Genomic DNA, 108,399 nt, shown 5'->3' with positions numbered 1-108,399 from the left:
ACTGCCCAGACTGAATGACGGACCAGTCCATTTTAGAAATTTAGCATGGTAAAGGTTAAGAACTGGAATATGTTCACTTGGTAGAATACTTGTGATATATCGCCAACTTGTGACATGTGTAGTGCTATTTGTAACAATAAAAACTCAGGCCTAAAATTTCGTAATATGGACAATAAGCAAATATAGCGAAAAAAATTCCCCTGTAAAAATTTCTGACTTTACAGCACACAGAACAGCTATAGTGTGTACTGCTGTAAACATGCAGAATAAATAGTGTATATACATAAATTAACTGGAAAGTAAACAAACCATTAATGCACTAAATGATTATGAAAAAAAGAATGGAATCACACAGGAGTATAAACTAAATACTGGAATGATTAAGTAATATATCAGAATATAGCAACAAATGTTAAATGGGGTAAAACATAACATAGCAATTGTACAATAATAACTCAGTAGTAAAAAAAAATTAGGCCCTGCCAGTTATTTTCAAAGACAAGAAACAAAAGAGCCATCAAAGATGCTCAGTTGAGCAGTGCTTAAAAGCTGGTTTAATTTACATACCGACAGTTTTTTTTATGCACTCTGCAAGCGGTTTTTGATGCACAAGTTTGAATCCATTTGATCAAACGTCATTAGACTTACCCATAAAAGAGAAGTTATGACAAATTATCAAATGAGTTCTTGACTATTAAAAACAAAGGAAGTGAATTTTAGAAAAATGAAACCTATTTACTGTTGTAACCTTTTTGAACTCATCACCTAGTTATATATATTGAAAGATCAAAATATATTTCACCAAGTGAACATTACATGCAGTATTTTCATGTGTGGCTCTGTGGTGTTCAGGAGGGAAATATATTACATGTAAAACAAACACTTATTTTTATTTCATGATTTCCAATGGTTTTAACCAATTAATACCATTTTACTCACACAATGTCACATGCATTGTGTTGTGACGTTACAGTATCTATGCTGGAAATTTCTAGATTTCTTTCACATTTTATTATAGTAGAGTGTGTTATCTTTATGTTCTTGTAGGCATTCATATACATCTATATCTTTTGCAAAGAATTTCTGACAATTTATAATTCATATTCTTTCGCATCCAAGTGTACAGTACCAGTGAAAAAAACAATTTGATTTCACTGATATATTCCAGTATTTCATAGAAAAGAATAAAATAAAAAATTATATATAATGACATTATTTGGAAAGCATTAGGATTATACTGCTAGGTAAGAAGATCAACTAATCAAGTATATAATTACATAACTGCAACAGTGACCTTGACCTCGGAAATATCTCTTAACTATTTCACTGCACAGATATAAAACTGATAAATAAACAACAAGACCCAAAGGTAGTTTTTGAACACAATTCTAAATGAAACTGTCACATATCTAGGGAAATGAGTACACTTTCTTTGAAGTTTAGAAAGTGTTATATAATGGTACAAGGATTTGTAGACCTATGCATATCTAAATGTTTATTCAAGTTTTTTCCGGCAATTTATAGGGAAAGAATGAGCACATTATATAAATGTAAATCATCAGACTACTTCTGTAAGAATGCTGAGCATGCATCTGCAAAAACAACAAATATTCTGTCAGCTTTTTGTCTGTTAGGTTAAACATTATTGGTCATTATGGTAACTTTCCAGCTTTTGATGGTGGAAGAACACCAAAACCCCCCATCCTAGCAACCTTCTGCAAGCCATCTGAATGGCTACCATATTTTTTTCAAGACAAAAAAGTCCATAAAAAGATATTAACTTTAGAATGTTGTATACATGAAGTTACATGTACGTAGAAACAAATCTTCTCATGAATAAATTTAAGAGTAACTGACAGAACCCTAACTATCAAACTAATTTAGACATTTCACATATATATTCAACTGTGTGTAATTAAAACAGAACATGATTTATCTATAACCAACTTTAGTGGACAAACACTTTGGCTGTCAGTACTAAGTCTATTTCCATAGCATATAGATTTATGTACATCAATATCTAACAAATAAATATTAAATTAATTGAAACAAGATATTTTACATCTCAATGCCCACACAAACACAGTCCTTATCTACTGACAAAAAGAAATAACGCTAAAAATCTAACGTTTATCATTCGGCCATACCAAACTTGATCCATTTTAGTTTCTGCATCATTTTTGGAAAACTACCTACCAGGCAGAAGCAAACAAATTTTGATAAAAATCTAACTATATAAAGGTAATGTTATACCACTCAATGTACTTCAATATGGACATAAGTAAATTTACAACTTTAACCTTCAAGTGTGATCTTGGACTGGGACTTAGTGTGCACTCTGCCAGTGTGATCTTGGACTGGGACTTAGTGTGCACTCTGTCAGTGTGATCTTGGACTGGGACTTAGTGTGCACTGTCAGTGTGATCTTGAACTGGGACTTAGTGTGCACTCTGCCAGTGTGATCTTGGACTGGGACTTAGAGTGCACTCTGCCAGTGTGATCTTGGACTGGGACTTAGTGTGCACTCTGCAAGTGTGATCTTGGACTGGGACTTAGTGTGCACTCTGCCAGTGTGATCTTGGACTGGGACTTAGTAGTGCACTCTGCAGTGTATCTTGGACTGGGACTTAGTGTGCACTCTGCAAGTGTGATCTTGGACTGGGACTTAGTGTGCACTCTGTCAGTGTGATCTTGGACTGGGACTTAGAGTGCACTCTGCAAGTGTGATCTTGGACTGGGACTTAGTGTGCACTCTGTCAGTGTGATCTTGGACTGGGACTTAGAGTGCACTCTGCAAGTGTGATCTTGGACTGGGACTTAGTGTGCACTCTGCAGTGTGATCTTGGACTGGGACTTAGTGTGCACTCTGCAAGTGTGATCTTGGACTGGGACTTAGTGTGCACTCTGTCAGTGTGATCTTGGACTGGGACTTAGTGTGCCTCTGCAAGTGTGATCTTGGACTGGGACTTAGTGTGCACTCTGTCAGTGTATCTTGGACTGGACTTAGTGTGCTCTTGCAATGTGTGATCTTGGACTGGGACTTTAGAGTGCACTCTGCAAGTGTGATCTTGGACTGGGACTTAGTGTGCACTCTGCCAGTGTGATCTTGGACTGGGACTTAGTGTGCACTCTGCCAGTGTGATCTTGGACTGGGACTTAGTGTGCACTCTGCAAGTGTGATCTTGGACTGGGACTTAGTGTGCACTCTGTCAGTGTGATCTTGGACTGGGACTTAGAGTGCACTCTGCAAGTGTGATCTTGGACTGGGACTTAGTGTGCACTCTGTCAGTGTGATCTTGGACTGGGACTTAGTGTGCACTCTGTCAGTGTGATCTTGGACTGGGACTTAGTGTGCACTCTGCAAGTGTGATCTTGGACTGGGACTTAGTGTGCACTCTGTCAGTGTGATCTTGGACTGGGACTTAGAGTGCACTCTGTCAGTGTGATCTTGGACTGGGACTTAGAGTGCACTCTGCCAGTGTGATCTTGGACTGGGACTTAGTGTGCACTCTGCAAGTGTGATCTTGGACTGGGACTTAGTGTGCACTCTGCAAGTGTGATCTTGGACTGGGACTTAGTGTGCACTCTGCCAGTGTGATCTTGGACTTGGACTTAGAGTGCACTCTGCAAGTGTGATCTTGGACTGGGACTTAGTGTGCACTCTGCAAGTGTGATCTTGGACTGGGACTTGGTGTGCAATCTGCTAGTCATCTTGATATGGTTAAGAACTGATGCTAGTTCTATGAAATTCCTTCTAATGGCTAAGAACCAGCGGTTTAGAAGAAACTGAGTGGACACAAAATTAAGCCATTTGGTGTCTGACCTCCAAGTTAGACCTTGAACTTAGTGGCCCATGTGTTCTGTATGTCATCTTAATGAAGTAAAGAATAACTGATTCTAGTTATATCAAAAACTTCAAAGCAGATTAGACGATATAGAGTGGACACAATGTATAGCTTCTTGTCTTTGGACATAGTGACCTGGGTTGTGCACTCTGATTGTCTTGGACAGGTTAACAAATGATGCAAGGTTTCACAGCAGTAAAGAAGATATGGAACAGACAAAACTGAAGAACTGACCATTGAACATGCGTGACTCCAATACAGCCCCATTACATTTAAAGAAGTACTGGTTTTTCGACCAAACAGCCGATGAAGTTCCTTTTCAAGAATGCCACAGATTCAATTTGGTATGGACTTACCCATATGAGAAAACTGATACAGAACAACAAATCCTATAACAACAATATATTTCATCATTATCCCCCATAAACCTCATGGCAACAAAAGGCCATGACCTACTTGCTGTGGTATCAAGGTCATGACCTTTCACCACAAGGTCGTACTAACACTGCGACTACTTTCTGACATGTGGTAAAATAATTTGTCAAAAACAAAACAAATGACATGGAAGAAGAGAGACAGACTTGGAAACATTAGCAATAAAATAATTGACTGAAAGACATTCAAAAAGATAACACCATCAATATAGCCACCCATCAGATCAACTTGCTCCAGAATTTTCTATAGTTACACACAGAATTAATTCTAACTGCCGGAAATGTACATCACATATACTAACATATTACCTGTCCTTCCAAGAAAAAGCTAATTCCTTGTTATTTTGTATATAACAAAAAAACAACAACATTTTACTGCATCTTATATTTACCAAAGAAAAGTTTAAACAAACATCATTAAGCCACAAGCTACTATAGACTTTCAACACATTCAATACAAGTACAAACCCTATAATTATGTATGTTATTTCTGGTAATAAAACATAACCTATTTTAAAAGATTTTAAAAATTACACTTATTTCCCATATATCAATGATGATAAAACAGTTGTAATACAGCAGATCAATATATATCAAACAAAACAATCCTTTCATTTACCTGGGATAAATTTGTACTTACATAAACATTTACATATATTTGGATTTCATTCAAATCTGAATACTGTACGCTAGCATATTCCATTTATCTTACCAAAATTCTGACATTTAAAACAAATTTAATTTCAGATTTTAGGTGTACGTAAAGTTAACTCCATAAAATTTTCTTACTATTTTTTGCCACATAAACATTACATAAACTTGCAAATGTATGATTTTTATTATTGTCTATGCTTCAAAAGGAGCAAGTGTTCGTTTTCAAAAGCATTCTCTTACATAAAATCATCCAACACTCTGCATAAGTAATTATACACATTTCATGCAGATTTCCATTTATTTTGTTACTTCTCCAGGTATGAACAGATTTAGCATCAAACTATAATCTTTATCATGATACTAAAAAGTAATTTTACTATTGACCTTATTGACATTATAGGATAAATCCCGTTTTCCAGTATTAGCCACCACTAAATACCCGTTTCCGGTTTTACAGTGAGGGGGGAGGGGTATCAGCCATTACGCTAGATAGCGGTAGTGTTTAGTATCATCCTTTTTTCAAGGTTTAAACAAAGAAAATTAAAAAAAGTATTGCAGATTATCATAAAACATTGCTGTAATTAAGATGCAGCAAAAATATCCCAAAAGCTTACTTTATTTTTGAAATCTTACCTTTTATTCTACGGTGTCACTTCCGTAGCTTGATAGTGGTGGTGTGAAATTATTCGCATTATTCAAGGTAAACAAATTATTTGTATAAAAATTTTGTTGTCGAGGTCGTAAAATAGTATATTCATTGTGAGAAAGTAAGAATTATCCTTAATGCTCATCTTCTGGCAAAAATAATCGCTAATATTGTACACTGTCGCTATTTAAGTTAATCTCGCCAACCCCCACCGTCCCTTTTATGGAAATACCGGAGGACGGGATTTATTCTATAATGTCGATACGGAGAATAGCAAATAAATACTGATAACTGACACAAGATCTGAATCTGTTTAGTTACTATTCCTTTAACAAAACTTATTTCCACAACCAATGTTAAGTTATCTGAATATAAGTTTATTAACAAATGTTCATATATCTACTACCGTAACCATGCAATGATACATCAAACTAGATACTACTTGACCTAGCATGTTAACTGTATGTCTTAGTTTACATGGGTCTAGTACCTTCACCAGTAAACCCCATCTAGATCCTACTTCATATCACTATTGTTGATTGGTCAATATTCCACAAATACTTGTAAATAATGCCACTAGTGAATTCAAAGCATTTGTGAATACTTATCTGTATCATGTCCTAAAACACAAACACATTTTGTTTATTCTTAATGCCACAAATGAGGCTGCTAAGAAAACTGCTAAATAATGTCTGCACTTACATAAGCCAGTCTATACATTATTCAGGATGCCTATAGGAGAGATCGTGTTTGTACACAAATCTGTTGTATATTCTATTTTTAGAACTGATAAGACAAAGATCGGGTGGGCAGACGCCGAGCGTCCATGTTTTTTTGTTAACAGTGATGTTTTTCTAATGGCTTAAACTTTCTTAAAATACAAATAATATCAATAATTTTTTTTTTCAATGGAAAGAATATAAAACAAGCAATTTATTGATAACTTTTAATCATTATTTCGAAATAAAATGGATTAATTATGAACGCTTAACTTACAGTGTTTTTTCTAAAAGTTTGGAGCATCGCTACGCCGCTATTAAAGTCATATGTCATTTAAAACGGTTATTCATTTTCAAAAGATATTTGAATAAGAAAATATGAAAATCGTAAGCATTTCAAAACTTTTTGAATTTTTAAAATCCATAAATGAACGAAGAAGTTGTTAAAAATTGAAAATTCCGATCCCATACACAAACGATGTAAAACTATTTTGTTTTACCCACCACCAGATAAACAGGTGTTGATGCGTGACGTCAGGGTGATCACTCCTATCAAACAATCAGCAAACAACTTGATTTTTTCACTGACAGATAGACTTGTTGCATTTCTTCTGTGGACGATCCCTGAATTTGTTAAGGATAATTTTTATCATCACTGCACACCCAATTTAAGAAATGGAGCATGATGTCGATGGTTCCAGATAAATATATGGGAGTAAATCAAGCACATTCCCAGGAATTCACTTAAAATACTTCAGTCCACAGACCATGAGGAATTTCTCTATGAAGATTTCAGAGTCGAGGACGGCTATATGAGCAGCTCTGCCTATAATAGTGTTGGCTGTACTAGGTAAGGCATGGAACACGTCATAGCGTATCAGTTTACACTTTGGATTGTTCACTATTGGCTGTAAAATGTTTGCAACCATTTCAGCATAAACAGACCCTGTAAGTACAATATTGAAACAATCAACGATAATTTGGTTAATGAACATATATATCAATTTCTAAAATTATAGATGGACTCCATCTTTCCTCTATCTTTTCATACAGGACCTCTAAAGTTTTAAGATTTACCCTATGAATTTACCCCAAAATAAATCACCCTAAAATTCTGTTTATTTCATCATAACATTTGGCCAGTATATTTTTTAAAAAGATAAATGATTAAGATGTATCTTTTGAGACAAAACAACTTACATATCTATGTAAAGAAACCAGAAAAAAATTGCAAAAGTTACATTTTCCCCCTTGCTATTGGTCTTTTAAATGTTACCTAAACATATGTATTCGAACGAATGAGAGTGATTTTAAATACTGGAACATATGTATCATGAGATGGCTAAATAAATCAGTATAAACTAAAAATAATACCTAATCCACTACTCTCTCTTTGAGCTGCTTTACACATCTCTATCCTGGAGGAATGATATGGGACATATCTATCCTGAGACGATCCCACAAGTAGGACATGACGGAAAAACTCCAGACCTGAAAATGTCCAGTAATTCAGACATGAAATTGCCAGTAATTTTCCTATACAGTTTTCTAGATTCAGTAGTTTTTTTTCTTGTAGAGTTCTGTTTTGGAGATGAATTTCAAGAAGATATGAAATAAAGAGAATCAAATACTTGGGTCAATAAAACCATTTTAAAATCATCTATATTCCTGAGGGACTATTTTTTGTGGATTTCTAGATTACATTGATCCAGGAAATTAAATCCCAATGAAACAAGAGCTGTTGGAAGGACAGTGAGCTCAACTATTCAAAAATGTTAACCAAGATATCATTATTTTCTTAGTGTGAGAAATATATACAAAAAAATTCAGGATGTGTGTATAATGGAGGTGAAGTAGTATAAGGAAATCTAAGAAACAATGCTAGATATAAGTAATTGTGAGAAATAGAAAAAAAATGTTTTGGAAGCAATGTTGGGGTATAGGGGTACTAACACAGCCTGGACAAGGAAAACTGCACCAAGTTTTGACCTTTGACCTCTAAGTATGACCTTGACCTTTAAGCTACCAATCTGGTTCTTGCACTCGACACATCATGTCATTGAGGCAAATACATATGCCAAGTTATTTTTACTTTGACAATAGGACATGACCTTGACTTCTAAGATACCAGAACCTAAACTATCAAAAGTCTTACCATTACTAATACCAACCCTTATTTAAAGTCTGATGATAAAAGGATCCATGGTTAAGAAAACATAGTGAAACTGAGAGGCTTGCCATGAAACTTTAACTTGAATGCAATGGTGACATCAATGGTGATGCCAGGGCCAGTACAGTTACACTCCTTATTCTCCGGATAGTCGAGCTAAAAACATATCTCCCATTCATCTTTAAAATATAAAATCAATAAACACATGCCTCTTGAAAACAGCTTGTTTCACTAGAAACACAAACTTGCATGTCCATGAAATCACATGATTTTACAATAATAGGTAATCTATCAGGATTCAGGTTTAGTATTTTACCAATATTGTTTAATACAGGTAATTTGACTCTACAAGACAACATATCATCTACTTAATGCAAATAGTCATTAATCGCACTGACCAGAAGAACATAAGCACTTACTGCCCTGTGGTGTTGACATTATCAGTGAACGGAAAAGTTCACCTAAGTCATGTTTATGAAAAATGAAGCAGGAAGGTTTTTAGGAAAACTGTGCTTGCAATAAAATATGAACATAGAGCTACAAAACTGCACTGTTACAAAACATACTGAATACCCCACCTGGTTTCTGGCTGAGTTTGAACAGAAATGACTGTCTAGGATCTACACCATCTTTAAGGGACAGCTGAAGCAGAGAACCAGACTTCTTCCATTTCTGCATAAACCACATACCTGTAAAAGTTAAGATCTTATTTTTAAATTTAACTGTATATGGTGCCAGATATTGTAACAGCTTAGGAAGTTTTTATAAATGTACATTCTTTGTCCTTCTTTCCAAATTTCAGACTCAAACATTAACTTCTTGGATGATAAAAAGACTTTTCAATATATTTAACTGCAGAGAGACTAGCAAAAAGTGCCACAAATCAATCAAAGTGTATGTTAATTAATCAGCACAAAAACAGACTTCTTTTATGGCCAAAAAATGTCGAAACAGCTAAATTTTTACATTCTGGACAATAAAATATTTCTGGTATTTCACAGATTTTGAACAGAACCCCTGCTAATTAGGAATCATTTTAATTTTTTAGGGGGTTTGTCACACCAACACAATTATAGGTCACATGACCCCAGGTGCCCCTCCATGCATTATTTCATCACGAGCGGGCACCTGGGTAGAACCACCGACCTTCCGTAAGCCAACTTGAGAATCATTTTAATACATGCACACTAAAACAGATGAACAACAAAACTACCAACCATACAGTTACACTGCACTAAATTAACCTTATGTTAATGATTTATTTGAATGTCAATGTTAGTTGACTATACATGAACCATTCATGGTTTGCCAATACGATGATTGATCAACCACATCAGCATAAATTGATTGATTTTACTTCCAAGTTATCCGTTTCACCTACATCTGCATCTGACTAAAATTAATGTCCTAACATAAACGCACAAAAAGGTCTGAACCAAATTTGACATAAATACCAGTAGTATGAAAAAACAACCTTGGTAGGATTTTTCAAACATTTTAAATATACAAAATAGCATTAAAACAAACCCATATTGACAAGCCCGCTATTGTTGTAGAGTGTGCCAAGGTGTGGTCCAGACAGCGACAGGAAGGTATATAGTTTAGGTAGCAGCGGGATCATCTCTACATTTGTCAGTGCTGATCTAATAATGATGGTTCCTAGGGAATGACCAATGAAACTGCAAAGGAAATCAACAATTACTCCATATATAAATTGCCAGTCTATAGTTTAAACTACTGACTGATCTTAAGTTCTAAATCTTGTTGGGCTAATGTCAAACCTTGAAGAAAACAATATGAAATTTCTGATGTTATGTAATAAAACATTTAGTGAATTGATTGCCGGTCAATAGTCATAACTATGCTCCTTTGGACAACTGACCAGCATGCCATCTAATAAATACTTTGCTTTTCATATGAAGTTCACTATTTATTCCTGTTCCTATTACAGTAACTGTACATGTTAGCAACAAGAGCCTATAATTTGAAAAACTTTGGATATATTGATGTATTCAGAATAAAGAATGTGGAGCATGTTTGGTTCAGGCAAGACATATCTGAAACATTAGGACATTCAGTCACAACTGGGCAAATCATGTCCAACAATTTAGATCTTAATGAATTATCTTGCAGACGAAAAATTTCCCTAACTCAATATAAACAAATAAAGTGTATGAGGCTGTTTTATTTGAGAAATTTTCAAACAGAACTCATTATTAAAGATATTAAAGATTCTTTTAATTTCGACTTGATTTTGAGATATCAGACGACTTTACATTGTATATGTTTCACGCTGAAACACCCAGAATATCTTAATTATACAACCTCGTATGATACTAATCCTGATATTTTTCAGAGAAAGCAAAACTGATTTTGCTTCATAGTAACTACACAAGATCCAAAATTGCTTTACAATGATATTTACCTCCTCAGCATAAAGTCAATGACTGCATTGACATAAATGAACATTTAGACACTTTTTGGGACCGAGGTGACAATATGTCCATATCTAAGTGAAACAAGCATACCTGAGCTTTGCAACTTTTAGAGAATACATCTCTATATGATGTAAAACTTCATTAACCAATCGCTGCGTCATGACCTCAAAGTCAGCAAACGTGTCTGTCTGATTTCTTTCTGACATCAGATACTCCAATCTGTACCCAGGTAATGCCATTTCCATGTATGTTTTCACTAAGCGTAAATCAGCACTGTTTCCTGAGACAAAATAATAATCATTATGAAGGCTGATATATAAGTTTGCTATATAAATACTTTTAAGTATTACAGACAAGTAAAGACCATTGTTTCAACAAATCTCAATATACATTATAATAGGACTTATGCCTCACAGATTCTACTTTAGGTCATATTGCAACATTCCTGCTAGTGATGGTGGAGGAAGACCCGAGGTGCCACTTGCGGCATTATTTCAGATATTGGCAGGTACCTGGGTAGAACCCCCGACCTTCCATAAGCCAGCAGGATGACTTCCTGAAATAAAACAGTTCTATACCCAAACTGAGGTCTTCAACCCACAGCAGTAAGGGCAAGTGTACCAGATGATTGATTTTAATCTTTTTTTGATTTGGTCTTCAAACAAATGTATGTTTATAATTCTGAAATAACCCCATCCACTAAGGCACTCAATGAACTATGGACCATAAAATTGTTGTTAAAAGTGCATACCATCAAGTCCATGTACACAGACAATAAGGTGGCAACCATCCTGATTTTCATCCTCTGTACTGTCTGGAACATGGAAATATGGAATCTGTGATGCCAATGTTGGACATTCGCTGTAATATAGTAAAAAAAAATCACTATCTGAATAAAACGTTTCTGCAACCTTATTCTTTAAAAGAAACTTTGTCTAGCATGCACAATATCAGTGTTATAATATGTGAGTTGTGCTGTTTAAAAAGATGTTTTTGGTTTTAAATCTTTTGTTTTAAGCAGCACAGTAGCATTTCAACTACATAATAACTTTAAACTAAATCAGACTGTCAACTTGAAATTACATCTACAATGAATAATCAAATCTCTTACAGACAGTTTCAGTGTGATAATTACATTAAAATTATTTTTTTAAAAAACCCTGGAAAGTGAAATGCTAAGAGAATGGAAAAGAAGAGCTGTCACAGGAGACAGCGCGCTCAACTATTTTGATGCTGGATAGTGAAACTGGGCACATCTGAGGAAGCTGGAGCTGTCACTAGTGTTTAATGACTCCAATAAGAATGAAGATTCTGGACAATAGCTCGAGTCTGTGTCAAAAGTATTAAGTAATAAGAGAGATAAAGAACATTAAATAAGTATAATTCTAAGCAAAAAGGGGGATAATTCATGAAATATTGGTGCAAGAGTGATTTTTGTGTCATATGATGTGGGTGCTGATGTGGAATAACAACTTCAAGAAATTCTAAGTAAAAAGGGGGGGATAACTAATGAAGTATTGGTGTGAGAGTTATGGCCCTTGTGCCATATGATGTGGGTGATGATGAGGAATAACTATTTTAGGTTTGAAACAAATCCATCAATGAATTATAGAGATAATGTGAAAGTGCATCAAAACCAAAGGACGCTGAGGCTGAGGCCGGGTAGAGTAGGACAGCTCTCCATACTTCGTATAGTCGAGTTAAAAATGTGTAAAAGGTTAACACACGTATATATATGCTGCATATGAAATTTCACTCTGAAAACACTTCAAGCATATAGAAAACATTCTTGTGATATAAAACAGACAGTATAAATCAAACTATTGTATTGAATATGATTTACGCAGATGTAACATTTTCCGAGAGGAAGTTTTTAAATTAATCTTAAAGAATATATACCAAACAAATGGACCACCTGATCTTCACTGTTTCACCTTGAATATTATGTTAAGACAAACTTGGTCATGGAAGGTAACAATGGTATTTCTTATGAAATAAGCAAAGTTTGATGAAGATCGTTTCTAATATTAATGTTATTGTATTATTTGAACTACTAGCCTAGATTTTATGTCAATCTGACCAAATTTCACAAATGCCATTGATTCAATTAAGAAAAGGTAGACAATGTGACCTCTAGCTTCATAATAAGTTTTCTTCTGTGTAAAGGCTTTTTTATCATCTGACTTTCTGAACTTGTTTTTGCCCACAGCTGACTTAAAATCTAATCTAATCTAGATTTAATATAGGTAAAATTCTGACTAGGTTTCATATAAATGTTGAAAATATGACTGATATAGCGTTCAAAAGATTTTTGGATGTTTTCGCTTAGTAACACAGATTTAGACCCCTTAACAATCAACTTAACCTAAATTTTATTAAGACTAACATCCTGACCAGATTTTATGTAAATATTGCCGAAATGTGCCCTCTGGAATGTTAACAAGGGTGTTTCTATGATCTGATCTAGTGACCTTTTTTTTTGTGAACCCAGATGACCAACTTTTAAACTAGGCCAACACTTAAAACAAACAAACATTTTGACATTCTTTCATAAAGTTAATGTACAGATCACAGGCCTCTGTAGTGTTAACAAGGGTTCTCTAATATCTGGCCTAGTGACCTAGCTTTTTACCATTTCACATTTGACTTAAATTCCTTTAATACAGGTATCATATAGAAACATGGCCTCTAATATGCACAATTTGTTTTCCATGATTTTAACCTACTGATCTACTGTTTGATCAAAGATAACCCAGTTTTGAATCTGATCTAGTCTTCATAAATACAAACATCCTGACTTAATTTTATACAGATCAGGTAGGAAATATAGCCTTAAGAGTGTTATCAATGTTTTTCTATTGACAGAGTGTGATCCAGATGACCCAGGTTCATAATTGACCTAGATTTGATTTAAGACAAACATTCTGACCAGATTTCATTTAGATACCGAAGAAAATTAGGCCTCTAGAACATTAACAAGGTTTTTCAATGATTTCAACAGGTGACCTTTGATCCCAGATGACCCAGTCTTGAAATTTACCTTAATCTTCATCTAGATCAGGGAGAAAATGACTGTGACCTATTTTTTGACCCAATTTGAACTCATCCAAGATTCTACTGGGACAAATATACTGATCAAGGTCTATTAAGACTGTGTCAAAATTGTGACCACTGTAGCATTTACAGTTAAAATTAACAGCCCACAATGGAAGAGCAAAGACAACAGACACAGAAGTTCACACTGAGTACTTTAAGTTTAGGTGAGATAATAAAAAGAAAGTAACCTTCACACATACCATATATTCCCAAATTAATGCCCTGCCCCCTAATACATGCCCCCAACCCACCAATACTTTCAAACAAAAGGGTCATGATGACTCTGGATTGCTCACCTGAGTAATATGAGTCACATGTTTCAAATGGCAAACTGATGCTAAAATATTAAGAAGGTAGGTCAGTAGGTCATATTCATGGTAACTGAAAGTCAGTTTTTAGATCAGTATGCAAAACTGTACATATCAACCAAATTTCAAGGCTGTATCTTAAAAAACAAGGAAGTAGGTCAGTAGGTCAAGGTCACAGTCAAGTGATCCCTAATCGCTTGGGGTCATCAGGTAATTATAATTCAACAGTCTAGGAAATATTATCTGATAATTTTTGAAGTATTTTTCCTACATAACCCATAATTATAACAAGTGAACCCCAGGGTGGGGCTCTTTTCACCCCAGGGGCATAATTGAAACAAACTTGTTAGAGATCCACCAGGCAATGCTACATACCAAATATCAAAGGCCTAGGCCTTGAAATTTCAGACAAGAAGATCTTTAATTTTTTTTCCTATATAAGTCTATGTTAAACTTGGTACACCAAGGGCAGGGCTTCTTTTCACCCCAGGCACATAGTTTGAAAAATTTTGGTAGAGAAACACTAGGAAAGGCAACATACCAAATATCAAAAGGCTAGGCTTTGCAGTTTCAGGCAAGAAGATTTTTTAAAGTGTTTTTCCTATATAAGTCTTTGTAAAACTTGAAACCCCCTGGGGCAGGGCCTCTTTTCACCCCAGGGGCATAGTTTGAACAATCTTGATAGAGGACCGTAAGATGATGTCACATGCCAAATATCAAGGCTCTACACCTTGCGGTTTTGGGCAAGAGTTTTAAAGTTTTTCCTTTCAGTTGTCATGGCAACCAGAATTCTGCATGGAATTTAATTCTTTGTATAATTTTGAAAGGGGACCACCTAAGGATCATTCCTGTGAAGTTTGGTGTAATTCTGCCCAGTGGTTTTCAAGAAGATTTTTTAAGAAAATGCTGACGGACGCATGACAGTCACAAAAGCTCACAATGAGCCTTTGGCTCAGGTGAGCTAAAAAATAAAGTAAATTTGGGTATTAGTGAATACAAGCACCACAGCAGTGAAATTCATTAAAAGTCTGATTTATAGTTTATATATATTTAGGATCTTAATAAATATCTCCCTTTTTGCACCACTGTGCAAAATGTAACAGCCCTGGGGGCATTAATAAGAAAATATATGGTAATTATCTTTAAGATTCACAACTAATACTGAAGTTGTTTTATTTGAGCAGTCCAAAAGAGAAAAAGAATTTTCAATAAATCTTATGAAAAGTTCTTTACAAAAACATTAAAAAGAATGAAGACAGTTTCCATTTTCACCTCTGCACGACAAATTCAGATTTCATAATATGTCTTCTTTTTAATTTAAATTAGAAAATCTATTTTTTTTACCAAGCTTCCATGCTTTCACAATATACACACAGATTTGTATATAAACCTAGAAGTGCTGGTTAAACATAAGTTTACCTACCCTTCTTCAATTAAGCTAAAAAACCAAAATGGAATCAGTAAAATTACCATAATTTATATGATATAGTCGACAAAATGTTTAAAGAAAGCTTATATGATCTACAGAGACTGTTCTTCTGACATCAGCTGAACAATGTATTTCATTGCCTGGTCAGCGTGCCTGGTTTCTGAAATAGTATTGACTTGTTTTCCGCAAGAAAATGACTAGTTCCTCAGAGGAAAATATGACAGAGGACAAATGGCTCTAGACACAGTGCCTAATCTGTCAAATTGTAACAGAGCATATTAGCCCCACCCTTAGATCAAACCAGCAAACTGTACCTACTGAGCTAACAGGGCAGGCATAGATCAGGGTCCACAAAATTATTTGCCTGAAATCAGACTTGACTTTAAAATGCTGCATTTTTTCTTTTTGCTCTGTCTTTGCTAATTTTGCAAATACTGTAATGAAACACAGCCAGAATGTGTCCTCCAGACATAAAAACAGCTCAGCAAAATTTCATTACTATAAATACGCAAGAAACAATGTTAAGGCAAATTAAATAATTAGAAAGTTTAAGTGAATATCGATAAGTGTAAATTCAGATGTTAAACATGGATGAATACGGACCCAGGGTAACTAACTTACAATCTTTTAGGACTATATAACCAAGTGTATCAGAATTCAGTCTAGAAGGCTGATAAATTGCAGACTAAAAAGTAATCAAAGTTATGTAAAATCTATACCAAACTCGTAAAAACACTTGATAGGAAATAGACAAATATGGGAATTACACGGTTAGTAACAGCTACAAAAACAGTTTTTTACCATATACCAGTAACTCAAAGAATCTACGACCCCTTCAGCAATTAGGTCCAGTACAGATCAGCATGTTATTTCAGGCAAATCACTGCATTGAAAACTTTCCCCCTTAACTGTCAGTATGTAAATCTAACTTAGCATTAACTCCAGGTTGCTTTTAACTAAACTATATCTGTTATTAAGAAAATGTTCACTATTCCTCCTATTAGAATTTAACTTACCTAAATATTCTATGAATATAATAATTGATACTGGTGATAGTTAAATAGGCAAATAAAGTTTGAAACGGTATTTTACAACACTATTTTGCTGATGAATTCAAAGCAGCAGACTTACACAAACAGCTCAGCTGAATTCCATACAAGTAGAAACACTGCCTTTGATACTTTTTTATTACACAAGTAGGCATTTTCCACTTACTATGTTAAGGCCAAATCCACATTGACCTGGTTTGAATGTTTCGTACAAGTTTAGGCAACAGGACCCTTAATACAACTGTCAGTTTCTGTTCAATTCCGTATATCTATCCAGTGTTACTGAATTCTTTTCCATGCTAACATTATCTACTTAAGACACAGACAACTTCTCCACATAAATCAGTGGTGGAGGACAAATCACTCACTACAAGTACTGTTTTCTAAACAATTGCCATGGAGAAGATTCCCGCACCTAGGCAACAAACTCAAGACCCCTTTGATGATAGTATCCAGCTCTAACAACTACTCTAACTCGCTGGGCCCAAAAAGCAAATTGTAAATGACACTGGTGCAATAATTTGGTTGACTTTAAACTGAGTTTCACTATTCTCGCGTTGTCTGTCCAAACATTATTCTGACAGAAGTAAATTTAACCTCTATTATTTCTGATATATCATAAAAACTAGATTGTAATTAGTCTTAGTAACTTGAGACCAGTATTATACTAACCTGTAAAGATGTCCTTGGTACTTCATTCTTGATTTCAGATTTTCCCTCATGGTTATAAAACTGTATGAAACAAAAAACATGTGAAGTCAGAAATCTGAAATCTTTGCCTTATTTGACAAAAATAAAAATAATTCTCAGTGCATATGTATCTCATATATATAGAGTTGTGTCTAATAAAGTTGCATAAAAATTTCGCACAAAAACTGCTATTTTCTGGAAACTTCTGGAGGTTTTTTTTTTAAAGATAAATAGTAATTTACCAAGAATATTATTTGTCCACTGCAATTTGATCTTGTGAATAATCAGCAAAAACCAAACTGTAATTTGATCTTGTGAATAATCAGCAAAAATCAAACTTTCAAAACTTATGATTCTAAAAATGTAGTTTTTTGTTTAATCATTTGGGTCAAACTTTAATTCTAAACATCCCTTTTTGTTAAACATTCCTTTTTGTTCAACATTCCTTTTTGTTCAACATTCCTTTTTGTTCATGTGTTATATAACATACTAACACAACAGAGTCATATGGTGGCTTTCCTGCTGTTCATGGTGGAGGAAGACCCCCAAGTACCCTCCACATATCATTTTTAGGTACAAGTAGGCAACTGGGTAGAACAACCGACCTTCTGTAAGCCAGCTGGATGGCTCCTTCACATAAAAACTTTCTTTTAATCTAAACAGCAGTCCTTTAATATACTAGTGTTCCTCATCAAGAGTCCTTTTCCATACAAACTTCATCTCTGCCAGTAATCTCCCATAAAGATTATATTGTGATATGTCCATATATAAGTTAGAATGAAGTCCTTTCACATTTTATATACAAAATCAAGTATAATAAAATATACTCACTTGACTGTACTGCGACCCACTTTATCAACAAGCTTGGGTCGTTCTTTCACTGTCTCAGCTAGTTTTGTAATGTCTGGAAATGATGCTGAAGTCACCATAACATCTGGTGATTTCCTCACCTCCAAACTGTGGGATATCTCTAATGTCTCTACTGACTGAAGTAAGTTTGAATCACTTGATGCCTTCTGATTTTTATGGGACATTACAGAAACCCCTGAATCACTGAAATCCGACATACTTTTATCTAAATCAGGACCACTTATTGCTGGTGTTCTTTTATATTCTTCTCTTAAAAGTTCAATAACTGTGACTTCAGTCTCATTCTCTATACTCTGGTCATGTTCAGATATTATTTCCACAGTTGAGCTATTCTTTGAAGTAAGAGTTGTCTGGGAACCAGTCAATGCCAAACCTGAATCAGTGGTACCAGTCAAATCAGCCCTTGCAATAGACTGTCTACTTGACCCACTAAATGAACCCTCTCGTGACTCTGCGTTACCCTTAGCTATATTAACTTCACTAATACTAAGTATGTCTAAATGAGCATCAGGATCCCCATTTAAAGTCACTTGAGATTCTCCCTGACTTCTTGTGTCAGATCTAGCACCTGGTGAAGTCAATTGCAAAACGTTATTTTTGAGAATATCCCTCACAGTAAGACCAGAATGTTGACTTGAAGAATTAATACTTTCCTCTGCAGAACTAGAATTTTCTTTACTTTTTTCAACTTCCAAAGTTCGATCTTCGTGAGTTGTTTCAGAACTAATATGATCTTCATGACCTTCTTGGCCAGAATGCTGTGCTCTTTGTCTAAGTTCTTCCTCCAAAAATTCATCATACCCATTTTGTACACAAGTTTCATCATCACTTTTATCACTGTCATGTAATCCATCTTCTCCAAGAGCCTGAGTCAGGCAATATGATAAATTTTTGTACATATCTTCTTGGAAGTTTAGTTGTTTTTTCACAGAATCTGGCTCATCATGCTTTTCCTTTTCTTTGCCTGCTATATGAGATTCAACTAAATCTTTATCACTATCTGTTCTATTACTTTTAGCTCCAATTCCATCAGTTATTTCACTAGTTGTACATATAACTTCATCAGTATCACCTGCTTTACTTCTTACACTACTTGAATGTCTAACAGGATCTGTTAAAGCTCGTTTTAACCTCCTTGGAACTTCTGACTCTTCAGAATTGTCATTAACACGGACGTCTGGATCAGATCCACCTACAAAATCTACCGTAATTAAAGAGGATTTCTTATTTCGTTGTCTCTTTTTAGCACGCAAGGATCTTCGAGCAACTTGCATATACTCTGGCAAAGTTCCATCACTATTTCGACTCCATTCCGATCTATCTAACACTGGCAATGACACTGAATAAGACATTGAGCTAGGCACTTGTGGCGTGCTGGAAGACGATGGCACTGGACTAAAAGTACCGAGTTCACACTCATTCTGGATCATTCTACTATGTACATTTGGGGATGCAACAGTTTTCCTATATCCGACAAGAGTGACATCTTTAGGCCCTCTTGTCCTGGATGCAGCCTCTTCTGCCTCCTTCAAATTGAAAGATGATGGACGTTTAAAAGTATCAGGTCGAATGTTTTTAATAAAATTTCGCTTCTGTTTATGCCTCATTTCTGGAGAATGTTTTTGAGTGAAATTTGGAGAAAGTGATCCAGCCCTTGAGCTTTTATTATCATCTGCAACAAAAAACAAGAGTTGTCTGAGGACAGCAATGCTAGACTATTTATAAGCCCAGATAGAGTAAGATTGGCTAAATCTGACACCTTCCAAATACCGACACCTTTGCATTTTTCCGTTATTTCTTAATTTCTGAGCCAATTCACTTCAAATATGGTTGTTTTTTCACTCGATTCTTTTGTATTGTAACTTGTCTGTCAAATAAATGCTTTTTTCTCAAATCTACAAAGCCATTTCAGTTTTCTCGAAAAAAATCAACTTTATTATGCTTCCTAATATCAACACTTTAAAGGGAATTCCTATAGTTTTTTATGCACATCTTTCTGCGCAGCCGACACTTTCTATGGAAAACTGAAATGAAGTCAACATTTGTTGAAACATGTGACAGACAACCTTAAATGTGAGGAATCTTGAGTGAAATAACATTTTTGATAAGTTTTATCAGTAATCAAATGTTGATACTGGTTTATGTTGTATTGACAAGTATCATGCCTGCCAGGTATCTTGCCATTTTGGTGGTTATGTTTTCACATCGCATTTTAGTACAAAGACAGTGTTGTTCATATAATGTAAGACAATTGACTTAGTACTGATAAGACAATATCATCTTTCAGCTTATTTAGTATTCAATTATAGAAAGAATTAAGAATTTTTAAAACTTTTTATTAACTTGTAGCAGATATACATGTAATCAATTTGGTCAGGTTCGCGCCATTTTTCGTCCGAACAGGTGTTGTATTCAAGCGATTTTTACATAAAATTTAGCCATTTTTATTCTCAAAATACAATTATTCATACACAAGAAAAATAGGGAAAAATTCTATGAAACAGTTTTTTTCAAAATTCAAAAAAATATTCTTCACTATGGGTATTTTTCATTGAAAAAAGTTCACAAAAGTGAATAGGAAACCAGATTTATTTTTCATTTGTACCCATTATTGTAAGGATATAGTATTACAAATATGACTGTGACATCTAAGAAGTATATAATAAAATCTGTAAAAAGAATCAACCTTATTGTGCTGTCTTGATGTATATTTTGGTTGTTATTTATAAAAAAGCAGAAAATTATGAAAATGTTGAAAAATCCCTGGAAGTTTCAGCAACAGTGGTTGTGTTCAAAACAATTTTTCACAAAAACAAGCCTGGTGACCCATTGTTTTTATTTGTTCATTGTTTTCAGCACAAAATTTCCTATCATATATGTGAATTTGAAAAAATTCTACGAAAGGAAAAAAACTATAGGAATTCTCTTTAATGACCCAGTAAAATATTTTAAAATTCTACCCTAAGACGGAGTACAATTATGAAAGCTTAATAGTTTTTAATAACAAAACAAATACTATATGCCTAGAAATGTTTTTGGGATTAAGACCTTAAAATGCTGCAATTTGATAAATTCTGAAGATATTTAGAGGACACTTACACTGTGACACATCAGGAAAACTTATATAGGCTTAGTTAAATAATTAGGTCATGTTTTTCACATATAATTAAAGTGAGCAACCTTAAGACAATTAAATAAGCAGTAATTATAAACAGCCATTAAGTAATTTTTCATCAGGAAACTACTGGTACAAATTGGCTTAACTGTCGTCTGTATAATACAGATTGGAAAAGAAAATTAGTGCTAGTTACATGTATGGCAATTGAAGACATATTCAAAAAGAAGCCTACAGGTTATAACTGGTTTAACTGTTGTCTGCATTCTTTGTACATTTAGGCAATGTCATAGGCATAGTTAGCCAGTGTTTGGAATGCACAGGGTAATAAACAGTCCACTTTATCAACCTTCTACTGTTTGCTGACAACACTTAATGACAACAGTTAACTTACTTATCTGGCAAGAGTTGCACACGACACTCTACACAAAAATCCTTACCAGTAGAGATAGGTCATAATACACCTCAAAATTGGATGTAACACGCATACTGTAGAAATGTGGTCTTGATTTTTCCCTACGACCAGTAATAAAAAAGTTAGAATATAAGCTATTTATAGTAACAACAAAGGGAAGTAATTCTAGGTTCTTGCGCATGACACTATGTCTCATGATGGTGAACAATTGTGCCAAGTTACATCAAAATCCTTGTATGCATGAAAAAGAAATGCTCCGGACAAAGTCATTCCTGTATCTGACCATTGACCTCTAAGTGTTACCTTGACCTCAGACCTAGGGACCTGGTTCTTGTGCATGACACTCTGTCTTATAATGGTGAACATTCATGCCAAGTTACATCAAAATCCCACCATGCATTAAGAAGAAATGCTCTGGACAAACTTCAATTTGACCTTTGACCTCCAACTGTGACCTTGACCTTTGAGATAGGAACATAGGGTTTGCACATGACACTACTTCTCATTGAGGTTAACATTCATGCCAAATATAAACAAGATTTGTCCATGCATGTTAAAGATATGGTCCGGACAAAATCGGACGGACGCACACACATACACCGAACCGCCAAAAGTGGCGACTAAGTCGAGCTCACCGCAAGCAGCCTCGACAAAAATAACTGCCAGATTCTGTCACCAAATTAAACAAGTATTCGCCATTTATATGAGAAAAATTATCAATGCCGATAATAGTGACTCACAGAGCCAGCCCTGTATTACATGGCTTATGGAAGGTCGATGGTTCAACCCAGGTGCCCGCTCATGAGGAAATAAGACAGGCACCTGGGGTCTTCCTCCGCCATCGAAGCTGTAAAATCACCTTTTGACCTATAATTGTATCGGTGTGACGTTAAGCCCAACAAGCCCTATATTACATAAAAAAAACTGCTACACTGTAAAAAGGGCATAATTTTGTGAAAAAGCAAAACTTGTGTTATGGGACCTGTGCACTGTATATCATATCACTACAGTGAATACAAGTGTCAAGTTTTAATCCATTCCCACAAGAGGTGACATACAAAACCATTACAAAAATAGAAAAGGGTGCAAAAATGTAAAACTGAGTCATGGAACCTGCAAAATGCATTTCATATCATTACACTGAACAAGCATGTGTAGCTTCAACCCATTCTTGTTAGAGGATACTGAGATACTAGCTAACATACAAAAATAATGTCAAGAAAGGGGTATCACTTTGTAACAAGAGGGGCAAGATAGCCCTAGGTCGCTCACCTGAGAAACACACCATAACAGTGTAATCATGTTTGACCTAGTAATTTCATGGAAACAAATATTCTGGCCAATTTTCATTAGGATTGGACCAAAAATGTGGTCTCTATGAGTTTAAACAAGTATTTTCTTTGATATGACCTAGTGACCTACTTTTTGACCCCAGATGACCCATATTCAAACTTGACCTAGATTTCATCAAGGCAATCATTCTGGCCAAATTTCATGAAGATCAATTGAAAAATACAGTTTCTATTGAATACACAAGGTTTTTCTTTGATTTGACCTAGTGACCTATTTTTTTAATCCTAGATGACCCATTTTCGAACTCTACCTAGATTTCATCAAGGCAATCATTCTGACCAAATTTTACGAAGATCAACTGAAAATGCAGCTTCTATCGCATACACAGTTATTTTTTTATTTGACCTAGTGACCTACTTTTTTACGCTAGATGACCCAATTTCGAACTCAAACTAGAGATGCTTTTGAGAAAAGCGCATGTCTCCCACAACTGCCTAATCATTTAAATAGTAAGTCAGCCTTTATATACTGTTTACTTAATCCACATGTGCATGCGCTTTCTTGACACCAAATGGATGCCTATACTACTGCCGGTTTAGGGGTAAAACTGCGCAAGAAATCTGAGTGTTTTTGGTAAATCAAGGGCCATAATTCTGAAGTGCCTAGGGTGATTTGGCTAGTTATCGAACTTGGCTGAGCACTTATTGGCAGACACATTTTGTTGAAGTTTGGTGAAGATCGGATGAGAAATGTTCGATTTAGAGTGCGGACAAGCTTTGTGACAGACACACACACAGACAGACACACAGACTGGAGTAAATCAATATGTCTCCCACACCACTGTGTGGTGGGAGACATAATTGAATTTCATCAAGGCAATCATTCTGACCAAATTTTATGAAGATCAATTGAAAAATACAGCTTCTTTCGCATACACAAGGTTTTTCTTTGATTTGACCTAGTGACCTACTTTTTGACCCCAGATGACCCATACTCAAACTCGACCTAGATTTCATCAAGGCAATCATTCAGAATTAATTTCTGGAAGATCAACTGAACAAGAGGGCCAAGATGGCCCTAGGTCGCTCACCTGAGAAACACATTATAACAGTGTAAACATGTTTGACCTAGGGATTTCATGGAAACAAATATTCTGGCCAATTTTCATTAGAATTGAACCAAAAATGTGGTCTCTTCAGTTTAAACAAGTATTTTATTTGATATGACCTAATGACCTAGTTTTTGATGCCAGATGACCCATATTCAAATTTGACTTAGATTTCATCAAGGCAATCATTCTGACCAAATTTTATGAAGATCAATTGGAAAATACAGCTTCTATCGCATACACAGGGTTTTTCTTTGAGTTGACCTAGTGACCTATTTGACCACAGATGACCCATATTCAAACTTGATCTAGATTTCATCAAGGCAATCACACTGACAAAATTTCATGAAGATCAATTGAAAAATACAGCCTCTATTGCATAAACAAGGTTTTTCTTTGATTTGACCTAGTGACCTAGTTTTTGACCCCAGATGACCCATCATCTAACTTGACCTAGATTTCATCAATGCAATCATTCTGACCAAATTTCATGAAGACCAATTGAAAAATACAGCCTCTATCACATACACAAGGTTTTTCTTCGATTTGACCTAGTGACCTAGTTTTTGATCCCAGTTGACCAATATTCCAACCTGCCCTAGATTTTATCAAGGCAATCATTCTGACCAAATTTCATGAAGATCAATTGAAAAATACAGCCTCTATCGCATACACAAGGTTTTTCTTTGATTTGACCTAGTGACCTAGTTTTTGATCCCAGATGACCCATTTTCAAACTTGGCCTAGATTTTATCAATCATTCTGACAAAATTTCATGAAGATCAGTTGAAAAATACAGCCTCTATTGCATTACACAAGGTTTTTCTTTGATTTGACCTAGTGACCTAGTTTTTGATCCCAGATGACCCATTTTCCAATTCGGCCTAGATTTCATCAAGGCAATCATTCTGACCAAATTTCATGAAGATCAGTTGAAAAATACAGCCTCTATCACATACACAAGCTAAATGTTGACGGACGACAGACGCCAGACGCCCGACATCGAGCAATCAGAAAAATACAGGTGAGCTAAAAATACAGCCTCTATCGCATACACAAGCCTTTTCTTTGATTTGACCTAGTTACCTACTTTTTGACCCCAGATGACCCATATTCTAACTTGACCTAGATTTCATCAAGGCAATCATTCTGACTAAATTTCATGAACATCAACTGAAAACTATGGCCTCTATCACATACACAAGGTTTTTCTTTGATTTGACCTAGTGACCTACTTTTTAAACCCAGATGACCGACCCATATTCGAACTCGACCTAGATTTCATCAAGGCAATTATTCTGACCAAATTTCATGAACATCAATTGAAAAATACAGCTTCTATCGCATACATAATGTTTTTCTTTCATTTGACCTAGTGACCTACTTTTTGATCCCAATCATTCTGACCAAATTTCATGAAGATCAATTGAAAAATACAGCCTCTATCCCATACACAAGCTAAATGCTGACAGACAACAGACGACAGACAGACGGACGCCAGACATCGAGTGATCACAATGCTCAGGTGAGTTAAAACTGCAAAAAAAGAGATACGGAACTGGATAAATGCATATCAGATCATCACAGCAAACAAGTGTATGATGTTTCAATACAGTCACATTAGTGAATACTGTGATACCAGCTTACAAACAAAATTTAACAAAACTGGGATGATGATAAAGACACACTGGCGAGAACAATAGCTCTGCATTTTTAATTATGCTTGTTCCCTGGCAAAGCATAAATGTTTTTCACCCCTATAATGCAGAATTCAAAAGGAAATAACCTCGATGTGATCAAACTAGAGCTGTCACAGGAGTGACGAATTATACCCCCACAATACAGACTTGTCACAGAAGTGTCAATGTCAAAGTCAAACCTCAAAATCAATAGGGGTCATCTGCTGGTCATGATCAACCTCCCTATTAAGTTTTGTGATCCTAGACCCAAGCCTTCTCAAGTTATTGTCTGGAAACAGTTTAACTGTTCCTGGTCACTGTGACCTTGACCTTTGACCTACTGACCTCAAAATCAATAGGTGTCATCTGCTGGTCATGATCAACCTTCCTATCAACTTTCATGATCCTAGGCCAAAGTGTTCTCAAGTTATCGTCTGGAAATGGTTTGTTCCGGATCACTGTGACTGACCTTTGACCTACTGATCCCAAAATCAGTAAGGGTTATTTGCTGGTCATTACCAACCTGCCTATCAACTTTTATGATCTTAGGCCTAAGCACTCTCGTTATCATCCAGAAACCATTTAACTGTTCCAGGTCATTGTAACCTAGACCATTGACCTACTGACCTCAAAGTCGAAGTAGACCTGTATTTTATGATGTTACACCTGTGTACCAAAATTTATGATCCTTGGCTCAAGCACTCTCAAGTTATCATCTGGAAACCGTTTAACTGTTCCGGGTCATTATGACCTTGACCTTTGACCTACTGACCTCAAAGTCAAACTTGATCTGTATGTTATAATGTTACACCTGTGTACCAAATATTATTTAAATCTGTCAAGCCTTTCATGAGTTATTGTTCGGAAACCATGAAAACAACAGACCTACCGACAAGCTTCGTTTTGTGGGGGTATAAAAATGCTGAAATTCCTGTGTATTCTATGAACATTTAATGACCTAAATGGAGAATATGTTCATTTCTTTTAGCTTTTTATATCTTTTAAACTAGAAGTAGCAGTTGTCTAAGATATGCTGACACCATTGCCCCTACCAAGCTACAGCACCAACCAATCTCTTGGGATTCTGAAGATGTTCTAACATGAAAAAACATCCTTTATCCCTACAATCACACCTGATCATAAAAAGACTTGCCACAGTTCCCTCTTTTAACAGGTTTGCAGCACAATGATGTGCTCAAAAAATCATATCCATGACACAGGATGTATGTTAAAATAGCAGCAAACCTAAACCAGAAGCCTGATCAAAATAGATGTCCTCAAATATCACAGGAAGGGAGGTGTAGTCACCATCTAGATCTAAACATTCCAGGTCAAGTGGTGGCAACATCTGCAGATACATGGAACTACGCACCATAGCAGCCAGGTCACTGTGTCCATGGTAACTGCAATAGAAATAGAATTCAACTTCTTCAATAACAGAAAGTTTCTCGAGGCTATAATTTCACTACTTTTTAGAGTTAAAACATGTTTGCTAGACTGCGTATTCATGACATAACACAAACTTGCAAAATATGTACAGTCAAACTTCGTTCACTCAAACTCAGATAATTAAAGCACCACCCTTCGCTCAAACTAAATATCAGGTCCTAGCAAAATCCCTACATAATGTATAATTTTTGACGACTCGAACTACTGATAGCTCAAACACATTTTGCAAGTCCTGTCAAGTTTGAGCAAACAAAGTTTGGCAAAACAACTGCTTATAACAACAACAGCGCATTTGCATTTTCACAAATCTTGTCAGTTTTCAAATATACCTAAAATTAATCTCTTTCCGATTTTACAATTAAGAAGCTTATTGCAAACTTGTTCTCCTATTATTATTATAAAGTCTTTGCTTAATATACTTCATGTACCTAACTATAAATAATAACAAGTTAAGAATTAAAAAATAATGGTTGCTTCTTTTTTTCTTTGACTAATTTCTTATTTGAAACTAAAAGTGAATATAGAAAGAGAAATAGCATTCATCTTCAGTAACATAAACTATCATGAGATAAAAAGATACTTTTCCAAAATCCCAAATAAAATGTCAGGTGCACAACTTCACAAGCTGAACAACATTCCTATAAAGTTTCATGACTTTAGGTCATATACTTTTGAAGATATAAGCAATACAAACTTTTCGGCACTATGCATATTTTTGACTGTCAAGGGCCATAACTTTACTGAGTGAAATTTCATACAAAATCCCAGGCAGTCAGCTTCACATGCTAAATGATACTCTAAGAGGGTTTCCTGACTCTCGAAAATTTGCGTGTAGGTAGTGTGTTCCAATTCAGAACAAAAATATTTTCATTAAGAATGCAGTGTATAAAGAATTACCTAGGTTCATAGCAAGACAAACATTCATTTTTTGGATATTCATGCATAAAAAATCCTTCAGCTAGTCTCTTCACCTGAAAATACATCAACAGTATTGTCAACAGAAATTCACCAACAGTATCGTCAATACAATAACAGTTATGTTCTTTCAAGAACAAGTAATAAAATGTTACTGTTTCTAACAAAATCTCTAACCTGGTTCTTTTTCTGATGGTGTCAAGTTTTTTGGATAAGACTCAAAATCATAGTCCTTAATGAGGTGCTTTCACATAAAATGTTAAAAAACCAAGATAGGCTTCTGGAATAGGAGCAATTCTTGTTAGTGTATTTAAAACAATGTCCTAAAACCTAACTTTTTAACACACACATTAAACATCAAGTCCTTTAGGAGTTTTATTCAAAGTGTGTATTACTGGGTAGATTTTGCACATGCATGAACTTCAGAAACAAAGAGTAATGTACAAATTATATGACATATACCCCCTGAAAAAAACAAGAGCTGTCTCCATAGGATGACATATGCCCCCGATGGCACTTTGAATGAGTAGTTATGGCCGATGTTAGAGTTTAGGACCTTTGACCTACGGAGCTGGGTCTTGCGCGCGACATGTCGTCTTACTGTGTCACACATTCATGCGTAGTTATTCTAAAATCCATGCATGAATGACAAAGATATGGACCGGACACGCCCATCAATGCACTATCATGAAAAATGACCTTTAACATCTAAGTGTGACCTTGACCTTTGAGCTACGGACCTGGGTCTTGCGCGCTACACGTCGTCTTACTGTGGTACACATTCATGCCAAGTTATTTGAAAATCCATCCATCGATGACAAAGATATGGACCGGACACGCCCATCAATGCACTATCCTTTAATGTCTAAGTGTGACCTTGACCTTTGAGCTACGGACCGGGGTCTTGCGCGCGACATGTCGTCTTACTGTGGTACACATTCATGCCAAGTTATTTGAAAATCCATCCATCGATGACAAAGATATGGACCGGACACGAAAATTGCGGACAGACTGACAGACTGACAGACTGACAGACCGACAGACAGACAGACGGTTCAAAAACTATATGCCTCCTTTCGGGGGCATAAAAATAGAGTCAAATGGGGCAGGAACGTCCCAAAAATGTGTGCATGTCTACCTAATGTTCATGGATACTAAGTTGCATTTGAACTGAATGGAAACAGTAAGAGGAGTTTAGTACACAAAGTACAGTTGCAGATGTATCATGGTTATGTCCAAACAAGGGGCACAACTAAAAAACAAGAGGGTATGATGACCCTGAATCGCTCACCTGAGTAATATGAGCCACAAGTTTCAAATGGCAAACTGACGCTAAAATATTAGAAAGTAGGTCAGTAGGTCACATTCATGGTCACTGAAAGACAGTTTAAAGATTGGTGTGCAAAACTGTACATATCAACCAAATTTCAAGGCTGTATCTTAAACTAGAACTGTCACAGGAGTGACTCATACCCCCACCATACGGTCTTGTCACAGAAGAATGGCAACCATAAGAAATCTTAAAAATACTTAGTCTTTGGAGTACTTCATCCTGGGCTTCCACATGTAAGTAATACTAGTATAATACTAGTGTAGTAATACTAGTAAATATATTAAATCTCTAATATTAGAGATACACTAAAAGTGAATACAAAAAAGTGTCTTACCGACCCATGTTACCACAGAAAAATGTATTTACTTTTTACATAGGACTTATAATAAAAAAGTTAGAAAAATACCTAAAATATTGAAAATCTAAAAATAGGATTTCTAAAAATAGACTAATTCCTGGAATTTAAGGTTAAGAAACTCCATACAAAAGTTAAAAAAAGGTTACTTCCCTTTGGCTCTAAGCCAATCAGAATGAGATATAGTGAAAAAACATCAAAATTAACCTTAAATTCTAGGTAAAAGGGGACACAATTCAAGAAAAATTAGTGTCAGAGTTATGCACCTTGTGTCACATGATGTGGGTGATGAGGTGGAACATCTATTTTAAGTCTGAATCAAATCCATTCAGTAGTAACTGAGATATAGTGAAAATACATAAAAATTAACCTTAAATTCTAAGTAAAAAGGGGCATAATTCATGAAAAATTGGTGTCAGAGTTATGCACCTTGTGTCACATTTTGTGGGTGATGAGGTGGAACATCTATTTTAAGTTTGAATCAAATCCATTTTGTAATAACTGAGATATAGTGAAAATACATCAAAATCAACCTTAAATTTAAAGTAAAAGGGGACATAATTCATAAAAAATTTATGTCAGAGTTAAGCACCTTATGTCACATGATGTAGGTGATGTGGTGGAACAACTATTTTAAGTTTGAATCAAATCCATTTAGTAATAACTGAGATATAGTGAAAATACAACAAAATTAACCTTAAATTCTAAGTAAAAGGGGACATAATTCATGAAAACTTGGTGTCAGAGTTATGCACCTTGTGTCACATGATGTGGGCACATGATGTGGGTGATGAGGTGGAACATCTATTTTAAGTTTGAATCAAATCCATTCAGTAGTAACTGAGATATAGTGAAAATACATCAAAATCAACCTTAAATTCTAAGTAAAAAGGGGCATAATTCATAAAAAAAATTGGTGTCAGAGTTATGCACTTTATGTCACATGATGTGGGTGATGAGGTGGAACATCTATTTTAAGTTTGAATCAAATCCATTTAGTAATAACTGAGATAGAGTGAAAATACAGCAAAATTAACCCTAAATTCTAAGTAAAAGGGGACATAATTCATGAAAACTTGGTGTCAAGAGTTATGCACCTTGTGTCACATGATGTGGGTGATAAGGTGGAACATGTATTTTAAGTTTGAATCAAATCCATTTGGTAATAACTGAGATAATAGATTTCGGGACGAGACGGGACGGGACGCGACAAAACTGACTCCTATATACCCCCCTCAAACATGTTTGGTGGGGGTATAAAAACAAGAAAGTAGGTCAGCAGGTCATGCTCACAGTCAAGTGATCCCTAATCGCTTAAGTCATCAGGTAATTATAATTAAACAGTCTAGGAAATATGATCTGATAATTTTTGAAGTATTTTTTCCTATATAACTCATAATTATAACAAGTGACCCCCAGGGTGGGGCCTCTTTTCACCCCAGGGGCATAATTTGAACAAACTTGTTAGAAATCCACCAGGAAATGTTACATATCAAATATCAAATGCCTAAGGCCTTGAACTTTCAGACAGGAAGATCTTTAATTTTTTTCCTATATAAGTCTATGTTAAACTTTTCACCCTAGGAACATAATTTGAATAATTTTGATAGAGAAACACTAGGAAAGGCAACATACTTAATATCAAAAGCCTAGGCCTTGCAGTTTCAGGTAAAAAGATTTTTAAAGTTTTTTTCCAATATAAGTCTATGTAAAACATGAGACCCCCCAGGGCAGGGCCTCTTTTCACCCCAGGGTAATAATTTGAAAAATTTTGGTAGAGGACCACAAGGCAATGCTACAAACAAAATATCAAAGGCCTAGGACATGTGGTTTAAGACAAGAAGATTTTAAAGGTTTTTTACTATATAAGTCTATGTAAAACTTGTGACCCCCATGGCGGGGCCTCTTTTCACCCTAGAGGCACAATTTGAACAATCTTGATAGGGGACCATAAGATGATGTCACAGGCCAAATATCAAGGTTCTATGCCTTGCGGTTTTGGACAAGAAGATTTTAAAAGTTTTTCCTTTCTGTTGCCATGGCAACCAGAGTTCTGCATGGAATTAAATTCTTTGAAAAATTTTGAAAGAGGACCACCCAAGGATCACTCCTGTGAAGTTTGGTGTAATTCTGCCCAGTGGTTTTTAAGAAGATTTTTTTAGAAAATGTTGACAGACGGATGACGAACGCCTGATGACGGACATTGAGCGGTCACAAAAGGGCCATAACTAAAATTCTAATATGCTCGTCTCTGTTAAAACACTCTTACGCTAGAATGACGTCACGTTAACGTGCGGTGATGTCAAAGATTTTGTTGTGACCAAGAAAGAGCCTTTTAAACAGTATTCTCTGCCTGTAATATATATATATATATTGTTATCTCTATAAATTTATTGATTCCTCTTAATCCAGTTAACTTTCAGGGAAAGAATATATAGCTTTTTGGTCCCAATCAGTTAATAAGACTAAAATGTCTGTGCTGGTTTTTGAGAAACGATAACAGAGATTTGAATACACATACAGATGTTGAAACTAATCTTATTGGGTTAGTAGAGTTGTTATGAAATATGCAGGCTCATTTGTACTGTTATTTATTTATTTATTTTGTTGGGTTTAACGTCGCACCGACACAATTTTAGGTCATATGGCGACTTTCCAGCTTTAATGGTGGAGGAAGACCCCAGGTGCCCCTCCCTGCACTATTTCTCACGAGCGGGCACCTGGGTAGAACCACCGACCTTCCGTAAGCCAGCTGGATGGCTTCCTCACATGAAGAATTCTACGCCCCAAATGAGGTTTCGAACCCACATCGATGAGGGGCAAATGGTTTGAAGTCAACGACTCTAACCACTCGGCCACGGAGGCCCCTCATTTGTACTGTTAAGCGCTTTGCCTAATTGGTCTGGTATATTGTGGTGGTAAATAGTTCTATAAATTTTCTCTACTTATATAATAATTCATAATGCAAATTTGTATTCTAGCAGATCTCACATATGTGAAAGTCAACTGTTCTGAATTTAATTATATCCCTTAATGCATACTTTCTTTAAAAATTCAGTGCATCCTTGAAATCCAGTTAACTTTCAGAGAGAGAAAATATAGCTTCTCTGGTCCCAATCAGTTAAATAAACTAAAATGTCACTGCTGATCTGTCAGATATGATAACAAAGATTTGAGTATATATGCAAATGTTGAATCAGTACGAATGTGTAGTACAATTCGGGTGTGTATTTTACCCAGGCTAAAGAACAATTTTCCATCATTTACATAATATTAGTAAGAGTAGAAGTGTATGTTATTACATTTTACATCACATAGAGCATCTAAGATTACATGCTTTGCATTTAGAAATATGCACTTGTCGTTTTGCAGAATATTATTGTGCTCCTAACCTGAAGTAATATTTCTGTTGTAGAACTTGTACATTTTTCTCAATACAAAGCTAATAACTGACCAATATCAAACAGTTCCTAAATTTATTGAAATCTTGTTCTATTGTCTTGACAGTGACCTACCCGTATACTATGGTGTTCTTTTGCTAAATGGAAAATAATGCCCTGATCTAGAGTAACTGTCTCTAAAAACTGGGTCCATAATATCACATTAGCTGCACATAACTGGGTTATGTCCCTTGTTCCATTCTGTATCAGATCCTCTTCATTGTCTATCAGTCTAATACTGTCCATGATTTTCTGTAGTTTTTGATGGCAGTCTATATGTTCTGTAAAAAAAAAAAAAATACAAACATTTATAATGCTAAAATGGGATCTGAATAACTGGCCTGCTGAACCATATATCCTCTTCTAATGAAATAAAAAAAAAACTTCATGACAGAAACTGGAGAAATCTGCTGAGGATGACTTCTTTGTATTAGTTTCCACTCTAAAGTTTAAATTCTCTAACTAAATTTTATATTTGTAAAGTAAGCTAGTTGTCAGATGTTTTATCATATATACAAAACAGCTCTCCACAATTTACAGCTTCCTCACATGTTTCATAAGACATAAGCCACTAAACAACCTGATTTAAGTCAATACAGCCTTGAAAACTTTTGTTAAAGCTCATATTTTATACATGGTATAAACTAGATGTGTGTCCACAGGATACTGGAGGCTCCCAAACTCCAGTCATTTTATGGTCATATATTACGTGTTGACAATGTAACACTAAATAGTACTTCATACTACCTGGGGTTGGGGTAGTGAGTCATTAGTAAAGGGTGAGATGGGTAAAGATAATACAAAACATCATCAAGGAAGAGAATATAAGAAGCTGGAAGTGTAACCACCATGTGCAAAACTTCAGGTGCTGAACAACACTCCTATAAAGTTTCACGACTCTAGGTCAAACATTTTTAGATACACACAATATAAACTTTTAGGCCCTCAATGCATATTAAATGGCTGTAACATTGGTCTTACAAAGTGAAATCATAATATAACCTCCAGATGCTCAAATTAACATGCTGACTAATATTCCTAGTATATTGTTTCATGACCCCATCAATTGCATTTTCAATCTGCAATGTAGAGTCTAGGGAGCCAGAAAAGTCCATTTAAATGAGTCTAGCAACTAGTATTTGCCTAATAGTTTCTAATTACAGATTTCCAAAAGACCCTTCATCCAGAAACCTCCATCAATAATGCTGCAGGTCTTTGCCAACTGTTGAAAAGGCCTGCACTAGTGCATGTATTGAATGTCAACTTCCCTTAATGATGCTAGTATTTGGAAAATGACAAAATTACAATGTGATGACCATGAAGGAACAGTGGTATGGACTGATAATTGCAGACTTTTAACCAAAATTTAATCTCGCAAGAAAATGCGAGGTCATAAAACCTAAACTTGCAATTTGAAATTTCATCCATCATGATCATGCAAGCTAATATTCACACACTGATTAAATATTATTATTATTTAATTAATAATTATTCAAGCCTGATCTCACTGTTTGCAAATTAGCTAAAAAATTAAACTATCTTGAATATAACAAAATTTACAGAAAGATTTACGAATAAATATTAGAACGTACCAAGTTTCGACTGAGATCCACAAATATCACTAAGGTAATACTCAAAGGTTGTCTGAAGACTTTCATATGCTGACAACAGTAAGTTACATATCCGATGGTGCATCTGCCATGCTGCGTGTAAATTCATGGGTAGACATCTCTCTGGATCCTATAAATATAAAATGTATTTCCTTAAACCTTACCTCAGAAGCATTAAAACTATGGTGTGTAAAATATGCATTATTTCCCCCAACGAGAAATGTAAATGAAAACAATGATACTCTTACATAAACATTTTCAAAATAATCTTCGTAAGAACTTTTTCTAGTAAGTATTACTTATGGCAAAATATTAAAATTTCTTGTAACACGAAGGACAACTTAGGTTACTGCATTTTCAAATAACTCAAAATTATTCTTAAAACTTTATAATCAACATCTCTCCACTTCACCAAATAATTTCTCACTCTCCAATACAAGTGATCAACAATAAATAATACATGGCAAGGATAATATCACACTTACACTAGAGATTGGCCTATCACCAAAGTAAACTGTTTCTATAGTAGATAACTCTGGATTTCTACTTGACCATGCTGTCTTTGGCTGCTTTGGTACACTGAAACAAATATAAGATTCACTTGACATGGCTTTAAGGCAGGTCTCTTCATTACACCACTTCCCTGAAACATAGCAATAAATTGCTCCACTATGTTCTACATCAAAGTTTAAATATTCAGTTAACTTAAAACTCCAATACTAAGCCTTTCACCAACTAAATCAGTGGGGGCATTTTCAGTTGTTCTGAGACAAGTATCATTCTTCTGCATCTCCCTCACTGACTGGCAAGCATTCTGGTTCTTCTGTTACCCTGTAGAAAATTTGTTATCATGTAGTGATTCTGTTACATTATTTCTTCTGTTTCCCTGTAGAGAATTTGTTATCATGTAGTGATTCTGTTACAGTATTTCTTCTGTTACCCTGTTGAGAATTTGTTATCATGTAGTGATTCTGTTACATTATTTCTTCTGTTACCCTGTATTGACTGTTACATTATTTCTTCTGTTACCCTGTAGAGAATTTGTTATCATGTAGTGATTCTGTTACAGTATTTCTTCTGTTACCCTGTAGAGAACTTGTTATCATGTAGTGATTCTGTTACATTATTTCTTCTGTTACTCTGTTGAGAATAAGTTAGCCTGCAGTGATTCTGTTATATTATTTCTTCTGTTACCTTGTAGTGAATTTGTCACCCTAAAATGATTCTGTTACATTATTTCTTGTTACCCTGTAGTGAATTTGACACCCTGTAGTGATTCTGTTATATTAATTCTTCTGTTACCCTGTAGTGAATTTGTCACCCTGTAGTGATTCTGTTACAATATTTCTTCTGTTATCCTGTAGTGAATTTGTTACCATGTAGTGAATCTGTTACAGTATTTCTACTGTTACCCTGAAGTGAATCTGTCATGTTATTGCTTCTGTTACCCTATACTGAATCTGTCATGTTATTGCTTCTGTTACCCTATACTGAATTTGTCATGTTTTTTTTTCTTTGATAACCTGTATTGATGATCTATTACAATGTTTCCTCTGTTACCCTGTGGTGAATCCATTATCTTTATTGTTACCCTGTAGTGATTCTGTTACATTATTTCTTCTGTTACCCTGTAGTGAATCTGTTATTTCTTCTATTACTGTTGTTGTTTTCCATCAATCAAATGCCCTTTGGAGGTAGATGCTCTTGCAGGGGTCAAATGTTGTTTGTGAAAAGAAATAATCAAACTCATGCAAGGGGTTGTAACTTTAAGCTAAAGAGCATTGCTGCTTGGCTTATATTTATTTGTTATCAGTTTTGCTTACTGGTACTGATGATAAACCCGAACAGAAAATGAGGTTTTTTACCTGTAACTTTTTTATTTCTACAAGTTGAAATCAATGGTCGGTATCAAAATAAAGCTTAACCTTTGCTGAAAACTTTACATAATTCAAATTTATATTTAGTAAGCAAACTCGCACGAAGTGAGGGCCTGAAAGGGGTAGGTAAAAAGGGGACTTTATGAACGCTGACTGATGATAAATTCGAACCCTTTGTCATTTACAAAATTTTCTTGGTATTATTATATTGAAACTTTTCCCAAAAAGCTGCAACAGTCATCCCTGATCAAGTAATGAAAAGTTAACAAATGTCAGGCCTTCATGTTTCGACAGTGAGCATGCGCAAAAAAACACCCTCTTCCCCAGTAATTTTGGATAAATATTTTTTATACAAATTTATGTAAGTCATTTATTTATACAGAATATTTACCAATTTTGTTTTTGTTTACACCAGTTGATGTTGTAAGTGGAAACTATTAGATGGTGTGTTCAATTTTATAATTAACCGATTGCAATCGAATATTTCCAAGGTGTTCGACTTTATCATCTGTCCGGGTTTATCATCAGTACCAGTAACTTCATCCCAAATTTACTTCAATTAACTTGCCCAGATGACAGTTCTACCCGCAAAGGTACTGTGTAACAAAATTGCATCTTCACAGATTTTTCCGTGTGAATGTCACAAAATAGCATCTTTGGCAGAACACTTTAAGTCCGAAGATAAGTGTCAGAATGATCTTTGTCCCACTGATACAAAATTAATGTAAGTCTTTAGGTATCTCACTGATCATAAATGATCCACAAATAATGCCGTTCAGAAAGTACCATCATACTTTTAGATCAACAGGTCTAGGTCTTTTGACTTTGACATCAACAATAGGGTCCATCTGCTTTCAAAATTTCTGAATACATGTATATGCAACACTAAATAAAACCAATTATAAGACACACGTGAGAAAACATTATAAAATACAAATGTAAACCTGAGAAATGGTTGATGGATGGCAATTAGTGTACCATGGACAGTGAGCTCTACACAGCACAGGTGGAAGTAGTCAAACAACAAGGGTACATGATGGTGTAAGCCTTTTGTTGGGTTGATATGTAGGTTTAACTGTCTCTGACTAGCAACTTCAGCCTTGGCAAGCACTGCTGCTGAACTAAAATAACAAGATTACATCACTTATACATCACTGTAGTGGAAACAATAAGTGTATAATGAAACACAGCCATTTTGAAAATTGTGAGGTCATTACTTCTGAATTCACCGTACTCGTACACTGTGTCTAATAAACCGGCATATATCTTTATTAAATGCAGTTCAGTTAATTATGTAATATTAGAGTGAAATATATCTGGTAATTTCACAGTGAATAATATCAAATATACTTTTCACAGGTAAAAACTATAACAAGAGGGCCATGAAGGCCCTGTATCGCTCACCTGACCTATTGACCTAAAGATCATCAAGATTAACATTCTGACCAAGTTTCATCAAGATATGTTCATAAATGTGGCCTCTACAGTGTTAACTAGCTTTTCTTTTGATTTGACCCCGTGACCTAGTTTTTGACCCACATGACCCAGATTCGAACTTGACCTAAAGATCATCAAGTTTAACATTCTTAGTTTCATGAAGTTACAGTCATAGATGTGGCCTCTAGAGTGTTAACAAGCTTTTCCTTTGATTTGCCCCCATGACCTAATTCTTCACCCAACATGACCCAGATTCAAACTTGACCTAAAGATCATCAAGTTTAATATTCTGACTAAGTTTCATGAAGATATAGTCATAAATGTGGCCTCTACAGTGTTAACAAGCTTTTCCTTTGATTTAACCTAGTGACCTAGTTTTTGACCGAAGCTGACCCAGGTTTAAACTTGACCTAAAGAGCATCAAGATAAACATTCTGACCAAGTTTCTTTAAGATATGGTCATAAATGTGGCCTCTACAGTGTTAACTAGCTTTTCCTTTGATTTGACCAGATGACCTAGTTTTTAATCCTACATGACCCAGATTCAAACTGGACCTTAAGATCATCAATATTAACATTCTGACCAAGTTTCATGAAGATATAGTCATAAATGCGGCCTCTACAGTGTTAACAAGCTTTTCCTTTGATTTGACCTGGTGACCTAGTTTTTGACCCCAGATGACCCAATATCGAACTCATCCAAGATTTTATGGAGGGTAACATTCTGACCAAGTTTCATTAAGATTGGGCCAAAAATGTGACCTCTAGAGTGTTAACAAGCTTTTCCTTTGATTTGACCTGGTGACCTAGTTTTTGACCCCAGATGACCGAATATCGAACTCGTCCAAGACTTTATGGAGGGTAACATTCTGGCCAAGTTTCATTAAGATTGGGTCAAAATTGTGACCTCTAGAGTGTTAACAAGCTTTTCCTTTGATTTGACCTGGTGACCTAGTTTTTGAACCCAGATGACCGAATATCGAACTCATCCAAGATTTTATGGAGGGTAACATTCTGACCAAGTTTCATTAAGATTGGGCCAAAAATGTGACCTCTAGAGTGTTAACAGTCAAATTGTTGACGACGGACGGACGACGGACGACGACGGACACAGGGTGATCACTAAAGCTCACCTTTGAGCACTTCGTGCTCAGGTGAGCTAAAAAGGTTAAAAATTTGGTCAAAACATAAAATAAAAAGAATGTTTGCTTTACATGTAAGACCAAAATATCTTTCACTCATGAACACCATATCTTATATTTTAACTCCTGGCTATGCCAATTGTATCTAGTGATCACTCCTGAAAGATATTTCAATCTTACACTGAAACAAACAAATATCCTCTCTGTATTTTCCAATATTTTCATTTTAACAGCAGTTTTTCCTTGCTGATCAGCTATTTTCCTTTTCAGCCTCTTGTTTGCAAATCGTGTTGCTATTTAACGTTTATGGCCTCCATTCTGTTTAAGTTTACAAATTCTCCCTTATTGATTTTGAACATTTATCAGAACTGTAATTTACTTCAGTAGATATAAGTAACCTTTACATCCAGCAATTATGTTACAGAACATACCCATTCTGCTCCTCTGAGAACCATAGCTCCACCATAAGCTGTATCTCCAACTTTGATATCTCCTCTTCCAGCTGTAAGAACACAGTTTTCCATTTTGAGGCAACACACTTGGTGCTTACTGGTAAGTTTCACCGTAGCATACTTTAAAACCATTTCTTTTGAAAACATCATCCCAGAAATACTTAATTTGAATGAAGTCAACAGTCTACATGTGAGTTTACAAACATTTACAAACATTTAACACTGATTATCACTTACATAGCTATTAACATCAATCTCTGTATAAATATGTGTTGAAACCAGTGCTCCACAAAAAATCATTGCAAATACAGTCAATAGGAAAATTTGCCTATCTTTTGCTATTTTTCATCCAAACATACAAAGAGTTACATAAACACTAACTTTGCATTGTTTTTAAAAGAAAAACAAAGGATTGGCTTCTCATAAATGTACTTCTTTTTCTATTGGAGACAATGCTGCCACTTGACCATACCAGAAGTTGAAATTTGGCAAAAAATATGTCTTAAACTGTTAAAAGTACTGTTACATTCCCTGATAAATAAGAAATACTGTGAAATCATTTATATTCGTGGGGGACTAATTTTTGTGGATTTCGAGGTTAAGGTAATCCATGAAATTTAATCCCAACAAACAAGTACAATTCCAATTAATTCTATGTTCAAAAGTTGAAATAAACAATTTCATATCCCAACGAAATTGCTGTTTAAACCAGAACCATGTAATTTCATGCCCACGTAATTAAATGATTTTACTGTACACCAATCACTGGAATATACTGAGCACTAGTTCCACAACTCTTTACCTTTTCATCCAAGCTGTAAACAAGGTTTTAGGGTTAAATATCTAAATAAAGGTCCACTGAGCCCATTCTGGGTAGATAATTGAAGTACTTACATGTGCACTGTTGACTAGAGTATGGAATCTATACAGGATGACATCATTGATTGCAATATCTTCACTACGATACAGTATCTGGAATGTCCGACTAACAGCCCAGTCATTTATCACATGTGCAGGTATTTCGTTGTCTTCACCTAGAATAAAAAGCTGTATGTAAATCCAATAAATCTATTCGTGTTGTTTTACTGGCGTTCAAATGCTGTCTTAGAAAACAGACATAACTCTTAAGAGATACAGTTGTGTATGAATAATTTCTTTCAGATTTTTAAAATTCAACTGTTCAAATAAAACTGTCCAGGTCAAAAGCAATTAAAACATTTATTAGTTCAAAAGCCTAAATGAAAGCAGTTGGTCCAAATCAAAAACAGTTAAAAACATGAAGTCAATTAGCAGCAATCATCAAAGGAGATACTGCACAAACTCGGTAGTGGAACATGTTTATCACAGTTTGGCATCATGTTTATTACTGATGTAAAGAAGCAATCAACAATTTCTTGTTGGCAGGTGGTCATGTATAAACATCTTAGACCAATTTTTTTATTTTTCTCTTTTTCCTCAGACTGGTTTTGTTTTTTTCATTTTATAAATTTGATATAACTAGAGCTATCACTGCAGGTGATGAATGTACCCCCTCATGCACTGACACAGTACATTGCAATTTGACGCACACAAGACGGCATAATTATGTGGACTGTAAGTATAAAGACTCTATGTATATAGTATAGTAACAAAAAACAAAGTCCCATAACTCTGCAGAATATTTATCTAAAAGAATGTAACATGCACCATGCACAAGTAGGGTTGGTACTGATCACTTATGTGAAGTTTCATTAAATTATGTGCAAGGGTTCGGGAGATTAGGTGCGCACAAGATTGCATATGCAGACTCTATGTATATAGTATATTAACAAAAAAACAAAGTCCCATAACTGTGCAGAATTTTTTTCTGAAAGAACCTAACATGCACCATGCACAACTAGGATTACTACTGATCACTTGTGTTAAGTTTCATTAAATTGTGTGCATGGGTTCAGGAGATTATGCGCGCACAAGATTGCATATGCAGACTGTATGTATACAGTAAAGTACAGTGAAACACCGCTCGCTCGAGGTCGCAAGGGGATGAGCAAAATGCTCGAGTTATCCATGGTTTCGAGCGACCCAAACATTGACCAACATACGAAGAAAATTGAAGTTTGTTTTACCAATTGTCATCGAGACCATTTGCAGAGGCAACAGTGATGCGTAATAATAACACACTCGTGACATTTTCAAAAAACGTATTACAAACGTTATTTATGAGAGCTCGTAAATGGCACATGTGAAGAAACAGCTAAGACATTTTTTTTTGAAATACTGTTATCAAATTCGCAGTTTTCTTCTCCAAATTAAGATCTCATAATTATCGTCTCTATTTTATGAAAAGGCTATCTATTTCCTTTATTTGTATGCAAACAACTGTTGATTAAAATATTAAGATCTCATAATTATCTTCTCGATCCCGCAGAAAAAAAAAAATAATTAATAACAAGTTTGATCAATCAAATTTTTCTTCCACCTTTTCATCAATAATTAATCTCATTATCAGATCAAATATACCGACAAACAAACATTTAAGATAGTCGGGGAATAGACCATGCAATTCTCACGACGTGCGAAAATTTTGACACCTCTGCTCGAGTTTGCCATAAGCAACAAAGAGTAAATTAATACACAGGGACCAGGTGTCATGCTCGAGCAATCGAGTTATCGATGCTCGACCCAGCCATAGTAATTTCACATAGAAAATAGAAGGAAATCGGCCGGGACCACATGAATTGCTCGAGCGAGCCCGGGTGCTCGAGTCATCGATGCTCGAGCGAGCGATGTTTCACTGTAACAAAAATCAAAGTCCCGTAACTCTGCAATTTTTTTTTCTGAAAGAACCTAACATACACCATGCATAACTACTGTTGTTACTGATCACTTGTGTGAAGTTTCATTAAATTGTGTCAAGGGGATGAGGAGAGTTGGTGTGCACAAGATTGTGTCTATGTATATAGTATAGTAACAAAAACAAAGTCCCATAACTCTGCAAATTTTTTTTCTGAAAGAACCTAACATGTATCATGCACAACTACTGTTGTTACTGATCACTTTTGTCAAGTTTCATTAAACTGTGTCAAGGGGATGAGGAGAGTTGGTGCGCACAAGATTGCATATGCAGACTGTATGTATATAGTATAGTAACAAAAATCAAAGTCCCGTAACTCTGCAATTTTTTTTCTGAAAGAACCTAACATGCACCATGTGTCTATGTATATAGTATAGTAACAAAAAACGAAGTCCCATAACTCCGCAAAAAAAAATTCTGAAAGAACCTAACATGCATCATGCACAACTACTGTTGTTACTGATCACTTTTGTGAAGTTTCATTAAATTGTGTCAAGGGGATGAGGAGAGTTGGTGCGCACAAGATTGTGTCTACGGACAGACGCTGAGACGGACAGACAACCTGAAACCAGTATACACCCCCTTATAACAGATTACACATAAAAATGGCTACCTTGAAAAAAATGGAATAACTTTGTAAAAAAACAAAACAAAGATGGAACCTGTGCACTGTATTGGGACAAGTGTGTGAAGCTTCAAGCAACTCCCGTTAGTGGATACTGAGATACCAGATTCATAAACAACTTAACAAAGTTGAGATGCCACTGCTGATGAATGGGTGAGTGCAATAGCTCCACCTATTCTTGGAATAGTAGAGCTAAAAATCAGCCATAAACCGAAAAACCAGTAATTCGCAAAGCCCTGCTTATCAATATATACACTGGAGAAGAAGGATGTTTTGTGTAATGTTTTCAATAAAATAATAAAATGCAAGGTGCTGCCGAGCATTTTATCAATTTTATTCAACGAGTTCAATAAATTCAATGTGGAAAGACACAAGTGTAATACTCATTTTATCACATGTATGCTTTTCCTGCTGAAACATCAAAATTTTGTCTTTCTTTACCTATTATAGACCAAGTCAATTCGACCAACGTCTCCTTTACTTAAAACGGCGTCAACAACAAAACTTTATTACAATAGTGTAATACCAAATTTATTTAATGGCTTTATTTCACTTCCATGATGTCAAACATGTGACAAACCAAATTACATAAGTCGAAAAAGGGCCATAATATGAATAAACCCTTACCCTGCTAAATTTCTATAATGAACTTTTCTATCTTTCAATTTGGACAATACCATTAACTGTTAAAAGGGTTGCTTACCAAAAAGGTACTGACTAAATGGCAAACAATGTAGATCTTGATCAGACTGCATGGATGTGCAGGCTGATCATGATCTACACTGGTCCCAAAGGCAGAATCAATCGTGTCCAGCATGATAAGGGTTAAATTCTTAAAGGTTTATCTAACCTGGTTGTTTCACCAGGTCTGACGCCAATACATGTAGTTGTTACTGAGATATTGCTTGATAGGTAGCTGCACATAGAACTTTAACCAAATTTCAAATGTTTGAAAAAGGCAATAATTTACATTAAATCCAGGGCTACAGCTAAATCCAAAATGTTTGAGAGAAGTCACTTCTCCATCCACTGATTTTGGGAGTAGCAGAGAGACTATAGGGAAAAGTAAGGAGACTTGTAGTATATTTTATATACATGTATTTATAATGTTCTCAAAGAAAAGAAGCACCCACATACTGTGTGTGAATGCAATAATATTATGTCAGAGCAAATACAATAGCACTCCTTATTCTTTGAATAGCTGAGCCAAATATTTGTATTTGAGGATCTACCTAGTAACCTAGAAATTTTATTGAAACAAGCTCAACAACAAATTTTCTTATTGTTACTAAAACCTAATAATTTTATGGGAGAAGTGGAATTCTCTCAAGAATTTCAATAAAATCTTCACTACAACACCTGCTGCAAATAAGAACTAAAATATGTAAAACTAGGCCTATCTTAAATTGCAAAAAACATGACCTACAACAGTTACTGTGATACCATTCACTTCCTAAACACCATCTTATGAAACCTGATATCTTGTCGTCAAATGGTGACCTTGCTAACTTATTCTCATTTCATACAATCTTTTGCTCTTATATACAGATGTAATGTTACAGACTGTATTTAAAGAATTTAAATACAAAGTCTAATGCCTTTCAATCAAGTTTCAGTTACATAACAATATTAAATTCTTGTTTACTGAGGACAGAAGTTGTACAATGTCAATGCCAATCTTCTAATTAACTCTAAAATCTGGACCAACAGTTCAGCGGACTAGCTATGGCAGCAGGACTTAGCTCCAGAAATATTCAAAGTAAATATTTGACAACAGGAAATTCAGTGATTGCAGAATAATTCCCCCCACCCTAATAACTGCAATAAAGTCAAACGTGTGGGCAGTTAAAAACTGATGAACCACAAATATCTGTGATTACGTGCTAAACTCTGCAACTGTGAACTATTTCAATATTCCAATGTGATAAAGATCAGAAAAAACTGTGCATCAATCAATGCATAAAAACTTGTGGACAAACTCACTCCTGTACCTGATTTTTTCTGATTTAATTGTTTTTCTGTATAATCTGTAAAATAATGTTCAGATATGATTTACAAAGTGTTTCTTTTTTAATTTCTTGTTTCTTAGCAAAACAGAGCACTTTTGTTTTGCTTCTTCCTCAGTGTTTTCTTACCTGTCCTCTGTGTTTGTTGATTTGCTTTGGAATTCATAGAATTCATGAAATGTTCGACTTAGAGTGCAGACAAGCTTTGTGACAGACATATACACACACACACACACACACACACACACACACACACACACACACACACACACACACACACAGACTGGAGTAAATCAATATGTCTCCCACACCACTGTGTGGCGGGAGACATAATTACAGGTTAGTGACTGCAGCCTAAGGTGGCCATATTTTTGGCCAGAATAATTTGAACAAACTTGTGTAGGGTCACCAAAGGAACATTTCTGTGAAATCATTTCAACCAGAATCATTACAACAAATTTGGAAAACTGGCACCAAAGGAACACTATTTATGCAAACTTATTGGACCTGTTAACTTTTCAAGACTTTTCTAATGTTTTTTAAAGAATCAAAATATTAACATTCCAGAAGGACTGTCTCCCAAGAAACATTTCTGTGAAATTATTTAGAAATTAAAGCAGAAATTTAGGAGAACATTTTGCTTAAAAAATATTTAATTTCTTTTACTAATCACAAAAAAAATTGAATATTCTTGGTGGACAGTCCTCTATCAAATTATTTCAAAATCTTACCAGGGCTTAAAGCAGGAGATGTGTTGAAATTTTTTCTACTTTAAGCTCTAGCAGTAGGAAGTCAGAGTAATATGAATAGTCTTGGTAGACAGTCACCAGAAAAACATAAAAATTTGTAAATATCTATTTCAAGATTGGGCCAACAGTTTCTAAAGGAGTTTTTAAAGCTTTCCCTTCATACATTCAGGGAAAAGTGACCATGCCTTCTGGCTGCCATCGAGAATTTTAATACCCCTGGAAGATGATTATTATGAAGAACATTTTATCAACTTTATTTTGAAATTAGGCCAGAAATTCATGGAAAGCTGACTAAAAGTTAAATTACATAAATGAAGAAAACCTGCGCCGTGTTATTTGTAAGTTTTTGTAACAAAGTGGAATGATAAGAAGGAATCTGATAGAGGTTCATTCAAGGACCATTTATGTGAAATTATTTTAAGGTTAAGCCTATAGTTCTAGCAAGAAGATTCTCAATGTCTCAACTATAGCCATACAAGGATAACTAGCCCTGTCTCCTAGAGGCCATTTTTTTAACATAGCAGAACGCTTTTGTTACATCATCCAAAGGATATTTTTGTGTTCAAAATTACTTTAAAATCATGCCAGCAGTTTCAGAGAAGATTTTTGAAGTTTTCCATAATCATATGGAAAAAAGTAATCCATACCCTGGCAGCCAAGCGTTTTTAAAAATAAATCAACATAGCTAGAAGAACTTTGGTCGAGGGTTACTTAGAGACATTTCAGCGAAAATATTAAGAAACTGGGGCAGATGTATGACTGGAGATTTTTAAAAGTTTTCCTTACAGCCATCTTGAGAAAACTATTCCAGCACCACAGCAGCCATGTTTTCAGACAAAGATAACTTGAACAAGAGCTGTCACTAATGGTGACAAATGCCCCTGCAGCGCCTTGACCTTTGATCTGGTGACCTTGACCTTTGACCTGGTGACCCCAAAGTCAACAGGGGTCGTGTACTCAATAAGTACTATCAGCATGTGAAGTGCCTTCATGCAAAAAGTTAACGTTGTGACGAACGAACGAACGAACGGATGGACAGTTGGAAACTAATATGCCTCCCTTCAGGGGCATAAAAATGTGGTAGTCACCAAATGAGCATTACTGTGATTTTATTTTCAAATCAGGCCAGTGGTTTCTGAGGAGAATTTTAAACTTTTTCTTTTTGGTTGCAAGCAACCAGAATTTTGTATGACCTAGACTTGCAAGAATAAATCTTAAAGATGGTGATTTAGGTGGTTTTTCAACAGACAAATGTATGGATGACAAACATCCAATGATCCTAAAAACTTACAGTGAGTTAAAGGCTATTGTGCCCACCCAACTGGCATAATTTGTTCTCAGTCAGTTGTGCACTTTGCAAGTTGTATCAGGAAAGCAAATTTTTGCTGAAATGGGACATTTTAATTATCTTTCATGTAAGAACTTGCATTAGTGTAATGTGTCTGGAAATGAGACTATCAGGTGTTAAGAACAACAAGCCAAAGGCTCTCTGTAAAGCAGAATATTGTCCTTCTGTTTTTTCCCTGATGAAAAGAAATGGCCTAATTACTTTAAAGTCTGTATGTTGAAATGTCTCACCTTGTGATTTCTGCAGAGTAATCTCAATCTTAGATGGCACTTTAGGTGGAGTTCTCAATGCAGTACGTATCTGATAGAACCTGAAAATATTGTATACAAAAAGATATATATTAATTATCTTTCACCTCAAAATAAACAGAGATTATATAGCAAAATATAACATGCATTTTTACAATAGCCAGGTAAGTACAAGTTTAAAGGGGAACAGTGGTGAAATAGATACCCTGTTGACTCTCAGCCTGAAGATACTTGGTTTGCTGTGGTCATACCCACACAAAAATAATGAAAATACATCAAGCGGTTCGGTTAAATTGTAAAATGGTTACTCTAGCAGCTTCAAAGTGCAATCAGGTGGAATTATTTAAACAAACTTGAAAGGGCCTAAAGCTAGGATGCTTGCAAACAATATTTCAAGAGGTTCACATTTACTTGTGAAGAAACAGTTTAAAGATTTTCTTTTTTAACTCCTGCAAAGTGTAACCAAGAGAAACCATCTGAAAAACTCCAGTATGGTCTATGTGCCAAGGACTATGCCTGCATGTTTCATACCAAGTTAGTGAACATCCATAAAGCAGTTCATGAGACTTGTTGTTAAAAGAAATGTATTGATCATTCAATTTCTGTTTATACCTTGAACCAAAGCAAACAGCACATAATGCCATAACAGCTTTCTATACTCCTGTGAAATGAATTTGAAACTCTTTAATTACAGTATGAATTCCTCATAGACATTCATGTTTTTGTTTTAAGTATAAAATTACCCACTGAGGAAAACCACTGGCAAAAAAAACCCACATTCTGACAATGTCTACAGGTTAATGAATTAATCAATGACTGTAATACTATCTTGAACATAACATTACTATCTAACAATTCGCTAGAGAAATTCCAGGGTTTAAGAGAGGTAGGTCACCAACAACACTTAATGAGAAAGAGATTCATTTTCTTGCCTAATGTGCCATACAATCACTGTCATAAATGACTGCTTTAGCTATAATGAACTTCTGTTACACACAAACTAAGTTGTGGTGTTTTTACTATCTTCTTATTAAGTTGAAGTTCAGGTCAACACATTTCAAATTTACAGAACTGACGGAGCATACATTTTCAATATACTTTGCTTTAAGTTTTTCAAAATATTAAGTTGTAGAATACAACAAGAAGCATTAACGGGCCAAAGTTGCTCATCAGGTGAGGACCTCGACTGTTTCATCATGCTGTGAACATCCATTAAGCAGTGAATTGAACTCCATTTAAACCTTTTTTTTTAATTTAGCTGTTATGGCCCCAAAGTGCATATCCATAAGAATAGTGAGAGAGGTCCAACCAAGGGTGCCACAGAACAAGTTTAGTCCAACAAGTTCATGAGAAGAAGTTGTTTGGTGATTTCTCTAATTCAGCTCTGGCAATTGCTACTTGCAGTCAAGAGAAAAACTTAAAACTGTTTTAAGATTTCTTTTTCTATTTTTCACTCTGGTGCCCATAATAAGCAGAATTATTTGAACAAAATAGAGAGAGGTCCACATAAAGATGCAACATTGCCAGTTTGGTGTTGATCCATCCACAGGTTCATGGCCATGGAAGAAGTTGTCTAAGCTCTGATGGCCCCTTCAAGGGGCCGAGCAGACCTGTTTGAATCAACATGGAGACAGAAACTTACAATGATGCTACAGACCAATTTGGGCAATGTTCCATGTGGTTCAAGAGAAGAGGTTGTTTAAGAATTTTTCTAGTTTTAGCTCTGGCAGCCCATAAGGGTGAACCATTAGAAACAAACTTGAGACAGGTCCATGTCAGGATGTTACCGACCAAGGCTAGTGTATTTTGACCAGAAGTTTTAGAGGAGATGCTAAATTAAAAATGTTGACGCAGGATGACGGATAGAATATGGACGCCAGATCATCCACCTATACTAATAGCTTATCCTGAACAAATGTCTGGTGAGTTTATAAATGGAGGGTATTGCAAGAGGCACTTTTTTATTTGTCAATCATCATGGAAAATAAAAACAAGAGCACCGCAATACGGAGTATTATTATTCAACTTTACAATATTACACATTGTATTAGAGCAATTGCAAACATCATATGAAACAGACAGAGCTAATACAAAACATAACTGAGCCAATATGAGAAAAAACAGGGCCAATACGAGAAAAACAGGGCCAATACGGAATTCAAGCATTTTGATTGGTTCAAAAGAGAGGGCCAATACGGAGAAGTCACTTCCTTTAGATTTTTAAAAGACGCCATTTTGTTTTACATCAGAGTTATAGATTACAATTTTTTTCACAATTTGACAAAAAAAAAATTATCTAACATGTTCATGTAATAACCAAGTATGACGGAGCGGTATGTACGTCTTCATACATTACAACGATATTTTCGCTTATTCGGTATTGTGTAAAATGCAAGTGTTTCCTGTCAGATATTCTGGCAGTTGTCAAGGAAAATGATGAGAAAATATGGAAACTCAGATTAATTAAAAGGATGAGACTTATCTTTAACAGACATTTTGATAGTGTGGACTCTATATGCAATGATTAATAGCGATTCAAATGCTGGAAAGTGGATGAATAAACTGGCAAACAAGAGTGTCAGTTGTGAACTGCAAACAATTTCGGATAAGAATTAAACAAGGCATGGGAGTGTATAATGTGTGCTTGGTTGGTTGTATTATCTTGATCAACACATATGTGTACAATTTTGTGTCTGGTTGTCTGCAGCATAAAAGGAAACTTTTCAAGCAGGTTTATCTGTTTATCACAGTTCAAATGATAAGATGACTCGCTATAGGAATTCAAAAAGTAAGGTAAGTTCTTGTTACTCTTGATTATGTCACATCAACAATATCTCTCAAAATTGTTCTCGACTCATTCTGTTTTACCTGCTAAAATGATTCTGATTTCTAAAATAAGTCTAAACAACTTGTCAAGATTTTTCACCTGAATGCGCATAGCTGCCATAAGGTAACTCACAGAGTTCTTATACTGTTACCGCCAACTGTCGAAAGTTGAATAATAATATTATCATTAATCAAGCGATTTTATATTGGCCTAGTTATTTGTCCTCGGGCAGTCGTATTAGCCCTCGGCCTACGTCCTCGGGCCAATACGACAACCCTTGGACAAATAACAAGGCCAATATGAAATTGCTTGATTAATAACATTATAATATACACCCGAAGGTATGACCTTTGACCCCTAAGTGTGACCTTGGCCTTGAAGCGAGCCATCCGAAACATGCACTCTGCACTTTGTGGTGGACATTTGTGTCAAGTTTCTTTAAAATCCTTCATGAAGTTCAAGAGTTACAGAACGGACATGAAACATAGTCATATGATCTTTGACCCCTAAGTGTGACCTTGAACTTAAAGTGAGCCATCCAGAGCATGTGCTCTGCATGTCGTCTCGATGTGGTGAACATTTGTGTAAAGTCTCTTCAAAATCCTTTAAGGGATTCAAGAGTTACAGAGTGGACATGAAATTGCTGACAGACGGACGATCACTGGCGTCATAACATAATACTTCCCTTCAGGCGTATAAAAATCTAAGCTGGGATTTGGAACTATGACCTCCCAATTGGTGCTCTAGTGATCTGCCTTCCTTGAGATAACCAGGGAAGGCCTATGATTAAATAAAGCATTTGACTGAAGTACACTGTGGAACGTTTTCTCCAGCAAAAAATGACAGTGTAAACATTGTAATGTTCATTCTCTCTATTTTAAGATTGCCTGTGCATGATACTGTAGCTTGACTTGATTATTAGACCTACCTTAGCCTGGTGACCTGCTACAAGTATTAGCAAACAGTATTTTATAAGTGAATGTTCATGTAATATATAAACAAGTCTCCTGACTAGTTTAATATAACAGGACGGAATGGAATTTTAAATAAGACAGGCATTTGTTTTCTTCAATTATTTTATCATTTAAAACCTAGACATATGTTCCCTAAAGCATTTTTTTCATCAAGAGTTTTTAACAAATTGTCAAAGGGCCATTACCAAAGAAATTAAGGATCTTTTAAAACAAGAGCTGTCTGTTGACAGCGCTTGACTATTTGAAATAATGATGTACGTATGGGGTCAAAATAATACAAGAGATTTCAAACAGATAAGACGAACAATGTACGTATATTTGTGGAACTGCATAAGTCTCGCACTATATGGCAATGTGTACTAATATTATGTAAATGTTAAGCCATATATCTAACAGTTTAGACAAAATTGCAAAACTTAACTAATTTCTATGTCAAAAAAGGGCCATAACTGAGCTATAATCCTTGTCCTAGTTATGTAGTCTTGCCTACATATGGAGACTATGATGGTAAACAAGTGGTCAAAGTTTCAAAGCGAATTATCATATAGTTTCTGGTACAAGATTTGTAAGTTAAACAAAAGCTGTCCGTAAGACAGCACACTCCACTATTCGGCGATTTGACAATAAAATGAATTTAATAAGAGACATCTATTTTAAAAGAAAGTTTGTCAAGTATGAAAGGGGTACAATTTGGCCAAAGATACAAATCAGAGTTATGGGGATAGTTACTACACATGCAGATGATGATGATAAAGATACATTTTAAGTTTCAAGTCATTACTGTGAAATCATTAATATTCATGGGGGACTAATTTTCGTGGATTTCGTGTTTCAGTCAATCCACGAAATTTAATCCCAACAAACAATTAAAATTCCCATGCATTTTGTGTTCAAAAGTTGAAATCCACAAATTCATATCCCCACGAAATTACCATTTTGACCAAAACCACGAAATTTCATGCCCACGAAATTAAATGATTTCACAGTTACATTAATTTATTATCTTATATTGTACTAAGGAGTTACATTTATTATCTTATATTGTACTAAGGTTATATCCAGAGGGGGGAAGATTGCCAACAAAATTTAAGTATGAAAGGGGCATAATTCTGTCAAAAATACAATTAGAGTTATGGGGATTGTAACCACACATGCAGATGATGATTATAAAGAAATATTTTTAATTTCAAGTCATTATCTTTTAAAGTACCAAAGATATGTCTATAAACGAAGCTTTTGAAAAAAAATTTAACATGAAAATAATTCTAAGTATAACAACTTGGTGACCTTGACCTTGAGTATAATGGGCCCAGCCTCTGCACATACTTTGTTTGTATGCTGGACAATGTTTATGTGAAGTTACAGTAAGATATAAGCAATAGTAACAAAGATACAACAGAAAAACAAAGGTTGCCGAAAAACTTTAACCTTAAAAATAACCTAAGTATAACACCTTGGTGACCTTGACCTTGGGTATAATGGGCCCAGCCCCTGTATATACTTTGTTTGTATGCTCGACAATGTTTATGTGAAGTTACAGTAAGATATAAGCAATAGTAACAAAGATATGACAAAAAAACAAAGCTTGCCAAAAAACTTTAACTAAGAAAGGTCACGCCGACGCCGGGGCGAGTAGAAAATTAAGCCCCCCTATTCTCCGAATAGTGGAGCTAAACAAGAGCACCCCCTTCATGTGCTGACGCTCATCTGATTTTTTTTGTGTAATAGAAATATTGTCCTACCCATGATTTTCTAAGTCTAAAAAGGGCCATCATTCTTGCAAAAAGCAGGACAGAGTTATGTTTCTTGATGTTCAGTGTCCACTTATGATGGTGAAAAACTGCTGCGAGTTTTAAAGCAATAGCTTTGATAGTTTATGAGAAAAGTTGACTTAAACATAATACTCAACCAAGAAAATGATTTTCTAAGTCCAAAAGGGGCAATAATTATTGCAAAAAGCAGGATGGAGTTATGTTGCTTGCTGTACAGGGTCAGCTTATGATGGTCAACAAGTGTTGCAAGTTTCAAAGCAATAGCTTTGATAGTTTAAGAGAATTTATTTATTTATTTATTTTGTTGGGTTTAACGTCGCACCGACACAATTTTAGGTCATATGGCGACTTTCCAGCTTTAATGGTGGAGGAAGACCCCAGGTGCCCCTCCGTGCACTATTTCATCACGAGCGGGCACCTGGGTAGAACCACCGACCTTCCGTAAGCCAGCTGGATGGCTTCCTCACGTGAAGAATTCTACGCCCCAAATGAGGTTTCGAACCCACATCGATGAGGGGCAAATGGTTTGAAGTCAACGACTCTAACCACTCGGCCACGGAGGCCCCAGTTTAAGAGAAAAAAATTGACCTAAACATAAAACTTAACCAAGAAATCTGATATTTTCTAAGTCCAAAAGGGGCCATAAATCTTGCAAAAAGCAGGATGGAGTTATGTTTCTTGCTGTACAACTTATGATGGTGAACAAGTGTTGCAAGTTTTAAAGCAATAGCTTTGATAGTTTAGGATAAAAGCTGACCTAAACATAAAACTTAACCAAGAAAACTGATTTTCTAAGTCCAAAAGGGGCAATAAATCTTGCAAAAAGCAAGATGGAGTTATGTCTCTTGATGTACAGGGTCTGCTTATGATTGTGAACAAGTATTCCAAGTTTCAAAGCAATAGCTTTGATAGTTTAGGAGAAAAGTTGACCAAAACATAAAACTTAACCAAGAAATCTGATATTTTCTAAGTACAAAAGGGGCCATAAATCTTGCAAAAAGCAAGATGGAGTTATGTTTCTTGCAATACAGGGTCAGCTTATGATGGTGAACAAGTATTCCAAGTTTCAAAGCAACAGCTTTGATAGTTTAGGAGAAAAGCTGACCTAAACATAAAACTTAACCAGGCAACGCCGACGCCGACAACCGCTCAAGTGATGACAATAACTCATCATTTTTTTTCAAAAAATCAGATGAGCTAAAAAGGCCATAAAACAGACAAAATCCTTGATGGAGTTACGTACTCTTGCCTTAATCTGGAGATGGTGATGGTACAAAAGTGTTGAAAGTTTCAAAACTATATGTCAGGAGTTTTTGTCAAAATGCAGACTGGTACAAAAAACTTGACCAAGGTGTGACGCCAACACTGACAAGAGTAAGATAGCTCTCCTTATTCTTCGAATAGTCGAGCTAAATACTGTATGTATACCTTTATGTATTTTTTAATAGTGTTCACATATGAAAACTGAACCAATTCAGTGAATTCAATAAAATTCATATAATTATGGCCTTTCACAAGCAAGATTTTTATGGCATATGTGATGGACGGACAACTGCAGAACCTACATGCTCAACCATTTTGTGCGGGTACAAAATCTGTATTTAATTTTTGAATAAAATCAAGTATACCCTCTCTGGAACAGGTCAACATTGTAGAACTTATTCAACTCAACAGAGAACTCCAGTGTGGCCTGCAACTCCGACATTCCTCCTGAAAATATATACAGACAAAACACATCAATATTTTTCTAATGCTAAAAAGGGAAGTGTATACTTAGTTAAATAATTAAAGAACTATTTAACAAGAGCTGCTGGAGGGACAGGAAAACTACTGGTTATTCAAAAGCCTTGTCACTAAACAGTCACATGAATGCATATAATGACAAACTAGTGCAATAGGGGCAAAAAATCTGTTTAAACTTAACCCTTACCATGCCGGACAGTCGGACACAGTTGGTTCTGCCTTTGCGACAAGGGTAGATCATGATCAGCCTGCTCATCTGTGCAGTCTGATCATGATCTGCACTGTTCGCTATTCAGCAAGTATCTTTTTGGTAAGCACCCCTTTAAACAGTTAATGGCACTGTCCAAACTGGAAGATGGACAAGTATATTATAGAAATTTAGCAGGGTAAGGGTTAAAGAGTCAATGATATCACTTATATAAAAAATACCAAAACTGCCTAGTCGAAAAATGGGTATAGCTTTGTGAAAAGGCAAAAGTCTTTGCACTGAATATCAGATCATCACAGCAAAGAAGTGTGTGAAATTCATTCCCACTAGCAAACACTTCAATATAAATCTATATACAAAAACTTTGACCAACAAAAGCTCAAAGCCAAGTTAAATGTTGTCTCCAGGCTGCTGCAAAGTTAAAAAGGTATTAGAATGAAGTGCCTCTAACTGAAATTTCTTGACATATAATGCTTGTCCCTTGATATCTATCCTTACTGGTACTCAGACTCACCCCCACAGATTCCCCCACATACTGCGCCATCCTCTAAATAGCAAAGTTTTTAGTACAACCCATCTTCACATGAAGGATGTTTGACTTAAGTTTGAAGCAAATTGTATTCAGATAATGTTGTGCATCTGAGAAACTTTGAATTCATGCCTTCAAAAAGTGTACAAGGTGTTGAACACACCAAATTTCTTCACTATGGCCTATTTTGTGAAATTAAGAAAGAGCCATAATTCTAGACAAAAAAATAGCCACAGAAAAAGTCCATTATTTATGGTCATCTTCACAACCAGGTCACATCAACGTCCTTCTACTGTGAAACTTTCAAGCGTATCCTTTCAGCTGGACACAGAAAAACTATCAAAGCGCTGTAACGGCGGTAAAAATAGTCCAAGCAAAAGTTCCTTCCTTTATGGCCATCTGCACATCAAGCTTTTTTGAAGCAAATCAGCCTAAAAATGTGGGAGGAGTTGGACACACAAGATTTCATGAAGTACAAATGTATGGACAGCAGCAACACTACATGCTCCCCCATATAATATTATGTGCGAGCATTAAAACAGTGCAGCAATTAAAAATATATTACTGTCAAATCATCTAACTTCATCATGGTTAAATTTCACTAGTTTTAAAGTTTGCATTGGTGTGCATGGCAGAATATTTGCGGTATGTGGCCAACCTTTGAAACCTACAAGAATATTAATAACAATAATGGGACTTTCATGAGTACTTATTTTCCAGAATATAGTCAGTTAGCCATTTCGCTCAAGTGTGGTGGACTTTTTTTTTTCCGCGAAAAAACAGTTGGGGGAAGTGTTTGAGAAAAATACTGAAAATACTGAAAACTGATGGCACATGCTTAGTGCAGAGAAAAGCTCTCATCTAGCTGTCTTCAATGCACTTTATCTTATGAAAATGCATCAAACATTAAAAAAATATAGGCAAAATGTTACCTAAATTGGGACGTTTTCTCCATGTGAACGGTATCCAAAAGTCATGTGCATTGACCACCCTGATAAAATATTTTAGTGAAAGATGGCCATAGTTTGTTTTTAATAATCGAATTGCACTTGATTTTACAAAATTGTTTAACTCAATATTTTGTCACAATTTTATACACCAGTGATTTTCAAAAGGGTTTTAAGTGTTTTTATGTAATCCTTTAAGAAGGATGAATTATGTAAAATATGTAACAATTCAGTTTAGAACTAAACTGGCAGATTAGGTATGTTTCATTCCATTATGCAGCATGTAGATCTACACAGACAATATAAAATATACCATAGATACCCATGTAGAATGCGCAGTTTTTTTTACCCCTGGGACCACCCCTGAATCGTGGGTGAGTATTATACACAGGTATAGATGATTTTCCAACTTCAAAACTTCCTATCAGGTGCATAAAATCTGACTGTACATTGATACTGTTCTTAAACTTCTTGTTATCAAGAAATTATAATGTCTGGATTTCAATTTAGACTATCCTCTTTTGGAAATTTTTAATACTGCACAAAATTTTCTCGGCTCTACGGAAGAAAACAGGTTGTTCTAGAAAAATTCTGAAGAAAAAAATTGTTAATAGACAAGTTCTACAAAATGTACATTTTGGAAACCCTTATCTATCCATTTATTGACAATCCACTAAATCTAATATTTTCTAAATGTTAAAGAAACACAATAAAATGACTTAATTCACAAAATGTTCACCTTTAACCAGAACACATCTCTTTACAACAGCCATTAACCAATTTCCTATATCATCACATCAACACTATACCAATTTTTCTTCCTTCTTTACACAAACTTTTCTGCCTTCTTTGAAGAAAATTGATTGCAAAATTATTTATATAAGGCTGAACCATAAGCATGTTTTTTTTTCTGTTGCTATAACGATAGAGTAATGTCAAGTTTGAAGTGAAATATTGTAACAAAGCAACTTTATACTATACAAGTTATTACCGGTACAAAAATTAGGAATTTCAAGTGGGAGTTCATTTATATCACAAAACTAATGATAAGAGTTTATTTTGTTCAAAACTTTGCATAAAACACACAGGTTTTAAAATCATAAAGCAAGCTGATTTGGATACTAGGTTTCTTTACCAGCATTTTCAAGCTAAGATTAAAAAAAAAATGTCTTAGCCTTTAAGGTGGGATTTTAAATTATTTACCATTACACCTATCTTCATCAAATTTTTACAATAACACTTTTGCCCTTTTGGCACAGCAAGTTACTAAAATTGACGTAATTACTGACCATATTTACATTGGCCATTTGATAACATTCTGAGTTTGGTGTACACTGGATTATAAAATAGTTATCTAAGGGGATAAATCAGTTTCGGTCAAGCATGGATTTGTTCAAAACTATAATATCTGATTTTTTTACACTTATTTATTGACTAAGACTGCTTAAAAATATATGTTAGATTTTCACTGGAATTATTTCTAAAATCTGACTTTCCTACACTGGTTTCCTGAACAAAGGTAGAGTTAATCTAGCATAAGTATTACTAATTTCATAAACAAACTTTGCCTATGGAATTACATGAATATAAGAACTTTCGTTTTATTTTTGATAAAGATAGTAATGCAATTTTGTATAATTATCGATCATTACCTCCCTTTTCCTACCTTAACCAAGACAGATTGAAAATAAATGAATTTGGAAGCCACTGTCAGTTTTAAAAATTGCTTTTGAAACATACCATTATCTATGAAGGTAAACTAGAAATTATATTAGATAAATGAAATGGCTGAGTATTCCCATTCTATCCGTAAATATTGATCCCTACTGGGTTGAGAGTACGAAACTCGTGGATCCAAGAGTATTACCTGTTACATCTTATATTTTAGAGTAATTTGCTGTCTCTGGGTCATTCTGCACGATTTCAATGATTTTGATTAGGTATACTTATGCTGCACATTTAGTGTGTAGTCTTTAATGACTTGAGACTTTACATATATACTCAGGATCTATGTTGCTTCTTTTTAAAGAGCCATAACTCGAAAGAATTGGAAAATCCTGCTGGTTACAGAACTTGGGTGAGATATTATGCCCAGTTAGTAACTTTGTGACCAAATCTGATGAACACTGGGAAAGAACTGCTAAGTTACAAGGCAGACACTGTCCTTTTTTCGCAATTTCAAGTAATTAAAGGGCTGTAACTGCAGAGAGATCCAGCTCTTTATTGAAGATGGTGGAAATATTATGCCCATTAACACAGTGGCCAAGTTCGGTGAACATCAGATTAAGAACTACGCAAGTTAGACAGCTGACAATTTTTGTGTATGCTGCCCCTGATCCCATATGTCACATTTAACATGTGTATATTGATTGCTTAATAATGATTCTCTAACTCATAAGTTAATGTGAAGGAGAGGAAACTTATCTGTCACCTCTATGGAAATAATGGCAAACTGCATTGATATAGCCTGCTGGCTGCAAGTGATTTTTACTTTGCAACCAGTGCAGACTAAGATCAGCCTGCACGTCCCTACAGACTGATCCTGGTCTGCTTTAGTCGGTATTCAGTCAGTAAATTTTCAGTGGTCACCCCTATAAATAACAAGAGCTGTCCATAAGACAGCGCACTCGACTTTTCTCAGTGCTTGATTATGAATTAGAGCTTTGCCAGTAAAAAAAAAAATCAAGTTAAAAAGGGTCATAACTCTGTCAAAATTCAAATCAGAATTATGGGGATTGTTTCTCCTGGTATAGACTTTGATGGTAAATAATTATTTTAAGTTTCAAGTCAATAGCTTTGATAGTAACAGAGATATTTGACTTTATCAAAAACTTTAACCAAAAATTCTAAGTTAAAAAGGGGCATAATTCTGTCAAAATTCAAATCAGAGTTATGGGGATTGTTTCTCCTGTTGTAGACTTTGATAGTAAATAACTGTTTTAAGTTTCAAGTCAATAGCTTTGATAGTAACAGAGATATTTGACTTTATCAAAAATTTTAACCAACGGCGACGCCGACGCCAGGGCGAGTATAATAGCTCTACTTTTTCTTCGAAAAGTCGAGCTAATAAGTGGTATTGCCCAAATTGCATGATGGACCACACCATTTCAGAAATACAGCAGGGTAAAAGTTTAAGAACTAGTTTTAACTTCTTGAACTGATGTGATGAATCATCATCAATGCACTTGTGCTAAGGGGTGAGTAAAATCGGACCAAAATGGTAAGAACAAACTGAACATTTAACCAAAAGTATATGATAACTAAAACTTTTCTTTAATATAACATCATATTCTAAGCAATCTTTGAATAATATCGACAAAGTCTGGTTTCAGTGCCTGAAGGGCAGCACAATGTATAAATTATTTTGAAACTGATATTATCAAATTTTTCATGTTAAACTTTTAAAAAAGATAAAATCTCCTATTTACACAAAACAAGAGCTATCCATAAGACAGCCAATGCTCGACTATTCGAATTGTCCCAAAAGCAGGAATATTACCCAAAATCTACAGAGTTTCAATCCAGTACCTGCACTAGTTTTGGAGATAGTAACTTGCATGCAAAACTTTAACCAGAAGTTTTTAAGTTCAAAAACGGGACATAATTTTGCAAATTACATGTCAGAGTAATTGGGACTTGATGCTATCACCCTAAGTTTTATAACACCAAAGCCACATGTGAAGTTTCAATTCAACATGATCTGCATTACTTTTGGAGACAGTAACTATATAAGCATGTAAAACTTTAACCAGGATTTTTTTTTAAGTCCAAAAGGGGGCATAATTTGCCCACACTGCATGCCAGAGTTATGAGACTTGATCCTGTGAGGTTGGTTATTGACCTAGAAAAGGAAAAAAAATAAGTTTCAAAGCTATATGCCTTTAAATAATAGCTAAATGTACCAGCATACAAAACTTGAACCAATGTGTGACACTAGTGAGTAGAATAGGAGCTAATAACTGAAACTGCAAACAATTGTTTAAATAAACAAACTGTTATCTTACCAAATTGAATATTTCCTCCTTTACAAACTATAACTTTCATGTTTCCGCATACAAACTCCTTCTGATAAATCCACTAAGACAAGCTTTTTAAGATTTTAAGAATAATCTGCTAGAAGAAATCCATTTGCTCTCAATAAAAATCAAGTTGACTGTGCTCAGAATAACAACAGTTCTGTACGTTATAAACTTTTTGGTGTTCTCTTAAATTTCTTCACAGAGACTTTAATATGTTAATCATTATCCCTACCTACATTAACACTGTAACATCTAAATAATTTCAGCAACAAACCCAAACAAATTTTCAGAATACTCATTTAACACCCTTGCAACAAATTGGCATTCAGCTATTTTTATGACTGACTCATCAAAGCTACCACACATATATGTTTTTTATTTCTTTATTTCATCTCTGCATTCTTTTCTGTATTCCAAACGACAAAGCCATTATTCTGGATTACTTAAAACATTATTGCAACTGTATTTTTCTTATTTGCCGCCATGGCAACATAATAATTCCAACTTAAAATCCTTTAACTTTCATTAGTCTTAGCTTACAATGCACCTGTGTATTGCATTAAACTGATTCCAGGTAACTCCTTTAATTTGTGTGTAAAACAAGATGTTTTTTCTGTACCTTTTCCTTACTTACATACCTCTAGGAAAGACAAACATTAGCACTGCCTTAATAGCTACTTTAATGATCTCTGTAAATCCCAACCAGATTGTTCAAATACTAAAAAATATGTTCCTGTTCATTTACTGGTATTTTACAAATCATATAGAAATCATATATAAATATGCCAAATACATGAAGTAATTTCCTGAAGAAAAAAAATAAAGAATGCAAATTTGCAAATAAATAAAAGTACCTCTTACAATCATTAAATTTTAAAGGGAAATAATTCTGATTATAAAACATTTTGTAAAGTTCTCTTATGGACTTAAAATTTTGTTTCTAAGAGGTATAGGAGATTTATTCTTAAACAGAATGTTTGATTAACAAGAGCTTTCTGAGGACAGCAACGCTCGACTATTCAACAGTCTTGTCAAGTGAATGAATATTAAAGTCCAAAAAGGGGCATAATTTTGTAAAATTGCAACACAGTGTTAAGAAACCTGTACAATCCATATCAGCTCATGACAATGGACAATTGTGTGAAGTTACAATCCATTCCCATTCATATAAGTGGGTACTGAGATACCAGCTTACATACAAAACTTTAACCAAAAATTCCTAAGTCGAGAAAGGGGCATAATTTTGTAAAAATGCAAAGTAGAGTTATGGAACCTGTGCAATGCATGTCAAATCATCACAGTGAACAAGTGTGTGAAGTTTCAATCCATTCCCACGAGTGGTTACTGAGATACCAGCTTACATACAAAAACTTAACCAAATCGGGACGCTGACACCGACGCACAGGCGAGTCCAATAGCTCTATTATTCTTTGAATAGTCGAGCTAAAAAGCGCTGATGCCACTAAATACCTTGGGGTGACAATTTCCAGTTATTAGGAACACCTCACAGTTTAGTCCTAAATATAAGACCTGATATAACTCCATATTATTTGTTTTAACAGATATTTACATTCTTCATTTTCTATGCTGTCAGGTCTTAACATTCAACTGCATTTACATGTAGCATAAAACCTCCTACAGGTGTCAGATTTGATCTCTGTTAGACACCAAGTGTGAAGAAAAATCATGATTGTGCTTTGCGGCAGCAACTGATAGTTATATTATACTTTACAAGTACTTGTTATTAATCATCCAATTCATAGGTCAAGTATTCCACCCAGTGGAACTTTAAATAGTGGCACAGCAATAACCAAGGGTGTTCGTAATGTAAACACGGTTTGAATATCAGAATCAATTTTGATTAAAACAAGAGCTGTCTGTTGACAGAGCGCTCGACTATTCGAAGAATTGATGAAGTATGGGACAGTGCTCCAGATAAGATGCATGTAAGCGTAAATTACACATTGAAACAATGCATATACGCATGTATGGTAATTTTTATGCATATAAAAGCGTAAATGGAATTACAGAAACGCTCGCAAATATTTTATACTAGCCTCAACAAAAATGGTCAGGATGCACCATGTAACAGAACATATGTGTGAGCATGCACCTTGCAAATATTCCCATTCTGTCTACTTTAGTGACTGTGCGGTAGTGTATTTGCAAAGTCGGTAAAAACTGTCAAAAAATCGCAATGTGCAGAAAACAATAAAATGTCATTTTCAAAGAGTTTAAAATGTAAACACTCTACACATATTTCAAACCAACAGAAAATGATCTCCCAAACATTGTTCTGGCTCTAGGAACCTTCAAAAATCCACTATAGATAGGCATTGTGAATTTGTGATTCATTGCTAAGGGTGATCCTTTATGGAGAACCAGTGGCAGAGTACAACCCAAAACCAGCCACTCATCAGTGGGTAATACCTTGACTGCTGAATTTCAAATTAACTTCAAACAGACCTACAGGTGTTATTAGCAATAAATATTATAAAACTGATTTCTGGGTTTTCTCATTAACAAAAATTTTCAGGAGTAAAATTACTAAATTCAAGTTCAGATTTTATTACTCATTCACAAGAATTATGATGAGTAGATACTCAATGGCCTAAAAAGTCATCTGGAGCCCTGATGGGGTCAAAATATAACCAGAAATTTTCAGAGAAAAGAAGGTAAATAGATAAGGCAAACACCTGTATTTGTATCATTATTGGTAATAACTAATTTCTATGTCAAACAAGAGCACCGCCTTGCGGGTGCTGACGCTCATCTGATTTTTTTTGTATAATAGAAATATTGTCCTACCCATGATTTTCTAAGTCTAAAAAGGGCCATCATTCTTGCAAAAAGTAGGACAGAGTTATGTTTCTTGATGTACAGTGTCCACTTATGATGGTGAAAAACTGTTGCAAGTTTTAAAGCAATAGCTTTGATAGTTTATGAGAAAAGTTGACTTAAACATAATATTCAACCAAGAAAATGATTTTTCTAAGTCCAAAAGGGGCAATAATTATTGCAAAAAGCAGGATGGAGTTATGTTGCTTGCTGTACAGGGTCAGCTTATGATGGTGAACAAGTGTTGCAAGTTTCAAAGCAATAGCTTTGATAGTTTAAGAGAAAAAGTTTACCTAAACATAAAACTTAACCAAGAAATCTGATATTTTCTAAGTCCAAAAGGGGCAATAATTCTTGCAAAAAGCAAGATGGAGTTATGTTTCTTGATGTACAGGGTCTGCTTATGATGGTGAACAAGTATTCCAAGTTTCAAAGCAATAGCTTTGATAGTTTAGGAGAAAAGTTGACCTAAACATAAAACTTAACCAAGAAATCTGATATTTTCTAAGTACAAAAGGGGCCATAAATCTTGCAAAAAGCAAGATGGAGTTATGTTTCTTGCTATACAGGGTCAGCTTATGATGGTGAACAAGTATTCCAAGTTTCAAAGCAATAGCTTTGATAGTTTAGGAGAAAAGCTGACCTAAACATAAAACTTAACCAGGCAACGCCGACGCCGACAACCGCTCAAGTGATGACAATAACTCATCATTTTTTTTTCAAAAAATCAGATGAGCTAAAAAGGTCCATAACTAAGCCAAAATCCTTGTCCAAGTTATGTAGTCTTGCCTACATTATGGAGACTTTGATGGTTAATAATTGGTCAAAGTTTCAAAGCCATATGTCAAAAAGTTTAGACAAAATATGGACTTGTGCAAAAACTGAACCAATTTCAAAGTCCAAAAGGGGTCATAATTCAGCCAAAATATTTGAGTTATGTACTCTTGCCTACAGATATAGACTGTTATTATAAAAAGTGAAAGGTTTTGTCAAAATGTGGACTGGTACTAAAAATTTAACCAAGGTGTGACGCTGACACAGACGCCGTGGTGAGTAGGAAAGCTCTACTTATTCTTCAAATAGTCAAGCTAACAATTAAAATTTCATCTTTTTTCCTCCCGTTCAAAGAGAACACAAAATTAATGTTAACCAGTTTTCATTTTATAAAGGCACTTGCCTCCAGATTCGACAACAAAATCAAATATTTTTTTTAGATATATCTGGAAATTAATGCTGTATTTCTTAAGAATGCGTTGAAACTTAATTACTGACAGACTAAACGTTACGGAAACGCACGAGAATTAGTTGGTTTTACTACTTTTTACAATGAAAATTGAAAAGCGTTTGTAATGCTTTACTCGAGGTAAACTGCCTCGATTATAAATATCTATAGTTAATGCACACTGAACACTAAATCCTCCATAGCGCTACTGGTAAGAATAGTGGGAAACTTTTTTATTGCCGCGGTGGTCTGGGTTCGATTCCCGACGCTGTCATTTTTTTTCTTGATTTGGCATTTTTAAAATAGTTTAGAAACAAAAATTCATATTCTAATGTTCATAATATGACCAAACTTCAATTTGAAAGAAAGATAATTTTTTAGCCAAAATCAGGAGGTCAGTGCCTTAAAGGACAGTAAAATTTATAAGGATACTATTCAAAAATATATTTAAGTCTGGCCAGAATAAATCAAAATACTAATAAATATTTTTAGCGGGGAAGTAAATTTTTGTCAAAGTAAATTAAATATTGAGCATATAGGGTAGGGAATTTGTACCTCTGGAACCTTGTTCTACAGATATGGATCTGTATCTCTAGACTGACAAGCCCGTTACAGATTTCCTTGGAGTACGGACCCCGTTTGTGTGCCATTTTACATCTTTTGTGTTGTTGTAAATGAAATATCAAATAAAATTCTTTAATATGTACAAATATACTGCAGAATTCAGGCAGATATTGAAAGAATTCATTCCCACTTTGTTAAGTTATATCAAAGAAGTATAAAATACACAGAATAACAACAGGAGATAATCTTGCATAGTCTCATATTGATCACCACATTAACCGGCGTTATCTTATTGAAGCATTTGCTGACTTGATCACTTATGATCAAATCAACAGATGCTTATTAAAGTATTCCACTGGCGATACGGCCGGCACATAATAAACCGAATTGGGTCCAATTTTTTAACAACCTCAGACTTCCAATCATGAATTCATTTCTTCCCCATGTAGAAAATACTAACAACATTAAAAAAAACACCATTAACATTATAAACAAATAATCTGATACAAAGTTTTTCACGACATAAATTTTTATCCTACTGCTTTCTGTTTCATACACCGGTAAAAACGAGACCTCATTCAGTTCCCACGAGATGTTGGCGCGATTCGCTCTATATGCCTTTCAACTTGCAAATCTATTTATTTTTATAGCTCTTTGGTTAAATGGATGTTAGCTGATAAATATAATGGTTTTGTCCCAATGTCATCGGTTGTACCGAGCAGGTATAGATTTTTAGCTTAATTTGCAGGAACTTTCAAATACGTATGCCGTAAAGTGCGAGCAGATGCAGTGCTTCAGCTAGGATTAAAAAAAGGGCAGGGTGCTGGGAATGAAAAGGGCACTTCTGGGGGGGGGGGGGGGGGGGGGGGGGGGTGGACACCCTCCCCGGTCAAAGAATTGTAACTAGTGCATGCATTTGGTGCATTTTAACATATACTTTTGCATACTTTTGGCATTACACTAGGCTAGGTTTGTCATCGCTAATACACTAAGAATGCTGCTGCTCATATTTTACTTGGCAGTTCCAGAAATTTTTGAAATGTATACAGGCATGAAATGATTGCCTCTGGTGCATTTTTAACTCTAAATTTTGAGGTATTGCAGGGGTATATTACTCCCCTGGAAAATTTTGAAATACAAGTATGAAATGGTTGCCTCTGGTGCGTTTCTGGGTCTAAATTTTGGGAAAAAAATATTCTTTTGTCAAAATAGTAGGGTGCATTTTTGATGAGTATAGGTCATTTCTCAGCCAACTGGGGGGGGAGGGGGGGGGAGGGGGGCACAGGCCCCCTTGACCCGGCCCTGAATCCGGGCCTGTTCTTTGTAATTGTTTATTTAATAACAATATCTGCGTGTTAAACGAATAAAAGCTTGAAATCATTTCTGTAGCTATAACATTTTAATAACTTTTTTTCTTCTCCATGTACTTGATATTTATAAGTCTATATACAGAAGATAAAGTTTAAACTTTCGCTTAAATAAATGAAATAAGGCAAAGTTTTAACTTACAACTGACTAAATGCAAGTTTTGCACTTCTAATAGAACGTATTCCGGGTATCCAAAATTTTATATCCAGGTATGGTTACAGTGACACGGTTCTAAAAATCATTTTTAAACAATATTTTTGAAGAATTATTATGATGCAAAGTCAGTTTAACAGCATTTTACAGTGTCTGACTTTAAAGTTTACAGTGTCATTACATCTTATTAAACTAATTTCAAAGAAATGTTCACGAAAAATCGGCAGTTTTATACAGCAGACGACAATCTACTTTCAATTTCAAAAACTTTTAAAATGATCAAGGTAAAAAAATTTCCTATTTAGATTTGATTGTGGTCGATTTTTATCAATTAGATTTAAATGTCTGTTGTCTGGACTTAAGTTTTAATTGTGTATAAACGGACATTTATGTCCGTGACCGAAAACGAAAGTACAGTTTGACAGGCGGCGCGAAAATGAAGATAATTTTCAGACTGGTTAGATATTGTTTTAACACTAAACTTCAGTGATTTTAATGCTGGTGTAGCAGACTAAATCGGGCCGATAATCGGATTACAGCAGGTAATTTGTTTGCCAATTAGGTCAATGCCCCCCCCGGCATGTATCACCCGATAAAAAGGTGCAATAAAGCAGTTTATTATAACCACTGAGGCAAAAAGGGGAAGGTTGGCTAAAAAGAAAATGAATGGTTGTAAAACGGGCAGGGTGCCTGGCGAGGAAACAGGGCGGAACAAGTTTCGGAACGGGCGATGCGCCCTGCTAAAAATAGCTAGCTGCATGGAGCACTGAGATGCTTTCACCTAATGAAATTTCAAAGCTCAGATTCCAAATAATAACAACACACAAAACAAAGGCCTTGTAATGTTTTGACACCTAACATGAAGGCATTTTAATCATAATCATTCTCCTTCCCTATTTTTGCTATCAATTTGTTCCTTACATCGTCAAAAAACAATATCTGACGGCAGGGATATCAGGGTTGAATTCCAATGGCAATGGACCATTCCCACTGAACTGAACTGGGAAGCCAGGTCACAACTCACCAGCACCCAGTACATGACAGACTAGTAGAACATTTATATTCGGTTCGTTTCTATGGATTTCACATCAAGAAGTGAGTCATATTTTACCTTTACCCCACCCACCGTCCGGTAGAAGCGAACACCCAACACATTTTTCAAGACATCAAAAATGACATTGCAAAAATAAGAAAGATAACTATCGAAGGAAATCAAAACAAACTCGATAAATCACAAAATAACTTGCCTGTTTACATGTTTTTTTACACCAAAACAATTATTATTTCGACAGTGATTTGTTTTGACATTATTTTCATAATTGCGCATGCGTATTAATTAAGTTCCGTGTTCCGGTAAAGAAAATATATGGCACGCCGTCAGGACAATAATTTACAATATTCAATAATAACATACTGTGCATTATATTTCAATTTCTGTCTAAGGTGTTGACAAATTACCTATAGGGCCATCTGTTTTGTTCTGTTCTGTTCTGAGATTTCCACCGTTGACTTTAACGATGCGCCCAAACTACGTTGGTAGAGATGATGATATCACTGTTGGTGATCCACCACGAATAATATAATCCACTTGAATATAATCCAACACCAAGAATATGAATCACTACCCCTTTCACACTTAATAAAATTATGTAGCTATTAGCACGTACAAACTTAAGAGCTCCACTCTTTTCCCGTGAAACTTTCTTATCTTAAAATACTCATTAATACTTCGGTACGTATTATTTCAAACACTATTCACTGCATCATTTTTTTAAAATTAAGTACTTTTCTAATTATTTAGTATTATGTTTTCTGAGTTGCATGATAATATACTTTTTATTTAGTTTCTAATAGGTAAAATAACAGTTACAGCTTATCAGAGCCTTGTTTGAATAAGTTTGATGAGTAGTTACAGTCATACATGTGCTTCCCCTTTTTCACTGTTAATTATAAGGTCTGATTTATGAATAACCTGAATACTTAGTTTAAACATATTTTATTGCTTATAATACATGTATTTATATCATTACAGCAACATATGGATATTAATAATCAATTGAATTATAGCAATAGGGTCGGGCCACAAGTTCTGCCAACATTAGTAAACGGCCCTTCCCTTGAAAATTAACTATTACATAGAATTAATTACTTTTACGAAATAAACATATAACGTGTATTACAAAAGACTGAATGAAGAAAAGACCAAAGTATGACTGAAACTAAAAAGAAAAATATAGCTAGTTTAATGTTATTTATGATGTTGATCTTGCTTTTTTTTCCTCATGGATCTGTTTCCCAGAAGCTAGGCGAGGGCAGGAGTAACTGTTTTCGTTTGCGATAAGTTGAGGTTTGATTAATAATCAATATCAAATGTTAGGTACTAGTAGAAATTACAAGTCACAGCTATTCTCACTGAAAACGATTAGAATTTATGATAGATTTATGCACCGCCAAAGTAATTAGTGAATTGCTTTCGTCTGAGTACATGTCAGATCCAAATAATAGTAGTGTGTCATTTAAAGGATGGAAAGTTCTGGTTTCATGAAATAGGTCGATTCTTTGTTCTCTAAATTTCATACACTGAAAGAAATAATGTTCAGCATTCTCGATGGGATACCCACAATCACAACTGGGATTATCGCTTAAATGGTTTCTGTATAAATCGTTATTCAGATTACTGCATCTGTTTCTTAACCTTGCGTGTAATATTGAGGGCAGTCTTTTACCAATCAAAAAGTGTTTGGGGATTGTTGGTGCTTTGAACAAATCTTTTAGCCTTGATTTAAATATATTAAGGGATTCAGAATTTCTAATATTTATATCAAGTGAATTCCATAGATCCGTAGATGACGGTATAAATGAGTTACTATAAATCTGAGTTCTTCCAGCTATTGTTACATAGTTATCATTGTTTCTCAAAGGGTAATTAGATATCTCTGCTACAACAGGAGGAAAAATATTTGACAAGAATTCAGGGATTAGACTATTTTTAGCTTTATAAATTGCAATAAGCTTTTGAATATTTCGTCTGTCCTCCAAGGAGACTAAATTTTGTATTGAGACAGACCTGGTTAATCCTGTAACTATACGCGCCGCTTCATATTGTAATTTTTCTAAGGATTGTTTTTGTTGTACAGTGCATCCATCCCAAACGATAGATGCATACTCTAATATAGGTCTCATATATGAAATATAAATTTGATTTAGAGTAGATCTTTTTAACTTGAATTTTAGTGCTCTCATAGAACTCAAAACTTTCGATGCAGACTTTTCTATGTGTCTAATATGCTCGTGCCATTTAAGATCGGACGATAAAGTTAAACCTAAATGTTTATGAAAATCAACATAATCTAGTAAAATACCATTAAAATAAAGAGATGGCTTTACTTGTAGATTAGAAAAAAACATTACTTCAGTTTTGTTAGGATTAAAATCAACTAACCACTGTTTGGACCACTGGATAATTGTGGTTAGATCACTGTTTAATACAGATTCTATATAATTCACATCATAAGAAGTTACAGCTAAGGAGCTGTCATCTGCAAACAAACGGATAATGCTTAAAAGATTTTCAGCTATGTCGTTTACATAGATAAAACAAGTAGAAGTACAAGGACCGAGCCCTGTGGAACGCCAGCATTTAGTGGGAGTATCCTCGAGATTTCACTACCAACAAAGACAGACTGTTTGCGATTCAAAAGATAACTCTCAAACCAACTAAGTAGTGTATCATCTAGGCCGTATTGCTTAAGTTTAAAAAGAAGACCGCGGTGCGAAACTCTATCAAATGCTTTAGATATATCACAGAAAACAATGCAAGTTGATTTTCTCTCGTCAAAAGATTCACATATTTGGTGATACATGTCTACAGGCTGAAAGACAGTTGAATGACCAGGTAAAAAGCCAGACTGTAGGGAATAGATCAAATTATTGGAGTATAAATGGTTATAGATATGTTTAAAAATTACTCTTTCCATGACTTTTCCGACACAACTTATTAAGGAAATAGGTCTGTAATTCGATGGATTATTTTTTATTCCTTTTTTGAAAAGAGGCATTACTTTAGCAGTATTCCAAGCACTGGGATAAATACCTTCATGAACAGATCTGTTAAATATGATACTAAGAGGTTTTGCAACTGTTAAACGTGTTTCTTTAAGTAACCTATGACTTATATGGTCAGGACCTACAGCTTTATAGTTAATAATGAAGATGTAATGTCAGCAATTTCACTTTCAGTTATAGGAGATATAATTATGTAAGGTAGAATTTGTTTTTAACATAAAGTTAGGTAAATGTGCATTAGAATCATCAACTCTTGACACAGAGGAAAAATACTCATTAAAACAGTTTGCCTTTTCGTTATCAGTGGTATAGTAAATATCATCTCCATTATTTTCGACAACTAATGTTGGTATATTATTGTTGTTGGCACTACTATTGTTTTTAATAAGCGTTTTTACTGTTTTCCAATAAAACTTCGGACTGGTCTATTTTGTTTCCTCCAAAGAAAATTCTAAATTGTTATAAAAACTTTCCTTAACATGATGCTTTAAGTTGTTTACCTTGTTTCTAATGCGCTTAAAAGAATTCCAAGCAGATACACTATTAGTCTGCAGAGCTTTTTTCTTTAAATGGTCACGTTTTCTTGAAGCTCTGCGAATTTCGGAGTCATACCATGGTCTATCGTGTGGTCTTATTGTAACAAGAGATGTCAGAATACATTGTTTAGCTAATTCGATAAAAACGTTTGTAAAAGATTCACATGCCACATCTATCGAATTTGAATTTTAAAATGACCAGTCAGTATTTTGAATCAAATTATTAAGTTCATCAAAATTACCAAAATTATAGTTCCAAACCTCTCGTTTATGCGCTATAGGTATATTATTAGGGTATTTTATATATGCATAAGTTCCAAAATGGTCACTTATTTCTGCAGGAGTTAAAAAGACACCGGAATTGTAAACTTCAATAGTATTAGAAGTAGCAATAGGATCAATAAGGGTCGATGAATAATTTGAAATTCTTGTTGGTTCTTTAATTATGTTATGTAAATCATTAATTAGAAGAATGTCTTTAAATTTGTGGTTGTTGATGTTCAGTTGGTCCTCATTTATATCTCCTACTAACATTAATCTATCACACATATCAAGAGATTTTTTTAAGGAATTGTTCAGTTTTATCCAGAAATCTATAGATGCTTGAGGTTGTCTGTACAAATTACAAATGAGACATTTCGTATGTTTAGTTTTTAACTCTACCCACAGCGAATCTTTCAATATGTTCTCAAGTTCATGTATACGTTTTGAAATAAGATTGTCTGATATATACATAAGTAAACTTCCGGAGTGACATGAAACATCTTTACGGTAAATTGTTGAATGAAAATCTAGACAGATATTGTCATTGCTTACATTTTCATCTAGATGACGTTCAGTAAGACATAAAACATCGAAATCAAGCCAGTTATTTTTTATGTAGCTTAATTTATGTCTTATGCTCCTTACGTTTTGACTATCAATCGATAGACAGTTACAATCAGATTCACTTCCCGGGCCTGGATATAATAAAAGAATAACAGATATGACTTCTAAATTCAACGTAGTTACACAAGAGAGCAATAAAGAGTAAAAGACTGCATCTTGAAAACATTTTGCAAGAGCAATCGGGAACAATTGTCTCCCTTTAATCTTATCAACTAAAATACGGCAATAATGTTTCAAATAACAGCGTGAGACATAACAAAAGGAAATGTACTATTTCACGTAATGGACAATAATGAAAGTACATATACTTTTTAAACCTCTGTAATCCGTTGTAAAAAGATCCAATGGCTGCCCTCCAGGAATCTAGGGAATTACCCATTGTCATAAACAAATAGCACAGACAATTTCATTAAGGTCGGTCAGCCACTGGTAAACAGCTCTAGTAAAATGATAGTTGTAAAAACCCGGTACCCATGTGTAACCCAGTCCCAGAAAAACAGATCCAAACCTTAAAATAAAATATAAAAATGTAAGAAGAAGAACATAAATCATCATCATTAATCTAGCTAAGATGTGGAAAAATGAACATTTACGAAATATTTTATATAAATATATACACATGAATAAATTCAAGAAAGGAAAATTATAAAGCTTGATACAAGCAAAAATAATATCATAATATGTATCAATTACATGTAGTTTGAAAGTGAAACTCAGATGGTCAGCTTCAGATAAGAGGTTTTTACGACATAGAAAGTGGTAAAAAGACAGCAGTTATAGTTATGAATTTGATTAAGGCATTTAACAAGTTTGATTACAATAAACTAATACACAGACTTGAACAGCTGTGACTCCGCCCTCTGGCATTACAGTGGATTAAGTCATTCCTAAAGGATCACACTCGACGAGTTGCAGCAGACGATTGTCGTCCACTACATGTCCTATCTGGGGTTCCCCTCGACTACGTTCTCGGCATTTGCCTTTTTCTTTCGAACATAATTCATCTTCATGACTCCATAAAAAGCAAAGTCAGACTGTTTGCAGATGATACTATAGTATAGTATATCTGACAGTCAAATTTTCATAAGAATTCCAAACATTACAAAACGATACTATAAACTGCATACACTTGAACACCTGATCATGTAAAATCCCAGGTCAGACATTCGCTGATGACACATCTGTCTGTCTTACTATCAATAATACAACTGATTGCAATAAGTTACAGCAAGATCTTGACACCCTACAGAAATGGGAAAGTAAATGGGAAATGCACTTCAACCCAAGTAAATGCCAGGCTCTTAACATCTTAGGAAACAAACATACAATACAACATGATTATATATTGCATGGCCAGATCGCAAATGGCGATAATGGCGACTGACAGCGTGAGCCCTGCGGATCAATTTATTTGAAACCGTAACAAATGCTAAATACCTCGGTGTAGACCTAACAAATGACCTCTCCTTTAACACTCATATTAACAAAATCTGCAAAACAACAAACAGAACACTTGGTCATAAAACGTAACATCCAAACTAAAAACAAGAAGGTTAAAGAAATAGCACATAAAACTCTTGTCAGGCCACAGGTAGAATACTCATTCACAGTCTGGTCGCCCTACACTAAACTTAATATCAATAAGATAGAAAGTACAAAGAAGAGAATCAGATGGATATACAACAACTATTCCACATATGACAGTGTCTCAGGTATGCAAAATTCTCTCGGTTTAAGATCTTTGGAGAACAGAAGAACTGGTGCAAGATTAATAACTAATGTTCTACAAAATTGTCCATTCACTAGTAGCTATTCCTGTCCCAGTATATTTTAAGAGACCAAGGAGACCGACTCGTCACCCACACACCCTGGCCTATAGACAAATCCATACAGTTTCCAATTAGTACGAATTTTCCTTTTTTCCCCCAAGTACTCTGGTCTTATGAAACAACCTCCCATCTGAAGTTGTTCTCCTGCCTATGATTGAATCTTTCAAGCAGGCAGTATGCCAACATACATGGTTGTAGCAAAGTGCGTTTTTAATCTGATTTTACAACTCTTGTCTGTATATCTAACACTTTTAACTTTTTTCAGTCTCACTTTTTCACTTTGACATCTCACTGTCAATACTTTTGTCAAAATCTTTCTCTTGCACTGACTGCGCACCATGCTAATAATACCCGGACGGGGCGTTAAGAGGTATACGAAGATAGATAGAACAATGGGCTTCGTATAGATAGAACAATGGGAACGGGCCTGGTCCAAGGAATTCACCCTAATAAGAGTCAGTTGTTGCGAATAACTAGGAAAAAAAACCTTTGTATTTTCCCTTACATGGCACTGAATAATAAAGTACCGATGCCGCTAAATACCTGGGTGACATTCTCTAAACATCTGAACTGGTCAGCCTATATCAACAATATTACATCCAAAGCAAATAACTGTCTCTATCTGGAGAAATGTCAAGAAAAGCAATAAAGACATTAAAACAAAGACTTATAACACTTATGTCCGGCTCCCTCCTCAATTAGAATATTGTTCAAATGTTCGGCACCCGTGGCAAAAGTCCCCAAATTAAAATGATTAACCGGACAACAGCACGCTATGTCTGTAAAAATTGTGACTACAAAAGAAGTGTTTCTCACAAGATAGATACTCAGAACTGGTAAACCCTAGAACAACGCCAACACCATAACTCTCCGATTGTATTTTATAAAATAAAATATACCCTAGTCTGTAGATCACTATCACCTCACCCCTACCCGGAATCTAAACTACCTACACAATACTACTCAAGTTCTTTCTTTCCAAGAACAATTCGTGTGTGGAATGCCTTCTGACGCAATGTACAGTCCAGCTTCAGCTTTAGTCTATTTGCTGAGCGACTGGCTATACTGTACTCATTATTTAATGTTCTTCTTTTGTTTTTATCCATAGCACTGTAGTCTGTTTACTCTTTTAACCTTGCTTTTCATGAGAACTATCTCACTTTTAACAACTGTTCACATGACTTGCACCTCTACCATATAATCAGTATTGATTTGGCAGAGTATTCTGTAGATCTATATGTACTAACATTTTAGTAAAAACGTTATTTTAACAGTATAATTTACTCCTTACAATTTCTTGATAATAGTTTTATCAGAACCAGTTTGTTAAACTAAGAAAAATACCACCGTTAGAAACCAGGTAATGAACTATATATAGATTATAAGATAAGCTAATAGAATAAAAACAGATTTTATGAAAAAAAACATATACTTCAGAAAATGCATGAACTTTATATCAGAGACAATAGATTATGCTGCAAATAAAAATATACTCACGACAGACGTACTGTTTATTCATATCAATTTTAGATTATTATTCAAAGTTAAAAGTTATGTCACTGTTCGAAAAGAATCAAGACGAAGACTTTATTGAGATACTATCACACAAAATAATATTAATGTCTTTGCTGCAATACACATGGTGCAACCGAACAAGTCAATTAGACGAAAGACCTGAGCACAAGCTCAGGAGAGTTTTTGATATACAATGTACGCAACAAATATAAATAAAATCATTTTAAAAAGACAAAAGAAACTTAATACAAGATAGAGTGGTCAATGCATAAAAACATGACGAAATAATACAAATAACATCTTCTTGGAAAAAAAGGCACATACTGATAATACAACTAAAGGTTCACACAAAAGCAATTCTTATTACATATATATGTAGCAGCCATTAGAGCATATAAAAAAGCCAAAAGCATCAATGCGCTGCAAAACCAGTCCATTAGTTACTTTAACAACAGTCCAGAACAGGAAGACAGTTCAAACAATACAACAGATATCCTTTTATCAATTTTGAACTGTTCTCGGTCTTAAACTTTACACAATCCGATCTATAGTACTCTCCTAAATCCACACGTTCTGAAAGGGGGAAACTTACTGAGATTCCGAACAAGGAAAATAAATTCTATGATGTGAACTATATATACGTCAACATTTTAGTTGCGAAGATCCTTTGAACGCATAGAACATTAACATGCAAAATAATATCAGACTCGATTTGACAGTCTGTCATGAAATATGAAAAATACCCCTCACGCCCCTAGCGTCGGCTGAAAGACCCACACCAGAATAACTGCATCCATTTGTGTGCTTTGAACAAAAAGATAAAACATAAGTATCTACTTTGTTTTTACGGGTACTAATATTTACACACAGGAGGCCAAAACGAGGAGTTTAATGTCTAAACATCTTCTTGAATTGATGTAATAGTATGCACAATACTTGTATTTAGTTAAGTTTAGATCCCACTTTACTGACTGAATAAATAAAGCTAAAAAGAGCGAACAGATAAAGATAGAAATTACATATTAAGTTTCATAATCAAATTCAGCTAAGACGGAAAATGTTTTGTGAACCAGGTTACTCTGCCTGCTCTTTAAATCCTAGAAACTCTGGCTACTCTGGCCAGACTAACCAAAGCAAATAAAATCCAGGTGACTCGGGCTATTCTGGATACTATGGCTGACCAGAGAAGCCAGAACATTTTAACATCCTACAAACTCTGGCTTTTCTTGCTGAACTCTGGCTACTCTGGCCAGCCAGGGTAACTAGAGTTCTGGCTACTCTGGCTGAACTCTGGCTACCGTGGCCAGCCAGGGTAACTAGAGTTCTGGCTACTCTGGCTGAAATCTGGCTACTCTGGCCAGCCAGAGTAACCACAGTTATGACTTCTCTGGCTGAACTCTGGCTACTCTGGCTAGCCAGAGTAACCAGAGTTTTGACTTCTCTGGCTACTCTGGCTAAACTCTGGCTGAACTCTGGCTACTCTGGCTGAACTCTGGCCGAACTCTGGCTGAACTCTGGCTACTCTGGCTGAACTCTGGCCGAACTCTGGCTGAACTCTGGCTTCTCTGGCTACTCTGGCTGCTCTGGCTAATTTCACGCACATATGTGCGTGAAATTAGCCAGAGCAGCCAGAGTAGCCAGAGTTCAGCCAGAGTAGCCAGAGTTCAGCCAGAGTTTAGCCAGAGTAGCCAGAGAAGTCAAAACTCTGGTTACTCTGGCTAACCAGAGTAGCCAGAGTTCAGCCAGAGAAGTCAAAACTCTGGTTACTCTGGCTGGCCAGAGTAGCCAGAGTTCAGCCAGAGAAGTCATAACTCAGGTTACTCTGGCTGGCCAGAGTAGTCAGAGTTCAGTCAGAGTAGCCATAATTCTGGTTACTCTGGCTAGCCAGAGTAGCCAGAGTTCAGCAGGAGTAGCCAGAACTCTGGTTAGTTACTCTGGCTGGCCAGAGTTAAGCAAGAGTTCATCCAGTATCCAGAACTCTGGTTACTCTGGCTGGCCAGAGTAGCCATAATTCAACCAGAGTAGGCAGAGTTTCTAGATTTTTAACATGTTCTGGCTACTCTGTTCAGCCAAAGTAGCAACAGTAGCCAGAGTCACCAGGATATCATTTGCTCTGGTCACTCTGGCTGTTTCTAACAGAGTAGCCAGAGTTCAGCCAGAGAAGCTAGAGTTTCTAGGATTTTAACATGTTCTGGCTACTCTGATCAGCCAGACTAGCCAGTGTAGCCAGAGTAACCAGGTACCATGTATTTTCAGTCTTAGTTAAGTTTAAATATGAAACTTAATATGTCATTTATAGCATATTTAAAACTGAATTTCAAGTTAATAACTATTTTCAAATGGTTAATTAAAGTAGCTCTGGTTACTCTGACTGGCCAGAGTAGCCAGAGTTTCTAGAGTTTTAACATGTTCTGGCTACTCTGGTCAGCAAGAGTAGCCAGAGTAATCAGGTCCCGTGTTCGCAAAACATTTTCAGTCTTAGCTGAATTCGATCTTGAAACTTAGTATGTTATTTCTTTCTAAACAGCATGTTTAAAACTGAAATTCAAGTTAATAACTATTTTCAGTTGGCTATTTATAGTAGCCAGAGAAGCCAGAACTCTGGTTACTCTGGCTGACCAGAGTAGTCAGAACATGTTAAAATCCTAGAAACTCTTCCTACTATGGCTGAACTTTGGCTGAACTCTGGCTACTCTGGCTGAACTCTGGCTACTCTGGCCAGCCTGAGTAACAAGGGTTCTGGCTACTCTGGCTCCTCTAGATTAACCAGAGTTCTAGCTACTCTGGCTACTCTAAATAGCCACTTAAAAATAGTATTTAACTTGAAATTCAGTTTAAACATGCTATTTAGATAGAAATTACATATTAAGTTTCATAATCAAATTCAGCTAAGACGGAAAATGTTTTGTGAACCAGGTTACTCTGCCTGCTCTTTAAATCCTAGAAACTCTGGCTACTCTGGCCAGACTAACCAAAGCAAATAAAATCCAGGTGACTCGGGCTATTCTGGATACTATGGCTGACCAGAGTAGCCAGAACATTTTAACATCCTACAAACTCTGGCTTTTCTTGCTGAACTCTGGCTACTCTGGCCAGCCAGGGTAACTAGAGTTCTGGCTACTCTGGCTGAACTCTGGCTACCGTGGCCAGCCAGGGTAACTAGAGTTCTGGCTACTCTGGCTGAAATCTGGCTACTCTGGCCAGCCAGAGTAACCACAGTTATGACTTCTCTGGCTGAACTCTGGCTACTCTGGCTAGCCAGAGTAATCAGAGTTTTGACTTCTCTGGCTACTCTGGCTAAACTCTGGCTGAACTCTGGCTACTCTGGCTGAACTCTGGCCGAACTCTGGCTGAACTCTGGCTACTCTGGCTGAACTCTGGCCGAACTCTGGCTACTCTGGCTACTCTGGCTGCTCTGGCTAATTTCACGCACATGTATTTGGATGCACGTGCGTACAAAAATCCTGTATTTTCTGTAATTGGACGCACGCGAGTACAAAAAATCCTGTATTTTCTGTATTTGGACGGTTCAACAGTCCCATGTTAAACATACGATAAAGCCCGAAACGCGGGAAAATGTAAATCGGATGAAGTAGGCGCTCTATGTACAGGGTTTGATTATGTGTTTTGAAATCTGGATTTAATTTGAGTTTTCTTTTGTTTACAACACACAAAAACGATTCAAGGGATAACAATGCTATCTGATTTAGGTATTAAAACGTTCGTTAATAATAAAAAACTGAAAAATACAGTAAAAAGGATCATCAGATGTTGGAATATTTGAAAAGTCGCTTAAAGAAGCCGTTCCGGACGAAACCTAGAAATTGGCATCAGCCCTGACTGTCTGAATAGCTACCTCAGCAGTTTTTATTTAACGGTTAAGAAACAAAATGGAGAAAATTATGAATGGCAACGGACTGGCGGTCAGCATCCAAAACATGTCTGCTTTATAATTCAGTTTTGGCCGGATCTTCACCAAACTTGCTGACAATGTTTGTGGGCATTACATTTCGGCCAATTTCGATAACCAGCCAAATTGTACCAGCCACTCTTTGATTATAGTCCTTGAATTACTCGAAAAACGGGGAATTTAGCCTTGTCCGCTCTTTTAAGTCAAACAGTTTTCATCCGATCTTCACCAAACTTGCTGACAATGTTTGTTGGCATATAATATCTCAGCCAAGTATTATTACCACCCAAAACGCCAAATGGCTGTTGTAGGGAGGTTGCACCATATACTTTTTTAATGATGATACGCAGAAAAAACATTCAAAGAATTACGTATATTACGTATGAAGTGAAATAAATATAGAATAAAAAGGTTATTTAAGGTCTAACATTGTTCTGTATAATATATATTTGCACTCATACCAAGCTGGGGAAAACTAGAAAAGGCAGGAATATAATATTCAGTGAAACATTTTTAATTTAAACTATTATTATAGTAAGATAAAATAGATATAGAATAAAAAGGTTATTTAACATTGTACTGTACAATACGAGATATATTTGGACTCGTACCCAGCTGAGAAATATGGCTCGTTCAATATGGTTTTCTCAGCTGGGTACGAGTCCAAATATATCTCCGTATTGTACAGAACAATGTTAAATAACCTAATAATATAGAATAGCAGTTCAGTTGTATGGAGTAAGAAAATTCTATTGAATAATTAGTGTCTTTCATATTTTACTTCATTTTGCAGATGTATTTATGTTGATAAACCATTTATTATATATAAAAGTTCACTGGTAACTTGACAATATCCAAATATAACTGGTAATCTGTATATTAATAATAATAGTAATGATAATTTATATGAATAAAATTGTCTTTTAAGGAATTGTGAAAGTGTAAAAATACTTTTCTAATTCGATTTGTCACGGTCCTTACACCTCTTCTTATGTTAAATTACTTCCCTTCATAGTTAAACAGGGTTAACTTCTCTTACTATTGAATAAAATATTCAACAGCTATCGTATATTATATATCAAATAAACTTTTTATTAGACTATTAGCTATTCCCTTTGGCATACAACGAGTCGATATTTTATTAAACTGTAACACTTGTATGATTTAAATAGGCCAACCAACATTTTAACGAAGTGTAGAGTTACTGTATGACGTAGGAGCAGAGTATTACCGTCACGTGTTTACAGGCTATAATGTTATACACTAATATCGATATGTTATTGTCTTTTGATTGATTGTAGGCGGATATTTTCTTCCGTAAATACATTTCAAATATTGTAAACTTACTGCCAGTAACACTTTAAATTTCGGTGTATATATCGTAAGGTATCACTTTAAATTCATACGTGGCCGAATATATTGTAATATTTATTTATTGTTTTGACGTGTCTACAGTGTTTGTTGCAAATGGAAACTATTTCCAATAGTTCTAAAAGATGGCGGAGTTGGATAACTTTTCAGTTGTTTGTAGATGTTGTTGTCTGGTTATGTGGTAAGATATTTATGTATTTCTTTCTTTCTAAAGTAAATGTTTTACAAGACACACGCAACAGCTGTGACCTTTATTAGATTATGAATATTTGATGTCATAGTAACATGATTGATTTCTTCATTTAATATTGTTGGCGAAAAACTATTGACTGAAGGAAAGTAGTACAAAGTTAGCAGAGATTATTGAGTTATTGAAACATACAGAAGTGCAAATAATTGAATAAAAATTGAAACATATCGGAGTATATATTTAGAGCTTCAAAAGTCAGCCAGACTTCGAAACGTAACAAAATCCATTGATCTATTTGTACTTTATTGCAAAAGTCATCCAGTACAAAAAACATGTTTATTTGCATTAAATGACTTATTTTGTACCTACATATACTACATGCTCCAGTTGTTTTTCGCAATACCGAAAACCTCTCAGGCATGTCGACATTTACAAATCATACAGTGAATGTATTATTTGTATTGTCCTATATGGTAACGGGAGTGTTACAGGTATAAAACTTGATGCTAATGTATGACGCACTGAAACCCCAAATCTTAGATCGTGTTGACCCTGATAAAGTTCTGGTGTTCAAAAGATAACTTTGAAAACTAAAACGTTTAACGCAATAAAACATCAAACAAATAATTCAATCGAGGAGGCATGACCTTACCTACAAAAACAAGCAGTCAACATCAATGACACCTAATTTCACATATTCATGTTATCGTTTTAATACTCGTTAATTCTAAATACATCAGATGTGCAGAAATTTTTCAAAATACCCAAACGAGATCAATTCCATACTTGTACTGCATAACACCCTTTTCATGTAAAATCAATAACAATGTATTGCATTTTGCAGCTGCATTTCCAGTGTTGTATTTGTTCCTGTTTGGCACCCCATATGACAGAGGGTTCTTCTGTGATGATGTCACATTGAGTTACCCGTACAAACCTGATACTGTGTCCGCTTCTCAGCTTGTGTTGGGTGGATTTGCAATATCTGTGTTTGTGGTAGGGTTTTTATTTGTATAGTTAAGGGAATGAATATCTTGTAATGTTATTTACCAGACAATTATTGTATTTGAAACGGACACTTTACATGTGAGACGATTGCTTAAGATGGTGGGAATAATGCAAATTAATTGAACCTATTTTAAATTTTTTTGAACCAATTTCAAAATTTGATATATATGGATCTTAAAATAATGATGTCTCACATTTTTTCATTTAAACTAAAAGGAAATAATAAGATAATAAAATCCCAACAGAAGAAATAAGATACACCGGTCTCTGAAGAATCTACTCAACAAGTTGGTTTACAGAAAGTACGTCGCGATAACAAGCGTTTTGCTAAAATGATTTAGACCCAATAGATCCCAACGCATATCTGTACAAGTTCTAAGTTCACAAATGTTTCATAAACGTGTTTGATAGTATACTGAAATCGCAGATTACAAGTATGATTTTGATAATGTTTTGTGATGTCCTTCAATACAATACAATGCAAATGTAATTACATTTAAATTCAAAGCGATGCAACGCAATATTTTCTTTTGTATAAATATAACATGAATGCTTATAGCAACCATTGTATACATAAAATAATACACTTGTCAATGTTCCTGTTATAGGTTGTGATTGTTGAAGTGCTGCGCTGTGTAGACTGCAAAAGCAAAACGTCATGCCAAGTCAAAGAAGACATATCATACTGCATGAAAGGATATGCAGTATTTCTCGTTGGTTTTGTTATAGAACAGTTTGTTGTTCAAGTATTAAAAATGCAGATGGGCGTTCTTAGACCAAACTTCTTTGATGTATGCAAACCTGACTTCAATAGAACATTTTGTCCAGGGTAAAAAATTCTATATTACGTTTTAATTTTCCAACACATACGGCGTTGTTTTCAATTATGTGTTCAAGAGGCGTTAGTTAGTTTTAGGTTATTCTTAGTCTGCGTTTTTATCAATTATGCAAAAATGATGACTGTTATTAATTGAAAAAAAATATAACTCCAATGCCACCAAGGTTTTTAAATCAATCATTGGACATACAAATATCTTATCATTTTATTGTATAATATGACTTGTTATAATAAAATATAGAACACATGCTTAAAGAAACATAATATTTAATTTGTATTATTTTGTTTTGCAGGTACATAACAAATTACACATGTGCAGGTGATGAAGACCAAGTGCGAGACAGTAGGCAGTCATTTCCTTCAGGCCATGCGTCTTTCTCCATGTACGTGGCGATATTCTTTTGTGTAAGTACATTTGTATTTCTCCTTTTTTCCAAATAAAACAATCAAACATGCAAGCTGTTTCAGTATATCTGAAATCTTTACAAATGATGCTGAGAATAATCAAGCACAGTATCCTCTTGCTCATAAGACTGTCAATGTTTACTTTCTTTTGAAAATGGTATACGGCCTCTTATTGCCCAAAAGAAACTTTAGAAATAATTTCATTTCCAGTTAGCAGCATTAAAGATAAATAATATGGTGAAATTTAACAATAATAAAAAGTTCTGTAAAATTACAGGTGCTGAGTGAAATATTAAGTAAAATTATACCTATTTGTTTGATGTCTTTGTTTAATGTATACAATCCAAACTCAAACTTTTGTTTACAGTAGTCATGAGTGTTTCATATATTACATAAGACTACTAACTAGAATAAGAAAATTAAACTGAAGCACTCGAAGATAGTGCTGTATTGTATTTGTTGAAGTGCGTCTTCTTGTCTGCCTTGTCACAATGATCATATTTTATACTTTCAGATATACGTACAGAATCGGCTAGAAATAGATTTTTCTTACACACTAAAATTCTTCTTGCAAACTGGATTAATTTTTACGTCAGTTCTGTGTGGCCTAACTCGTATTAAAGATCATATGCATCACCCTACTGATGTTGCTGCTGGGTTTTCCTTGGGCTTTGTAATAGCAGTATTTGTGGTAAGTTTTGAATTGCATATTTTGTTTGAAACAAAATTATAGGTCGGTGGTTCTATCCAGGTGACGTGCCGTGATGAAATAGTGCTTGGAGGGGCCACTGGGGTCTTCCTACACAATCAAAAGCTGGAAAGTCACCATATGCCGCATATGATTGTGTCGGTGTGATGTAAAAACTGCATCCAACGCACCACAAAAAACTTATTTGTTTAACTTTTAGATTTTTTTGTTAAATCAGCGTTGTTATTTACAGATGAAATCTTAAAAGTTCACTGACCTTTTCAATTTTATATTGATTTTATATATTTTCAGTACAATATGGTTGGAAAGAAGGTTTTGAACCGGAAAAACAGTGACACTTATTTGAAAAACATATTATTAATGACTAAATCACGTAACTGTTGCGGTTCAGATATGCAGACTCCGCAATGTCACACACCTCTGCCATTATTAAAAAACGACTTCCTCAATATGGGCTTTGAAAAGACACCAACAACACCATTATTGACAGATTCACCATTCAATGTTCGTCGGCCTCAGTCGATGCCAGAGACTTCATTGAATATGTCAGAAGAAGTTTGATGAACAATAGAACGATAGAAAAAGAAAATGGAAAGTTGTTTACAAAATATTAAATTTTATGATGATGTCACATATCATACCTCTTTTATAAACGGGTATATAATTTAGTAGGACATCACTCTGAATTAATGCCTATTTTAAAGTTTAGATACCTTATGAAACCGGTTTCTGATTATCGTCAGAATATCAAAGACTTCCGGAACAGGTAGGAAGTTACTATATTTGGCAAAACCTTCCCGTACAGGAAGCAAGTTGCTATATTTGGCAAACCTTTCCCGAACAGGAAGGTTACACACCTTGACACTCGTGCCAAATTCTCTGCAGGAAGACAGTTTGAAATATCACTTAAGAAAGATTATAATCTAAACATATTTCGAGTATCTTTTATACATGTATGCCATTCTTATTTTGATTATGGATTTTACACTGTGATTGAACATGTGTGTTTTGAATGAGATATTATGATAAGAATAAAAGAAACCTCTTTTAATAAAACATGTCACAGCTAGAAAAATGTATACTGTACATGTACTTTAATTGGATTCCGAAATAAAACTGCAGCAATAAAACCTGTGAGACTACGATATTAGTTTGTTTGAAATGACACCTTACAATTTCTCTTGAATAATAGTAACATTTTTAATGAACACAATTTTTCATTTTTGATATTTATATAGTTTGTTTTTCATTCTGGTATACAATTGTGTAACATTTTATGCATTGATAGATATTCTTGTATAACTTGACACAAACATTTAACAAAACAAGACACTATGTCATGTGTCAGTTCAAATACATGTACAATACATATGAAGCGGGTATCATACACATTCAACAGTATATGTAGTTATAATACAGTAATGGCGACATATTACTATGATATACTAGTTGTCTATAGACCCGCCCACTTAGCTCAGTATGGTGAGCGCAGATCGAAGGATCGTGAGTTCGATCACCGGGCGAGGCGTATATTCTCCGTGATGATTGTATCTTAAATCATTCGTCCTTCACGTCTGATTCATGTGGAGAACTCAGCAGCTAGTTGCGGAGAACAGGTTTGTACTGATATAGAAACCAGGAACACTGGTTAGGTTAACTGTCCGCCGTTATATTACTGAATAATTCTAGGAAAAAATGGCGTAACCCCCTACCCCCCCCCCCCCAAAAAAAAAAACAACTCCCAACCCGCTTCCCCCCCCCCCCCCCCCCCCCCCCCCCCCAACAAAAAAAAAAAAAAAAAAAAAAACACCCCAAAAAACCAACAACAACATCAAAAACAAAAGAAAAAAGAAAAACAAGAACAAACAAACAACAAACGAGTTGTCTCTCTTTGTTCATACTAGATTTCTAATTCAAGCAGAGTTATTATTAACTATTTCCACATGAAAACTGTTAACTTCCAAATATGAAAAGATGATGTCACTTGAATGATTATTACATAAATCTAAATTCATCTGGTTTATAAGTTTTGCTACTTTATTCAATCTGTCCTAAAACCGTTTTTGCATAAAAAAACGCGCCACAGATGGCTTTCGCATCACTAGTTTTCTCTTTAGTGAACTTAAGAAAAAACAAAAACAAAACAAAAAAATAAACAAACCCATTTAATTAATATAATTTTGAAGCAGTAATATCAACAATACACTTATTTCATGCTTTAACATCTGCAAAGCCCCTGGATCGCGTTAAAGCTCTGAACCATTGGACTCGAATATATTTGATCGCCTCCGCAGTTGTCAAAGTACGAAAAGTATGTACGAGCCTATATTACTTCAAAATTCCAGAACGCGATACATCAATGAAAAAAACATCACGAAAAATATCATGACTGACTATAGCAAAAATCCAACCACAGTATATCAAAATTTTACCATTAAAACGTTTAAGAGAAGGAGCTACCAGTAATGCAGTTTAGATAAACAACAATCGCACATGTCTCGATGGCAACTTTTTTGGCAACCTAATACATGTCTGTCTGTAAAACAACATTCTTAAATACAACAACATATCTAAATGCGTCTCTTTCTAAGGTCAAAAGCATGGTAAACATAACTTGCTAAGTCACTAAGAAACTTTTGTATTATCCGAAGCTGCATTTTAAGAATATTTGGTCTAATTCTTCTGTAAAACGACTGAATATCTTTACTTCTTAAATTTGGTCACCACTGATATAATAGACACATTAGGCCAGCATTTTTTAATTTTCTGGTTTACGGGAGCGCCGACCCTATTTTTTGACAAAACAAAATAAAAATAAAAGTCATTTTCAATACTTTTATTTTCATTTTACCCGCCGACTGTCCGTAATTGCTGCTGCCAAAAATAAAAGTTTAACTGTATGGTAGAGGTTTTTAATCTAGATCAGTAGACGCATGAAAAATGGCGGCCTGCATAAATGTAAATTGTGTGAAATTAAATTGGAAAAATATACAAGTTTACAGACAATAATCTTTGGAATGAGTTGGCAGAGATAACAAGTGTTGTAAAGAAATTGGATCTAAATAGAAATAACGGCACCTAAAGCTCAACATAAGGAGTAATCACCTACGAAAAATGGCCTTCACTATCAGTATCAAAGCTGTCCAGATGTTGAAAAATCTGGCGTATCACATGTACAAGATTTGTTGTCTGTATATTATAATTGGACAACGATCGAATTCATGTGGGACTGTCAGAAAAATACCATAATTGATAAAAAGGAAAGAAACCAAAGAAATGGCAAAATGGAAAAGCAAAAGTGAGTATCAACTTGCTAAACATATTTTTTTTTTACTTTGAAGTCTTGAGGGTTAGAGAAGAAAAACTAACTAATACCACAATTTTCAGTAGTTCTGTTCGAAACAAAGTGCAATTTCGATGTAAAATGACATATCCCTGCAAATGCTTGACAATGCTAAATGTGATAAAAGATTCAAACTAGTCAAAATAACTGGACCGTCAGATTAACGGTTGTTTAATATTTGTGACGGGAAATCTAATCCAGTGGAGATATTGGCCATATATAAAAGATTATCTCAATAGTTCCTAGGATCAAGTTCTAGCCGGGTACTATAACTCAAAAGATAATTATGAAACATGAAACTCCGAGCAATATATAATTTGTCATGCTCACTTAATAAAGTATACCGACAAAATCTGTAAGAAGACCCTTTGAAAGTATGTTTGGGACAAACATTCAGACGCTTTATGCCACACGTGCCTTTGACACTGAGGAACACATAATGACATATCCAATAATAAATGTTTTTTGGGACTCATAACTTATTAATTCCAAGTCACATCTCAGTGAAGAGTCTTATAAATCTCCGATATTGTTGTCTGAACATCGGCTGATAAGGTTGTTATTTTGTACACATTTTAGCTGAACCAAAATTCAGATTGTTTTGCCTTGTCATACAATATAGGTGGCACTGACAGTCAGCAAAATATAAAACAATATTCAAGCCACTGAAACTTAACCAAAGCAATTTAATTTTAAAGCCAGTGTCACTGAGTGTGCATAATATTTATCAATTCATAATTTTTCATTTCTAGTATGACAATGCCTATCTTTTAAGACTCCCTCTCCAGCCAATCAATATGCATGTATGCAGGATGCAGACCTAAAGTAGTCATTGCATATACCCATTTTAAAGCAGTTTTTATTCATGTTTAAATAATAAATATTATGCAGTGGTCTTACGATATGATAATGTCAACTGTGGTATATGTATATTTAATAATGAGTCTATTTTTACTTCAAAATAGATACATACAAAAACACAGATAGTGCATATCCTTGGTGACTTTGAAAATGGCATTATTCATACAAGCTACACATAAAGAAAACAAAAGTATACTGAGATGATGAGATATAAACCAGTTCAGAATAGGTCATTGTGAGTGTGTATGCAATTTAAGCTTGCAAGCTTCGTTTTCTGTGGTTTACAAAAAATAAAAAAATTGTATCCTTTTGGATGTTTTATTTTTATTTATTTGGTCGACTGCTCAAAATTGGGACTTTTATTTTTATTTTTATTTGTCCCCCCCGACCCTAAATTTTTGAAAAATCTCCCGTAAACCAGAAAATAAAAAAATGTTGGCCTTACTTTAGATAATGATGATAGCGAAAAATAGAGACGCTCTTATTTCACAAGCTTTTTTTTGGTTCTTTATGGTGTAAACATCCGTTAATGGACTGAAAATTTCTAATGGAATAACCGATGTTTGACTCGCAGCACCTGGCTCCGTCGTTTGGCACCTTACTTCAGAGTAAACTACGACAGAAGCTTTACTCTTGATGATGTCATAATCTGATCGTTAAGGTAGTTCTGCACGCTTATGTTTTTAGATTGTAGAACTTGATTAAAGACTATTTTAAAAAAGTTAAGATATACTTAGAAAATTCGACAATTAAAGAAGTTACAGTCGTGTCATCGATTTTTGAAAATTAGGGCATTGTGCAAACTTTTATAGTGTGAGTTTGTGGGAAAATGACCATTTCTGTAAATAGAATTCTTTTCTATCATGTAGATTTTAACTTTTTAACATGGTCAAATGAAATATATTGGTCCGCGCTCTTATTTATGAGATATTTCCTCATGATTAAGGGATTCGCAAATGTCATGAGAAATTGAAGAGCTTAACTGGAATTATTTAAGGATCATTTGTTTAAAACATCTCCCAGAACCTGCGTCACAAATGACGCAATGGTCTTCACACGTAGAAGATTTTCAGTTTGTTATTACTGTGGTCGAACGGTCGAGTCACGGATTGGGACTAGGCCATGTTTACTAGAAACTGCTTGTCAAAGTCAATTCCATGTGCATACTTTATGAAACAAAACGTTTTTAGAATGATAGAAGTCAGTTACATTGTAATTTATAAAAACAAACATTTCACCGACGTAATTTTATAATATATGATATCCTCTTATGCGAGATTTTGACCGAGATTAAACAAAACTGGTATTGTTTAATGTGAAAATTTAAATCAAAATTACTTTCCAGGCTAAACAATGATATTTTAACACAATAAATTAGTTAACTTCCAGTTAAGACAGTTTTCCGGTCAGTCATCGATATAGCAGTACACTGCAAGGACGATCTTGTGACCTTTACCAATCACAAGAAGATAAAAAGATACTTTGATTCATTTTTTTTATATTTTCTGGTCCTTTGGGAGCATAGAGTAAGTAATTCCGCTTAAGCCGCTGCTACGGGGGCATGAGTGGTGTAGCACTTTCCACTACACTCATCGTTGACAGATTCAGCTGTTGTGTTAGCTTTAATGCATGCATTCTATGCTTCCAAGGGATCTCCTTATGGACTATATTATATCATTTACAACAGAAAGACACCATAAGATCACGGGTATTCGATCTTTCTTCTTAGAATTTAGATTTTTCTCGAATTCGTTTGAATATTGGCCAGGTTCCTCAGTACTACTCTGTCCTGTTTCCAACCTGAGGCGTCTGGTTCAGAAATAAATCACCATCAACTCATACTTCTGAATTAAACGTAACGACCATTTCATTCGCGGCTACACTACCAAACAAAGCTACGAATTTTTTCTTCATTTTACGCGGTGTGTCCGATAAAATCTGAAAAAATATCAAATACTGAGACACTAAAGAATCGTTACAGTTTGAAAAACTTTATCTATTCCTAAAATATATATTCAATTCAAGCAAAATGTTAGATGTGCCGTTGACAATCCTTTTGATGACGTGTGTTTACGTTATATTACAATGCATTAATCATTCTAACTCTAAGGACGGCTTTGACAACATCACGTTATTAACAAAAGTTTCAATGTTACTAAATATTACAATTGATTTCAAATGCTTATCTCTTGTTTTGATTTCAATTCTAGCTATCTACCATTTACGTAAATGGGTTAACCGCACCGGGAACAATATTAAGCTATTCCTGTTTTCATTCCAATTCTCTAAGAATTCATGGTTAAAACCATCCAAAACAGGATCTACATTCATGTAGACTTTTGTTAAGTCTGTTTAAGTGCTTACGTATCAAATTTCGATTATGAATGAACGTATGTCTCATTGATGTCTGTGTTCAGATTTACGTAAATACTGAAGTAGCCGACCAAATGGATTTTATCTTGAATGAGCACGTAACGTCATTGGTATTTATGTATTATCATTTATTTTAATTAAAGTTTAAAACCAGTCATGAATTAAATGTACGAGTTTCCTGCTCGTACGTTGGTTCAATTTAATAATGATGAATATATTGATAAATATATTGATGAATAATATACATGTGTTTGCCGGATATATTATCAAGTATATCAAATCAATGACACAGAAGGACATTTTGTTTTGCACGTTGGACAGACAGTACACTGGAAAGTATATTTTTCTGGGCCAGGTTTTCGTGCCTTGTGTAAAGTAAGACACTGCATATACTATCACCCCCTGAACAATTTCATCTGTTGATGACTGGTTATACTTTATGGCTTTTCATGGTAACTAAGACGGACAGTTATGCTATACATACCAAGAACCAGTGATTGCATGGATGCTGACTGATTTTTTCATACCAGTTACAAGATAGCATTGACAGAGTGATAAGATATAACAAAAAAATTTTTACCGTGTTCACACTAGCAGAACGGTTTTATTTTTATTAGGCACTAATTGGCTATAATTGGTATTTGGCATTCAAAACCCATCAAAATATAATCTAGTTTGCGTCCACACTAGGCAAAGAAATGTGGTTTAAATATATACATGCAATGTTGGAAGTTAACAAATTACTTGCAATTAGCAAAAAAGGTTACAAAGAATTGAGGCTAACAGAAACAAAAAGGGGTCATCAATATTTAAACTTCTGTGTTCATCTAAGAATTTCTGTTCATTCCATCTATTGTCCATTTTGAGCGTCAGCATGACTCAATATCGCAATTTAATGTTTTTGTTTCAACAACAGTCCAATTACTTTTGCCAGCCACAGCATCAATTGTTTGATACAAAGAGAAACACATGGCATTCTTCCTCCAAAAGGTACGATCTGTAGATTTGGGATTGTAAAACCAGTTCTAACCCACATTTGCGTTCACATTTGTAAAATAATGTAGCATTACTTTTTAATGTAGTATTAAAACCACCTCCCGAGGTAGTTTTAATGCTACATTACAGAAACCACTTGACCTTTACAAAATTCACGTTTAACACCACATATAGTGTGGACGCAAACGAGTTTAAAAAATAAACCCAAGTTAATGTAGGATTAAAAACGTAGTCTGAACACGGTAAAAATGATTACAAAATAGAAAAAGTGAAAACTCCACAGGTCGCCCAACACGACACAAGTTGTGAAAAACAATAATTGTGTAACTGACAAAGAACTTTGTCAACTGACAAAGAACTGACAAAGAGCTCTGAGATACCTTGTAAAATATTACAGACAGTATTTGTAAAGTAGAAAATTCGTAGTGAGGGCAAGCCATCAAACATTGATCTGCTTTTATTTAAAAAATAACTGTAACTTTATCCCCAGTGGTGTTTTTGCCACTAACCGTTCCAAGGCGGGTCCATCTATGTTTTTCTTTTTGTCAGGTTTAGGAAGGCTGCGTTTTTGTAACACGGCTTTCTCTGTTGAATGTTAATCCTTGTTTTAATCATTGAGTGTCTTTAAGGTAAGAAACATTGAAATGCAGACGGTATATCAATGCGTGTAAAGCCACGGGATTGTCAGTGTAATTACTATTAACTTCTGTTACATGGAACCCTTAAAGTTTGGGCAATATAAAGTGATATTAGAGTTAGGTGACTGCGGAGAGACATGTTAATAAGGCGAGTTAGGATTTTGATGCGGCTATGTCTCGGTGAGCGATAAAGAGTCCTGAAATTGTTGAAGAGACAGAGGCAGAGACGACTGTAAACCTTGTGAGATGTGGAATGTCCTATATGTGCACAAACATAATGAGGAAAGAATGATTGAGGTAGATGTAGTAAGAGCCCGTTTGCACAAAAATGAAAAGAAAATACTTTGAGACAGTCCAACAGTCCTTTGTAAATAATAAACTCTCACAGGTAGGCAGATTGAAATCTCGATGAATGCACCTAAAACGATAGCAGTGTTGGAAATGGTATGAAGGGGGAAAGTAAAGGCAGTAGGGATCTTACGAGGACAGTGAGGACAGTTCTGCAGAAACGGGGAAACTTCAAAGTCAGTAAGACCCATGTCATAGTTTAGTCTCAGCAGGGGTAATTCAGTTACAAGCTTCTTTTGTTGGGTTTAATATCACAGCGACACATTTTAGGCAAAATAGCGACTTTACAGCTTTTGATGGTGAAGGAAGACCCCAGGTGCCCCTCTGGGTATTATTTCATCACGAGAGGGTACCTGGATAGAACCACTGGCCAGCTGGATAGCTTCCTCACATGCTGCATTCTACACCCAATGCGAGGCTCGAACCCACATCGATGAGGGGCAAGTGATTTATAGTAAGCGACCTTAACAACTTGGCCACAGGTGCCCCTGTTAAAAAAACAGAGAGAGGTACTTCGACAGAAATCTAGCAGAGAGAGAGAAGAAACAGAAATACGAGCCAGAGATTGAAACCTCAAACCAATAAACGATGCAAATATATCAAATGTGATTCATTAGAGGTGATAATTTATATTAGTAGTTTTTCTCTTAAAATAGTACTGTTGGTTTTGAAATGGTTGTGCCTAAATCATAGTGCAGCATTAAATGGGTACTTTGGTTGGGAAAAAGCTGCTGGTTTGATATGAAAGAAAACGCATGCCAACAACTATGTTTGCAAGTGTGGCTTCTGTGAATCTGACAAACGAACGGCGAAGAGATTTAAAGTGCAACATGGTGGTATGAATGTAGGTAGTGTGATGAAACGTTTGGTTACAGGGAACTCAGGTCCATTCCCTTTAAGGCCCCTTGGCGTTACCTATATACTAGATGTAACAGATCATTTTACAAAGTCGGTTGAAATACATTTGCTGTTCCAGATCAGACTGCAATGACTACTGTCACTGCTATCTTGAATGAAGTTATCTGAAGTTTACTGAGGTTATGATTCATCAACTCTAATAGTGATCATAGAATCAATTCTGAGAGTAGACTTTTTAAGTTAATGGATGTTTAAAAAAAGGTAAAGAGTCCAAAATGTTATGGTCAAAGCAAACATTTTAATGCCACATTTTGATGTCACTATGATAAATGCTTATCTTCAACGTGAACATTCTGGGATGTCTTACAGCAGCTCACATGGATACACCACAAAGTTTTACTAGTTTAACTCCATACAGGCTAGTGTTTGGGCGTGAGATAAGCGTTCTAGCAAAATCCTCAAGAAATATAATTCATTATGATGGGAATGTAACAGCATATGGTGATTATGCAGAAAAGTTGCGCCAGAGAATGTTTTCAGCACATCGGGTTGCAAGCAAAATCTTGATAAGTCTTTGAGTAACAAGTATTGCTGTGATGTCCAACTTTCTGAAAACAGGTAATAAGCAGTCGGCTGAATGAAATTCATTTCTACATAATTCACATTAATGACTACAATGTCCTGTATAATTATACAGCGTGTGACTTCATTCGTGTTGACGCTACTAAAAAACAAGCAGATACATTCCGGCGGTTTTCTGGAAAAGTGTAATAGGGACATAGTTACAGCAGTTATATCAATGGTCAGATTTTCAAAGGTTCTATGGTGAGAAAGACACGTTGTAAAATCGCCGCCACACAACGTACGTGGACACGCACTGATATTTTATGAGAAAAATCGACCTTGATACCTTTTAACTCCATGACGTTCATCATTGTGATGTCATTAGTGACGTTATATGCCTGATATGAAATTAAGACTTTAACTTGAAAAATATTGATGATTGATGTTCAGTTGCAATGCGATCTTCTCAAATCGTTCAGCACGACTTTAAGGTCTTGTTATTGGTACTGTTTAGTTTCTCAGCTTTAACATTTCGGCTGGGGGGTGGTTCCAATACTCCCGCTTTCATAGCTTTGGGTATTGTATAATCACCCCTTGGATATGGTGCCTGCTTTTAAATTTTGTCTTTTGGCAGTTCCTGTGATATGCAGGCTCCATAACCTCAGATCTTAAATTCCAGTTTGTTTAGTTCTGCCCATTGTTTTCTCGTTTCGGGCAAACCCATTTTTTTAAACTAGGGACCATACGCCACTTTTCATGGAATTACACGCCAGTGTATCATTGAAGGTTCCATGTGCACCACCGTATGAACACATCTGCGGATGTCTCTAAATTGTTTTTTGTACTTGTAGCATGTGTAAATGTTGAGTTATGTAATAATAAAAATCCATGTGTGAAAGTCATAAGAAAAGAAGAATGATTATAAAACAGGTAGAGACATGTTTCGAAAATGCAGCCTTCTTAAAGCGCAACCCAGAGCCCACCTAACACACATGGGTAACACGCCAGCACGCACAAACACGCACGCACATACGCATAAACACACATCCACCCACACACGATCACACGCACACACGAGGACAAATTTAGGATCACATCAGGGCGCCGCCATGGAACGGCCAGCGGCACAGCCACCGCTGGGATCTGTGATTTAGTGTCCGGCTCCTTACATTACTTAAGGAGCTTCACATGAAACAGGAATCGAGCCAGATATCCGTTTTTATCAAGTCATCGTCCCTGGACCCGATAATATCGCCTTTGAAGCATATTCAAATGTGCATTGTTCATGAAAAAACTTCTTATAACTATGCCAGCCACAAAAACAAAAAACGGTTATCAGATATCTTTGACAGTTAACCTGATTTGATATATGTACATACTTTTGTCCTAGGACTGAAGAAAATATTTGTTAACATTGTCAACTGATTTGTTTTCTTATTTCTTTCAATATGTACATTCAAGTGTTCATACTATACAAGTGCAATGATTGTGTGCAGGATTCTATTCAGGCAAGTTCACGATTATCGCCCATTTACCAGATATATCGCACATTATGTATACGCAGAATAAATCATATTCTGACTTTGACGGATGCGAATGTGATCATGTATTTTGTCAACGGATATTAAATTACTCTTTGTAAACGTATATAGATAATTGAACAATCAATGTACAATGTCAACAAATATGAAAAAGATACGGGAAAATTAAAGCATACATTATTTGTAATAATGATTAATTGGAGAAACGATCATCCAATTAGAAAAGAAAATACATTGAATCAGAAGTCAGATTTAACTTTTATACTTAGGCACCGCTAATAGGAATTAACAAGTTTTTCGTGTACTCTGCATACTAGTACATTTCTCAAAATCAAACTAAATTGACATTTTCTTATTTTTCTCTGAGATGTTAACGGCAGAGGCATTTAGGAGAATGATGAGCTGAAAAACAAATTTTCTGCTTCATATACGCGAATGATTGTTGTTTTCTTTTCTTTAAATGACACACATCGTGTTTATACTTTGAACAAAGAAAAGAAATGTTCAGATTTCAAGTTGTGGCATTGCACAGCAGAAAGCGATAAATCTTCAGCAACTGGTTCCGAGGATGGTTCATTTGATACCATACTATATTCTAAAATGGTGTTAAGTACTACCGAAGCAGAAAATGCGTAAAAATGAATTTATATGCAAAACTGTCAATCTAAGTTAAAGTTTTGTTATTAAGTAATAAGAGAAACGATATAAATATTTCAGGTTTTTTTTATGTTAATTAATCATTAGAAATCAATTATTTTGAACAAAATGAAGCCCTGATTTAGCTAAAATACTATACATGCCAACACTAAAGTGTGGCCTTACCTTTAAAATGAATAAAGTGTCTCAAGCATTTTTATCACAAAGGGAAAGGACGTGTTGCTAAGCCTGCGAAATATAAAATAACTAGATAATAATAAAAATTGTAATATACCACTCGGGTACGTTATTTTACTCTCTTAAAAGTTTTTTTTTTCAACAGTTTTTTTCTTATATCGTTTGTATTCGGTAAAGTGCGTTGATTAAGATCATAGTGTTGCAAAAAAAAAAACAAACAAAAAAAACTCTAATTATCACTGATATTTACGTGAATATAGGTAATCTAACAACATCATTACACACTAAACTGATCTATCATGTGGTTAATAACTTAATAATGCAATTGCCAAAATATCTGGATAGACGGGTAATGAATATTCGAAATAAAGAAACATGTATAGATAGTATTTATAATTTATTTATTGATATTTATTATATTTACGTATATTTGTACTTAATTTTTAGTTTGCATCTGTTTACAAATAATTGTTGCACTTACCTGGAATGGTTTTTAAAAAATAAAATGATATTTAAGGTGATTTTTATTATACATATATTTTTCTCTTCCAACCAGCGAGTCGCATTTGTACCACCTGTCGTGTTAAATATGTTATATTCCATATTGGACGATATAACATTTAAATCTTCATGCTGTTCGGATATCTGAATTTCCTGTGGCTAGAGGTAATGTATAAGTAAGAAATGTTTCTCTTTAATGCAAGAAAAAGAAAACCGTTTCTAGAGACGAATGATATAAAGTTCTCTAATATACATCCATCTACATGTATTTTGATTATATTTTTATATTTTCAGTTGGTTCAATTTAATGAACTTGGCCTTTTGCCAAGTTTGTCATATTAAACATTCATACATCATTAAAAAGTAGTCCGTGACCAAAAAGAATCAGATACATTGATAACTACTAGTAATTGGCTAGTATCAATGGTTAAAGTATAAAATCACTGTTAGATTTTAAAGTCGTCCAACAACTAAGGTCTGTTGGCGATATTCTAGCTTTGGTAGTGAAGAAAGATCCAAAGTACCTTTCTACACACTATTTCAGCGAAGGGAAGGAAACTGGGTGAAACCACCGAACTACCATAGGTTTCACATATAATGCTCAAAGATAATCCTGGGACGAGCAAGGCTTTGCTACCCGTCGACTCGCCCATTTAGGCCATATTTTAACTTTCGTAAGCTTTGAGACGAATTTTATGATGTGTGAGAATGATGTATCATAAAATACTTTACAAGGTTCTTAATTAAGCTAAGGGACATTTCAGTTAAGAACAAAATATTTCATATTGCAAATATACGACTTTGCTTTTTTTTTTAAACCTAATTCATAAGAAGCATGTTAGTTTAATGAATTTATAAGTTTTTGAACGTTAATAATGAACTAGTACAATAATAATTGAACTCAGGAAAACAGATCTTACTGATACTTTGCTATGAAAACATCTACTTGAATGTTTAAATAGTGTATAATAACTGCTGGAGATAACGTTTTTAATTTCATAATGGAAATTGTGATATACTATATTTTCTTTGCTCAAATGTCTTTGCTTTATAGCATATCTGTTTGGTAAACACATTAGCGTCACATTTCGGAATATAAAGTATACATATATTGATGCGATTTCCTCTCAGTGTCTAAAGTAGAATGATTTTTTCGTGTGAAGTTAGGGAGAATGTTTAACGTATTGATTAGAAACTGAGTCAGATAACTGTAGTATTGGATAAAAAAATTACAAATAAATAAATACGTGTTTAAATTGTGTCAGCTTTTTAGCTGCTGTAGTATTTTGGAATGGAGATGCATACAGCTGGCAAGGGTTATTCTGACCGTTTCTTTAGAACTTATTTTAACATTATTCGTGTCGCTTTAATATAAATTGTGTCTATATATCGCTTTAGAATATATGTGTGAAACAAATATGTGTAAGTAAATATGATAAAGGTCTATTAAATTCACAAAATTGGATACTATGTCTAAAGGTGCTGTTTGCTTTCATCGCCTTGTTACAGTTCAAGTAACGGTGGATATTGTTATTTGGTTTGCTGGTAAGTGTACTAGTTCTTAACTGTTTATTTTCAGTTGATGTGTTATTTCACTTCTGTATACTGAGTACATTTACATCCATTCAATAATACCAGGAACAGAGAGTGAATACAATCAAACTTTCCTGTTAGCGCTGATTACACGTTACTATTAGATAGGTAGTATTTCATATCAGTTTATGTTACTTGTTAAATAAATGTATCCCCAATCGTGCACATTTCAAAATATACGTGCACCGTATATATTTATGCGTAAACTTGTAAATACATAGTTGCACGGGTATATTTAAGTGTAACTAGAATGTGCGTGCACTCGTAAATATATACGTCCACGTGTATATTTTCATCTGTGCACACGCGTACAAATATGTAGGTACACGCGTAATAAAAAAGTGCGCGGAAATGTACACGCGCACGTCTATATAAGCGCGCACCTACATAATTAAGCGTCGCGTATAAAAATATATACGTGGACGTACATATTTAAGCGCGCACGCATATTTTTATACGTGCACGTATATTTTGAAATGTGCGCGCACGTAAATCAAACTTTCGACCCAAATGGTACACCATACAATATAAAGGACTATTTATATGGTAGATGTTTTATCAAAGCCAAATATGAATAAACAATGAACGCTTGCTTTGAAGGCTTATTTTTTTTTTACAAAATGAGCCTTAATTAAATCAGTAAAATATCGACTCCATATTGAACCAAACATTTTTAAAACTTTATTTTGAAGTTTGACGTACATCCTCAACACAAGTTTCTTCCGTCCTTTTTGTTTGATGAACGATTTTAACAAATTGGAGAAAAAAAGTCCAAATAATGGAATAATTTAATGTCAACCAATTTACCGATAATGTTAGGAATGTCTTCGACGTTGTTTATGCAACAGTTATAAGAAGTTAGTGCTATTTTTTATGATATTGCACACCCAGATATTCATCATTTCATTCTGTACACAACTTATATAATTCTTTGCCTCCTCGAAGTCTAAATCATTCATGAAGAGAAAAGCACATTTAGCTTATTGCTAGTGATTTCCTACTGATATATAATCAAAATGCTTGGATTCAGACAATGAGATTCCGAGAAGGATTTACTGATACTTGTAGTGTATTGACGTTTAGTTCACAAAGGGCTAAACAATATAGCAACACAGAGTCCAGGTACAGAGAGATATTGTACGACCGACAATTGGCAGTTAAAGACTGCTGTAGTGATAGTTGATTAAAACTAAAAGATCATTCGGAAGCATAGATATGAAATCAGGTCATCTTTAACCGAGTCTGTTCATGACTAGTAATGAAATGAACAACATCTACGACCGACTAAAGTAAATTCTGTTATATATTATTGATAATTCTAAAGCCTAGACCAGAATCTGTAACAACGAGTCTGCTACTTTTTGTTTGATTATGTTCTGTGCTTTGTAATAAAAGGTTTTTATTGATCTTATATTTCATTGTTAAGTGTATTCCATTTATGCGCATGCCATATCACAAGGGACGGTCATCTAAAATACAGCGACCATACTACCACGGCATAATCTTATTGTGTTTCAGTTGCAGTGCCTGTGTTATTCCTGTTTCTACATGGCACACCGTATGAGAGAGGGTTCTACTGTAATGACGTCACCTTAAGCTTTCCTTACAGACCAGACACACTTTCCACATCCTCGCTGCTAGTAGCCGGTGTCGTCATATCTGTTTTAGTGGTTTGTACAAATAACGTTTTGCAGACAAGAGTTAACCATTAAAAATTACAGACACTTTCTCTTAATATAAGCTAACATTTTAAGCTGTTAAAGCTGAAGTTGTAAGAATAAGCTGATTTTACAATCGGAATAGACAACTTAATTTGTTTTACATTCTGATAACTGACCACATTTATGTAGGAAACGATAAACATCATGTTAAGTAGTACACTTTATAAAACTTCTAACCCCCGCCCCTCAAATATCGAGTGGGCGTCAGAAGCTTTGTTGACTATACTAATTTTAACAGATTCTAATGATAGAAATTAAAATTGTAATAATTATTATTCCGCTCTCTAACAAGGGCTATAAATACACGCAATTCAATTCCCGCCGGGAATACGCTTAAAATGAGTGGCGCTACGTCCGGTGCTTGTGTTGCGCGTAAGAAGTGACGGAACTCCTACTTTTGCACAGTATGACACAATCACAAATTTTCTGGAAAAAAGCAAAATGCTATTCGACACAAATATGAATATGTGTGCAATATCTAGTTTGCATTTTATGAGTCGGCCCTATAATCACAAATACTCAGTCGACACGAAACGTCAAAAAGTATGAAATCAACAAAATTTCAGACCTTATGTGTCTAATCTGACGACATTTGAAGCTTTTAATGATAGAGACTTACCTTAAGCCCTCTTTACACAAGGGAAACAATCTGTTTATAGAGTGAAATTGTTAACTGAACACCCATGTCCGTGTTATATCAATGCAATGGAAAAAGTAATCAATCTATGTTACCAGCTATACAGGATAACCCAGTGAATATAATAGTCCTGAAATTGTTTTCTTTAATTTTCTCATATTTCTATATGTTTTATGCATACTTTGACGCATATATATAGGTAGCAGAGATTGTTCTCTTTCCCGCAATAGCTAACTACATATTTTACTTTATGGAATTCTATGGGTTTTAACTTTAAAAAAATCGTCAGCTTGTTGACGAATTTCACTACAAAAATGTCACACTTTCCCCAGTGCTTTAAATGGTTTGATCTTTTTGAACCGTTGCAGTAATAATGCATGTTTTTCTTGCATAGAGATAAAAAGTGCATAGTCACCTAAGCCTACAATAAAGTTTTAGCGGAGTTGTCTCTATTTTTTTCGAATATTTTACCTAGGATCATTTTTTTCAGCTCAAATAACTCAGAAAATACTGTTTTAAACAATTTTCAGACTGTGTACTTTGATGCAGTTATTAGCTACACATATATCTAAAATAGACAGTGCCTACTTGAAGTTTGTATTTTTAGTTACAATGCCTACAAATGATAAACCAACAGTATTGACAAAAATCACCTGGAATGGGATTGCGACCATGTGAATAGTTGCTCGTATACATTAAATAGCTTTTTAATTTGAATAAAATACAACACAATTTCTCTTAAGCATTACTCTTCGACATTTTCAGTTCTTATTTAAGGATCATCATCTTCTTCTTCATCTTCATCACCATGAAATGTTAGTATAACCCACATCTCTCAGTATTTTGTCTGGTATTTTAAAAGAAGCGCAATTTCCAGATTAAATATTTGGCGATTTCAGTGTAGTTGGTAATCATTTTAATTTTCCATTGTTCCAGTATTTTTGAAAATGGTAAGACCGGGCGACAAACACGCGAAAAATATTTTAACCCTTTCACGATCTGCCTTTAAAAGAATCACCGTAGTTCAATATCTATCTAAAATGAACAGAAAAATACACATGTTGAAGTTTAGAGATTTATTTATTGAGTTTATTTTAATGAGTTTGCCTGTATAAGGGTCGGAAAACACCATTCATACTGAATAACAAAATTCAGGAAAAGGTAATAAATTACTAGTAACCCCGAAATATCAAAAATTAGTGTAAATGTAGTCAGTGGCATTTAGTCAATGTTAGAACAAAATTGCAAACCTTGCCCCTTTGTCTGCTAATTATCTTATAATAACGCAAATGATATGCAAAATAATAAAGCATTAAGATGTAGTGATTATGCATGTTTTCCTTCATGACAATACTAGCATTATAATTACTATAACATTTCTGAGGTCCACTGTAGTATTTGGTAAAGACAATGGTGCAATACGGGTATTTCATTATCTCTGATTGTATTTAAACCACGGTCCCATTTTTCCTGAAATAATTTAGGCAGTCATATCTATTGAAATGATACCGTTATAAATAGCTATGTGGGCGCAAACTGGCTTTTACTAAAATAATGTATACGAGGAACTCCATTCCAGGGGTCGCAGTCCCATTCCCGATGATTTTTGTCAATTCTTCCCGAGAAGCAGAATTTGAAGCAAATAAATGTGATATTTTCGACTGTTTTATCATGAGAAGCATTGAATATCTTCAGACCATGCACATGATGTCTGAAGTTGACGTTTTTGTTGATTTCATACTTTTTCATACTTTTCACGCTTCGCGTAGACACAGTCTTTTTTTAGATAATAGGGCCGAATCATAAATTACAAATCAGATATTTAACACAGATTCTTTCATATTTGTGTTGAATAGCATTTTGAATCTTTCGAGAAGAGTTGTAATTGTGTCATACTGAGCATAATCATAAGCTCGCCTAAATCAATTTCGTCTTTTTTAAAGCTCAACACCAGCGCCAGACGTCGCACTACTCATTTTAAGCGTATTCCAGGCTTGAATTGGATTCGACATAAGCTTATATAAAGGGAAGCTGTGTGCAGGCATGGCGTATTTTATGACGATCTAGGAACGGATAGCGATATTACCTCCAACCAATAGATAAACAAACTATCAAATTGGATTTGACCAGACATAATAGTGTTAGCACTAACAAACCTTAATAAATGTATGTCGGAAAAATATCTGAAACAATTATTACGTAAAAAAGCTACCTTTTTATAATTTCCTTGAAGTAATCGGAAATGTTAAACTGCATACCAAAATTGTGTATAAGAATGTTACATAGTACTGGTTCTGCTATTTATGCATACATACCATTTGCACGCTTATGGGTACTGATTTCTTTGTTTATATGATAGTTTTAATGATTACAGATTTTGCTAACAGAGGTATTAAACGGTATAGACACCAAATGTCCTCAGACATTTCTTACAACCGAGGTAGTGGTACGCTGGATAAAGAGCTACGCTATATTCCTGGCTGGTTTCATTTTAGAAGAGGTGGTGGTAAAAGTGGTCAAAAACAGGATGGGCATTCTCAGACCGAATTTCTTTGATGTGTGCAAGCCGAATTTCAATACATCAGTATGTCCCGGGTAAGACTGTAACTATTCCTTGATAACTCTACAAAGTTTCCAGGAACATACAGATTTGTTTCAATATTTTGTGCATATGTAAAAAAGTCTTCGATACTTTTTACCCAAATACTATAAAAACATAATAAAAACCCCATACAGAAACCACGGAACTAGTATACAGCGTTGAAGAACACCAAGTTAAAATTGTGTAGACATAGAAAACCAAACTTGTTCTTATCTAATAAACTCATAGAAACATTTTCATGAAAATTAAACAAATAGAAATAAAATAGAAAAGTCGTCTGTCATTGAACCACAGATATATTACCAGAGTATTAAAATGACACCTTATTTGAAGCATTCATTACACTCCCTTTGATACAATCAGACACTTATGCAAATTTCATAATAGAACCACTTGATACCCTTTATCTTCATTCCAACCATTTTTTTCCTTAACAACATTTGTTTGTTAAAAAAACCCTATACAGGTATTAAGTGTGGACTTTTTCAAATCTAATGCATAATACTGTTTATACACATTCTTACGACTTTTAGCCGTAACAAATCAAAGATCATAGCATTTTATGAAGAAAACTCCCACTTGCCTGTGGCGGGATTCAGACCCAGGTCGCTCGGTTGCAAGTCCAATGCTCTAACCACTGAGCCAAAGAGTCGACTCCCTGACGCATTTGTCAGAGATTGGCTTTACGCGTACAGGTTATGCGTAAGCGACCAAAACAAGATAAACTATATATTGTACTTGTTTATATTTTTAGATATGAAAGTTGGATCCAGTGTACTGTAATGTACTTATGCATTCGACCATTCTTTATTTCAAAGATATCTTCATCTAAATACATGGTCAGAGTGGCAAAATCTTTTGCAATAAATGCATTTGCGCAAAATTATTGAAACGTGTCTGTAGTTTTGCTCTTTGAAACGATTTCAGCAAAATTATTACTTATTATAAAAATGTACTAGGCCGTTTTTTTTAGAGAATATTGACTTTATTCTTATTTGCGTAAAAATTAGTTCTGCCGATGCAGGATGCAACAAATTCATATAGCTATTTGTAAATTTTACATAAAAAATGACAAATTCAATAAAGTAATCTAAGATGATAGTACCGCAAAACATTCCGGTCTATATCATCAATGTGAAGAAGTTTTTTTTTCTTAGAAATGTACATTCATTCTAATAACAATACTTTTGTTATAATTGCAGTTATATTACGAACTATACATGTACAAATGACGACTATAAGGAGATACGGAATAGCCGACTATCATTTCCTTCCGGTCACGCTTCCTTGTCTATGTATATAGCAATTTACTTCTGCGTAAGTCATCTTTTTATGTTTTGTAAATTCATTTCATTATATTCGCCTGTAATATCAATATTTTTGTTTCGAAAGATCAATGTTATATTTTTGTGTTTAAAGCTAAAACATGAACAGTTCATGGAGCTCAAAAAATGGAATATCTACAACAATTCATCGCAGTTAGATGTCAAGCGAAACACCGAAAATGTCACGTTGCGGTGCCCCACAGTGTTGATTTTCTTACTTGTCTGTTTATCTGTGTATGTTAGTTGTGTGTGTGCGTGCTTATGCGTCTGCGTCTGCGTGCGTGCGTGCGTGTGTGTGTGTGTGTGTGTGTGTGTGTCTTTTGTACGTGCATTTCTGCGATGTTGTAGGAATACTGCGTTTAAGGAACGTGGATTTCCTTGTTGGATATTCATCCTTGCTCCACCTTTCTCAAACATCCGACCCTTTTATACACCCCATACGCCCCATCCCCCATTTTTCTGTATTTTGCATATATTTATAATGTACTTGTTGTTGGGTTTTTGAAGCAACCCGTCTACAATATTTTTTACATTACAGCTCCTTTTTGTTGTGGCCCTACTTTGCAATACATGGCTCTATGGCTGTGTTTGGGATGCTCTGTGTTTTCGGGAAATCTACCCTTACCTTTTATCTTTTTTCATTTTAGCCTTTAGCAGATATCCAATGCCCATGTTTCATTAAAATATTTTATCCATAATTACTTAAAATGTAGAAAATCCTCTTAAAATAATATGTCTTTTTTTGAAAATATAGATTATTTCTGTAATACAGAAGCATTCATATAATAAACAAATGTCATGAAGTGACAGTTGTTACTTTAAAATAGTGGTAGTACACATTTATTACTGTTAATACGCATTAACCTGTTAATTTCTAAAGTTACTGTTCAGATTTTTATATACCCGTTTTGAATAAAAGGATGTATTATGTGATGTCGCGTGCGTCTGTTCGTCCGTATGTACGTCATATTTCGTGTCCGAAGCTTAACTCAATAACCATTCAAGGTATTGAATTAAACTTGGTATATTGGGACGATGTGCAGAGTACACGAACCAGGTCTATAGGTCAAAAAGTTAAGGTCACAAATGGATCTAAAAGAGATAAAGTGATTTGAGAATTTCAACAACTGTATTAATTAACGCCCCCATTCCTCCAAAAAAAAAGATAAAAATAAAAAAGTCATTTTTTGTGCCTTAGCATTCCATCATTGCTGCCCGCCCCCCTCCCCACCCCACCATCCCCATCCACTGCCATATTTTACCCCTTCACACCAAAGAAAACAATCTTTAAATGTTACCTAGAACTTCGGGCGTATTTTACCCCGTATTTTATGGAGCTCTTGTTAGATATGAAATATGGGTTCTGTATATCATCAGTATCCATGTTCCAAACGTTGTTTGTTGATCTTAGTGCGGTCAAATGAAATCATGAAATGAAAGCGATATTTATTTATTTTTATAAAGATAACATAGGATGTAAATAATTGAAACACACACATGTTTAGTTTTGTTTTATTATTTTGAATGTTCATACAAAACTAGTGAATTTTCTATTATTATTTTAGATGTACATTGAAGATCGTCTGCAGATAAATTTCTCCCGCATATTAAAGCTGTTCCTGCAAGCTGCTCTTATTTTTATCGCCATTCTTTGTGGTGTCGACCGCATCATAGACAATAAGCATCATCCGTCAGATGTCTATTCAGGATTTCTGTTAGGAGCTGTTATTGCAATTTGTGTGGTAGATATCGATATAAATTACTACTTTCACATATCAGAAATTTTTGAATAAAAATACGATACTTTAGCTACTAATTCTTACCAATTTATCATTTTTAGCTGAACTTAGTAACTATTATTCCAAGGAATTATAAAAGAATAACATCGTCTTGATAATTTAGAAACAATTTGGTATAATGTAAACAAAGCTATATGATTCAGTGACAGATTTTAATTAAGTGAGAAGACAAAGAACCTCTGGTTACATGTATGTTGTAATATGCAATATGTATTTGTTTCTTTTTAAGTATAGTAAAGCCAAGAGGAGAGAGTTAATATCTAACAACGCTACTGAAAAACTACAAGTCAATAAAAACTCTCGTGACTGTTGCACATGTGGACAGACGCCAGACGTCGAACCACAGACCCCCATGCCGCTCTTACAAAATGAAGATTTGGATGGTTTCAATTGCGAATGCAGCACAGCAGTTAAAACACAGATATTATTGGACACGCCTTTTAAAGCTCGACGTCATTTCTCGACACCAATAACACCTACATACAGATCTGAAGACGTAGTCTGACTTATGTCATATAAAATTAATGACGTCATATAAACGTGCTGATATGTGAGATGTAAAGCGACAAACAAGTGGATGATATGATACAAGGACCGCTGTTAGTACATGTATGCATAATTAGATAAAATACTGTTATAATTCCATAAAACAGCGTGCATAATATTATGAAATAATACAAAGGTCTTATATTACTGTCTGTGCAAGACAGGGTTATCCCTAACCCGAGAGGCAGCGTGGAATGGAAAACCGAGCGCTAGCAGGGTTTTTCATCTACGCTGTCCCGAGGGTTGGGAAAACAGCCGCCTTTCTCGGGCAGTCATGTTAAACCATTTTTCTTGCCAACTGTTGATATTATTGCAATACTGTCATAGATATTATTAATTAAAAATCACTTATACACTATGTCGTCAATATGAGCATGTGTTGCTTATTTGATTTAACTATATTTTATTGCTTTTATATACATGCAAGTAGAAACATAGAATTACAACAATACAAAAGCAAATTGGTTGGGCAACAAGTTCTATCAACATTACATTAAGCCCTTCCCACAAGGAAAAGATAAGGTGATCTCCTCCTCGGATAACCTTGTCTTTTCAGGCGTGGTAGGCAAGAATAAATATATACTGTTAAATTGCAATATATAAGAAAAATATGTGTCATACAATGATCAGATAATTGTGTTAGTGTCATTTTGTGAAAAACGTTATTGTTTCTCATCACTGTGACTAAAACAGACCTGTATACCAGATTCCGGTATATACCGGATTCGAGCGATTGGACGGAAAGGTATCTTTAATGTATATAATTGTTAACTATGGTAATCCTAACACTAACCTTTGGTCAGTATGTTATACATATTATACAATAAATGCGTGCGGACATGTACTAATTTGCGTATTTTTGTTGTGCGCTCTAACGATAATCACATCCTCTCCTGCGAAGAACGACCGCTCCAGGTCTTTAGTGAGCACCATCGGTTTCTCATACCCATAATATAATAAAATCTGTAAGAAGATCCTTTTGAAGCATAAAATTCAGCCATTGGAAATAATAGAAGATTCGGTTTGAATGAGTCTGTTCGTCAGAGGTAATAGAAAGTGCAACACCACTCGCCCCACCCCCTCCCCCTAGCACCAGCCTAAGCAGAATTCTATT

The 108,399-nt window shown here is 34.9% G+C and overlaps 3 protein-coding genes across 5 annotated transcripts; 2 read left to right on the top strand and 1 right to left on the bottom strand.

Moving 5' to 3' along the window:
* Positions 1–3,836: 3,836 nt before the first annotated feature.
* On the bottom strand, positions 3,837–68,264 carry LOC123525904 (protein FAM135B-like). 2 transcript variants are annotated; one of them, XM_053537908.1, is made up of 20 exons: positions 68,189–68,264; positions 54,979–55,060; positions 47,760–47,839; positions 40,863–41,002; positions 39,948–40,018; positions 37,882–38,058; positions 35,546–35,639; positions 35,043–35,190; positions 33,526–33,731; positions 28,305–28,378; positions 27,204–27,361; positions 18,310–20,020; positions 17,461–17,520; positions 15,734–15,748; positions 11,658–11,767; positions 10,997–11,186; positions 9,996–10,147; positions 9,047–9,157; positions 7,673–7,789; positions 3,837–7,244 (listed from the first exon to the last, which is right to left on the bottom strand). In XM_053537908.1, exons 2-20 carry the CDS (start codon positions 55,053–55,055, stop codon positions 7,039–7,041), a joined length of 3,897 nt encoding a protein of 1,298 aa, XP_053393883.1. In that variant the 5' UTR covers positions 55,056–55,060; positions 68,189–68,264; the 3' UTR covers positions 3,837–7,038. The 2 variants fall into 2 exon arrangements, with proteins under 2 accessions (XP_053393883.1, XP_053393884.1); XM_053537909.1 differs by lacking the exon at positions 15,734–15,748.
* Positions 68,265–80,952: 12,688 nt separating this feature from the next.
* On the top strand, positions 80,953–85,348 carry LOC123525905 (phospholipid phosphatase 1-like). Its single transcript, XM_053537907.1, has 6 exons — positions 80,953–81,236; positions 82,090–82,241; positions 82,862–83,082; positions 83,385–83,496; positions 84,011–84,187; positions 84,497–85,348. The coding sequence occupies exons 1-6, from the start codon at positions 81,152–81,154 to the stop codon at positions 84,764–84,766; spliced, it is 1,017 nt and encodes a 338-aa protein (XP_053393882.1). The 5' UTR covers positions 80,953–81,151; the 3' UTR covers positions 84,767–85,348.
* Positions 85,349–97,971: 12,623 nt separating this feature from the next.
* Positions 97,972–108,129, top strand: LOC123525387 (phospholipid phosphatase 3-like). Of its 2 annotated transcripts, none has more exons than XM_045304401.2 (6): positions 97,972–98,607; positions 100,174–100,325; positions 103,388–103,608; positions 104,818–104,932; positions 106,506–106,682; positions 106,969–108,129. In XM_045304401.2, exons 1-6 carry the CDS (start codon positions 98,532–98,534, stop codon positions 107,242–107,244), a joined length of 1,017 nt encoding a protein of 338 aa, XP_045160336.2. In that variant the 5' UTR covers positions 97,972–98,531; the 3' UTR covers positions 107,245–108,129. The 2 variants fall into 2 exon arrangements, with proteins under 2 accessions (XP_045160336.2, XP_045160337.2); XM_045304402.2 differs by having other exon boundaries at positions 106,974–107,115.
* The last annotated feature ends 270 nt before the right edge of the window (positions 108,130–108,399 follow it).

This window comes from Mercenaria mercenaria, chromosome 3, assembly GCF_021730395.1.
Source record: "Mercenaria mercenaria strain notata chromosome 3, MADL_Memer_1, whole genome shotgun sequence".
Taxonomy (NCBI): domain Eukaryota; kingdom Metazoa; phylum Mollusca; class Bivalvia; order Venerida; family Veneridae; genus Mercenaria; species Mercenaria mercenaria.
This window is presented reverse-complemented; position numbering and strand designations above follow the sequence as displayed.

Coding starts and splice junctions, on each gene's coding strand:
- LOC123525904 (XM_053537908.1), bottom strand. CDS start 55,055: ATGTCGGAGTTGCAGGCCACACTGGAGTTCTCTGTTGAGTTGAATAAG. Junction 47,840..54,978: donor GTTGACCTGTTCCAGAGAGG/GTATACTTGATT, acceptor CAATATTTTCAG/GTTCTATCAGATACGTACTG. Junction 10,148..10,996: donor CTAAAAGTTGCAAAGCTCAG/GTATGCTTGTTT, acceptor TTTCCTTTGCAG/TTTCATTGGTCATTCCCTAG.
- LOC123525387 (XM_045304401.2), top strand. CDS start 98,532: ATGTCTAAAGGTGCTGTTTGCTTTCATCGCCTTGTTACAGTTCAAGTA. Junction 103,609..104,817: donor AATACATCAGTATGTCCCGG/GTAAGACTGTAA, acceptor TTATAATTGCAG/TTATATTACGAACTATACAT. Junction 106,683..106,968: donor CTGTTATTGCAATTTGTGTG/GTAGATATCGAT, acceptor TTTCTTTTTAAG/TATAGTAAAGCCAAGAGGAG.
- LOC123525905 (XM_053537907.1), top strand. CDS start 81,152: ATGGAAACTATTTCCAATAGTTCTAAAAGATGGCGGAGTTGGATAACT. Junction 81,237..82,089: donor TGTTGTTGTCTGGTTATGTG/GTAAGATATTTA, acceptor TGCATTTTGCAG/CTGCATTTCCAGTGTTGTAT. Junction 82,242..82,861: donor TTGCAATATCTGTGTTTGTG/GTAGGGTTTTTA, acceptor TTCCTGTTATAG/GTTGTGATTGTTGAAGTGCT.